Raw genomic sequence first — 124,623 nt, 5'->3', positions numbered from 1 at the left:
AACAAACGACCGAAAAATAGTTGTAGTATAACATAATCGGCATGATTGCGCAACCATGAGACCATCCAGCAAGTAAATTTAAGATACATTTCTTAGAATTGCGAAAGATTTATGATGTTCTGTTAATGTTGTCATCATTTTCTCATGCTCATCTCAACTCCAGTGGTGCTGTAATTGTCTTTTTTTATAAGAGTTTTGCAGTATGAATCACCATTAACTTTCCTCATCAACTAGAAGCCCAAGAGCCTCATTTTGTTTTTCATGAAAAAAAAATGATGACACTGAGGTAAATAAATGTTGGGTTAACTGTTTCATCCATTTTTGAAAGCTATTTCAAATACATATCTATAACTAGCTCAAGTTTATTTGTAGATCATCCTGCATGAAGGTCCTCCACAGAACATAGAGCGTCAACCCTCAAACTCACAAAAATCACGACACAAACACAAGCTTGTTATTTCCCAAAACCCCTTCCTCATTTGGTCTTCAGCTGAATTGGGGTGATGATGTGTACCATGTGTTTGTCAACTCACAAACAGGTTGTTCAGAGAGGTTACAAATGGTAGCAACCATGACAGGAAGTTGGTTTTATCACATCAATGTTGTCCTCTGAACAGCACACTCAAGAGGAAGTGGTCTGACAGAGGCAGTGTTGCACTCGCAGCCAAAAGAAAAAATAACTGGCACATCATTACAAATACAGCAAAATCACCGGAATGACATGACGTTAAACTTTGCTGCTCTTCTGCGATTGTGTACAGCTGCCCTTCATGGGGAAGATATTCAGCCACACACTTGCTTAAGAGTGAGCTCTTCTGTTCAAAAGTTTTAAACTTAAAGAAATGAATGGAAAATATATTTCGAAGTCATATAGACTCACATGTGATGAAGACTCCTGCCATAACTTAATAAAAACTCTTTTATTCTATATGGACTGGGTCACCTTATGGGTAGGGCTGTGCAAAAAATTGAATGCGATTTTCATGCGCATCTCGTCAGTAAAGGCGCTCCTGTGATTAGAAGTATATCTCCAGCATGTGCGTTCAGATCAGGGTTGCCAGGTTTTCAAAACAAATACTGCCCAGTTGCTTCTCAAAACTAGTCCAAAACTAACCCAAACGCATTTCCAGGAGGTTCCCCGATAAAAAAAATTGCATCCCGGTGTTAAAATACACGTTTTTGGCAGGGTTGCTTTGGCATTTTAGGGGCTAAACATCACGTTATTGGTATTGGGGTCGCTTCAATCCGCGGACATGAAAAACAACCGCTGACTTGGCAACACTGGTTCAGGTGGAGCGGAATTTACTACACAGAGCCATAGCCCACCGACAAGCTACACAAAAACGCTTTCAAAATCGAAAAAGAATCGCCTGCGATTGTGTAGTAAAGGCCAACCAGTGTTGCCAAGTCTGCGGTTGTTTTTCATGTTCCCGGGTCAAAGCGACCCCAATACCAATAACGTGATGTTTAGCCCCTAAAATTCAAATTTTACCAAGGGAACCCCGCCAAAAAATTTGTATTTTATCACCCAGAACGAAACGCGATTGGGCTAGTTTTGAAAATTGGGCAGGTTTTGTTTTGAAAACCTGGCAATCCTGATCTGAGCGCACCTGCTGGAGATATACTAATCACAGAGTGCCTTTACTGACGAGATGCGCATGAAAATCGCATTCGATTTTTTGCACAGCCCTACTTATGGGGCAACCAATCAAATACTATTCACTCTGTCTTGGTAGCCTTCCCCTAACTAAGCACATTTCCACACAGAATACATGTCTGACAGCAGATGATGCAGAACGCAAACATTTGCTTTTGTTCAATGCTACATCCACACCACTAGGTGTCCAAGATGACTGCCATACTGGCCAGTGCCAGAAATAAAATTTTACTGAATACATCTTTAAAAGGACAATGAAAAAGTAACGACAGATTTTTTCTTCTTCTGTACAGTTGGGATGTGAAAGACTAGTTGACTACTACTACAAGTTGACACTTTAAATACTAGTCGAAATATAGTCATTAATGTAACCATTTTTTTTTTAAAGTGAATATCTAGAGCAGAAAACTAAATCATTTAATTTCACCTCGGACCTTACACGACGCATGTTTTTTCATAGTGCCACTCACTAAATGTGTGGGAGCATATTTGCCGGTATTTACATAATGAATGAAAGTAAAATGGTTTTCTTCAGAAAAGTTTATTTGACATTTGTTCAAGTTATTTCAAGTTTTTCAAGTTAAAATAGTTTTTATAAGCGCAGCACTGCTTTGTTTACAGAGGGAAACACGGTAACCACTGTATTTCTGCTTGTTCAAAAGTGCCACCTACTGACAGACAGTGAATCTGCATTGTCATTCAGCCTGTCTGCTGTATTTGTTGCAGTCAGTGTTGTAAATTTGAACCATTTGATAGAAAATAAGATCAATTTGGATAATAATATATCTTATTTGACACTTTGAAGAGAAAGTGGACTAAATGACAAAATGTCCTACATATCACCAAAGTCTGTCATTTTCACTGGAAGATCCAGTTATGAGATTTTCATAAAAAAGTTCATAAAAATGACATGAATGAATCATTCACAATAAGATCAATAAGACACGTTTTACAAATAAATTGGGCAAATTTGAATTTTATGCTGACTTTATGCTTGAGCAAACATTTTATGCCTGCAACCAGATTCTCAAATAACATGAAACTGCAATAATAAACTGAAATAAACTAAAATCAAATAAAATTAAGCTTAAAGAAGGACACACATTGTGTCAGTCCAAATTTACAAGCTTCCCATGAGACCTCGTTACACTGGGAGGACATAGGACTCATTCTACGGTCAAATGACTTGCATAATAGGTGAGGAGAGCTTTAAATGGGTTTAAAATAGAGCAAGCCCTCATGATCCCAAAGGAAAACAAGCTAATTTTCAACCTTATCTTATTTAAATCGCAGCAGACAGTAGTCAGCAGAGGCATTTAAAATGGGTGTTTTAAACCAGTTTCAAAACATTGGAAAGCATTGTGCTGTCAACCATGCAGGGGAAACTAACTCAGACATGGGTGTGCAAAAATCACATACGCCTTTTATCTTTGTTTCACAAAAAAAAAAAAAAAAAATCACATCTATATCAGTGTACCTGCGGAAAAAAGGCAGACCCATTTGCCTGCTGCAACAATCAGAGGAATCAGTCTGTCTACTTTGCATGTCTGGTATGTATCCCTGTTAGCTATTTGTGTGAAGTTATTAATAAAAAGGGAATAAAATGACAAAGGGTTGCTTTTTAAATTATGAAATGAATGAGATCTAGAGAAACACTCCCAGCTATCTGGAGAACTTTGTGCCAAGACCAGACTGGAGCACTACTGCATAATTTATAAAGCTTCTTTTCCATGCAATCTGCTAACTATACAATATTTTTAAAGAGTGTCAAATTAAAACAGTGATCTCCAAGTAGACATTTCTCTTTGGTGACCCTTGGTGCTTCATACATTATGCACCTGCTGTTTTGGTTACCATGGTAGCCATTCATAAAGAACACTATAGTGAGCCATTACAGCTGACTTCATCTGCTGACCAGTAAATTGGCCATCATGGCAGAGTTTCAGAACGAATATATGGACGCCCAACTTCTACATATTGTTTTAATCTTATAATTGCTCGCAAAAATGCAGTGTGGTCTTTGTATGCTCTATTCCACCAGAGGGTGTTGTCAACATAGTCATTCTTAATGTGGCATGTCCATTTCTTATTCATAGTGAAGGGAAGCCCGACTCACTTCTCCGAATCAGGTTATTCCAGAATAGTTTCTAACAGGCAAAAAAAAAAAAAAAATTTTTTTTTAAAGTCATGACATATTCACATGGCCCCTGATATCCTTTAATGGCACATTACATACTCAAAAAAAAAAAACAAATAAAAATCCATAGGTAGTCATATTGATTATTATTATGTCAGGAAATTATTCATTAACTTTAAAGACATTTTAACCCTGAAACACAAATCAAAATACTGGTAAGACACCAGTGAAAATCAAAACTGAAAATTTGTTTGGATATTTTTGGCTTTCTTTCTTTCTTTCTTTCTTTCTTTCTTTTCTTTTTTGATTAAGCTTAATTTCATAGGCCCCACAGTTCACTTTGTTACAACCACGATTCAGCCCATAAAAACAAAGTCATAAAACTGCTGATAAAACTGTCAGCACTCAAACTGTAAACTGTTAAAATTAAACATTAAAAATAGCCTACGTTGTATTCACTGTAATGCTGTCGATTTATTTTAAATAAAAGAACTTGCAAACCACATTGTCTATTAGAGACTAAATGCAACTACAAGAAAAAGAGTAAGTAACGAGAACTGTTCGGATCGACTATCTTTCTTGAACAAATCGTTAAGAGCCGGTTCAGCTGATTCACTAAAAAGATTCGACTCATAAGAACAATTCGTTCGCGAATCGGTCAATTTATGAGTAAATATAAAGCATTTCAGCAATAATACATGAAATGCTTATTTTAAATAAACTATATGCAATTCAAGCATGTAGTTAAAGCTCGCCGGAATTGGGATTGAAGATTTAAAATGAAACATTAAAAATAGCCTACGTTGTATTCACTGTAATGCTGATTTATTTTAAATAAAAGAACTTGCAAACCACATTGTCTATTAGAGACTAAATGCAAAATCTAAAGAAAAAGAGAAGTGAGCAGGAAGAGGCATGTCATTACCTGACTCAGATAAACACTAGAACTACACAGAATAACTGAAACATCAAATCGACCTGTTGTGATGGACCATAGCGTTACGCTTAGAGAAAATATCATCAGTCCTTGTCATCACAATTGTCAGTCACTTCATAACAATATTAAATATTAAGCGGGAGTCAAATATTTTCACTGTGTACGTGCACGCGCAACCTTCCCAAAAAAAAAAAATAACCACGGACGCACTTCCTGAAACTGTTTCTACACAAAAGGGTAATGAATTATGGCGAGTATTCTTGCCTTTTAACTATATGCATGATGTGACATGATATGAAACGACAGTGGCAAGTTTGCAACAACATACACTCCGAAGCCAACAGGTGTCGAGTGGCTCGCGCGATCGCCTGCTCTTGACTCACCTTAGTGTAATACAACATCCACAGCTCGTACAGTCGCTCTTTCGAAGCCATTCTCCTTCGATCTTCTGCGTGTTCCCTCCACTTAGCCGTCAATCAAACCATCTGAATATACATCCACAAACGACGTGGTCACGGATTGACTCAGCGAAGATCCAGGGAAATACTGTTTGCTAGAAACGGCATGCTGCTGGACAGCTGTCCACTACCTGGTTGCCAAGCTCTCCCAAAGTTGCATGTTTTTTAGATGGAGGGTGGGTCAAAATGACAATTCCGAAGAAAGAAACTAGACAATGTAGAGAGCAACATTTAAGAATATCGCTAAACGCATATCTCTGCTGGAGGAATTCTAGAGGAGTTGAACGCACTTGTCTGTGCACGCTTGCTTTCATTCCCCTGATCGCACTCATTCTCCTCCTCTCGAATGTTACAGCGACAGTAAAGAGCAGAGCAAGAAACAGCCGGGAGGAGTTCAGCCTCAGAGCTGCACAAGATGAAGGAAAACCATTGAGCATCATGTCACTGCTGATTGGGGTAATTAACAGGCATGGAATGGCACTGGAGAGCAGGAACTTCTCCTGGTGACTTGGTTTGTAGAAAGCAAATGTACATTTACATTATTAATTTGTGAAGCTTCCAGTACACAGGAAGAAGTACGTATAGGCTACACACACACACACACACACACACACACACACACACACACACACACACACATTATAGATAGATAGATAGATAGATAGATAGATAGATAGATAGATAGATAGATAGATAGATAGATAGCTGACATCCTATTTAAAGGGATAGTTCACCAAAAATAACAACAACAACAACAACAAAAGAAATCATATATAAAATGAAGCCCCATTAACAAGTTTATTAAAAATGAAAGTGTAATTATGCTGGATTTGGACATGCTCTTTGACATTGTCATTATGATTCATTATATCTCAGGGTTTAGCTGTGATTTTGGATAGTAATTGGGATTTGTCATATTGCTCATGTTAATTGTAATTTATTTTAACTACAGGGGTGGACACCTGAGGCTGGAGAGTCTGAAAAAGATTTGAAAGCAAAGGTAACACCAAAACACACACAGGCATGGTGTGTCACCATTATTCTACCATTTGGGGGAAGTCTAGGCCTAATGGTTAGAGAGTTTGACTCCTAACCCTAGGGTTGTGGGTCGAATCTCGGCCAGCAATACCACGACAGAGGTGCCCTTGAGCAAGGCATCGAACCCACAACTGCTCCCTGGGTGCCGCAGCATAAATGGCTTCCCACTGCTCTGGGTGTGTGTTCACAGTGTGTGTGTGTGTGTGTGTGTGTGTGCACTTAGGATGGTTTAAATGCAGAGCACGAATTCTGAGTATTGGTCACCATACTTGGCTGAATGTCACGTTACTTTAACTTTCTTTTTCACTTTCTACACAACACACTGCAGTATTTATTATTCTCCACAAAACACACTCTCACTTCACCATTTAGAAGCAAACAGGATCTAGATGAATTAGCATACACGCATATAAATTTAACATATTTTATATTTTCTTTCCCTAATACATGCCTTTGGCCTGCCATTAATATTTTATCTTCTTTTTTTTAATCACAAATACAGTGTGACTTGAGTTTTTTTTTTTTTTTTTTTTTTACAGCTCAAGCATTTTAGAGTAAAACATCACTATTTTACATTCTAAATGATTCAAGATCCATATGGCCATTGGATCCCTTGACAGCATGCAAACTCTATGCAAATAAACTTGTGTTGGTAAATAATTAGAACGATCTAATTTCGTATCTTTTCATTTTCATTTGGCACATTTGTTTTTGTCTCTAACTGCATGTGCTATGACACCACCATATTTAACATCATTCTGAAGGGTCTATTGTGTTTGGTGCCTGACTGGAACAACAATATGCTTTTGATGAAGGTAGATTAAAAGAAACCACAACTTAAACAATACATACTTTCTAAATCAAAGCACATATTTTCCCCTTTTCCCACACTATCTACTACAATACGATGCCTTTAAACAATAAAATATTAAAAAGGCTATTTTTTTTTTTTTTTACTAATTTTAGTAATCAAATAAAAGAGAGGGGGTCATAATGCAGCATTTGTATTAGTCCTAATATAATTGCTAAGTGCATCTTTGTGACTGGTCACTGGGAAGAGGATGGACCTAGAGGCAGCTGTATTGCCATGGCAATGCCCTACATTCCACACCATGTCATCGGGGTGTTTGTTTTCCTGTTTGGGGAACTTGTATGGGTCATTTTTTTCTATTCAGATGAGTTGTGATCTCTGAATAATCTTCATAAATGTTACTTGTTCATTCTTAAGACCAGAGCATAGTAGCATATTGGTTATCTATCTTACATATTTTACTGTTACGATGTTTTAAAGTCTATATGAAGTTGTAAACTGTTGATTTTATTGCATTGCACTTTTTTTAGAAGTGTAGTTTTTCTTTGTGTGTGTGTGTGCGTGTTGTAAATCAGCCCTTTAGTGATTTCCAATACAAACATGAAACTATTATCTTATTAGCCATTAGCTAAAATATTAATGTAGCCTGTAAATCACCATACACGTTCTTTATGTGAAAAAAGGAGCTCCAGAATCATCTTTTGTGTTTCATGAAAAAAAGAAAATTAAATGATAATGAAGTAGCCTATGTAAATGATTATCCTGAGCTCATGTTTACATTAAAAGAAAAGTCCTGCATGTGTCACTATAATCAAATGATCTAAATAGGCCTGCCATTGCAGATGAATGTATTATTTATATTTAACTTTTTATTGTATAGAAAGGCATGTAATATTATAATTACGTTGTCATTGTATTATAGTGTATTATGTTATATATAAATATATTATTTCCATATTTGACCGTTAGTTTAATTATGTTGAAGTCTGACAAGTTGAGGAATCGATGTGTTCGGTGTTCTTCTACCAAGCTCTGAACAGACTGCATAATCGATAACAAATCCATCGATCCGGCTACCCATGCTTTATTTTCATAATGGAGAAGCCTGTGGTGTCTTTACAAGAGCAAGCTTTAAAAAGAAAAGAAAGATTAAAAGCTCTACGAGACCGGCAACTTCAAGTGAGTGTGATAATAATTGTTATTTCTTTAAGACATAGGGCAAATGCGCGTTCACGGGCTAACATACTTTAGTTAGCGAGTTAGCATAACAGTAAAGCATTGCATATATTATTATACTATTGTTATTGCAGTTTTATCAGCAATTTAGCATCAGTTGACGTCAAGAAAATACATTCTGATCATTTTAGCTTCTGACCTTTCCACCATTTGTCTTTAAATACATTTATTATTATCTAAAGAAGGAAGTTTAGCTTAAAAAATATTAGAACTTACGCCTGAATTGATTTTGTGTTTGAATACTGCTCTTCACTAATTTGTGTTATACTAATGTGTAACAATGATTTCCTGTTTAATGTACATCAGTGACTCCTTGCCATTCAGTAAAGCTGTTCAAAATTTGAACAGCAAACCAGTTTAATCTAGTTTAAGCTTAGTTTTGGTAATTTACAGAATAAAATTTAAAAAATGAACTGTTTATGGAATGATAATTTGTCCTCTCTATATGGGCAACAATAACATTACTGTAACTGCAAGTTTGCCTTGAATAATGAGGAACAAGTCAGTTATAATCAGTGGTAACTGGCATGCCTGGCATCTTAAGAGTTTAACTTAAAACTTGGGGAGTTCCATTTAAACCTGTTTGAATATGATTGTTTTTGTTAGTTTCCTTAAATGTGCACATGAGAGCTTTGGCTCTTTCTTTGTGTATCAGAACTTTTCTGTGCTTCATTGTTTCTTGGAACATTATGAGTATTTGGTCTCTTTGCTTACATTAACCAGATGTTTTTTTTTTTTAATACATTAAACTAAAGGGACAGACATCTGAGGATGGAGAGCCTGAGAGAAAAAGAGCTCTGGAAGACTCTGAGGCGGAGGACAGACACAGGTAAAAAAAAACTTAAACTAAATTCTCAGTTCTATCATTTAGAACCAAATAAGTCATTGTTGGATAGACTGCCTGTTCTAAATGGACCATAAATAACACAACTGTACTCTGTTTACATGATATTAAGAAGGGCTGTGAGGTAAAGGTCTCTCTCGCTCTCAGTTCTATTTCAGGCTCAAGCCAAGGCCTTAAGCTCTTTGCTTTTTTTTCCATTGTTAATGTTCAGATTCACAGAACCCTAGTGCTTCCCTCCCTGAGCTCAAGAGGCGTTTGGCATTGACAGTTTACAAAGGTTCCTAAACAATCATCACCCAATATCTGGACTACATCTCCCTTTGTACATGTTAAAGTAATAGTCCACATAATAAAAAGTGTGTCATTCACTTGAGCTCATTCATCTTTTCAAACCTCTATAGTTTCGAGGTTCCTTAGAAGAAAATGATTTTGGAACAACATGAGGCTGGGTAAATAACAGAATGAATTTATTTAACACTTAACAGGTCTATAATTTTGTGACTATGAGGGTTTTTGAGATTTTGGGGATATTGAAGGTTGTCAGGCAGAGAATCTTTCAAGGTGTGTCTCCTTAAACATGCATTATTAAAATTGCAACACAGTTTGGAAACAATAAGAGGTGATTCTCCACCCAGGACACTTGTTGTTTTAACATTTCCTTTGCTGCTATAACTGACAGATAATCTACTTGTCTTTAGTAAAGCAAAGCAACAGTTTCTATTGTAATTTAGTTTATTGTAATAATAATAATAATAATGATAAAACTTGAATAAACTAGTCATAGAGGTGATTTAATGGTCTGTTTTTATGATTAAAATAAATTCAGAATGAATCTAAATTAAATGAATACCTTAAAAATATTACTTTGGTTCAAAAGTGACAGGAGAGAAAATTATTAAAATGATTATTTTGATGATTCGCCAAATCCTGAAAACGTGTATTGCAATTTCCACAAAAATAGCAGCACAGCAAATCTGACAATTTTCAACATTGATGATGATAATGTTTCTTGTCAGCAAACCAGCACATTAAAATGATTTCTGAAGGATCATGTGACACTGAAGAGTAGTAGGCCATAGTAGCAATAAATTACATTTAAAAATATACTGAAATAGAAAGCAGTTGTTTTGAATTGTAATAATATTTCACAATATTACCTCTTCTGTATTTTTGATCAAATAAATGCAGCCTTCGTGAACTTAAAGGACGACTTTAAAAACATTTAAAAATGAACATACCCCAGACTTTTGAATAGTAGTGTACTTTATTGTGCATAAGTGTTTTCTGGTTCTTGAGTTCCATACTCAATAAGTGGAAACAACCACTTTTGTTGGGCAACAGCTTGATGTGTTTTTGTTTAAGCCGTCAAAATACTGAAGTGAGGTGAGGCAGATAATGAATATCTGCTCTGCTTTTGAATGCAGCTCAGCCTTTCACCCTTACCAGATAGTATTTAGTCACAGCTTAAGTGGAAGGACAAATGTCAAACGTCCAACTCGACTTGGAATTTTCCCAAGCAAAGCAACCCATCCTACCACATCATATTTGTTATTTCTGTTCACTCTAAATGAGTTTTGTCAGCAGTCAGGATTTACTGTACCACTGCTGCTTATTTTAGGTTGAAGGAAGCCTGATGATGGTCCCTTCGGTTGTTTTACAAGCTCTGAGAAACGAGAGACCTTCCACCAAACTGTCAAGGCCCTCAATTCAGCTCCGTCCCTCTGAACACAAGCGCTTTTCCCCTTGAGCATTAATCCGTCTTTCTGTATGTAATTAAATTAGAAAACAGGATACTGTTCGAGCCAATTCGCTCGGTGCCTTGGCCACAAATTATTCAAGACTCCAGGATGTTCGAAATGCTCACTTAGAGTTTGACAAACAGCTGTTGACATTCTAAAAGTGCTGGATTGTTTGGCCGCTCTACTGTAGATGAGGAAAGCCAGTGGTCCTGTATTGTTCCAGCAGGTGGTCAGGAAGTCTTTTCAGGAAAGCTGAGGACAGGGAGGAGTTCCCAACTCTTTGTTTCAGTCTGTTTTTTTGAGTGTTCTGCCAAAACCCTTCAATGCTCTTGTTTGGGGGTCATAATATTTAATGCAGCTTTTCCAGGCCTTGATAGCATTTGGCTGTGAAATTGAGTATTATTAAGGTATTGGTCACAATGCTCTGCTTTTGATATGTTTTTCTATTTCATTATGCTTTAGCTTGATAACCATACACCCAAGAGCATTGAAAAGGAATGATGACACAGCTGACAATAACAATCTCTTAGGTCCCAGCCCATTTAATTACATGGCTTGACTGTACTTGCACTCATATAGATCAAGCGGTGATAAATGTGGGCTTGTTATAGTCGGGTCAGTGACACATAAGGGTGTCCATGATAAGGAAAATAAATAATCTTTTAGAAGACTAGTTTAAAAGGACGTGTATTTGTTCTTTTCCTGTTGGTTTCTTATTTTAAGCATACGTTTAATGCTTATACACTTACAATAAGATAAAATAATGCTAATATTTAAGTTCTACACTAGAACTTGTTATTAGTTTAAAAAATGTCAGGTGGTGTAACCATAAAGCATAAGGTTATTATATGTTTTCCTGATCTTAATAATTGTTTCAAAACACATAAGAATATTTTTCAAGGAAAAGATCATTTTGATTTAATCTTTAGTTTTTGGAGAGTCGCGCCACATGACATTTTAGAAGTTGCACTAACCTTGCTTTGTCACGAAAAAGTCACAGAAGTCGCAAAATTGATTTATTGTCCTTGATATCATTTAATCAATGCTGGTCGCACCACAGGACTTTGGTTTTGAAAATGTTATACCATTTTAAAGAAAAGCTTCTGCAATGTCTTGAAGACAAAATGGATACACATCTCTGGAGACAAATCAGTGAGCAATTCGATGAAAACGAGTTCTCAGTCTCCTGTACGAAACCTTCACATGCATCTTCTGTTGATCAAGCTGTGAAGAACCCTCTATGCTTCCCTGGAGGTACAGCAGCCAATTTTGTTGTAACTTCCAAAGATTTTAACAGACCTGCTGGTTGAGCAATGGCATAATTGGGCCTGTCTCAGCTGTGAGACTGCAGTCCCTAGACACAGTCAGGTGCTACATGCTAATTAGCTCGTGCTACAAAGATGAAGGGATGCTTTGTACACATGGTGAGCAAATGTACTCTGGATGCTGTCACACGCTGGATTCAGTGATCTAACAGCACCAGCTGCTGACGGTCCAAAAAAAATAAATGTTTATCTTCACTGCCACCTGCTGGTTTCTGGGGTTTCCTGTGATTGCTTGTGTGACCGCCTTTGAAATATATCCTTGAATAGGTTATAATGGGGCAGTGACAAAACACTTGTTTATAACCGAGTACATTGCATAATCCTGGAATTATGTTTGCAGAGAGCTGAAGCTGAGGAATTACACGCCGGAGGACGAGGAGCTGAAGGAGCGACAGGTTCCCAAAGCAAAACCTGCATCAGGTGAGAACTCTTCTGGCTTACCTGCAAGACATATTACTTGGCTGTACCTTTAAATGAGATTTTCAAATGTCTAAACCAGCAAATCAAACAGACTGTTTAGTGATCGTGATGCTGGGTGATAATGTTAGAGCAGGTGATCAGGTGTTGGGTTACAGGCTGTCTGACTGGTCTTGTTTCATGTTACTGTAGTGGAGGACAAGGTCAAGGACCAGCTGGAAGCTGCAAACCCAGAGCCTGTGATTGAGGAAGTGGTGAGTGGATTTGTCCCTTGATACAAAGTCTCAGTTTTCAAACATGATGCCATATGGAGAGCACCAGTGGGATATTTTGTCCACATTTTGGAATAATTAGGATTTTTATTGTTTTTGTAAGAAGTCTCTTTGAAAGAAGCCACCAGTGCCGCATTTATTAGATCAAAAATACAGTTATATTGTGAAAATGTATTACAATGTAAAATACCTTTTTTCATTTTTAATGTATTTTAAAATGTAATTTATTTCTGTGGTGCAAGTTACAGTTTCAGTAGCCTTTACTCCAGTCCTCAGTGTCACGTGATCCTTCAGAAGTTATTTTGATATTTGCATTTGGTGCTCAATTATTAAAAACAGTTCTTGTTATCAAGGTTGGAAACCTTAATTCTGGGTTCTTTGATTACTGACAAGTGAAAAAAAAGCCTTTTTTTTAAAAAAATAATATTTTTGTAAAATTATAAATGTATTTTGCTTTCACTTCTGATTAGTTTATTGATAAATAAAATTATTAATTTACAAAAAAATGTAATATTTTGAAGGAGCTGCAAACCTATAATTTTCTGAGTCTTGTTTTGAATAATTAATTAAAAGAACCAGCTCAAAACAGTTGTTGCTTGTTAATCAAATTACACTGTATGTGTGCTCTGTCTTTGTAGACTTATTTACATGTCATTATTTCTCATTATGTTTAATTTTCTTTTGTAGTGGAAAAGTGTCATCTCAAACAGTGCAAGAATCACTGGGCAGCCCTTGCCTGAATTTAATCTAATCGTATTCTCTTTTTTTTTTTCACACTTGACTTTTGTTCTCAGGATCTGGCCAATCTTGCCCCCAGAAAACCAGACTGGTACAAAGCTTTAATTTTTACTCTTAAAATGCAATCATGCATCATATTCACTGAGATCCATTTTAGTTTACATTTTCATTCCTTCACTGTTGTGTGTTTGTAATAGGGATCTAAAGAGGGATGTTGCCAAGAAGCTTGAGAAATTAGAGAGGCGAACACAGAAAGCCATTGCTGAACTTATACGTGAGTATGACATGACTGCACCAAGGATGATATCTATAATGATAACCGTAATGACAGTTCTAATTGCAAATCTACACAATAATGATGCCATTTTTCTCCCCAGCTGATGATGAATGATAAAAACATTAACTTGAAAGAGCTTGAGCATTTAAAGTGACATATTGACAACAAGAAGAAAGTTAGAACGTCCCTTTGGCGCGGACACTAATATAATGTTCAATCTATAACTAAAGCATTAATCCATCTTTGCACGACTTCTTTTATCAGTAATATATTGAAACTCTAGTTGTAGAGCCTTTTTGCATTGAGCTCCGCCAGGGCTTGATGTAAGGCTAATTGCTGAGAAGGATCAAAATCACTAAAGATCCCTTAATGACATCATTTATGGACTTCCTGTCTCTGTATGCTCTTCTGGCACAGACTAGACCTAACATTACTAGTTTTGTCTTTTAAATCCACAATTTAAATGAAAATTCTATTCTATTCATTTTATGGATCGCCAAATCAGACATGGGAGCACAAAAGAGTTTTTGGTGAAGCACATACTTGATGTTCATAGCTTGTTTGTGTCTTTGGGCATTTTTGTGTCATTCCACAGGTGACCGGCTCAAGGGAAGTGAGGAAGAGCTGGCTGGAGCGGTCGGAGCAGTTGGCGTGGAAGAGGGAGACTCGGATTGAATCTGTTGAGAACAACGGTCATACACAACAGATTTTCTAGAAGTTTCCTGCCCAAATCCTCATTACATAGCAGTGTGTGTTTAAAATGTTTTTTTTTTTTTTTTTTTTTGAGTTCACGCACATCCAAATCAGGTGATTAGAAGTGTGAGTGTCTGTGTGAGAGAGAGTGAGATACAGAAAGGAAGAATGAGAGGAATACAGGTGTTTTTGTGTTTTCATGTGGAGTACACAAAGACGACTTTCTACTTTTTTTATTTGGTTGTTTTGTATAACTGTTTAAGTAAACAGTTCTTTCTTTTCTAAATGGACTCTGTCTTTTTCCTTTCTGGGTCTTACGATAAAAACATTTTCCAATGCCAGTACACTTCTTTTAAAACAGAACTGAATGCTGATAAAGAAGGGCTAAATTCATATTTCCATGTTGTATTTTTCTCCTTTCTCATTAATATGAGAGAGTTCTAAAATCAGACACATTACAGAGAAGAATACAATATCATAATTGAGGAGAACAGTACAGATACAACTGCAGTACATTATTCTGGCTTCAAGATGTTTAGAATAAATTAGAATAGATTAGTGTGTACATGAACCAGTCTCTTCAAGTACTTAATAAAATCAAGTACATTTTTGCTTGAAGAAGAGTTAATTAAATCAGTGTCAGATCTTTTTTCTTCTTCTAGAATTCTGCCATGATTTAAAAGAAACAAACTGATTGACCTACTGTATATTTTTGTTTAAAAGACAAGTTGTATGGACAGCACAAGTCTTTGACAATAAAGTGCATTCCTTATCTCCCTCTGTAACATGACTAAAACTAAAAGACCAATAATGACATTTCACATTAAACGTAAACATTGTAGAAAGATAATAATCATATATCATTTAAATATATTGATATGTTGTATGAAGGTACGTTTATTACGAATTAATAATGAAAATATATTAATGTTTAAGAGTAACATTTTTTTCTGTGTGGTCACTCTCAGTTGGGTCAAAACCAAAAAATGAGATGCTCACCACTAAGAGGTGCTATTGCACACAATATGCTGTGAAGTATAGATACATTCGTTCTCGTCTTTCGCAAATGGTTTCCTTTCCAAATACTGACTTTATTACCTCCTTCAGTGACAGAGAGTGGTGTTATCAAATAACTAAAAAATCTGCCAGTTCATGAATCACCGTTTTAGGGGCTTACTTAATAAAATGTTGCGCAGAAAGCATCCTAAAATTGATCTTACGATCATCTCTCAAATACGCGTACATGCGATTGCGATTCATAAAATGAACGTACGCCTCTCTTTCAGATGTGACGTATATGACTGCGTTTACACTTGGCATTAACATGCGACCTGTATCCGGATGTTGTCCACAGACACCTTGGATCGGAATGTTATCCGATCAGCGTGTCCTGCTCCAGAGCTAGTCGAGGACGCATTGTGTGTCCCGCGACCGAAAACGCTTTTCAAAAGAAAACCTACCACCACTTCAGGTTGATTTTGTACCGGACAATTCTCTACAGACTTGTTTAAATATTGCGTGGGAAAAACTGATCCAATCAGTTATCCAGAAAAGTCAGATGATGCGTTCCATTTTAAACTCCCCATGTTCTGAATTACTGATGATCCGAACTTTTTGATCGGATCACGGTGATCGCTTGTTAATGCAAAGTGTAAATGCAGCATAGGCTATAAATCGCAACTAATCTTGGTGTGGATTTAAGTGCACACACACACTAAAATCAAATCTGTGCATGCGAACACTTTATAAACGAGGCCCTAGTGGTTGAAAATGAGACCTTATTAGCTTGGATCTTGAAATGCTAAGCCACCACCTCTGTCAGAGAAATAAAATCAGCAAATGCTTATCTTGTACAATTTGGCTGAACTCACATCCTCTGAACCTAATAAAAGACAGATTGGCTGGTTCAACACATAACAATCATAGAAGATCACACCAACCATACACACACACACAAAAAACATAATTTGGCCATTATTTCCTAGACTATATATTATACCAAACAATTTAAAGGTTTTTGAGTAAATATCATTAGAAACTTAAAGCATTACACAATTAAGAAACTGTGGCCTCTTGTGTAGTGTATCCACAAAGGTTTTATATATATATGCAAGATTTACTGAAATATCATCACCAGTCTTCCCTGTGGAGAATTTTCTGTGATATTATGAATTTATGGTGACACAAAGAGCTTGTCTAGATATTGGCGGTGTTGGTGAGACTTTGACATGCAGATCAGCTGGTGCAGAAAAGCCATCGTTAGGTAGCAGGAAGAATCTGGAACTTATGTGGCATTAGAGATGGTTCCAGAACTGTAGCCCTTGAGTAGGATTGGAAAAGTGCAAGGCTCGAGTTGACACCATTTCTGGTGTTTACTTGTGAGGGTTGATGGTATGCATTAATTTTTGCTTTCGATATGTCCCCCCGTCTCGATTTTTCTTGCAGCAGGGCCTAGCTCCACCTTACACACTCGCTCGGCAAATTTTAGCGAGCACAAGGTCTCTCCAACATTGCTCTGAAGAGAAGAAACCTAAAGAAAACAAAATATTTTTACATGTGCTTTGTTATTCTTTGGCTTTATTTAAAAATTGACATTACAATATAGGAAGCGCTTTAACACTGTGATCCGACCAATTCTCGATTATTGCCCTTTTAAACCCCACATTTAACCCGTTTTGAAAGGGGTTTGGCACAGCTAAGCTAACAGGGTTAGCTAGTGAGTCGTGGTAAATCATTGCACCTGAACAACCATGGCGGTTTTGTTGCCTTTTCCCAGTGAGTCCTGCAGCAGGTAGGTGAGGCGTGAGTTCCTGAAGGGTATGTGAGTCTGGTGGGCCTTCAAGGCCTGGATCACATCTCCAAGAGCCAGCAGTGAGCGGTTGATATTCTGGGCTTCCTTCAGTCTCTCCCCCTCTGCCCCAGACTTCCACACCCTCTCAGAACCAGCCAAATCCACGAGATTCAGCTTGCCTGTAAGGGAGAGGTCACAGATTATGGTCATTCAGGCATTGCGACTGCTTTTAGAGGGGGAACTCGTGACTTTGAGAATTCTCGCACAAATCAAGTGATCTAAATTGTTCCATAATCGTTGGGACTGACCTGTGGTTTTGGCTCCACTGGCAAGGTCTGTGCCCAGCACAGTCACAGTAAGCAAGGCATGAGATCGAGAGCTATGCTGGTTCATCTGTGTTCCAAATGTAATCCTGTTCTTCCGAGCTATTGCTAAAATCTGCAAAAGGTAACAACAGATCATTCGAGAGAGTGGTCTTTGTATAGTCAACATTATCTTGACATATGAACTCACTTTCTTGATATGCTGGAAGCTTTTGACCTCCATGACCCTGAGTCCTGGCACATGAAGCTGACCCGTCCCATCAGGGTTGATCTTGATGTCAAGTTTCTCTCCATCCTTAGTGAGCAGATCTCTGATGTTAACAATCAGACAAAATGTTAATGGTTTTATTGTAATACAAGGGTTAGTGCAACCAAAGATGCATCAAAAAGTACACAAAGAGACTGCAAAAGAAAGCTCCAGGATTTTTCCAATGAAGTTTTTTTCTTGCATGTCAAGCAAGTACAGTTGAGCTTTCACTTACCATATTTGATGTGCTCTATGTATGTGTTGATCAATGTTTAAATGTGAATAAATGACTTAAATTTAACCACTCGATTCATATTTAAGAATCAAAGTTTTGAAATAGGAACAGAAATCTTTTACGTGCCATAAAAATATCTTTATTAGAGTTATAAAGTTGAAAGGAAATCTTACGAGTTTGGGACAACATGAATGTGAGAAGTTAATGATAGAATTTTCATTTTCGGGTGAGCTAATCCTTAATAATCCTCATAAACATCAATTGAAAGTCAGGTTATTTAATGATCTAAAAGCTCACTTTACTAAGATGCTTCTAACATTATTGGCAACAATTTATTTTACATTCAAGCGGCAACCACCATAGATTTTGGCATGATAAAGAGGTAAAATGCAATACCTCAGGACCTCGTTGTAAATTTCCACCGAGCTGACACTAACGGTGTATGTCCACATGTCTTTCCTTTCCTCAATCTCATTGAAGAGGTGTTTCAGGGCTCGTTGGTTGATGCCCGGGCTCTCAACAGTTCCCTGAGCAGACACGGATGGTTAATGAGACCTGACAGTCTTATTGAATAATTAATGGAAACAGATCATCTGGGTCAAAAGTATGAAATTGGAACGGTGTGTTATGACAGGTATATCGTTACAGAACCCTATACGTTACCTCCATAGTATAGGTCTTGCCAGATCCTGTCTGGCCATAAGCAAAGATGCAAACGTGATATCCATCTATACAGGATGTGATGAGTGGCTCAATTTCCTGGAACACCTGAGAGATAAAGACCAAGAATAGACAAAAATACACATCAAAAAGAGTTCTTTAGATGGTATAGAATTTTAATATTGCCCATGAAAATGACCAGTTTAGTGAAAGTGAGCTTGAATATGACTTTTACCATGCTTACCTCTTCTTGAGTGGCCTGAGGGTGGAAAACTTTATCCAGCTCAAAGTTTTTAGCCTTTCCTTTGCTTAAAACTGTGAGTGCAGATTCATTATTGGGGTCTGTTGTTACAACTACTGCTTGGCCTTCTTCATGTTGATCTTCCTTCAGTACTGGCTTTACACGGCACAGCACACGGATATTACCTGGTGAGAAAAAAACAAACTTGTTTTTGATTTTGCATTTTAGACTAAAATATGGTGAAAGAATGGTGAATACTGCCTACCTTTAAGCTCAACCAGCTGCTCGTGGTACTTCCTGCGGAGAGCTACCTCCTTTCTATATTTTTCCAAAAGGTCTTTGTTGGCCTCTGACATCTCATTTATAGCTGCCGTAATCTGTTGCAATATTAAAAAATGATTCATAAATGAAAAGCAATAAATAAAATGTGACTATATCAACTCAGTTCTACATTTAGTACAAGTTTGTGAAGCTTGCAGTACCTGTTTCTTGGCTTCTTTGATAGCCGTTCCGTAGAAGTCAGAAAAGTTGCGGACCTGGGTGCGAAGGCTGGCATAATCGGTCTTCATGGTGCGTAATGTGGGGGGCAGAGCACTCAGGCGCTTCTGGAGGGCTGGAAATTACACATAAACTAAGCTGAATGCATTCTTGCATTTAAGATGATTTTATTTTTGTATCGTGTGTTCCTTTAAGAAACAGGCATGAATTATAAGATTAGTATTATAAATAGAGTAAACTCACTTGTGAACTGATCCTGCAGGCTCTGGAGATGCTCCTGAGAGCAGTTAGCTGCTGCTTTTACAGCCGCTTCTTTCTTTTCCTCAAGATGTCCGATCTCCTTCAGCAGCTCCTCTCTTAATGTCCCAATCTCCCTCTCATATGCAGCAATCTGTGGAGCCACTACTTTTTAGAAGAGCTGAGGTTTTCTACAGTGTTCTGACAAGCACTGTATAATTCATGAGTTTTGTATTTGAGAAACCAGCAACAGAGGTTGTTGAGTTCTTTAGCTGCAGTTATACTGTATGGACAATTATAAACACAAATGGATAAAGCTGAAAAACCTTGTGTTGCAAATTGCAGCTGACTTCATCTGAATGCCGGATGTTCTCCTCCAATTGTCGGCATCGTTCTCTCTGATTGCTTAGCTTCTCAGAAAGCTGTTCATTCTGTTTTCTGGCTTCGGACAGTTGGCGAAGAGTTGAAGGAGACTCTACCTCCACAGTTTGGGTAACATACTATGGGAATAAAAGTTAATTTTTATCAAGTTTGTTGGGTGTTGTTTTAGGCTTTTAAGTTAATATTCTTGGATTTTTTCTTACTTTAACTACAGGCTCCTTGTTGCGTTCTTTGTCCAATTCGAGCCGCAGCTCTCTCACGCTCTCCTCTCGTCTCCTGAGCTCTTCTGCTTTTCTCCAGTCGCTTTGCTCCCTCTGGTGCTCCAGATGTGACAGCTGCTCCGCTCGCTGCTGCAGTGAACTCTCCAGCTGCAGAACGCGACTGCGCAGGTTCTCGTTTTCCTACAGGGTCAGACAGTACACTAATAATTTCCTCATTTATGTGTGCAGAGGATTAGAAGGTTTAAAATTCTGTTTATTCTAAATGAGGGAGTGTGTGCACCTTGTAGTTTGTATAAAACATGTCCCATGTCCATATATGGGCTTGCAGTACAATGTCACATCACAGGCTGCATTTTGTGTTTTATTTAAAATAGAAAAAAAAGAAGTGTACTTCTGTAGAGCCACTTTGTTATTCCATTCATTACACTGAAAAAAGCAACTACATATTTTCAAGTTTACAGGTTTTGTTGCAAAAAATTACTTGAAACTACATAAAATCCTATTAAGATATAATTCAACAGAATTAATAATAGAATACCCCCAAATATGGAGTCCCAACTACTCAGTTTCAATACTGAAAAATGTTAAGGATTTGGGAGTTCTCGTCATGCATTGCGGCATCAATAATTTATGAGGTTACTATTATAGGATTATTGGTTTGCTGTTTGCTGACTTTTTTTTAAACATTTGTTGTTTTGTCATTATTGCTGCTGTTTTTTTCTACTTGATTGTTGATTGTCACATATAAACAGATAGATAGATAGATAGATAGATAGACAGATAGACAGAAAGATTTAAAGCCAGTCTTACCTTGATGAGCACAGAGCTGGACTGGGATGGGATGACTGACAGCTGCTGCAGAAGACCCTGTGTCACTGTGAGGCTGTGTTTCAAACTCTCGTTCTCTGCTGATAAGCAAAGCACTCGTTTTTCTGAGTCTGTTACTCCCTGGCGAAAAAAGAAAGAAAAAAAACACACCAAAAAAGTTACAGCTGGCCTGGAAAAAGTAGCTGATGAAACAACCCAGATAAACTGTTGGCCATGAATCGTTTTGATTTTGATCTGGCCTGGTTTTTAATGTGCTCAGTTTCAAATGCAGAGCACTGGAACAGACTCTTCCAAAAGCTTACCGATGCAACTCTGAGTTTGGACAGCTCCTCTTCTCTTTCTTCAATACAGCTCTTCAGCTCCTCTATCTACAGGGAGAAAATCAATGCTGTCAGCTTAGCAAGTCTGGAAAGAAAAATGGGTGAAGAGGGCAAAACTGAATTAACAGATAAATGGATAAAATGTAGTCAACAGAGTTTAATATAGGGCTGTGCAAAAAAATCGAAGACGATTTTCATGCACATCTAGTCACTAAAGGTGCTCCTGTAATTATTGATATTTAGCCCCTAAAATGCTAATTTTACCAAGGCAACACCGCCAAAAAACTTATATTTTAACCCCCGGGACGAAATTTTTATCGGGGAACCCTCTGGAAATGCGATTGGGCTAGTTTTGAGGAGCAACTGGGCAGGCTTTGTTGTGAAAACCTGGCAACCCTGATCTGGAGATGTACTACTAATTACAGGAGCGCCTTTACTGACGAGATGTGCATGAAAATCGCATTCGCCATATTCTAGTTTAATATTTGATTTTGGAAACCCAATTTACTTTAACAATCATTGGTGTGGTAGACAGACAGGAATATGTAGAGACGTGCCTTTAAAAACACTGATTGTCAAAGGATGGCTGATTGTATGAATACATTTACTGGGTTGAATGAGTGGATGAAAGAATAGAATTGGTGACTGTATGAATAGATGGGAAGTATAATGCTGAGCACCTGCTGTAGGAAAACCTGTACGTTAGTATGGCGATCTCGTTCTCTCTGCTCAAGCTGGGAATGAAGCAATCGCAGCTCTCCTCTCAGCTGACTCTTTTCTACTTGCAGCCCGCAAAGAGACTGAACCAAATTATGCAGCCCAACCGGAGACGCTGCAGGAAGCATGCAGTCACCTACACAAATACACACGTAATAGATGTTTAGAGTGGAATTTCAAATGTACACTGAAAAAATATAAAACAATTTTCACTTCAAAATTGCTAGTAAATTAACAAAGTGACAAAGAATCTGCAAATAACACTGAATTAAACATACAATTTTGAAGTAGACTAAAATCATATTTTCTTGTTAAATGTACTCCAAATCATCACTGAAGTCAAATCATTCATCTGACTTCAAAAGCATTCCAAAAGAATATTAAAAAGGCTTTATAAGTCACTCAGTTGCAATGAGTGATTATTTGTTTCATTTAAAAATAAATAAAAAAGGTAAGAAATTACAGTATTACCATATCCTGCCCTAAAATGTATAAAATTGTCCTTCTTTGTAAGTTGCTTTGGATAAAAGAGTCTGCTAAATGTAAAATGTAAGTGCATAAATATTGTGCTACTCAGTAATCAATGAGATATAATAAACAAATTGACAGAATTAAAAGATAAAAAATAAGAACAATGACAAACATAGATAAAAGAAACGAACAATGACAAGTATAGTTACAATCTAAATAATTTTTGAAATTAAATAATAATTAGATATTCAATATAATGGTATTTGATATTAAATAAAACAAGGATAAATAAGAAATTAATCAAAACCTCAAAAGAAAAAAATCATAACATATATAATTCCTATTGACTTAAAATCAACCAAGTGATTCAATCATTAAATTGGTAATAAAAAAAAAGACAAATTAAAAATGCAATTATGAAGCACTTCATAATTGCATTGATAAATATTTTGTCTTTAACACTTATAAAATAAATATTGTTTTCTAGTTATTATAACGTTTTTGACTGATTTTTTTAATAATCTTTTTTATTTACATGAACAACGACTGATTTCTGAGTTGATAGATTTTCCAAATTTTATTTACTCAAACAGGCCTCCACACCCAAAAGGGCTTAAAGACAAGAACAAATATCCATGTTTTATTTTTGATAAATGTGTTTTATGTAGATCCCCAAGGTCCTTATTTATAACAACATCAAAAGACAACTGTTTTCCTGCAGTAAATGGAGAACACCTCAAAACCTTTTGAGATCTGACATTGGTAAACCTTTGTGAAAAACTGCCCAAGGACATCATGTTTCTCCTCCAGAGTGGTCCAAGCTGTTCTCAGGTTTGCCAAGATATCAAATCAAAGCCCAAGTATCTTATCTAAATTATCTTTGTTAATCACATTCATTTTCATTTGATTTCCAAATGTATTCTAGTTGTTATTTTATATAGGAAATGTTAGAGCTCCGTTAAGCAAAACTGCATTAAGCTATGACTCAAGAGAACCTCAACAACCCGAGTTCTGAACTCAAAGTCCCATTCAACGTGCCTGGCAGCCTAACTGCTCTGCAACATTTTATTTAGATTCCTGCTGTTAATTATTGATATGCCGAGTCAGAGATTCTGTCTCTTCCTGAGCAGTATACTAATTACTGAGGCAGGCGGTGTCAGATCTGTGCTGTCAGTGTCTCGGGGGGAGCGAGTGGATTGGTGGGAAGGACACCACTGCAAACCTGATGTGGAACAAACGTGACGGAGGAACAGGCTTAGACAAAAAGCTCATTGCGTATTACACAACTTTCTATTTGATTCTGACTGATTTGTGTTGTCAGATATTTTTGTGCAATGAACCTTATTCTGTCATCATCTACTTATTTACTCAACAGTTTCTTCTGTTGAACACAAAAAATATATTTTTGAAGAATGTTGGTAACCAAAAATAGTTGGTGTTGGCCATTGACTTTTTTCCATATTGTGGAAGTCAATGGCTACCATCAACTGTCTGGTTACCAGTATTCTTCAAAATATCTTCTTTGTGTTCAAAAGAAGCAAGAAACTCATAAAGGTCTTGAACAACTGGAGAAACTGGTGACAGAATTTTCATTTTTGGGTGAACTTTCCCTTTAAAGGTTCTTCATGGATTCCGATAAAGTACACTCATTTTTAAAAGTGTACCTTCATTGTTTAAAGGTGAATTTCCTTTCCACTGTACAGCAGATTTATATATATATATATATATATAGTATCTAGCAGTGGTGCACGTGAAGTTCAGCTCTGCGAATGTGTTTGTAAGTGCACTTACATTTGTAAGAGAAGCAGCTCTCACAATGTTTTATTCATCTCTGTGAGCTTCAGAGAAACAAGCCAAGTGCTGTAGACATGTGCCAGCATAGCAGATGGGTATTTTTACTACATGGCTAATAAAAAATATTGATGTCTTAGGAGCAACAAACACATGCATTTCCATATGACATTTAGCCATCTGATTAACATGAATCATATCTGTATGTCAGGTGACTAATGAATAAATCTAAATGTCTGCAGACATGTAGGTATCATAAAAAAATTGGCAAGGTTGTCTGGTTTTTAGCTTAGCCCAGTTAGCCCTGCTGTAAGATAATAACATCTCCTTTGATCGAAATACAGTTTTTACAAACAACACATTAACTCATTTTTTAGATATTTCATTATATAATACTAGACACATAACCGGTGAATTCTTTTTTTAGAGGGATTTTAAAACCATGAAATGTACTCATATTTTCTCTGTCAGCTTCCTCTCAAGTCACAGCTGAGGATAATTGCCAGTGAAGGGTTTATCATGATGTAATAATGCAGAACTTAAAAGTCGGAAGAAACATTAGAAACAAAGATTTGACAAAAACATTGACAGCCAATCAGAATCACCACCTGACTTTAAAGCATTTAATGCAGCACTAATAAACATTGTTATTGTGTGTTGGTGTGGGTGCTATAGTCATCTTTATAATTATCGTTCTTGGTGTAAACGGGTCTTTAGCCACAAATTCACTAAAACATAAATACTTGTGCATTTCCAAGAGTTTGTTGGCTGATTTTGCCAGTATCTTGAACCTCCTTTAAAACACCTCTGGGCTTAATATAGCTCAGTAAATCCTAAAGGCATTAAGGATCACGTGCATCCACTGAACTACAAAGACAAGTACATCTGACGTTTGCGCAAGAGACGTGCACTTTAAACACATGCAATGTTTAATAGTGAGTCTGGCTGATAGGAAAACTGTTGTAACAGCTGACAGAGGAACATCTGGTGACGTCTGAGGACAAACAGACCACCAGAGACTGTCCAGATGCCCTCTGTAGCTCTGAGGTCACTGCCAGACGTGATTTCTAAAACCATCAGTCTGCTATTTTTGGCATTTTTTCTTCATTGTTCTAATTTAATTAAAATACAATTCTTAAACAGTCCACATGATGTGAATGTGTCCCCGTCTTGTCTGCGACTGACGTTGAACTATAAGAATCCTGAAAAATTCATGAATCTGGTCCAAAGTTTTTTGGGTCTTTGTCAAAGAACATAATAGTGAACTAGACATAGTCTGATACCTTCAGACAGGCCAAACAACAGGGCTAGTAACATATTAAGCATCTCCCAATGAATCACTATTGAGGTAATATCAAGTAGCATCTAATATAAAACTCATTGTTATTAACACATTCCGTTATTTCTTTAGGTTCAAAATGTCTCACCCTCATTTTCATAAGATGGGCTCTGCTGCTGAGCAATCACTTCCTCCAGGCTGTTAATCACACTGTTCTTGTCTTTGAGGCGCTGGTGGTAGGAGGCACGCAGGGCCTTCATTTTCCGCCGGTGCTGGACGCGGTGTCTGCGCAGCTGCAGACGGTACTGATCCGCCTGCTGCTGCAGCTGTTGCAGATGGGAATACTGCTCCAGAAAACTTAGGAGGTGTGACATCACAGACAGCAATGGAGACTCTGTCACCTGGAAAATGCACATTCAGTATTTTACTGAATAATTTAATAAAAACTGCTTTAACAAAAACTGATAACTGCTTTAACTAGATTTCAACACATTCTTTCAGAAAATGTGACCAGTGCTTACAAGTCTTTTCTGTCATTTTATCAAATGTACTTATTTTGAAACGCAATGGCATGAGGAATGAGGAATTATTCATAATCACAGAACTTTGCATTTTAAGATGTGTCAATATTAAATACATACAATTAGTGGCCTTTTCAAAACTTGCAAACTACAACTTCACCAAACCACCACCAATATGAAACGTGGCATATGTCAATGTAGGTTTCACCTTTTCATTTGGTTCTGCTGGAGAATTAGTGGCTCTTCGCCTTTCTGCCTCTTGCTTGAAAGACAGGAAAGCTGTTAATGGTGTTTTGGCAGGTAATCCATGACCTTCATCAACCTCATCATCGTCATCACTAAGGGGCGTCCCATCGCTATCACTACTGCTGCCTGCAAATCAAAAGGCAATTGTGGTGGTATGCTGCATGCATGGAGCAGCACTTCATTGTATTAAGAACATCATTTAAAGAAACAACATTATAGAAACATTCTTACTCGAATCACTCAGATTTGCACACCCTCTTTTGCCCAACCTGGGGGTGTGGCTACCCTTCCCCTTGCTCTCTGTTTCCATGGAAACATGGCCAGGCTCCTGTCAGTTACAGAGGAAGATGAATGTGATTATTGGAAGGTGTTAAAGCCACCGCTGAAAACATAGTATATGTGACTGTGCATGCATGCATTATCGAATTATCACCTCTGTGAAATTGCCTCTAGTTTCTATATTGGCTATAATATTATATTTTATATTGACTGTAAAATATTTTATAAAATTCTTTTATTTTATTGTATGTTTCAATTTATTTTATACATTTATTTATATTTTATTATTTTTTACTTAAATATAATTTAAAAAAATCTAATAGATCTCGATTTTTCTTCCAAGACTTGTTTGCACATATTTTATGCAGACAATAGAGAATGCATAATTATATTAGCATGTCTATCAGCATCTTTCCACTGTGGCCACACATACCTCCGAGGATTCTCCGCACGCCCCTTCGAGTTCTGCCTCCTCCTCCTTTTTGAAAACGGTGTAGAAGATGTACACCAGCAGAGAATAGAAGGCATACATGTTTCCTGAGATGTGGATTGTTACAACGACAGCGGCTGGAAATAGATGCTTTGTCTTCACAGCATCCCTCTGCTCTTCTCACACTGCAATGCAATCAGACAAGTGTTACTAAACCGCTGCACCAGAAGCAAATCCACCACAACATATCCAGTCTGGATGACATTTCCATTGTCTTCAAGCTCCAGAGAATGATGCTATTCCCAGCGTTTCACAGAGACTTACTATCTGTTTGAGGTTGATCCTTAACAACTGCAGTCATTATCGTTCTTCAGCTTTGAAGCTCTACATGATGATTCTGTGCCTGTTCTCCGGGATTTGGATGGCAACACCAGCTCTTGACTCGGCACATCTGTCCAACCTGCTATTCCTGGCTTCCATTTCCCCCTCCTTCTTCTCCTCCTCTCTCAGTATCCATATCTCTCCTCCCCCTTCCTCTCTCTCCTCACCAGTGTTTGAGTACAATCAGCGCAGAGGTGCCGTGCACTGCAGTGGTGGGGCGAAACTAATGGAGATTGATGAGAGGGAGTGACAACCATAGAAAAGGATTCTATGGTGGTGAATTATGAGAACCAAAAGTGTTTCTTTCCTTAGTTTCTAACGCAACAAGATTGTGAATTAACACAGAGCTTAAAGTCTGATGATGAAATTTTCTGCCTGTAGACAGAAGATTTGTACTTTTCCAAAGAAAATATGAGTGGTGTTTTGCTGTTCAAAACTTGGCAACTAGTTGTAGTAGGTTGTCAGATTGTTATTAAATGGTTGCTAAAGTGTTCTGGGGTGGTTTTTAGCATGTTATATGATTTCTGCTGTATTCAAGATGGCTGCTATGTGCCAAGTTGTTGTTAGGGTGTTCTGTGTGGTTGCTTGGTATTTGGTAGGGTATCCTGGAAGGTTGCCAGAGTGTTATTACATGGTTGCTAAAGTGTTCTGAGTGGTTTTACCATGTTGTTATACAAACCCAATTCCAAAAAAGTTGGGACACTCTACAAATTGTGAGTAAAAAAGGAATGGAATAATTTACAAATTTCATAAACTTATATTTTATTCACAATAGAATATAGATAACATATCAAATGTTGAAGATGAGGCATTTTGAAATGTCATGCCAAATATTAGCTCATTTTGGATTTCCTGAGAGCTACACATTCCAAAAAAGTTGTGACAGGTAGAAATAAGAGGCCGGAAAAGTTAAATGTACATATAAGGAACAGCTGGAGGACCAACTTGCAACTTATTAGGTCAATTGGCAACATGATTGGGTATTAAAAGAGCCTCTCAGAGTGTCTCTCAGAAGTCAAGATGGGTAGAGGATCACCAATTCCCCCAATGCTGCGGCAAAAAATCGTGGAGCAATATCAGAAAGGAGTTTCTCAGAGAAAAATAGCAAAGAGTATGAAGTTATCATCATCTACAGTGCATAATATCATCCAAAGATTCAGAGGATCTGGAACAATCTCTGTGCGTAAGGGTCAAGGCCGGAAAACCATGTTGGATGCCCGTGATCTTAGATGGCACTGCATTACATACAGGAATGATACTGTAATGGAAATCACAACATGGGCTCAGGAATACTTCCAGAAAACATTGTCGGTGAACACAATCCACCGTCCCATTCGCCGTTGCCGGCTAAAACTCTATTCGCTTGTTAAGTCTGACGTCACGGCGCAGCACTTCCGTGTCCAAACGCTCTATCACGAGAAAACAACAAAAGGTGCTAATATAAACTCACAATGTGATAGAATACTAGCGAAAAAGTTATAATCTTAACCTTTAACTCCATACCGAAGTCCCAGATAGCCAGACAATGAAAATATAAATATAAAAAAAATATATACAAATTATTTGTGTTTGGGAAGCTGTGAGCACGGAGACTGTAGTGTATACTGTAAGTTTGAAAGCTTTTAGATTAAATTATTAATATGAATAAACAGTGCTCATAATCGGCTGCTGAGGTCGTATTCTCAAGTGAAGCGAGTTGACTGGGCTTGGACCAGGAAACAGCGCTTCTTATGTCATCACTTAACAACCAAATAGGACAAAAAAGAAGCCATATCTAAACATGATCCAGAAGCGCAGGCGTTTTTTTCTGGGCCAAGGCTCATTTAAAATCGACTGTGGCAAAGTGGAAAACTGTTCTGTGGTCAGACGAATCAAAATTTGAAGTTCTTTTTGGAAAACTGGGATGCCATATCATCCGGACTAAACAGGACAAGGACAACCCAAGTTGTTATCAGCGCTCCGTTCAGATGCCTGCATCTCTAATGGTATGGGGTTGCATGAGTGCATGTGGCATGGGCAGCTTACACATCTGGAAAGGCACCATCAATGCTGAAAGGTGTATCCAAGGTCTAGAACAACATATGCTCTCATCCAGACATCATCTCTTTCTGGGAAGACCTTGCATTTTCCAACATGACAATGCCAGACCACATACTGCATCAATTACAACATCATGGCTGTGTAGAAGAAGGATCCGGGTACGGAAATGGCCAGCCTGCAGTCCAGATCTTTCACCCATAGAAAACATTTGGTGCATCATAAAGAGGAAGATGCGACAAAGAAGACTTAAGACAGTTAAGCAACTAGAAGCCTGTATTAGACAAGAATGGGACAACATTCCTATTCCTAAACTTAAGCAACTTGTCTCCTCCGTTCCCAGACGTTTGCAGACTGTTATAAAAAGAAGAGGGGATGCCACACAGTGGTAAACATGGCCTTGTCCCTACTTTTTTGAGATGTGTTGATGCCATGAAATTAATATTAAAATCAACTTATTTTTCCCTTAAAATGATAAATTTTCTCAGTTTAAACATTTGATATGTCATCTATGTTGTATTCTGAATAAAATATTGAAATGTGAAACTTCCACATCATTGCATTCTGTTTTTATTCACAATTTGTACAGTGTCCCAACTTTTTTGGAATCAGGTTTGTATAATTTCTGCTGTATTCATGATCGCTATGTGCCAAGTGGTTGCTGGGGTGTTCTGTGTGGTTGCTTGGTGTTTGGTAGGGTAATCTAGATGGTTGCTAGGGCAGTGGTTTTAAACTTTTTAAGGAGTGACCCTTTTTTGTTTCTCAAATAGTTTATTTTATATTGACATGATTCATATATCCAAAGTTCTGTCATAACACAACATGGCGCAGTCTGATAGTTCAAATTCAATCTGACATAATGACATCATAATCAAGTTTTTTTTTATTTGTATCAGCAGCCAATGAGCTCACTCCTCAAAATTCATATACTTGGCTAATGCTTGCTGTAGCAGGTGCAGCATGCTTCAGCAAAACCACCTTACAGTATGTGCAGCAGCAGTATTTCTTACATGCTCACAGCAGCATCTCGTGGATGTATTGGAAGAACCAAGTCCAGTTCTTGCTCTGTCACAGCAGTATCAGTGTAGCAGGTCTATTCCACCAAGAACAAAAACATGAACACTGTCATATACATTACCACGCTAAATCCTCAGAGAGTTGTCATGATAAAAATACATATAATATTGTGGCATGATGCAGGCTGGGTAGAGGAGTAAGGACACTGGAGCGAATCTTAATGAATGTGAAATTGAACTACTTATACACGTTGTTGCAGAATATTTCTTAGTTCGCGGGTTTAAGCGATCTCCCTGGAACACAATTTCAATAGAGAGGGAGAGGGGGAAACCATGTTTATATTTCTCTCATTAATCGTGCAGCCCTAATTACGATGTAAATGTATTTGGTCTTGGCGGAATAGATCTGCTATGCTGTTGTTTTTGTAGATTACTGCTGCTGCTGCAAAGCAAGTACAGGAACTTGCTACTGCCAATACATTTGCCGTGAGGGTGAGTATTTAAGACATACTTCTGCTGCACTAATATAATAGAAAATAACCTGTAGCAGATTTATACAGATGGAGCTGGGGAAGGGGAAAGTGGAGGGTTTCAGAGTTACTCTGAAAGCGCTGCAAAATGCTGTTGTGGATGCAAACCAGCCATTTAAATGCAAAGCAGCAAGCTTATTGGCTGTGTATGCAAAATGAACCAATCAGCTTATTCCAAGTAGTTTAATGCTGTGAATATCATTAATTTTAATTATCATTAAAATCATAAATGACCAATCAGCTTGCGTCATCTAGAGTTTCATGACAGAACTTGCCATTTATTTTTTTATTGAAGTTATGTTACATTACGCTAAGGTATGCTACAGTAGTTAAGTTAAGTGTGTGATAAGGTGTTGTAGATGGTTGCTAAATACTCGTTAGATTGTTCTGTATGGTCGCTAGGGTTAGTTGTTTACTAGAGTATTCTATGTCGTTGCTAGGGTGTTTTTAATGGTTGCTATAGTGTTTGCTATAGTCTAGTAATCATTTTTTCCCTATATTGTTCTGGATGGTTGTTGGGGTCTAGGTGTTTGCTAGAGTATTCTACATGGTTGCTGGGTGTTTGCTACGGTTTTCTGGTTGATTATAGGCATTTGCTAGGTAGTTGTTAGAGTGGTTGCTGCTTGTTTGGTAGGGTGATCTGGATGACTGTTTGGGTCTAGGTGGTCGCTAGCTGTTTACAAGTAACAAATAAGCCCACTTGCAAGGTTCAGTGATCCATTCCAGTTCTTAGATACTAGGACATTTTTTTTGTCCGTTTAATTCTCTACTAGGCAAAAAATAAGGCATAGAGGGTATCATTTGCCTCTAAGTTTAATACTGAGGGTCAGGAGTTTTCAAAAAGTACAAGCAAAAGCATTTCCACAGTCAATTGCATAAGCAAAATCAAAAGGTGCCTCCCTTAGCTAGCACCACTAAACTGAAGCAGAGGTAGGAGGGTTACTGATACTATAATAAATTTAAAACTGATGGAACACTTTATTGATACCATGCTCTCTCTGATACAATCGTTCGCAAAGTGCCAGGGATAATCATCAATCAGAATGATTAAAATGCCTTGCCTTATGCTCAGGCCTCCAGAATACTAAATGCTGACTGTAATGGACCATCCTCATCGCGTACCCTTTCCCTATTATAAGTGTCATAATATTGAAGAAATAAAAGTCTAATGGCTAATTTAAAATCATATCTCAATGGAGACTTCCTAAAAGGATTTTACATTCACTACTACAGTGAATGTACAGTGCACTACTAGCACTAAATCTAGGCTTGTGATTCCCACGTGTCCTTCGTGATTATCGAACACCTCATTTACAAGATGCATCAGCATGATATTTAAAATAACATCACATCCAGTGAGCAAGAAATAATGTTTGGTTTTAATATTTTATTCAACATGTTTCATATAATCAAGTCCATGCAAAATCCTAATTTTGAATAATACAAGTTTGTGACTTGTTCACCAAACCTGCCAATTCAGGTTAAAATATATATATATAAAGATTTATTGCAACAGCATACACTGATGTTTCTTTTCTGTGCTTCATTGTTTGAATCAACCCGTCCTCTGCTCAAACATATAACACTAAGCATCTTTAAACCAGTGTTGTCAGAGATGAGATCTTGCAAGTAAAACAAACTACATGAACCTGCAGTGACTAAACAAAATCACTCCTTTTGTGTTCAGCAGGAGAAAGAGATTATGATGAATTGCTTGTTTTATTCCTCATTTGTAAGTCACTTTGGTTAAAAGCATCTGCTAAAGGAATAAATGTAAATGTAATGTAAATTCATAGAGGTGTGGGTGAGTAAATGAATTGCATTTTTGGGTGAATTATTCCTTTAAGTTGCATTTTTGACATCTTGATATTTACTTTATTTTACAAAAATTCACATATATGACTGGACATGTCAATTAAGAGTTAATTTATCATGCACATTTACCAAAGTTGCTCATAATGACAGGACATGGCAACACTGGTTTAAACAGAGTCCCATTCTTTCCTTACAAAGACTTCATTGTTGCAGATGCTAAAACAATTTATTCATTGCTCACGGATTTTACTAGACCTCAAAGTCAGTGTAATGGATTTAATGGTATAAGCAAACTCCCTTATTTTATTACAAATATATATATATATATATATATATATATATATATATATATATATATATATATATATAAAACAGTTTCTGTAGTACATTATAATATAATGTTAGCTTATCAAGACAGAAAAGGCCTTTATATGCAACAGTAACACTATACTGATAATAATCTGAGTACAAAAGTAGCATTTTGTGGCTCTCTGTTGTCTTTAGAAACCATTGCTTTAGTCAGTCCCAGCCTTTTAAATCAAACAGGTATTTATTAAGGGCCTTCCCAGTGGTCCAACATCCTACTGCCATGATGACTTTAAGGATCCAGCTGAGAAGTCCTTCTGTAGGCATCACTAGGGAACCCAAAGACCCAGATCTGGTCCTTGGGGAAACTAATAAAGGCAGACTGAGAGCAACACTCCCTACTGCCCCTGCTGCATTTTCAGCAAACGCACACACTGTCAGCGAACAGGAGAGGGTGGAAAATGCCAGGCAGCGTGACATAAAGACCAACCCATCTGATGATAACCAATCAGAGAGCATTATGAAAAAAGTAGAGCCAATCAGGAGGATACTAGCAGTGATGTGGTCCTCACTTAGCCACAAGAAGTCAAAAGTAACAAGAACAGGACCAAGTGATTCACCTGCCCATTCTAGATTGTTCGTGAGTGATTTGATAGTTTGGTTATTGGGAGAAAAGACTGAAAGGACAGAGGAAAGGCCAATCAGGAGGAAGCCCACTGATGAGGCTCTGTGGTCCTGCGAACAGAGAAAGAAAAGTCAAAACAGTGCATATGCATCTTAATAACAGTTGCTGCATTCAAGACACTGAATGGATGTTTACCTTGAATAGCCGATAAGCAGCATGCAATGATGACACTGACAAAATCACACATGACATGGCTGTGGTAAACTCTGTTACAAAATCCATCAATGCCCTATGAACAAATAAAACAGCCGCGTAAATCAGTGCACTTAGAAGTGTGCACTGCACTACAAACATGACATTTAAGTATAACATTATTGCAAAACAAATGATTGAAATCACAATGAAAACATGAAACCGTTTTGCACTGGCAGATACAAACTCTCACTGGATAATGCAACAAACTTGCAGGTAAAACAGCTATAATGAAAACGAAAAAGCACCACGTATATAAACACAGTAATGCGACTACAAATTAAGCTACTAACTAATAGTTACTAATGTCTGCATACTGAGCTCTAACTGTGGCGAATAGGATATCCTCACCATACAGTACATACCTGAGTAGTAAAGTCTTTCATTGTGCAGCGTGTAATAGCAGAGGCATGACAACTGCAAAATTTCAAGATACTAAATTATTATTTAAATCAAAGTTGTTGTCATTTTGTTATGAGACAAAACGACAAAAATTGTGCTCAGCATGTGCTCGCTGTTTATCAACGACTCGAGCGAGCACAGGAAGTGTGCGTCTGTTCTGCGTTTAGCGGGTAGAGAGTGTGTTGTACCCTCTAGCGGAAGAGAGAGGAACAGCACCAGACCAGTAACTGTGGTGCAGCATGCCGTCATTTTCCTCATTAGTGTCTCTGAGAGGGGTGTATGGCGTTATTTTTTAGTCAAAAGTTATGAACGTGTAAGACATGCTCACGAGCACATTATGTTATTTCACACGAGCAAAAATGAACCTTAAGCTGGCATGATAAAAGTACTCGCGCACAAATTCAACAACCGAGAGGTATACAGGTAGCTGCGAGAGAGCGCCTGGCATACTCTCATATGTTAACTCTGCTTGTACAGTGGAATCCTGCTCGCGCGCAGCGGGCTTCTGCTCGCGGAGTGCTGTTTTGCTCGCGCAGTGGATTTCTGCTCGCTCAGCTGATTTCTGCTCCCTCGAGTCTACATGACTTTTGACAATTTGGGGGCGGAAACCAAGGAGGGCACTGGCCCTCTTATGATTGGTCACTTTCACACAGGGACATCCTTGTGCCTTTATTGACAGCTCTCATTACAGGAAGCACGGAGTTGGGTTAAGTTACCACCGAAGAAGCTGAATCATAACATAATTGTTTTCAAATGTACTTTTACATGTGAAAACAATTATGTTATGATTCAGTTAGCCTAACGTTAGCTGTCTAAGATGCAGTTTTTAAAGATTAAAAGTTTTAAAATGAGTGTTGGGCTATCAGCATCACAAGTGTTGGCTAAGGCGTTAGCTACAGAACGAATAGGCTAGCTAGTTATGTTACTTGTTGCTCAAAAATATGTAACGTTAATGTTAACTTACTTAACAAAACGTAGGCTTCATCGTTCGCAAATATATACATCGATGGTAATTGATTTAACTATGATTTGCGCAGCATTTTATACGTGCAGATACATTTTATGTATATTAGAAAACTCATTCTAATTCATTCCCACTCTTCTTCGGTGGTAACTTAACCCAACTCCGTGCTTCCTGTAATGAGAGCTGTCAATCAAGGTACAAGGATGTCCCTGTGTGAAATTGACCAATCATAAGAGGGTCAGTGCCCTCCTTGGTTTCCGCCCCCAAATTGTCAAAAGTCATGTAGACTCGAGGGAGCAGAAATCAGCTGAGCGAGCAGAAATCCACTGCGCGAGCAAAACAGCACTTCGCGAGCAGAAGCCCGCTGCGCGCGAGCAGGATTCCACTGTACAAGCAGAGTTAATATATGAGAGTATGCCAGGCGCTCGCTCGCAGCTACCTGTATACCTCTCGGTTGTTGAATTTGTGCGCGAGTACTTTTATCATGCCAGCAGAAGGTTCATTTTTGCGCGTGTGAAATAACATTATGTGCTCGTGAGCATGTCTTACACGTTCATAACTTTTGACTAAAAAATAACACCATAGTGGGGGTTCGGCGACAAATCGGCAGCTGTCAGCAGGAAGTGGCTGTCACTGGCAGCAGGAAGTGGCTGCCAATAAAACCGGATGGCAGCTGTCGCTAAAACTCGCTGACGCGCAGACTCAAACTAAGCTTGATGACGTCAGCAACCTGTCTGACAGATGTAAATCTTCTAGTAGCTGTGTGTGAAAACTGCCATCGTTAATCTTGCAGAGACGGCGAGCTTGAGCGGGGAGTTCTTTGGCGTGAGTGAGCAGTAGTAAGTATTCTAATTAATTATTTTGTATAGTATTTTAAAATGTAACGCAGTACGCCATATTAAGTTAATTGCCTGTGAGCTTCTCCTCCTGTCTGTACGGTAATGCGACAGAGAGTCGAGTGGTTATGATGCAATCGTTAGTCTATTTTTACAAAAACTGTTTCTATGGGGCCATAATGTAACATAGAAGGTAATGGAGCCCTTTATACATTGTCGTGTATCTTTAGAAATAAATAATGGACAAATGGAGTCTTTAAACGCCTCAGATGTAAAGTTATTCGCTATCAAAGTGACACCAAAATGAATGGGAGTCAATGGGAATGCTAACGCAAGTGAAGTTCTGCTACAAGATGGCGGCACGCGGCCGACTTCAACTTCCGGTCGACTTCCTTGCCGCCTGGAGGCTGCCTGTGGCAGCAAGACAAATAAATAATTATATACATTTATGATTATTTTTAATACTTTTTTAAATAAGTATATAGGTCAGTATTGTATATTATTTGATTTAAAATGTTGATCAAATATAAACAAAGAAAAAATAAAATTTTGCTAAACGTTAGTTTCCAGCTGAATGTTTATGCATGAATCCATGCATGTATCATTGTTTGTGTGAAATAAGGAAATATGCACACAAACACATTTATATTTATTTATATATGAGAGTGGCACTTACTAGGTGTATGTTGTATATTTATTATAGGCTATATACACAAATGACTGAAAAGAGAGAAGTCTCAGTGACCTTTATTTAAATTCATATTTTGCGGTTATATTTGTAGTATTTCAAGAAACTATATATATATATATATATATATATATATATATATATATATATATATATATATAGTATAAAGTAGCTGTTAAATTTGTAACCGGGTTGGTATGTTGTCAAAGTCAGTGCTTTACAATGTAAACAGTATAAAATATATCCAGTAAGCAAGCAGACAAAAATATCAATCAGAATCACTAACAACAATCCGGAGGTATTTTCAAGACTCTTAGATCAGAACTGATGAGGTATCCGGAGTTACTCCTCCAGCATCTTGCACCAATCACTGTAAAACCCAGGATGGATGTGCATCTCTCCTCGTTTTCCTCTTCCAACCTGGTCAGGTCAAGCCTCCTTTATTTCTGAAGTGCTTTTAATAATACAGATCAAAGCAAAGCAACTTTACAGTATTAAATAGGAAAATTGTGTCAGTCAATAATGCAGAAGGACATTAGTAAACACTCAGTTTTTAGTTAAAAGGCAGTTTATCATTGAATTCAGTGATGTCATCCTTCAGCTCGGTTCAGTTTAAATACTATCTGTGGAATCATTTGCAATCATGTCAATGATATCGCTGTAAATTAAGTGACCACAACGAAGCAAGCCAGAGGCGACAAGGAACCAAAACTCCATCGGTGACAGAATGGAGAAAAAACAAGGTCTTTACAGGGGCTCTGTATCTGGGGCTTTAGTTGTCCTGGTCTCTGCTGTCTGTCAGGGCTGTAGAGGTCCTCTCTAGGTGCTGATCCACCATCTGGTCTGGATACGTACTGGATCCGGATGATGGCAGTGACCTTGGAATAAGAAAGAAACAGATTAATATAATTGAAGATTTTAATATCTATACAATGTTTGATAGGGAGCCAGTGCAGTGTTTACAGAACTAGCTAATCCGGTCATACTTCCTGATTCTAGTAAGAACTCTAGCTGCTGCATTTTATTATTCATAAGAAAATGGTGACATTAATACCTAAATTGCTTTATTAACAGTAAACATGCATGCACAGCCATATTAATGATTATTCCCATTGCATCTTGTCATCATGTACAGAGCAGTGATTACATTTTCATGCATAATTTGCACACCTGGTAAGCAGTTGTTGTAAACCTCATCGCAGTGTCTGCAGGGTGTACATTTTGAAGAATTCCTGGCATGGCTTAGACTTGTTCTTCATTTTGTTACACCTGTATATTGAGATGAGGAGCATAAAAACAGCATTATTACAAAGATAAACATTCAGACATGGCAACTGAGAAATTTTATGTTATGGCACCATTTTAAACCTCTAATCAAATATATAAAAGAAAATACACTGTCAAGCCATCTGAATTGTGCCCCCTTTCGAAAGGAGTCTGTATACAACAGATTTCTGAATTTGGAACAAACCAAAGACAGACTTAATGTAGCATCACCCTCCTCCAGGATCACATAAAGAAGAATTTCCAACAGGACAGCATCTGGCAACTATTGGGTATTACAAAAAAAAAAAAAAAAAAAAAGTGTCAGTGCCATGGTTTTGTCTCAAGATGCACATCAGTAATGTTTTTTTTTTCTAAACGCACGTTTACAAAAGCTACTTCAATGTTTTAGATTTAACTATGGGCTTAATCCAAGCCCTGTCTGTGAAACTAGACCTAAAAGTTATAAGGAATTATGAACTGTTCCATTATATTTTGTATAGATTTAAAAACAAAAAACAAACACACACAAAAAAAAAACAAGTGTTTTGCATTCACATGCTTAGAACTTCAACTTGTACACAGAACAGTCCCCCCCCCCCCATGGAACAGAATTATACAGCAAGTTAAACCTGAACATAAATACACAGTCAGTATCTGTCATTTGCAAACTCTGCAAACAATACAAAATGATGAGGGGAGTTAATCTTAAGTGTTCAGGATTTGACATCACCCCAGCTGTTCAGTGTAGACAACTGCTGCCTGTCCCATAACAGACCTCATCTATTCCAAAAGCAAGTGGTAAACCTGCACATGCATAGTATTAGAGAAAACACACCTCAATAGTGCAAAAAAAAAAAAAATGGATTCTTCTTTTAAGAACTCTTAAGTTAATGGATATCAGACAATCTCCTGAAAGACTAAACACACAAAAATATATGGTTAGTGTTGCACATTTATCTTCTATAATTCCAGTCAAACAACATTCGTTTATATTATTCAATTGACTGTTAACATGTTAACAAACGTTAATATTTAATGGCACGTTAAACGTAATATTTGAAGTTAATGGTAGGCCCCTAACAAGGTACACAATGTAGCATGGTACACAAACTACGTTGCTACCACTAATTAGATTTCATTGAACAATTAAACCAAAGTAGGCAAAGTTACACTGCCGTTCACCAAGATAACAATAAAAATCAAACTTACAACGCAAAACATATTAATTACTCCGATTACCAATTTCCGAACTTACCGCTTGACCAATCGCAACCATTACTGAAGCATTTGGGTGCAGTTATACCTGATCGGATGCGCCCACGTTGGTCGATACTGATTGGCTGCCACCAAGTGGCAGGTACCGCCTACCTTCCGGCTGCCAGTTACTGCCTTCCGGCTGTCAATGGCAACCACTTCCTGCTGCCAGCTGCCGATTTTTTATCTGAACCCCTGCTGAGTCTCTTCACAACCTTATTTTCAGTTAACATTTAAGGTGGTCAATCAAAATGTACAAATATAAACATATGTTTTATGTGGAAGACCCAGGACCATTAAAATGTTCATGCAATCAACTCAGAATTAGTCAAGACAATTACTTTACGTTTAATTTTCAAGAACAAATAAACTTTAGTTCAATATTCAAAACCTAAAATGACAAATGGGGTTAAAGAGAAAAAGTACATTCATATAACTTAATTGGGCTGCTGTGTTTTACAGTGTGGTTAGATTCAGATGGTGGATTAAATATCATATATGTTGGGTGTCCATAATCATGTTTAGAATAACATAAGTCATATCATATAATAAAATATCAATTGTGTTGACTAGCCTCTTTATTAAATTATTAGGCTATGGATCTCCTTCAATCTTTTCAGAATCTTTACTTTTTAAAATGATTTTGTTTCTGTATTTTAAAATAGTTGTATATTAAATTTTGTATGAACATTTTAATCACAGTATATTTATTCAACAAAAATTATTTGATTTTATAAAAATATGCAGAACATAGTACAAACTTTGCTGAAGTGACTCTTTTGAACAAGTATTATCTTAGACATTATATACAGTATATCATATATATATATATATATATATATTCACACAAAATCTGTTGCTCCATAAATGTTTAATGGAAATGTATATTTTTTCTGCAATCATAAACTTTGTAGTTAAAAGCAAAAAAATGCTAATTTTTTTTATTTATTTAATTTTTTTGTGCATTTTTATGCCTTTATTTTGGAAGGGACAGTAAGTTGACAGGAAGTGAACTAGGAGAGAGAGGAGGGACAGGACTCAAACTCGGGATGACCAGAGTACAATGGCATTACATGTCGGTGTGCTGCCCACCAGGCTCGGCACCGATCAACACAAACATCCCAAGGTATCATTTTTATTATTCACTCAAAATTTTTTCTCATTTATTTTTCAAATTCTTTAAAGTATATGCATTTTATTAGTGTAAAAACTATGTAGGCCTAACTCATCATCATGTTTACGGTCAACAATAATAATAATAATAATAATGACAAGATCTTAAAAAAACCAATGAAGTGTAGTGTAGTCAACAATAGGACTTCCAATGTTAAACAATATTGTAAAAAAATTTGATATTTGACCTAAAATACATACGGAAAATAAAAGGTTTTTACAACTTAAATTATAAAACAATTTATAAAGAGTAATGGAGGGATGACATTTTTTTTACAGATCAATAACCTGGAAAATAGCATCACCTTGGTTCCCACAATTTTTTTTTTTATTATGCAAGTAAAGAATGTGACAATGATTACAAGTGCCAAGTACAAAAACACTTAGATAAACAAAAATATAAACTGATAGCTAACATTTAAAGATAATTCTGATAACTCCTGTATATGTATTCTTGTTAGTATGTGTGTGTGTGTGTGTGTCCGTCATTGTATAGGTGTGTGGGAGGAAGCATACAAATAATGGAGTATCTAATAGATTTATAACTGATATAACAAGTATACTAAAAAAAAAAAAAATACTAAAATTAAAAAAACAAAACTAGTGGAGACAACAAGTATTGTTAGCAATAATGATGTCAAAGATAACTATAACAATAATAATAATAATAAGGATTTCACTGTAATTGGGAAAGGGTGGAGGACAGTGAAGGACGCAAGTAATAATATTGATATTAATAATTATAATAATAAATTATTATAATAAATTATAAATTAATAACTATTAAATAGATTATTAGGGTTGCCCCCGATTCCTTAGTGGCTACAACATACCATAGCTTAATCCCATGCCCATCTCATGCCATAGTGGGATTGCCTGGGATAGATGCTGTAGTACTCCCCACCATCCCTCAAAATACCAGTCATCCCCGGCCACTACCTGCATGTCCGTTTTGTATTTATTTACGTATATTTTTTTATGTATAGATGTGTCCTTGTTTCAGTTAGTTTGTGATGCATCAGTGGTTCAACCGTTAACATTATGAAGCCACGAGAATACTTTTTGTACATGAAGAAAACAAAAATAATAACTTTATTCAAAAATTTGTCTCATCTGTCTCTCCGTATCACCGCAGCGGCATTTCGGAGAATATGAGCTGAACTCAAACTGCGTACGCTATACCGTGCCAGCCGTATGATATGTTTTCTATGTGTATTTATGCTTTGATTTGAATGAAAACAGCATATACTTGTGTCGAGGCTGACACAGAAGAGCATACACTTCCTGCATTAAGCTCATTTTCCAAAATGGCGTTATGGTGATACGGAGAGGCACAGAGGAGGTGAATTGTTGAACAACAATTCTTCTTTTCTATTCTATTCTTGAAAAAACAAACAAACAAACAAAACATAGCTATGTGTACTGCGCTAGACTAACTGAGACTTGTCATGGCACTTGTATACTGTTGTTGTTCTCTTGTTGGTCTGATTGCTTCTCTTGTTCTCATTTGTAAGTCGCTTTGGATAAAAGTGTCTGCTAAATTATTAAATGTTCATTATTTTTATTTTCTTTTAATGTTTCTTTCACAACATTACGGTTCTGAACTATTCTGAAGACATCTTTCATACTTTTCGGGACTTTGTCAGTGTATTTTACTTGGCAGTGAGTGAGACAGTCACAAGCCTCCCGATTTTTCATCCAAAATATCTTAAATTGTGTTCCGAAGATGAACAAAGCTTTTATGGATTTGGAACAACATGGGGGTAAGTGATTAATTACAAAATTTTCATTTTGGGGTGGAGAATCCTTTTAAAGGTGCTCTAAGCAATGCCGGGAGTCGTAACTTCTTGTTGACGTTCGAATTGTTGTCAAACAAAACAAAGGCTAGCTAGACCCTCCCTCCTCCTCATCCGCGCACTAACCCCCCAAACCCCACCCCCAAATCTTTCTTGTCAGTTATTGGCTGTAACAGTTTGTTATGTTTCTTGGTGCGGGTGAGCCCAGTTTGTTTTTCTTGTTGTTTGTGGAGCCTGTGGTGTCTAGAGAGACAGTGTGTTCAGGGGAAAGGCAGCTAGCGGATAGTGAGGAGATGTTTGCTGGATGTGACAAAAAATGTTTTGGCCTAAAAAACATGTGACATCACTTAGAGCACCTTTAAGTTTCCGACAGCTCTTGCAGTCTTTATTTAATATCTTCAAGCTGAAAAGTTGGAGTTAGAATTGCCATGCAATAAATGCAACAAGGCTTTAAAAGGGGACTGGATATTTGATGAAATTTCTAGTTCGGCGTGATGCCATTTAATGTCCCTGGCAACCTCTGTAGTCCCATTTCGCCACTTGTTAGCAACAACTTTTTGCAAGACACATAAAAAAAAAAAAAAAAAAAAAAAATCATGAGTAGGGTATCACTAATGCACTTTGTGTTGTAGAATAAAATGTGAAAATATCTTGAGCTTGTGTTAACCACAGACCTTATCTCAGGAATTTAACCAAAAACCTATTAAAATAAAAAATTACCTTGGGGATAATTTAAAATTATGTCAGTTTGTAGCTGGGTTTTAGGACTCATTCCTGCGGCACACTATTAATAATCAATTACTCTTCTCTTGGGTGTGTTATAACAGTGTATGGTTTGATTTTAAGAACCACACTGGCAACACCTCGCAGGTCAGGCAGAGGCTCCTCTTTACTGGCAGGTAGGAACTTAAAGTCTCGCAGGAGATAGGCTGTGAAAAGAAACATCTCCATTCTGGCTACTGCCTCCCCTAGACACAGTCGGGCCCCTCCTCCAAAAGGAATCAGGGCACGAAGGGAACCGCCCCCACCTTCCAAAAAGCGTTCTGCAATAAATCAGATTCACTGTCACAGTTAAAGAGCACTACATTATGTACTATGCAAATATGCTAATTATAAAAAGATGGAAAATGTGTGGTTTTGTACCTGGTTTGAAGCTGTATGGATCATCCCAGACCTCTGGATCATGGTGGGCACCATACAGATTAGCAATGATTATTGTATTCTTGGGGATGAAATGGCCTGCAATACTAAACAGAGGACTGTATGAATTTCTTACAGGAATTAAATTTACAAATTAATGCAGGACAGTTGTTTAAATCTTTGTTAAAGTCTGCGTGGTCCAGAAGTTGCTGGCAACTTTATTTCAGTGTAGGGACATATTTCCAGCATTAGGATATGATGCCTTCAAAGAAGAGGCTCTTCCAAAAAGTAGGCATCTTGATTATGCCGTCATAAATGATTTTTTTTGGCAAAATGTTAAGGTATCGTTGCATGTTTGTACCAAAGGCAATCTCAGAATGCACAAATGTAAGAAAACTTAAACTTTCACACATTTGGGTCTCTTATGCCACAATACTCAATTTTACACCAAAAAAACTTGACAATGCAAAATAAATGAAAGAATTTGTTTCATAGGATTTGATTTGAGTGTGCAGTTTGATAGGTCTAAAATGCATGAATTTTTACCAAACAAAGCCTCACAGTCAATTTCTTTAGTCAACTTCACCACACAGTGATCTGTCAAGAACAGTTCAGAGTCAGATCTCAGAAAAATCTTCTGTAATGCATGCAGTTGAAATTAATCATGAAGAATCACAGCACTGTGATTTCACTGATGCTCACCTGCTGTTTCGTATGGCTCTGTGAGGTACGGCGAGGGGAGCTACAGGTCGAAGTCTTAACATCTCGTTGATTAGAGCGCACAGATACGGCAGTCTGTGTCGGTCACTGTACTGAGGGTACCGCACATCCAGCACACCACACAGCTCCTCATACACTTTATTCTGAACCTGGATGACACGAGAATGGAAACATGGTTTGCTTTTACTGAATTTTTCTTTATACACTTATACACACAGAGCAGTGAACACACACACACTGTGAACACACACCCAGAGCAGTGGGCAGCCATTTATGCTGCAGCGCCCGGGGAGCAGTTGGGGGTTCAGTGCCTTGCTCAAGGGCACCTAAGTCGTGGTATTGATACAGATACAGATACAGATACAGAAAGCTTTATTAATCCCCAAAGGGCAATTCAGTTTCTACAGTACACCGTCTAGACATACAACCATTCACACAGCCATAGTATGTATATAACAAGGGTAACATGATAAGGTCCGGGTCCAAGGACAGTTTATAAATAAAAAGACATCAAAGCAAAAAAAAAAAAAAAAAAACAGCAAACAGAAAATGAATTGCACATATCTGTAACTCCTAAAGGGCATAGTGCCAAGAACAGATCAGTCCATAATTATTTCCTCAGCTCAATGTTTAACAGCATAATTGCTGAAGGAATAAATGATCTCCCATAACGGTTTGTCTTTCTAGGGGGCTGCAAGTAACGCCGACCTGATGGCATAAGAACAAATTCATCTCCCAAAATATGATGTTGGTTCAACAGACTTTTTACTTTTTGAAGAACACGTTTCCCACAGAGAATTTAGGTCGCACATTTGGATTCCAATAATTTTGGAGCAGACTTTCACAATATTATTAAAACAGTTTCGGTCCTTCACTGAAATGTTACCAAACCAACAAATGAAAGAAAAATTAAGAAGGCTCTCAATATAGACAAATACACAGTGCACAGTATAGATTTAGAAACCCTGAAGGAATGTATCCTGCGCAACAAATGTACTCTCTGCTTGGCCCGTTTGACCACTGATTCAGAGTTCCTTTCAAACTTCAGTTGAGAATCAAAAACTGTACCCTTTTACCCTGTATATTTATAATAATTTACAATCTCCACATCCTCGCCATGGATTCTGCATACTGAGGTATTTGTCTCTTTTTTTCTAAAATCGATAATGAGTTCCTTAGTATTAAGAACATTAAGGTCAAGAAGGCTGTCATCACACCACTTTACGAAATCAGGAAGTGCACGTCCGTGATCTGACTCTGTGCCATGGAAAAGAGACAGCAGAGCAGTATCATCAGAAAATTTAACAAGAAAACTGTCCTATTTAAGAGACCTACAACTATCTGTGTATAAAATGAACAGTAACGGGTAAGTACACAACCTTGTGGGGAACCTGTGTTGGAGACTTGGATTTTTGAAGTAACCCCATTTAATACCCATTTACCTATCAGTCAAAAAGTTTAAGAACAAGGCTAAAAGCTGGTCGGGCAGATTAAAATAAGAAGCAAGCCTATCAATCAAAATGAGAGGCTGCATTTTGTTAAAAGCTGATGAGAAGTCAGCAAATAAAAACCTGGCATGAGATTTGGGTTTCTCCAGATGCTTATAAAGTGGGTCCAAAATAAAAAGCTTAGCATCATCCACACCTTTATTCCTCTGATAGGCAAATTGAAGAGAATCAAGTTTGCCCTCGACCAAGATGAGAACCTCTTCTTTTAAGATTTTCTCGAGGTTTTTTACTACAAGAGAAGTAAGCGCTACAGGTCTGAAATCTTGTAATTCCCTAGCTCTATTGATTTTGGGTATAGGAATAACAATAGAAGATTTCCAAATAGTTGGGAGCTTGCAGTTATCAACACACATTTGAAAAAGATGGGAAAAAACACCACTGAGTTGTCCAGCACAGTGGTGTAATGTGTGACCACAGATAAGGTCTGGGCCTGAGGTGTTTCAAATCTTTCAAATCTTAAAAAAAAAAATATTAAAAGCATCAGGCAAACAGTCATCCTGAACACTGTTAAGGCTGATCTGCTGCTTGGGTTCATTACCATACTGATTAATTGTAGCCATAGATTTAATCCCACGCCATGCTGACCTAAGGTCGCCATTTACATATTGTTTTTCAATTTTTTCCCTATACTTACTTTTGGCTTTAACTATTTCAGCCCTAACCTCTCTGGATACAGACTTTCTTTTTAATGAGTCACCAGTAAAAAATAAAAATTCTTAAAAAATTCTTGTTAATCACTGTTTTTAGATCTTTGGTAACCCATGGTTTATTATTGGGGAAGGTGATAACGGTTTTGACTGCGATAACAGTGTCCACACAAAAGGTGACATAGGACGAAAGAGTGTCCAAAAGTTCATCAATATTATCCCCACAACCATCGAAAAAACATTTCCAGTCCGTACACTCAAAACAAGCCTGGAGGGAGGATATACTGTCCTCTGTCCAGAGCTTAACAGTTTTTGATTCTCCCTCCCGACGTCTAATACAAGGTTCATACGTTGGCACAAGGAAGATGCTGTTGTGGTATGAACCCCCCAACCCTGGCATGAGAAGAGACTTATATCCTTCCTTTACATTTCCAAAACAAAAGTCCAGTGTGGTATTTCTTTGCGTGGTTATACAAGTCACATATTGGTCATATGTCCGCAAGACCTTATCCAAACGAACATGGTTCATATCCCCCATGTAAAATTTGGGAGCATCACTGCAAATAGTATCCAACCGCTGAGATAAATCCACAATCACTTGTGTGGCTGCAGTAGCATTAGCACGGGGATGACAGTACATCAGCGTAAAAAACAGCTGAGGGAACTCACGTGGTAAATAGAACGGTCGTAAGGAGAGGGTGAGTAACTCAATGGGCCCTATTTTAACGATCTGAAACGCAAGTGTCAAAGCGCAAAGCGCAAGTAACTTTGTGGGCGGGTCTCGGCGCTGTTGCTATTTTCCCGGCGGTATAAACGGCTCTTGCGCCAGGCGCAAATCTAAAATGGGTTGGTCTGAAGTAGCTTCATTATTCATAGGTGTGGTTTGGGCGTTACTTGAAATAAACCAATCAGAGCATCATCTCACATTCCCTTTATCTATCTATCTATCTATCTATCTATCTATCTATCTATCTATCTATCTATCTATCTATCTATCTATCTATCGTAATAATGTATGATTTGCATAATGAATGATAACTGCTGCTTCTGTGTAGATGAGAGAATCGTGCGCGTTGTGCACACGCTACATTGATTAGGCTATGGCCAAGCATGCGCCCTTAAAATAGCATATGAATAACATGCGCAACGCGCCACTGACTTTAAACTATTTTTTCCTGGTTAGTGGCGCATTTGTTTTCTAAACCTGCAAAATAGCATGAAGGAACGTTTGCGCCGGAACACGCCTCCTTTTTTGCGCTGAACCGCCCAGGGAGCGCAAGTTCATTCCCTAGTTTAGCGACGTGCTTCTGTGGAGGGAAAAGCGCGCTTTGCCCGGGTGCAAAATAGGAATGACACATGCGTCGGTGTACAAAGTCAATTGCGCTGGGTGCAAGATAGGGCCCAATATCAGGAGTACAGATTTTTCCCCTCACATGAATAATTTTACAGTACCTCTGATTTACATAGAAGCAAACGCCACCTCCACGGCTCTTTCCTGTCGTCTCCCTGGAGCGGTCCAGTCTGATGGGACAGCCGAAACCAGTGAGCGCCATCTCGTTATCCAGGTCGCTCTCATTTAACCAAGTCTCAGTGATCCCCAGCAGGCAGCACTCTTTAATCTCTTGTCTTATTTTTACCAGGCTCTCCAGCTCGTCAATATTGCGCCTCAAGGACTGCACGTTAGATAAAAAGAACGAGGGCAGAGGGGGCAGCCGGCGTCGGCCATCACGACAGAACTTATTAACTCTACGCTTGATGCCTCCCCTCCTACCTCTTTTCCTCCGTGGTGGCCGCCTTTGGGGATTCCAGTCAATATGGGAAGGCACAAAAATCTCTGCCGATATTGTGATCGGTATCTCACCCAGGCGGCAAGGAAGTCGACCGGAAGTTGAAGTCGGCCGCGTGGCGCCATCTTGTAGCAGAACTTCACTTGCGTTAGCATTCCCATTGACTCCCATTCATTTTGGCGTCACTTTGACAGTGAATAGCTTTACATCTGAGGCGTTTAAAGACTCCGTTTGTCCATTATTTATTTCTAAAGATACACGACAATGTATAAAGGGCTCCATTACCTTCTATGTTACATTATGGCCCCGTAGAAACAGTTTTTGTAAAAATAGGCTAACGATTGCGTCATAACCACTCGATTCTCTGTCGCATTACCGTACAGACAGGATGAGAAGCTCGCAGGCAATTAACTTAATATGGCGTACTGGCGTTACATTTTAAAATACTATACAAAATAATTAATCAGAATACTTACTCCTGCTCACTCACGCCAAAGAACTCTGCAGGATTAACGATGGCAGTTTTCACGCACAGCTACTAGAAAATTTACATCTGTCAGACAGGTTGCTGACGTCATCAAGCTTAGTTTGAGTCTGCGCGTCAGAAACGGAAGTGCTAAAAAACGCTAAAAATGGGCTTCACTTGTCTCAATTGAGTTCCAATGGGGTCGCTGTGTCCATTTCTTTTACTGTCTATGATCTCACCCTCCGTTGAAGAGCGTAGTGACAGGAGAAGCTCTCTGGTAAACACAAGACGATATCCATGCTGCTTAACAGCCATCGCCCCTCGACAGGTGCAGCAAACCAGCGTAATGATAAAAACGAGTAAAAAAAAATGCGAAGACGACCCCAAGTTCCACATCTCTGTACTCCGTCGTTATACACACATGCACACAGCATTCAAAAAAAAAAAAAAAAAAAATACAAAATCACTTAAAACGTAAACATAAAACGTAGAAAACCACATAAAACAACCAAAAGACGGTGCTCGCTGTAGTGGGTCGCACACAAAGGAAGACAAAGGAGGTGAGAGAGAGAACTGTACATGCAACGGCAAGAGTTTTTATTTTCATATTTATTTTCATATAAAGCAACAGAATATTACTTATATCATGTTAATTAGTAACACAACATATGAATGAGACTAATGTGATATCCGCCTTTAATCTCGTATAGGTTTCTGTTCAAATTTGAGAGGTCAGAACTGTACGTCTTGACTGCACTTATTTCACTTCTCCCCTCACTGCAGCCACCTTCCCTTGCCTACTTCTCAAACAAGCCTAAACTCTGGATCAAACCCCAAGTTGAGTTTATAGCAGGGTTCCTCAAATCTTACTTTTAGTAATTTAGCTGACGCTTTTATTCAAAGCGACTTACAAAGTTGAAGCAATCAGACCAACGAGAGAGCAATAATAAACTAAAGTGCTGAGCACGACAGTTTATCAGGATTACCAGCCAGAGCCAGGCCCGAGCCCGCTTTTTTCCCAGTCTCCTAAAACAGCTTATACTACTGTTTTAGCTATTAAAAATATACATTTTTAATTAAGTTAACTTCGAAAAACATTTTTTTGTTTGTTAAATATGTTTTTGTTTTTTAAAGTAATGTCCAAGCGACCAGCAGCAGACAGTAGCTGATCATATATGTTTGATCAATTTAGCCTCTCAAATAATCACGACTTGCCTAAAATAAAATCTATAGATATACTAAAACAGTTCAAGCATATATAACAATGTTTAAACGTTAAACCTAGATAAATATGCACTATATCCAATAGTTTGTGTGGGTAGAAGCTAAAGCGCACTTTACAGGACATGGAGAAGGCACCAGTGTGATCACTTGCATCTTTTCCGTGAATATGCCGTAATTTTTGATCATAAGGTAAGACTAATTTATTCGTAACTGTAAATGGTTCTACTTTTATTTTTGTTCACTCGCATGATCAACAAAACATTGTGCTTTTATATAATAAAGACGACAAACATGATGCGCTTTGAATACATGCCTCACAGACATGATAAATATATCTATAGAAAGCTTTAAATTAGTACTTAACGAAATCAAATGTATTGAAAACGAAAATGCTTTCATTATAATCAGAATCCGTTAAGATGTACTTCTTAAAGACACGTCTAATGAGGAGATGGCGAGTAGGGATTGGCAACTTCATCCTTGTGAGACATGTAAAATATCCCCTTACTATTTCTCCCTGACACATTCATGCCGACCTGAGACCAACATCAATATCTCTCTGATATGCCCTCTGGTGCGCGCCATCTATGCTATACGCAAACACACACGGTTGCTAAAAGGTAAACTTTTATTATAGGCCTCAAACATAACTATCACCACCGACAATCATGCCTTCAAATATCAATACAGACTGTCCATACAGAGAAGCATATCCATGCAGTAGAGAATATAGCCAAGCTAAGTAATCCAGCAGCAAATAAGTAAATAAAGATTTATGGCCTACCTTTCTTTGATGTTAAGTAACTGAAGAACAATGTTTCAAAGAACTTTTCACCAGCTGGCTAACATTAAATAAAAATATATTATAATAATTATAAATCTGTTGAACTGTAGGCATGTACGTTGGTCATCATTCACTGTTTACTTGTGCGCATTGTGAAGAAAAATACTCCATAGCATAAACATGACCAATTGGCTTGTTGTGTGTCGTGGTAATCAATTCAAAGCTCTTCCAACCTGTAGCTTTTCACAAGCATTGGGAACTTTTGATAAATCCCCATGCTTCAAATTCTCCCTGATGCTCTGCATTGTCAACTGTCACCTGTATGCAAATGTGTGCATATATACGTTGCGTGTGTGATGTATAATATTTATAATATAATCATTATAACAGTATTTCATACAGTAGCCTGTGTGTGCTGTGTGAAAAATGGCCCGAGTCGGGCCCGAATGGACTTGTTGGGATCCAATGGGCTTGCTGACCTCTAACTTGAACCACTGGAGTGCAGTTCCTGAGATGCCCATCTTCATGAGGGTGGACAGGAGGATCTGGTGATTAACCGTGTCAAAAGCAGCAGACAGATCCAGCAAGATGCGTACTGAGGATTTGAAAGCTGCTCTTGCTAGTCTCAGTGCTTCAGTAACCGAGAGCAGTGGAATCTCAGCTGAGTGGCTGCTTTTGAAGCCAGACTGGTTGCTGTCCAGGAGGTTGTTCTGAGCAAGAAACATAGTTGGTTGAACAACTTGCTCAAGTTTTTTTTTTTTTTTTTTTGCAATGAACGGAAGAAGGGATACTGACCGGTCTGTAGTTTTATAAAAGGGCTGGATTTAGAGAAGGTTTCTTAAGCAGAGGGGTTACCCGACGTTTCAGAATCAGAACAGTTGTTAATTTTGTTGTGGTACTGTAGTATGTTGATGTTCCTGGAGAACATCAGACAGCCAGGGGTAGAGGAGGTGGTGCGTGGAGGTCTGGATGAAAGGGGGCAAAGTTTGTCTAAGCAAGATGTTGGAGTGGTGCAAGGAGTGTCAGCAGCAATGTTTATGTCCAATGTTGAAAACTGAGAGGGTGGAGAAAGTGAGGATGAAACCATAAAGGATAGGCGAGGGGGGGGGGGGGGGGTGATTGTAGCAATGGCCGGAAGAAGGAGTGTGTGTTGTGTCCGGAGTTAGTGTAAGGTTAGAAGTGATGAGGAAGTGGTCTGAGGTGTGCAACGGTGTAACTAAGGTGTTGAGCAGTATCGTGTGTAGATAAGGTCCAAATGGTTACCTGATTTGTGAGTAGCTGTAGTAGACATACGCTTGAGGTCAGATGATGCAAGCAGAGTGTTGAAGTCAACAACCTGTGTTTTATCTAGTTGGATGTTGAAGTCACTGATTAGTACCAGAGGAGTACCATCCTCAGGGAAGTGTGAGAGTAACACTTCCAACTCATCTAAGAAGTTACCCAGTTGACCTGGAGGGGTGGGGATGATAAATAACTACAAAATGGATTGTAACAGGCTGGGTAATAGTAATTGCATGTGATTTCAAATTAAGTGTTGCCAGTAAGAGTTGGTAGACAATTAAATTTCCCTCCACCCCTCCCAACCGAGCGGGAGGTGTGAGAAAAAGTGAAATAGTCGAAAGGGCTGCAGGAGTGGCAGTGTCCTAAGGTTTGATTTAAGTCATGAGGTTGAGACTTGAATGAGTAGCAATAGATGAAAGAAAGTATGCTTTATTTACAGATGGCGTCTCGAGGTCAAGACATGTTTGTATCGCGTCTGTGTACATAGTGTGTCTATTGTTTTAAACGTGCACGTCGTTTTTATAATCTTGTTTTTATAAAAACAACTCTCGCACGCACTCCAGTGGGCTTCATTACTTGCTCATCCTGGGACTATTTTTCTATTACATTGTTGATACCCTCGATTGCACGGTGATACAGGATCACTCCTCAATTTATTGGATTACTATAGCCAACCATCGGGCCAGTAAAAGTCATCAACTACCTAGCTCAGCTGACTAGCCGCAACTGCATACATTACAGCACCTCGTAGCAGATCAACGGAGTTCGGTCTACCTCGACCTGGTCGGCTGGCTGGCAGGCGTCCTCACTCTCCAGCGTTGTCCTCTCGGAGCTCTGCAGGTCCATCGCGAGTGTCTTGCCGACAGGACTACACAACGACGCTTCAGTGTGCCTTTCCGACGTGAAGGTCACCTTTGAAACGGATCCTTTGACCAGCTGACGGGACTAGCTGCCTGGATTAGCGGGTCCACACCGTCTATGGTCCACACTAGCTACATTTTCCCTAACGTTACTGTTTTGATTTTTAACACTATTTACATTTTCCTCTGATTTTGTGATTTGAACCTGGAAAACCAGTTTTCCAACATACCGTAAGAACTCAGCATCTTTGTTGTTATTTGTGCGCGCGCTCATAATTTTTACGCGCAGCGCAATTTTTTTTATTTTTATTATTATATTATTATTATTTTTTTCTTTTGCTTGCATTTTATGTCAATATGTTTTGCCTTTTGTTGCTTGAGTTAGTTTTTATTGTCCAATTTCAGTATAGACCAGACAGCCGTGATAGCACAGACATCCATTTTACTCCTCTCACTAATTTTGCTGAGATCTTTACTAGTTCAACTGGTTTATACAACTCCCCTAGAGATGCAATCTGTTTCTTTGTCACTCTACACATAGGTTTACCCCCCCGATATACTTACTGTACTATAACTTTGTCTGCCCATAGGGCAATGAATATATTCCATTCTGCCCAAAAGTCTTCTTTACATATTTACCCTGCCCAATGCTCTAAACGCCCTATTCTGAATGCCTTTTGCAGAATTCTTACACTGCTCTTACTTTGCTCAGGTGACATTGAATTAAATCCTGGACCTGTAGCAAATAATGTCAATCCAACCCCTCAGGAGCTCTCTTATGTAGACTTCTGTAATAGCAATAATTTGAGGTTCATGCACATTAACATCAGAAGCCTACTTCCTAAAATGGATTTATTTGTTGCCCTTACGCACTCAACTAATCCTGATATTTTAGCAGTGTCTGAGTCAAGACATCAGCGATCACTGCATAATTGCATGTGTCCGTAATGGGTCTGCAACCAAAAGGCCTCCTCTTATCATAAACAAACGCTCTCTAAAACATTTTTGCGAACAGGCCTTTTTATATGATTTGGCCCAGGTACCCTGGAAGGATATCGATCTTATCCCTACAGTTGAGGATGCTTGGTCATTCTTCAAAAGTGCCTTTCTAGCTGTTCTAAATAAGCATGCCCCTTACAAAAGGCTCAGAACTAAAAGTAGATACAGCCCATGGTACACTCCTGAACTCACCGCCCTTAACCAATATAAGAATATTCTGTGGCGTACGGCATTAGCATCGAACAACCCCAGAGACCAGCAACTCTTTAGGGAAGTCAGAAATCGATACACACAGGCGTTCAGGAATGCTAAGATTGGCTTCTTTAAACAGAAATTTGCCACCTGCAACACTAATTCTAGAAAGTTCTGGGATACAGTAAAAACTATGGAGAATAAGAACACCTCCGTACAGTTACCCACAGCACTAAAGCTAGACAATATTATCACTACTGACAAATCCTCCATGGTTGAGAACTTTAACAAGCATTTTACCATGGCTGGTCATGCTTTTCATCTGGCGAATCCGACTCTAATTAACAGCCCCTCACCCTCTGTAGCACTTAGTCAAAATTTTCCACGTTTTTCCTTTGCCAATGTCCAGATAGCCGATGTTCTAAGGGAGTTGCAGCATCTTGACCCCTTCAAATCATCAGGATTAGACAATTTGGACCCTTCCTTTTTAAAGTTGTCTGCAGTAATTATTGCTAATCCCATCACCAGTCTTTTTAACCTTTCTCTTAACTCATCAGATCTTGAATCTCATCATAGTCTTTCCGAAATGCAATCTGGTTTCCGAGCCGGTCATGGGTGCACTTCAGCCACACTTAAAGTTACAAATGACATCATAACTGCTATTGATCAAAGATACTATTGCGCAGCAGTCTTTATTGACCTGGCCAAGGCCTTTGACTCTGTCAATCATAACATCTTAATTGACAGATTAAGGAACTTGGGGTTCTCAGATGATTGCCTTGCTTGGTTCAAAAATTATTTCTTTGACAGGTTTCAATGTGTTAAGTCAGAGGGCCTACTTTCCAGTCCTCTGGCTGTCTCCATGGGGGTGCCTCAGGGATCAATTCTAGGGCAGACTCTATTTTCTGTATATATTAATGACGTTGCTCTTGCTGCAGGTGATTCTTTGATCCACCTCTATGCAGACGATACCATCCTTTATACGTCTGGCCCGTCGTTGGACACTGTGTTAAAAAATCTTCAAGAGAGTTTTAATAATATACAGCATTCATTACGTTCCCTTCAACTGCTTTTAAATTCGACCAAAACTAAATGTATGTTTTTTAACCGATCTCGCACTGTACCTACCTGCCCATTAAGCATCACCACACTAGATGGGTCTGCTATAGATCAGGTAGACAAGTACAAATACCTAGGGGTTTGGTTAGACTCTTCTCTTTCTTTCCAGACCCACATTAATCAGCTCCAAACTAAAATTAAATCCAGAATTGGCTTCTTATTCCATAATAAAGCCTCTCTTACTTTTCCAGCAAAACTCGCTCTCGTGAAAATGACCATCCTTCCAATTATTGACTACGGTGATATTATTTACAGAATTGCTTCAAACTCTCTCCTTAGTAAACTAGATGTTGTATATCATACTGCCATCCGTTTTGTCACCAATGCTCCATATAATACCCACCACTGCGACCTCTATAGTTTAATCGGCTGGCCTTCATTACAGACCCGACGTCAAAAACATTGGTATCATTTCATCTATAAATGCCTACTGTGTAAAACCCCACCTTATCTAAGATCACTAATCTCTAGAGCTACCCCCTTTATGAACCTTCGTTCAAGCAGGTATATCACTTTGACTGCTACTAAAGCCCGTACCTCCTTTGGTCGTCTTTCTTTCCAGTTCTCCGCTGTTAACGACTGGAATACACTTAAAAAATCTCTGAAGCTTGAATCCATTGTCCCGTTATCCACATTCAAATTAATATTAGCAAACACATTGTCAGACCATTGTACATGCTAATCCCAGCTCACACTTTAGTCATTAATATATGTCTTTGTACATTTTAATATACCATGGCAGTCTTTGTCTGTTTGATCTGTTTTGTCTTGTAATTTCATGTGTAACTTTTGTACCTCAACGCTTTTATCTTGGCCAGGTCGCCATTGTAAATGAGAAAGTGTTCTCAATGTGCTTACCTGGGTAAATAAAGGTTAAGTAAAAAATAAAAAATAAAAATACAGCAGCCTGGCAGTTCCAGAGACCCATTTGGAATAAAGAGTTAAGTAGTGGAGGACATAGGGACAGTACGAAGATTATTAGGAATACGTTGCCTCCAACGTACAGTGTGTGATTTACGAGTGATGGTAGCAATAGTAGAGATTTAATGATAAGAGATTTTCTCTAATGAGAAAAGATACAAAATACTTACAAACTGCTGTCCACTTCTGCTGCTCGACTGCTTCTTCTAACAAGTACTTGGACACAAGGTAAATAAGTATTATACATGGCTTTGGTAACGCCTTACTACTTATTAAACCAAAACTGCAAAGTCACGCAATACACACGAGAACAAACGCAACTTGAGCATGCGCTTACAAAACACTTACAAACTGTTGCACTAGAGGGCAAATTCCCTGAAGAGTTTAGCTCAATCCCTAATCAAACATACCTGTGCAAGCTCATCAAGGGCTTCAATATCCCTAGAAAACCATGGGTAAAGGAGTTTGATCAGGGTTTGAGCTAAACTCTGCAGTGCAGTGGCCTCAAGGACTGTATTTGAGGAACACTGGTTTATAGTCAGTGTTGTGAAACCCCTGAACCTTGGGCCTGTACAATGAAGCTGGATTAGCTGGCTACCCCAAAATGGAGTACCTAGAACTAAAATGATTCCTAGTTCCTCCGGTGTGAAGATGCTAAAAAGCAGGTACTTCTGCCAATAGTTCTAGGAACTATGAAAAGGTACTTCCTGTGCGGAAGCCTCTCATGACTAGGATTGAGCACCCCTACTAGAAGGAAGACACTTATTACAGAAAAATGTACCTCAGGTCTGTGTAAAAGGAAGGCCACAGTCCAGTTGAGCAAGGCAGCAGTAGTTTCTGTCCCTCCAATCAGCAGATCCACTGTGGTCATGTGCACATGAGTGTCTGTCAGAGTCTATGCAGAGGAGACAACAATATTTGCATTTATTTATAGGTTAATGACATTGGATCATTTATAATGATACGTACTGAGTTTCTAGAAAAACATTATGAAGAGACAATTAATTTTATTATTTAAATTTTCAATTAGAGAAACCCTAGTCTGAGATGTCCATGTTTTCTTCTGGAGGGCCACGGTTCTGCAGAGTTTAGTTCCAAGGCTCTTTAGTGGCAGGATTGGCAACCCCTAAGTTGTACAAATAGATATGTTTCATTGCTTCTCACCATCTGACTGGCTCCTCCTTGTGGTGGCTCCAAGCTCTGCAGAAGTGAGGAAGTCACTGTGCCACCTTTTTTATGGTCACTTTTCTGCATCACATTAAACAATGATACTTGATTAGATGTATTTTTGCAAATTCAGTTATCTATGTTTATCATTACTTGCATCATTTGACCATTCATTATTACCTTGAAATCCTCAATGTGTTTTCCTATCAGCTCATCGCGTCTGGCTACCTCCTTCATGAGGCGAGAGAATGGAGGGTTGGGTAATTTCTATGAGGAAAAAATCTTTAAAAAGGCTGCAAATGAAAGGGTTGCTGGGTCAAATGAATTCTTAAACCCAGCTACTTTGGGGCTTAAATCAAATTTGTTACCCTGAGCAGAGGGAAGGAATCCAGCGCTGAGATCCAGGGTGAACCCCAGAGAGACACAATCTCATTCAGACAGTCCTGCAGCTTCTGCAGATCTTCTGAACTCTTATCATACTGTCACAAGGTACATTTTGCATAGTTTAACAAGTGAGACGACAAGTAAGTTTAAGAAGACATGTGAGTATATTGTGGAGAATAATGTTTAAACATAATTTACACTTTTGTCAAGGGTTAGTGTTGTGATGACATTACTCGCAGCCACAGTGAAATCTTCGGATAAATCCACTGCTTTTCCTTTGTAGTCCCGCAACACCTGTTTCAAAAGCACAAGGGATAAAATTAAGTTCATCCCAACAAAACCATTCATTCTTAACACCCCCCCCCCCCCCCCACACACACAAAAGCCTGAGGGCTTTGCTCATGTTAGGGAATTCATTTTAGTTAGTTATAAGGCTGGAATACACTGCACAACTTTTACCCAGAGATTTGCTTCGATTTAGTTGTGTAGTGTATTCCAGCTTTTATTTAACTTCATACACCCCCCCCACCACCCCTTCATTATTTTCTAAAACATAATCATTATTTTTACTGATTTAGATAGCTAAGTAAATATGTGTGTGTGTGTGTGTGTGTGTGTGTGTGTCAGAGAGCGCTTGTCTTTTCCTAAACTGTGCATTGACATTTTCTCGCTCCTCTGACCTTGAGCCTGTGACAATCAGTGTCCATCATGATATCAGTGGATGTATCAGTGTATGTGTCTGTCCTATACCTGGCAGAGATGGTGTGCTTGCTTTTCTATGACAGAGTGCAGGGAATCCATTGTGCAGCGGTGCAGAGCACTATGGGCCACACGCCTGTGAGCCTTCCATTCCTCACTGAAATCACCCAGAGAAATGGATCGCCCTCCGCTTGATACTATATCACCTAAGATTGAGGTACAAGTAGGAACACATATAAGATATGATATACAGACTGTCTTATGAAAAGATAAACATGATGAGCTAGTTGATAGAACTAATGTAAATTACCGGTATAAGAATGAGGCCTCCCAGCAAAGTCTGACCATTTTTTAATCAGAGCCTCGCGGATGATCTCACTATTATTTAAAATCACCATGGCTGCAAAAAACAATAAAAGACATGAACAGATTTTAATGATGTAATGGAGACTCAGACTACAAAAATATCTGAAAGTAAAACTTTGTTATATTTTTATCATCTAAAAAATATAAATGTATTTTTTTGCTGCTTTATGCACTGTTACTTGTCTTTAATCGGCCTGATATATGCTTAATTTAGGTAAATTTAAAGAGCAAGACATTTATGAACCACAAAATTCTTCCTGGAAAAGCAACAATGACAAGCAAAATATTGTTGCCCTGAGACCACAGTTTAATATTTCAATTCCAATTATAGCTTCATTATAATAGACTGTTGTTTGAATGTATGTGTGGTTTTTGTGTTGATTTTTTTTTAACCCAGCAGCTATAGAAAAAATATTGATTCAAAACCATATAGTTATTATTAACATATAAGCCTTGTGACAGCTTGTCCTGATCTCCTCTATTTAGTGAAGTTTATGTAATTCTGCATTTACATAATACAACCCAAATTCCGGAAAAGTTGGGACGTTTTTTAAATTTTAATAAAATGAAAACTAAAAGACTTTCAAATCACATGAGCCAATATTTTATTCACAATAGAACATAGATAACATAGCAAATGTTTAAACTGAGAAAGTTTACAATTTTATGCACAAAATGAGCTCATTTCAATTTTGATTTCTGCTACAGGTCTCAAAATAGTTGGGACCGGGCATGTTTACCATGGTGTAGCATCTCCTTTTCTTTTCAAAACAGTTTGAAGACGTCTGGGCATTGAGGCTATGAGTTGCTGGAGTTTTGCTATTGGAATTTGGTCCCATTCTTGCCTTATATAGATTTCCAGCTGCTGAAGAGTTCGTGGTCGTCTTTGACGTATTTTTCGTTTAATGATGTGCCAAGTGTTCTCTATAGGTGAAAGATCTGGACTGCAGGCAGGCCAGGTTAGCACCCGGACTCTTCTACGACGAAGCCATGCTGTTGTTATAGCTGCAGTATGTGGTTTTGCATTGTCCTGCTGAAATAAACAAGGCCTTCCCTGAAATAGACGTTGTTTGGAGGGAAGCATATGTTCCTCTAAAACCTTTATATACCTTTCAGCATTCACAGAGCCTTCCAAAATATGCAAGCTGCCCATACCGTATGCACTTATGCACCCCCATACCATCAGAGATGCTGGCTTTTGAACTGAACGCTGATAACATGCTGGAAGGTCTCCCTCCTCTTTAGACCGGAGGACACGGCGTCCGTGATTTCCAACAAGAATGTCAAATTTGGACTCGTCTGACCATAAAACACTACTCCACTTTGAAATAGTCCATTTTAAATGAGCCTTGGCCCACAGGACACGACGGCGCTTCTGGACCATGTTCACATATGGCTTCCTTTTTGCATGATAGAGCTTTAATTGGCATCTGCTGATGGTACGGCGGATTGTGTTTACCGACAGTGGTTACTGAAATTATTCCTGGGCCCATTTAGTAATGTCATTGACACAATCATGCCGATGAGTGATGCAGTGTCGTCTGAGAGCCCGAAGACCACGGGCATCCAATAAAGGTCTCCGGCCTTGTCCCTTACGCACAGAGATTTCTCCAGTTTCTCTGAATCTTTTGATGATGTTATGCACTGTAGATGATGAGATTTGCAAAGCCTTTGCAATTTGATGTTGAGGAACATTGTTTTTAAAGTTTTCCACAATTTTTTTACGCAGTCTTTCGCAGATTTGGAGAGCCTCTGCCCATCTTTACTTCTGAGAGACTCTGCTTCTCTAAGACAAAGCTTTTATAGCTAATCATGTTACAGACCTGATATCAATTAACTTAATTAATCACTAGATGTTCTCCCAGCTGAATCTTTTCAAAACTGCTTGCTTTTTTAGCCATTTGTTGCCCCCGTGCCAACTTTTTTGAGACCTGTAGCAGGCATTAAATTTTAAATGAGCTAATTAAGTGGATAAAAGTGTAAAATTTCTCAGTTTAAACATTTGCTACGTTATCTATGTTCTATTGTGAATACAATATTGGACCATGTGATTTGAAATTCCTTTAGTTTTCATTTTATTAAAATTTAAAAAACGTCCCAACTTTTCCGGAATTCGGGTTGTATGACCTCATATCACCAGTTGCAGTTTTGCTATCATGGAAATTGAATCAAAAGAATAATTACTTGTGCTGCCACAGTTGAGCCGATAGATATTTCCATATCGAAGTGCCAGTGAAGTCAGGTGGATGGGTAGATGTTCTTGGGCAAGATCCAGCATGTTGCCCAGCAAAGGGAGAGAGGGAGGACCAGAAAGAGAGGGAGAAAGAGTGCCAAAGAAGTGCTTAGAGAGGGAATGCAGGAGTTTGGGTACAGCCGCTAAGTTAGTGGAAAGAAAAATGCATGTTAAACCGGACCAGAGCTCTCGAAGATCACAATCACTTTCTTCACTTTTCTAGTATTCAGGTTATCAATGGACATATTTTTAAATTGCTCAAACCTCCTACCTTCTGGTTGCTTGCTTTCTTTGGCATCTCCATCACTTTGGCTGTCAGCCTGTCTGCAGAGCTTGACCACAAGCATCCACAAAATGAAAAGTAACAGCACCACACTCACCGCTGAGATACACATGCTGTTGATTCTTTACTGAAATATTTCTGAATGCTTTTCCTTTACTCTGCCCCCCTTTTATTATCTTCCTTCTCCAACCCTGCTCCAGTCCACATGATTGAGTGCTGTTTCTTGATTTATCATCTCATCAAGGATAGATAAATATTATCCTGACCTTGATCTCAATGTTACTCTCAAACAGGGATAGAATGGGAGTGAAAAATGGCCTTGGATTTTCTCCCAAATAAGCCCACCACAACTACAAACAGTCGCTACTATCTCACAATATTACAGCAATCTTGTCGCATTTATGGCAAATAACATCACAAAACGCATGGTGACCCTGCTGACAAAAACAATAGAAACCAACACAGAAATTCTAAAGATTTCCACTACAAATACCACTACAAACCATTAACTTTTATCCATTAAATAATGGTATCCTGTAATGTATTTTGGACACATTACATTATGATTTTTTGGTTTTAACAAAAGCCACCAACAGAAGGCGTCCAGTTTCCATTAAAACCAATAAAATTTTCATTATTACCCGTAAAACCATAACAAATTATGTGATGTTTTTTTTTCAGTTGGGGATTGAAATAAATGTATTACTTTACGAACTAAAATACTTGAAATCTATATAAAAAGAGCAGAATGCAAAATGTATAATTTGACAGTGATAAGCATAAACCTAAAATCTAGAAACCTGAAACAACAGAATTCGAGTGTTCAGAATTTGAGGATTCACATCCGTGTGTGTGTCATTTAATCAGACTTAGCACCTTATAGGTGATTTCATTTACTCTGTTTTCTAACTCAATAGGCCTATCTCTCAAATGTAACTCATTGTAGAATCACTGCTGTCTCTCTCTTCATAAATGAATGGAATATTCGTGTCAGACAATGTGGAGTAATAAATAGCAGTCAACGTTTGGACTTGGGGGCTGTCCAGAGATTTTGATATAGTATTTCAGAAGGGAAACTTTTTTATCAGTTGACAGCGATATCGCCCCAACAAATAAACATCTCAATTGCATTGTCTGTAAATCTGCAACAAACAAATGTACCGAGGTCCAATTGTGTTTTATTAGTGACCTACAGAACATTCTCAAAACATCCCCAAATTTAAGAACTCTTATAATTAAGACTTTCTGTATCATTTAAGGGTTTACATGGCCTTAAATTTAAAAGATTTAACTGAAGACATTTTAAAGATCCGTGGAAACCCTAAGAACATAGCTCAGTGCAAACATTTATTTCATGCATTTGGCAAAAAGCTTTTGTTGACAATGCATTTTACCTTTGAAATTTGTGCAGCTCTGGTGTGAGTGTCGCCAACTTCTTTCAATGGAAAGCAGCTAAAGCCAGTCTGAAAAGTCATTAAATGTCGGTAGCTGAAGTTATGTACTAATTAGCATATACATGACTTTGTCGTCGAACATTTGTTTGCCTCTCTGTGCTCACATACTGTATTTTAATTTAGCCAAATACTCAGTAAAACTATTTCATTTATGTAATTTACTGTTTCTGTTGTCAGTCAATGGGATAAATATGAAATAGTGACCGAGATTTGTCCCTTTGAGACTTTAACCAGCTCTCCCAAGATGTTAATCTGCACAGAAATCCTGATTTTAAATCGAGCTGTCATCTGATGATATCAAATAACACATGACTTAAGCAAAAACAATTCATGTGACATGTTTTTTGAATGTAAAATTAGAGAAGCAACATCATATATCGCTCACTGAACAGAGCAGAGTTAAGCCATATACTATGGAAGCATATGGGTAGCATTATTCAATTTGGGGTGTAATATGCAAAATGACAATGCAATATGTAAAATGACAATGCATTTCTGTATTTACATTTACATTTTCCAATACATTTGTGCAACGTTTGGTGCAAAATGAAAATTAAAATTAAATTACATAATTTTCATTTGCCATTTCATATACCAGTTTTAATATGTAAAATGAATACTAATTTTAACGCTTTATAAGTTGCAAAATTAAAATGAAAATGTATTACAGAAATGATAAGATATGTATAACATGTTCAAGCAAAAACTGTGGCAAAATGATCATTTAAATGCTATTTTTCTTAAATGCATTAACACTCACAGTCAAGACACTTACGATGAAAATGCATTCTGAGCCGATCACGTCTCCGCCCCCTCCCGCCATGTCAATCCCTGCGTGAACAAGACGGGGCTTGCAGAAGGTCAGAGACTCAAATCTCAAGAAGAGGATTCAAGTGAGAGAACATGGACAAGACAGTTGGCCCGTGTACGTTTTGATCATTTCGGTTTATGGCTTCAATATTTCATTCGCACTTGTGGGCGGAGCTGAAACGCTGCTTTCATCTGATTGGTCGAATCGCTCCAGCTTCAGCTCGGTCTTTTCATCCTTTCAGGCAGAATAAGAGTCAGTGCGAGTGAAGCACTGTAATGTCTGAAACTACACTCACTGTTCATTAGCATAATATTTGAATCAGATGCAGCTGGGCACATAATTCGTGCTGCTGCGACCTGCAAATTATTTCTAGGTTGTAGTATTGTATGAATATTGTCCCACTGATAAAAACAGTGCAAATAGTTCTGTCTTGGATAACAGTGAAGTGGAAATAAATATAGTTAAATTTATTAAATAAAATAAAATAGGATTTCTTGGGAAGGTAAGTCTGGCCAGTTAAATTAAATTATTTCTAGGTTATAGTATTGTATTAATATTGTCCCACATAAAAACAGTGCAAATAGTTCTGTCTCCTTGGATAACAGTGAAGTGGAAATAAATATAGTTAAATTTATGAAATAAAATAAAATAGGATTTCTTGGGAAGGTAAGTCTGGCCAGTTAAATTAAATTATTTCTAGGTTATAGTATTGTATTAATATTGTCCCACATAAAAACAGTGCAAATAGTTCTGTCTCCTTGGATAACAGTAAAGTGGAAATAAATATAGTTAAATTTATGAAATAAAATAAAATAGGATTTCTTGGGAAGGTAAGTCTGGCCAGTTATACAGCAACACGAGTCAGACGAGTCTGAAGATCTGAGCTGAATTTGGTGAAACATTAAAGTTCTAGTCTGTGTCAATTACTCATAATAAATAATAATAATAATGTTACCCGTATTTTTCGGTATAAGTTGCATCAGTCCAAAAATACGTCATGATGAGGAAAAAAACATATAAGTCGCATTGGACTATTAAGTCGCATTTCAGAACCAAGAAAAACATTACCGTCTACAGCCGCGAGAGGGCGCTCTGGGGTAGGCTACAGGAGCACTGGTAAATGTTACAGACATGGAACTGTTTAGTCTATTATTGATTTTTATTTCCACTTCACTTTTATCCAAAAGAGAGAGAACTATTTGCACTGTGTTTATCAGTGGGACAATATTCATACAATACTACAACCTAGAAATAATTTGCAGGTCGCAGCAGCACGAATTATGTGCCCAGCTACATCTGATTTCAAATATTATGCTAATTAACAGTTAGTGTAGTTTCAGACATTACAGTGCTTCACTCGCACTGACTCTTATTCTGCCTGAAAGAATGAAAAGACCGAGCTGAAGCTGGAGCGATTCGACCAATCAGATGAAAGCAGCGTTTCAGCTCCGCCCACAAGTGCGAATGAAATATTGAAGCCATAAACCGAAATGATCAAAACGTACACGGGCCAACTGTCTTGTCCATGTTCTCTCACTTGAATCCTCTTCTTGAGATTTGAGTCTCTGACCTTCTGCAAGCCCCGCCTTGTTCATGCAGGGATTGACATGGCGAGAGGGGGCGGAGACGTGATCGGCTCGGAATGCATTTTCAATGTGCACATTGAATTTTGCTACATTCATTGCGCGACACTGAATGAAAATGCAATCGTAAGTGTCTTGACTGTGAGTGTTAATGCATTTAAGAAAAATAGCATTTAAATGATCATTTTGCCACAGTTTTTGCTTGAACATGTTATACATATCTTATCATTTCTGTAATACATTTTCATTTTAATTTTGCAACTTATAAAGCGTTACAATTAGTATTCATTTTACATATTAAAACTGGTGTATGAAATGGCAAATGAAAATTATGTAATTTAATTTTCATTTTCATTTTGCACCAAACGTTGCACAAATGTATTGGAAAATGTAAATGTAAATACAGAAATGCATTGTCATTTTACATATTGCCTTGTCATTTTGAATATTACATCCCAAATTGAATAATGCTACCCATATGCTTCCATAATATACAGCAGTTTCGGTTTCTTATAAGGAAAAATAGATTGGATTAGCGCCCCCTTTTGTCGGCTGTCAACATCACTTTATCTGAAACTTTTTCTTTGATGATGAGTCTGCAGGCCGGTGGCCGTTGGATGGACTTCTCCAGAACATCCAGATGGCCAGTCCGCCCCTGCTCTAAAAGCAAGAAGACTGAACCACTAACATTATGATTTGATACATGATATAACAGGATACCAAATCCCCATTGGCTTTATAACCAACAAGGTTTGTATTTAGTCGAAAAAAGGAAGTGGACTCTAACACTAAGTTACTGTGCATGCTATTGTACAACATTTACTGCCGAGCTCCATGCTGATATAATGCCACAAGTGTAGGATGGAAAGGCCCCATTCATTGCAAATAAAGCAGTGATTCAGCATAAGCTCAGGAATATAGTGAAATACAGTTGCCACCCTGAAAAACCAATCAAAGAAGTATAGTGTCAGGTATGGCGGAATCCTGTCTGTAGCCAAACCACAATCTAAGCCTTCAGCTCTGCACAGGAGTGGAGCAACTGTTAAACCAGTCTGCTTCAACTGCTGTTTTAGCCAAACCTAGATATTTGTAAAAGGATTTGCCTGTAAAACAAAGTCACGCTGTAATAATTCACTAATAGATTCATTATGTTAGCATAAATTTGTCTACTGTCACAAGCAAATACTTTCTTAAAGTTATTTGGTTTTAATTCTACGCTTAAAGATTTATAAATAATATTATATTATTTACATGTAGCCTATTGACACATAACAGCAAACAAATTTAGTAAATATAATGAAAATATTATAAATATGTAAAGAAATATTAAAAATAATACATAAAATCTCACTTCTGAGTCCAGGACTGGTTAGTACTTTGTTTTATTGATTTTGTCTACATGTTTACAACATCAAAATAAATCAATTTCACAGAGAGGAAACCAATTTTGTTAAAAGAAAAAAAAATAGTACCAATAGATAAAGACAGTGCATATTATTCCAGTAGAGGAAATGTTAATATCAATGATGGACCTCCATTAACACAAGTACATCGAAACATGCATAAAGTCTACATAACATAACAAAAATATATATAAAAAACTTGCCTACAAAAGTTGTTGTGATTGGTTGGAGGTTGTTTGCATATTTACTTTGCAAAGCTTGTTTTGTATTTTATGTTAACCTATATACAATATTGAAGTAGCAGTGTGTAGAAGTTTGTACAGTGTATTTGCACTATTGTGCACTATTCACTCTGTACATTTAACCTTGGGTTGTTGGGGTTGCCGGGATCATTTGACTGATGTAGGAGGGTCGAAGCTTCATCTCAGTAAATGGGAGGGATGCATCTTTGCCCTTCCAGTCTATCCACACCACACCCTAAGAGACAAGAAAAAAATACTCAGAAATCGGGTGATGGTTTCAGACCTACTGGTGCCTCTATAATGGCTATAGTTTGATGCCCTTAACATTGTATTTTATTTGAGATACAGAAACGCTGATGTTTACTGATGCAATACCTTGTTGTCTGAGTAGGAGGCATAGAGGCCATTGAGGTTAGCCTTGTAGCAATTTTTATACCACCAGCCTCCCAAGTAGGCCTTAGCACAGTGGATGCTAAGAGTGTTTGGATCTCTGTCTTTGGTGGAGAATGGACGGCGGTTGTGATATTTCATGGAATCACCTGCAAACAGACAAAATATAGCTAGTGTCAGATTGTCTTTCTTAATACAAAAACAGCTTTTTTTCTTACAAAGTATTATATTTTCTCTTACCAGCGGTGCCAAAGTATCCAGACAGCTCAATTTCATAGTGGTTAGTCTCTGAGCTAATGCTGAAGTTGGCATAATGGGCAAAGGCTGTGTCATTTCCTGAACGCAGGTCAATCCTCAGGCTCATTGGTGTACGACTGGTGAGAGGGTGAAGGATGTCATTTCCTGTGGAGAGAGGATGCAAAAAGGTAATTCAAAGTCCCTGAAACTGTTAAACTGATATTCCCTAGGTGGGAACCTGGGAAATTGAAAATATATTCAATGTATATATTTTTGGGTTGCTAAAAAAAGTAATACAATGACTTTGAAAAATCTCACCCAGCCAGAATTCTCCGCTTAGAGAACCAAAGCCTTTACTGTAGTCTCTCCAGGTCCTGAAGAAATCAGTAGATCCATCCATTCTCCTCTGGAATACCTGCATTTGTAAAATAACAAAATCTTACTCAAATTCAAAAACCATGTACTTTTTAAAATATATTCTTTTTAATTACAGTGTTTTGTGACACACTATCGTGACACAAAATAAAAAATTATGACCCAAACATAAAATATGTCATGCTTCAACAGCAGTTTCATGGGGAAAGCTGTGGGTGTACTATAGGTATCAAACCAGGCTTTTGTTTCTTACTGTCCAGCCTCCTCCATCAGTCTCCATGTCACAGTAGACCCAGACTGGCTCTTCATCCTTCCCTTCAGGGTAAATCTCAGCCTCCCCTGACTCCTTCATCCCGTTGAGCTGTACCTCTGAGCAGTCTGTGGGGTATGGGTGTGGGAGCTGGGCTACAGAGCAAGAATAAAGAAAATCAAATCTATGAAAGATAGAACACAACCAGGGGTGAAACTGAGTTAGTTATGAAACCGAACATTACACACCAGTGGTAAACTCAGCAAAGACAAAACTGATGTACTGTCCATCTCTTTCTCCATCTATTTTCACAGTATAGTTTGAAAAGGCTGCCAGTCCAGTCAGCTCATAATGTGTCACAGATGGATTTAAAATCACCTCCTGTTAATTCAAAGCAGAGGGTCAGTGAAAATTGTGGGAAGGTTGTTAAATTTGTCTCGGGTGCTATTGAGTTATTGATATAATCACCTTGACTTCCTCGCTCAGTTGGTATATGAGCCTATAACTTTTGAAAGCCACACGGGGTGCCCTCCATGAAATTACAGCTGAGTGAAATGTCACCTCATCGGGAGTCACAACCTGAAGTTTCACTCCTGGAAAACATACAGGCATGAAAAAGAGGCTGATACTGACTTTTAATATTGGCCATTTAGTTATTATCAGTCTCAACACTATAATCTTTTAAAATTACTTTTATGTTACTTCTATAGTGGTTTTGTGTCATTTAGTTAACTTGAGGTAAATAAACAGAATGGTGACCATTTACACACCACTTCCTGTTGTGAAGGTTGTGGAGAATGGGCTACTTTGGAGCCGGTTGACTTGACTTTTGATTTTCACCATGTATAAAGAATATCTGTGGAGTCCTCTGAGTTGATGCTCCACAGTACTGCCAGATAATGTCACTGTAATAGTCACATTAGGAGCTAGAAAGCAAAAAAACAAAAAACAATAATTGAATAAGCAATGATGGTTTAGTGTAAAACCAGCTATCTATAAGCCTGACTGCACTTACATTTTGTAGTTCCATAAGTGAGTATGTAGCTGTCCACTTTAGCTTGTGATGGTTTCCATACCAGCAGAGCTTTAGTGTCTGTGATGTTCACCATCTTTAGTTCAGTAGGAGAATCTGGCACTAGGATTTATAGAAATGTGAAAGAGACATCAGTGACCCCAAAACATCTGCATCAACCATAACATCAAGTGAAAAGAAACAAAAAACAATAAGCATTCTTCACACCTGTTGTGACAGAGGCTGTGACTGGCTCGCTTTTGAGTGTCTCCAGAACTGAGCTCACAGTAATATCATAGGTGGAGCCAGCAGAGAGCTTAGACAGGAGAACATGGGACAGCTGGGAGTCAACAGACATGGAGCCACTTTCACCTGCAGTACAAAAAGGTAGTAAAATCATCAAAATCATTATGTATTGTGAGGGTGCACACAGTAGCATTTAATAGTCATAGCAGAAAAGTAGGATAACTCAAAATACATTTACAGTACCAGTTACAATGTTGGTGTAAGTGACTTTAAATTCCGCTACTATGCTTTTAGGTTTTGTCCATGATACTGAAAAGGAAGTCTCTGTTATATTGCTGAACATCAAGTCAGTGGGTGGTTCAGGGCCTGGAAAAAAATATCAAAAATTCATAAAGCACAGTCAAAGAAAATCATCTCAGGTTACGAATGTAACCATGGTTCCCTGAGAGGGAACGAGACACTGCGTCCTCTAGGGGTCGCTTTGGGGAACACCTCGTCGTGACCCTTGTCTGAAGCATACTTTGAAAAACGCCAACGTGTTGGCCGGAGACAGCCTCTGACGTCACTACCGGCGAGACTATAAATACGCGCCCGTAGGACCCGTCACTTATCTTCTTCGTGAAGAAGGCTGCGTCTGAAGCATGGGAGGGAGCTAGAGGACGCAGTGTCTCGTTCCCTCTCAGGGAACCATGGTTACATTCGTAACCTGAGACGTTCCCTGTCAAGGGAACTTCGATCTACACCCTGCTGAGGGGAGTGCAGGCCAGAATCATGGCAAACACTAAGTACCAACTCTACCATTTCACTGCGAGTCGCCCCTGGGACGGTTAGACGGCTGTCCATGACATTATCCCTTACGTCCAAAGGCCTAAGCTACATACCCAACATACCTGTAGGGCCTCGGCCCGGGGTAGAGCTGAAGGCTTGGAATCACAAAAGATTCCTTTAAAGGGATACGGCTAAGAACCTAGCATGTTCTTTACCAAGTCTTGCCTGTCACACAGGGGCTACCGCTAGCTTTCGCAAAAACCTGCCGAAAGAGCTGTCTCAACAGTTCTCAAGTAGCAACGCCCTGTTCTAGATAGGTATCAGAGGATACCTGGGTGGAGTGGCGCCCAAGATGAATGGGGCTTTAACCGACTCAAGAAAGGGCATGAAGCAACCGCGCGAAGCCCTCACCATATAGGATTTTAGAAAGAACGCAGAGTACTAGCGTGCGAACTTCCACAGTGCGGATTTCAGAAAGTGTGCAAAGACTTCACGTGCACACTTACCATAGCATGGATTTACAAATACTGTTCTAAAGAGGGGCTCTCGTGGCACTCTGATAGAGCATCTCATAGATGGAATGGCCCGGGAGCAGAGCAATTGGAGGAAGAAATGTACAGATGAAGCCTCGGCCACGCCTGTACCATGGCGTCCAGCCCCAGTGGAGCTGGATGAGTCAGAGGAAGCCAGAGGGGATAGTGCGATGCTCTCTCGAGTCGCAAACCGATCCACCCAAGTCTGGCCAACCTTTCCAACTCTGCTTCATCACCTTGGTGCGAAGCACCATTCCCCAAGCCTCAGCCCCTGCCTCAACAGGATGTCTGCTCTCACAGTGCATCTCAAAAACAGTATGTAGTACTGGAGCGCTCTGGTGAAAAAACAGAGAATTCAGTCTCATATGAGAGGAGGACTCTGAGCTCAGAGTAGCACGCTCATAGGCGACCCATTTTCTTTTGGAAAAGGGGAGCGCTGCTAAACTAGCACGAGAATTGCCCAAACAGCCCCTCATGTTGAGGGAAGCGATGCTTGAGGTGTATAACAAATACACACTGGCTGAATGAAGCCCAAGGAACCCAGGGCTAATCATCTTAAGAAAGGGAACGAAGCGGAGCGCGTAACCCCTACCGTACAGGATTTCAGAAAGTGCGCAGAGTCTTGCGTGCACACTTGCCACTTACGTGGATTTCAGAAAGTGTGCAGAGTCTTGCGTGCACACTTACCACTTACGTGGATTTCAGACAGTGCGCAAAGTGTTCACGTGCACACTGACTACCATGAGGTTTTGAGAAAGTACACAGGCTTAGCGTGTGTACTGAAAGGTTCCTAAGCATCGCAGAGGCGCTGGATCACACGGGAGAGGCCAGCTCCAATTTTCCAAACCTCAAGCGAGGGGAGCATCACCTGAGGCAGTACATACAGAAAGACTTCCGTAACTACCACCTCCACCTTCCCATTGGACGTCGCTAAGCGGCCAGGAGGCCCCTCAGGGTGACCTGGCCGGACATCCTGCTGGATGCGCCAAGCGGCCAGGCGGCCCCTCAGGGTGACCTGGCCGGACATCCATGAAATTCCCTGCAGTGCTGCAAGGAAACTCACAGAGTTTGTTAGTAGACATATAACCACCAGCAATATAACACCCATAAGCAGATAAAGAAAGGGTTACATACTCACCCACCCTCCTGTACCGGAGTCCCGCTTACGGGGCGCCCCCTTTTGGTCCGGACCATCAGTAAGGTGGTTACTATGAATATAGGACCAACCAAAAACATCACAGATCCAGCATAGGAGACTGTTATGTGAGAAATTTTCCACCTAACCTCGATCAGGTGGAGAGCTGGTGGTTACAGGGGAATTAGGCAGGGGAGGATATAAGCAGAAGTTAAAAACATCCAAAGGAAGTGAGTAACTACTTGGGGTTCGCTCCGATCCGGACGAGAACGCTGCCTCGTCTGAATCACATCCCTCAGGTCCTGCTTACCTCTTCGTGATTTAAAGGCAGCTGAGCGCGCCCTTGCCTCCCTGAACTTTTCGACCACCATCTCGACGGAGGTACCGAAAAGCTCAGAAGGCAAGACCGGAGCATCGAGAAGAAACCCCCTTTCTTCCCTCCCGATGTCTGCCAGGTTCACCCACAGATGTCTCTCCGTTACCACCATGGCCGCCATAGACCTACCCATGGCGGAGGCGACCTGTTTGGTAGCACGGAGAGAGAGGTCTGTGGTGCGGCGCAGCTCGGCTACCTGGTCAGCTGAAAGGCCCTCGCCTGTATTCAGGTCCTTCAGCAGGTCAGCCTGGTAAGCCTGAAGCACTGCCATCATGTGCAACGAAGCCACAGCCTGACCTGCTGCTGCATCTGCTTTACCATTTAAACGGGATGTATCCTGGAGGGGCTTAGATGGCAAAGAGGGAGATTTAAGAGAGGATGTTTCCCCCACAGAGATAGCTAGCCAGCGTCAGGGGGCATCCTCTCATAGCCGTTTTCGTACATGCCATTGATATTAGCATAACTCGTATGCTGAAACCGATGGATGCGAAAGGAAAACGGCATCTTCCATTCCTTTTCGACTTCTGCATGTAAGTCTGGCAAGAATGGAAGGCTCACCTGGGCTGGAGGGCTATGGTCAGACAAATAACGCTCATCGAGGCTACCTCGCGGCGTCACTTTTCTGGCAAGCTACCATGGCAAGTCTAATTTTGCCATGGCGCGATCCACAACCTCTAACAGCTCCCCATACGCAGGACAGGAGGATTGAGAAGGCTCAGCCTCAGCTTCTTCACCACTCTCAGATATCTCCTGTTCTTTCTGGGTAGAACCCAGCAGAGCACTAACTTCAGTATCAGAATGGTTTAATGACAACGCATCTTCCTCCTGAAGTTCACTCTCATTTGCCACCGAAGAGTGTGAAAGGAAAAGTCCCCCTCTACACTTCTCAGCGAAATCCACCTGTGATCCCCACGAGCTCATTCTCCTCCGTGCTTCGGCAACGGCGGGTCCTGAGCCACGGGAAACAGATGGCTGTCCCTCTTACCTCGAAAAGAGAGACAAACGAGAGTGGAGCTTTTTCACAGAAAAAAGGACATCGCGAGCGTGCTCTTTGCCCAAACAAGAGACGCAAAGACTGTGTGTGTTATCATGTGTCAAATAACGCTGACATGGATGCACACACTGTTTATACGCCTTGCTAGTGGATGCCATGATAACAATGATAGATCGCTCTTACCGTTTTGGTCGTTTCTCAGATGCACGCTTCAAACAAAACAGTCAATGAAGACGAAGAAGATAAGTGACGGGTCCTACGGGCGCGTATTTATAGTCGCGCCGGTAGTGACGTCAGAGGCTGTCGCCGGCCAACACGTTGGCGTTTTTCAAAGTATGCTACAGACACGGGTCATGACGAGGTGTTCCCCAAAGCGACCCCTAGAGGACACAGTTCGAAGTTCCCTTGACAGGGAACTCAAATTTGGTGCAGTTTAAACTGAAGTCAGTGACATTAATAAATATCACCACAAATTTAGGTTTAAGAGTTCTGAGACATTTATATTCCTGCATAAATATGCCATATCATTCAAGTAATCAATTGGTGCATTCACTCTTAAAATTATTTAATGGTGAATTTTGAATATCCCCATTCACCACCAATACAGTACACATCATTAATTTTAGCAGTGGAAATTCTATGTTAAGTTGACAGCCAAAGAAAATCTAAGGCTGGTTTGTGCTCCTGATGTCACTGAACTCATGCCTAGTATTTATGACTAAAATAGAGTAAGTGGGTCTTGCCAACATCAATATTTAAAATGCACATGGTACTGTATTACATGCATTCATTAGAGATTTAAGCATACTTTAAATGATGCCAGCACACCGCAGGAGGGTAAATGCTCTTCATTGGTGTTTATTGCAGTGAACCAAAGCAGGAAATATGGGAAACCTACCTGTGGATAATGTAAGGCGGTGAATTTTGGATCGTACACCAAGACCAGAGCCAAACAAGGAAACCGAGTACCGTGTTTGAGGTTGAAGGCCTTTGAAATGATACGACCGTGCTGTACCAGCAAGAACTTGGGAGAACTTTTTCACAGTTTTATCTTCAGGTTTGCTACTTTGGACTTTAGTTGATGTTCTGTTTAAACTGGGCCTTTGGACATCTGTTACATTTACAGCCTCTGCTCCATCCTGAATTTTCTCAGAATCTTCATTTCCTCCTCTGATTTGCCTTCTTGATATAGTGAAGTTCTTGAACATGTCTTGATGAGCTTCCCAAGACATGATGAAACCGGTGGAAGTGATATTATGAACCTCAACTGATCCAATGACTGATAATCTGCTGATAGTTTTGTTAAAATGCTTTGTATAAATTTTGGATTCAAAACTTGTCCCATTTACATGCTTATCAGATGACTTCTCTGCTTGGAGAATTGTTACATTACTGTGCAATAGCTTCTTTTCTTTTCCAATAGATGTAACATTAATAGTCTTGCTTTCTTTTGCTTGATCACCTACAGTTCTAATAGTTACATTTGTCTTGGGCACAGCTGAATTAGATAATTCTTTGATGCCTTTAAACACATTCTCTGAAACTTTAGAGGTTCCATTAACTTTCTTTCCAGATCTCTGATAGTTCTGATAGACAGGCTCATCTTTAAGATTATTTTTCTTGGATGTGTCAGTGAGATCAGTTTGAGATTGTTTGTCTAATTCTAGTTTTATGGTTGTTGTTTTGCCTTTTTTTGCTGGCTCTTGACGTCTTCTACCTTCATGGTTTAGCAGAACTTGTCCAATAGTCTTAATAACCTTGTCTCTCTTTGTGGTATTGGACGGGGCTTTACCTGGAGACACGGTTGGACTTGGCTTCACTGTTGGCTTGGCTGTGGTGTCTGTCTTTTTCACGAATATGGTCTTGTCTGGCTTTGTCTTCACATGTTTTGTATTGGGTTTGGCAGTGGGGATCTTCATAGCCACTGTTTCAACAGTAACTGTGACCTTCTTTTCAACAGCTGGGGAAATAATTGAGAGAGAGACTTAAATACATTCTTAATTGAATAGTTCAGCCCAAATTGAAATGCAGCACAAAATTTTTAGCAAAATGTTCCTGCTGCTCTTTTTTCTTACTATTAAAATGGTTTGGGACCATGTTCTGTTAATGGTGCAGTAAGTAATTTCTGAGAAAAAACTGTTGATATTTGAAACTGACACTTCCAACACACCCTTGCCTTTATTGCTCTGTCCCCAAATTCGCAAACATGCTGTCCAACACAGGCAACAACTAACAGCTGTTAACAGAAAGCTTGCACAAGTATGGATTAATCAGTCTTATTACTATAACTAATATTACAAATGTGTATCTTGGTTCTGTGAAACATCACAAAACCAAAGTTACTCAGGTGTTTGACTAACTTCAAGCTCAGGTTTCTTCTGCGCTGGAAATATTTCCCAATATTAATTATTATAACCCCGTTTTTTCAGGTATATTTCTCTGAGCAGAGTTCTGTGGTACTCAGTCTGATCAGTAAAATCAACTTTGTTTTCCCCCTATTTACAGCCAGGACACAATTTTTTGCCAGCACATACACAGAACAGACTGCTAGCAAATATGCACAAAATTGTTTATCTGAATTTTAGTGGGAGCAAAGCGAGGAGTGGAGAGGTATGATTTTGCCTGGAGTGAGGAGCGTTGAGGTTTTCACTTGATCTGAGAATGCTCCACAACAGCTCCGTCACCAGAACAAATTGTGCCAAGTCGTGCATTAAACATAATTAGTTAGCTATGTTAAAATGGCGATGGACGAGTGCGGGACGTTAATTAAAGCATGTTGTAAGTTGTACAGTTTGTTAATCTCTTCTCCAAACTAATGTGCTGCTACATTGCTGCAAACGGACAGAGCACACAAGCTCGCACATAACGTACAGATCATGTGCATACCCTCAGGAATGAAGAAAAACAGAAATGTTACAGTATATTCTTTCTTTTTCTGAAGTAACTACCCTCAGCTTCACCATAGTAGAGAGAGACATTGCACAGACAAGTAAGCCAAATGAGTTAAGCAGTCATTTAATATGGACTTGGGCTAATTGTATGGGGTCCCAATAAACCATGTTAAAACTATTCTTCTAGTATTATGTATTTATTTTTCATTTAATATAATTTCTGAACAGAACTTTGATTTTTGAAGCATAGTGAAATAATTAAGCCACAGAGCTAAGGTGGAGTGGTGTTTCTGATCAGTGGAGTGAGGAGCGGGAAATTGTGAATCTGGAGCGGAGCTGGAGCAGAGTGATTATTGAATGCTTGGAGCATGGAGGGGAAATTGTTGCCACCCCGCTCACACAGTCTGCTGCTCACCATTTACTTTTTAGCTCTAAAATTATCTACTTTTATGATACTTTCATCATGCTTTTTCAATCTTTGGAATTTGACAGCCCCTCGTCACAATTCACTTCCATTGTATGGAAAACAGCAGCATGGACATTCTGATAAAATTATCTTATGCTCTATGAAAGACAATTCTATTGGAACAACGTTTCCATGAGTAAATTATTATTATCAGATTTTCATTTTGTAGTGAACCATTCCAATTAACATTAAAGTTTAACAATGTTGTACTCTCAAATGCCTTACTTACCCTTACTACAGTCTAGGCCCGTATAACCAGTCTGACACACACATTTTCCCTTCACACACTTCCCTTTTTTGTTGCAGTTAGAAGGGCAAGTTTTGCCACTGCAGTCTGGGCCACTAAAGCCCTGGAAACAAACACACTTCCCATCTTCACACTTGCCCTGGCTACTGCAGTTTTTAGGGCACTGCTCTCCTGTACACTGAACACCTGAAGATAGATGATATAGTGTGTGAATTATATTCTGTTAAAATTTTTACACACATTTTAGATTGCTAATGCTTGTTTTACCAATTAATCAGTGCCATTATTATGGTTAACTAAAAACAAATAAGATCTTTATTAGTTTACAGTATAACTTTACTTACACATTTTTTTCATTGCTGCCATCTCCTTCTCAAGAAACTCAACTCTGTCTCTCAGTGTGGCCATCTCAGTGTCACAGCTTCCTGTGCAGGCTCCTTGAACCAGGTTGATGTGATGAGTCATTACCAGAGGAGATCCGGGATTCAAACTGAGCTCTGTTTCTCGTATTTTGGTTCCGTTACCTAAGTCTGTCTGAGACTCCTGAGGAATACAACCCTCAGTGATGACTACCTTAACTGGTGAACTCTCTGCAGGTTTGTCTTTAGATGGATTCTGGACTCTGTTGACTACAGGCTTTGTGGTAGATGCAACCATCTGATTGACATTGCTAATTTCTGAGGAAGTAGATTGAGTTTTAGTTTTAGCTTTGGTGGTTAATGAAGTATTTACTGGGTTTGATCCATTAACATTAATAGTTTGGGGTGTTGACTTGACAGTAGAATTTTTCATCCCGCTAAGTGTGATTTCAACATCTGGCTTTGTGGTGGATGTTAGAGTGTGACTGACACTGATAATTTTTGCAAAAGTAGACTGAGTTTGGTTTATTGTTTTTGTGTTTAATGATGTAGTTAATGTCTTCAGTGGATTAACATTAATATTTTTGGATATTGATTTTACAGTAGAATTTTTCTTTTTGCTTAGTGTGCTTTCATCCACTTCAAGCTTTAAGGTAGATGGGAGAGTCTGATTGATACTACTAGTTTCTGAGGAAGTCGGATGAGTCTGGCTTTTCATTTTGGTATTCACTAATGTAGTTAGCTTGGGAATATTATGACTAATAGTTTGAGTCGTTAACTTAGAAGTAGAGTTTTTCTTCTTGCTAATTGTGCCTTGTAGAGTAGGGCCAGGTTTCTGGACATCTACAACAGGCTTTGGTGTAGATAAGAGAGTCTGACCAACATTACTAGGTTTTGACGAAACAGTTTGGTTTATCATTTTGGTGTTTACTGACTTTGAAGCATTAACATGAATAAATTGACCTACTGACTCTGTACTAGTTTTTTTCTTTGCGCCAGTTGTTGCTGGAAGAGAAGACACAGGTTTCTGGACAACATCTACAGTAGGCTTCAAGGAGGATAGAAGAGTCTGATTCACTCTACTAGTTGTTGAGGAAGTAAGTTGAGTTTGTTCTTTCATTTTGGTTTTTAATAGTGTAGTTACTGGTTTCTCAGCTATAACATTAACACTATTGACTGTTGACTTGGTGGTAGAATTTTTCTTATCACTAACTGTGTTTTGTACACTTTGCACAGGCTTCTGGATGGTGTCCACGTCAGGCCTTGTAGATGATGAGAGAGTCTGATTCACTCTACTAGTTTTTGAGGAAATCTGGTCTTTCATTTTGGTCTTTAATAATGTAGTTACTGGTTTCTCAGTATTAACATTTACACTATTGACTGTTGACTTGGTGGTAGAATTTTTCTTCTCACTAACTGTGTTTTGTTCACTTTGCACAGGCTTCTGGATGGTGTCCACGTCAGGCCTTGTAGATGATGAGAGAGTCTGATTCACTTTACTAGTTTTTGAGGAAATCTGGTCTTTCATTTTGGTCTTTAATAATGTAGTTACTGGTTTATCAGTATTAACATTTACACTATTGACTGTTGACTTAGTAGTAGAATTTTTCTTCTCACTAACTGTGTTTTGTTCACTTTGCACAGGCTTCTGGATGGTGTCCACGTCAGGCCTTGTAGATGATGAGAGAGTCTGATTCACTCTACTAGTTTTTGAGGAAATTTGGTCTTTCATTTTGGTCTTTAATAATGTAGTTACTGGTTTCTCAGTATTAACATTAACACTATTGACTGTTGACTTAGTAGTATAATTTTTCTTATCACTAACTGTGTTTTGTACACTTTGCACAGGCTTCTGGATGGTGTCCACGTCAGGCCTTGTAGATGATGAGAGAGTCTGATTCACTCTACTAGTTTTTGAGGAAATATGGTCTTTCATTTTAGTCTTTAATAAAGTAGTTACTGGTTTCTCAGTATTAACATTAACACTATTGACTGTTGACTTAGTAGTAGAATTTATCTTCTCACTAACTGTGTTTTGTTCACTTTGCACAGGTTTCTGGATGGTGTCCACATCAGGCTTTGTAGATGATGGAAGAGTCTGATTCACTCTACTAGTTGTTGAGGAAGTAGATTGAATTTGGTCTTTCATTTTGGTCTTTAATAATGTATTTACTGGTTTTTCAGCGTTAACATTAACACTATTGACTGTTGACTTATTAGTAGAATTTTTCTTCTCACTAACTGTGTTTTGTACACTTTGCATGGGTTTCTGGATGGTGTCCACATCAGGCTTTGTAGATGATGAGAGAGTCTGATTCACTCTACTGGTTTTTGAGGAAATTTGGTCTTTCATTTTGGTCTTTAATAATGTAGTCACAACTTTAGTAGTTTGGGATGTTGACTTAACAGTGGAATTTTTCTTCTCACTAAGTGGGTCCTGAAGAGAAGGCACATGTTTCTGGACGATATCTTGACGCTGATTGACATTGCTAATTTTTGAGGAAGTAGATTGAGTCTGGTTTTTCGTTTTGGTGTTTAATAATGTAGCCACTTTCTTTGACACATTAACATTAATAGTTTGAACCATTAACTTCACAGTAGAATTTTTTTTCTTGCTAAGTATGATTTCATCAGCAACCAGCTTTGTAGTGAATGGAAGAGTCTGATTGACGCTGCTCATTTTTGAGGAAGTGGGACGAGTCTGGTCTTTTAGCTTGGTATTTATTGCTGTAGTTCCTAATTTTGGAAGATTAAGACTACCGGTATTGGCGGTTGTTTTGGCAGTAGAATTTTTCTTTTCATTAAGTTTGCCAGAAAGAGCAGGCCCAGGATTCTGGACAACATCTACAGTAGGCTTTGCAGTGGATGAAAGAGTCTGACTAATGCTGGTAATTTTTGAGGAAGTAGATTGACTTGAGTTTTTCATTTTGCCATTTGATAATGTGGTTACTGGTTTCTGAACATTTAGATTAATAGCGTCTCCTTTTAATTTAGTAGTAGAATTTTTCTTCTCACTAAGCGTGTCTTGAAGAGTAGGCACAGGTTTCTGGACACCATCCACAACGGGCTTCGGTATGGAAGGAAGAGTCAGATTGGTGCTTTTTGAAGAAGCAGCATGGGTCTGGATTTTCACTTTGGTGGTAAATGTTGTGGTTACTAGCTTGGGAATATTTTGGCTAATAGTGTGTTCCTTAGATTTGGTAGTGCCATTTTTATTCTCGCTAAGTGTGCCTTGAAGAGAAAGCACAGGATTTAGAATGAGGAGAAAAACTATTGAGATTAACATTTTATGCTGGATTAAGGTGTCAAGTTTTTCATACAAATAAATGGTTTGAATTTATAATATAAATCCTAAAATGCTATTTTTTTTATTTATTTTCCTCAACTATCTTACAGGTATTTGTGATATAATGGATGTGTTTCCTGAAAAAGAGAATAACTGAGTTAGTTTGCCTTTGCATGCAGATTTATTCACACCTTCATTCATTCATTGCTCAAATTTGTGTAAATAAAATACAAGCCTCTCAAATGTATGTCAGGCTAAGATGAGCTGGGCTGGCTGAGCTCAAGACTGCATTTTTGGAAAAAGCTCTCAAACTTCTATCAGCGGAGGGACTATACCGCAGCAACAGAGCCGTACTGTCCTCCTCTCACTGGGACTGTATGTCTTTGACTCAGCTCTTATATAATCTTTACTTAGGCCAACTGAAAACTGACAGGGCCAGTTTCCAGTTTAAAAGGTACCCCAGTATATTCAAGCGCTCACTACAGAAGCCTCCAAAAAATTCTTTATTAATTAAAGATGAAGTAAAACTTACACAAGGCTTCTGTTTAGACTGGCCTAAAAATCATAGTTTATTTCTTTCTTTTATTTCTATTTTTTGATTGAAAATTGATAAACTACACACACACACACACACACACACACACACACACACACACACACACACACACACACACACACATATAAATTATTAATAGCATGCAGAAATATGAATAAATATACTCATTGATCCTTAAAATTTTATTCTTAAGGATTATTTATCCTTATTTTATTCTTATCTGACATCTACAGTTCTTCATATCCACAAATTATTATACAATACAAATCACAGGCCACTTAAAATAAATGCAGTTCTATCTGCCAATTATTGATTGTGCCAATGAACAGAATGATTCTAATAATATGTAATAGAATGTGTCTTACCTGTGTTCGGAGCTGCTTCTGTCCTGCTCAGTGTTGTATGAAGCTCCTTCCATCAGCTTTGAGAACCTCCTGTGACTGATTGAGGTTAATGGAGAAAGAGAGACAGTGAACAGGAGCTCCTCTAGCCAAAGGCCCTAGGGCAATCAAATCTCCTACTTAAAGTTTTTCCATACTCCGCCTCCTTGCCAATTTACATTGAGCATATTTCCTGCTCCTCAATGGCTTTATGGGTGTTTTCTCCTGGTAAGAAATTCCTTAATTATTAAACAGACTTACAGAGTTTATTAATCTATCTGCGATTAGCAGTCTCCCAACTTTCTGTTTAGCTGAAATATACCTGCTTTTACCAATATAATGGCAAATGTTAAACATTAAAAAATTTATAATTGTAGCATCAAACTATAATGTTTTAAATAACAGCATTTTCACTTTAATCACTTTTAACACAAATGTAACATTTAATCAGATTTTTTCTTTATTTGATCAAAATTATGACATTAGATTATACTTCACCTGCCCTCAGACCGTAATTTACTACTTCATATACAGTAGATTAAAAATATATGCAATGTAAGAAAATCAGAAATATAAATATATCTTTAAGAACCATTACTAACATTTTATAATAATTTTGTGTCACTTGTTTTTGTAAATTTCTAATATTTATAAAACATATATAATGTGACACTGGACATTTTTACTCTTATGAATAGTTTTGTGGTCCAGGGTCACCGGGTCACCTTTTGATAATAACTGTGACAATAAAGTCATCTTTTTTCATATTGCCACTGCAAATGAATCATTAACATCACACAGGTTTTTATTTTTAATTTTTATATAATTTCCTTCAATTTAAGCAGATCCTGTTGCAAATAGTAAGGATTTATTTACCTAATATTTTTGTACCCATATCACATATTACACATTGTGTGAGAAAGAACGCAAAGGCTACACCCCAAAATACTTGAAAACCTCTGTCACATGTTGGACAGATTTATCTAAAATAACTCCATACACAATTCCTTTGACCTTTTCCACAAACATCTGTCTTGTACTTTTTCTTTCTAGCACCTGATGAGAGTTTGAGTGTTTAAATCCTCTAGTGGAGCAGAGATTGTTTGTCTTGTCAGCTGATGGGAAATGATGGGTGGCCACTGCTCACTAGTGCCCCCGCTTGTATGATATTTAAATCACGCTAAAGCAGGCCCACATCAGAGACCACCGTTCTGTTACTGACCTGACCTTACCCTCTTAGCAAAGCAGTGCCAAGCCTTGAGCTGTGTACATGCCTAACAAAACAGCCATCTACTGACAAGCATTTCTGGGAATTCATGAGCCAAAAATCACATTATACAGTATAGAGTATTGTTCATCTTTTTTCTGTGGAAAACTTTCTATCACTACCACTACCAGTATCTAAACAAAACACTTTAATACAGTTATATTTGCATTTGCTTGTAATTTATAGACTATGTTTGCTGTTTATGAGAAAAGGCTTCTTAACATAACTAAATACCTGTTTTGATTAATCCATTTAAATGCACACACATTATTTAAGAAAATCTCAGTGTTGTACACAAATAACACAGATGGTTTGATGCCATTAACAGTGCAAATATTTACTCTTAAGTCAGTAATTAGTCATTTTGGAACATGCTCCACGGTTCAAGCAGTTCCATGGCTGTTTGTCCATCTATGTTGTTCCCAAAACAGTTTGAGCATCTTAATCTGGTTTACCAGGTTGTTGTTGATTTGTTACTTGTCCAAGATTGGTCTACCAGCTGATGACCAGCTTTCACCAAATAGAAACCAGCTACCATGTCCCAAAAACCAACGTGACCACCTCCTTTTTTTTGTTTGTTTTTTGACCCAATGGTGGTCCACCTGCTAATGATCGGCTAGAAACCAGGTATTATGTTCCAAAAACCAGCATGACCACCTTTACCTTTATTTTTTAATATTTTGACCCAATGTTGGTGTCCCTGCTAATGAACAGCTAGAAACCAGCTGCAATGTCCCAACAATCAGGTTGATCACCTTTTTTTGTTGTTGTTTCTTTGGTCTATGATGATTTACCAGCTTAAACCAGCTAGAAACTAGCACTCTGTTCCAAAAAAACAGCTAGATCACCTAAAGATGTCATGACCAGCTGGTAGCTGGTTTGTTTCTGTTCTACATGTGTTGGCCTCTAAGACCAACTAGAATCTAGCTAGTTAACATGTTCTAAAAACCAGCTTGACCTATTTTGTCACTGCAGTGTGAATTAGCCTTTAATATGGCATGATCAGGTGTTTGCTGGTTTGTTACTAGTCAAAAATGGTCTACTTGCTTGCAAAAGCTAATATACAGCTAGAAACCTACCATCTTAAGTTGGATTTCCAGCATGGACTTGAAAATCAAGACCTTGTTGACTGACTTGATTTGAGTTCTTTAATATATTTTGGGCTGCACCAATATGAAAGCTGGCAAGGTCATGCTGGAAACATTAAAACATTTAAGATATGCATATAAAAATGATGTAAAGTGATGCAGAAGCATTTACTTAAATACAGCATTTGACCTTTTTCCAAATGAAAATATGTGCATTTCTGAGTCTGCATATTTGTTCAGGCTTTACTGATTCAGACGTAACGAGAAGTTTAATGGTGACAGCACAAACAAGGTGAGCATTGACCTGAGCCCGATTGAAGTGATGGCCAATCCCACCATGTTGCTTATGTTGGACCAACTCTCCAAGATTAGAATAATATGAGAGCATAAAGCCTGGGTCTGTTCCTCTCCACCTCTACTTTCAACCCTCGCACCACTTTATGTCCTCTCTCGTCCAAAAGATTCGAAGAAGCATAATAAACTAACTTTTAGCATGCCAAGCACTAATAAACATACAGTGGTGTGAAAAAGGTTGCCCCCTTCCTGTTTTTTTTTCTTTTTGCATTTTTGTCACACTTAAAAGAATCAGATCAAACCAATTTTTATATTACACAAAGATAACCTGATTAAATACAAAATGCAGTTTTAAAGTTTTGTAATTTATTATGGGAAAAAAACTGTTCAAACCGGTCTGGCAGTATGTGGAAAAGTACTGGTTGTGCCACCCTTTTGGGTTAAATTTTCATCTTATCTCAGTCAGTCTATCACATCCCTCATTTCTTCATCCCTAGCTAACTTGGCACAGTGTTATCTGTTTATTTTGGTGCTTTCTGAGTGAAGTGTCTGATTTTTTTGCACTGAGTGGGCGATACTACCCATGCTTAGCTTTATATGAATTCTGTGACGCGCTGCCCTTTCAGCCTCGTCTTCAGAGGAGTGTGGCTGTTGTACATGTATTCACCCCCGCCTGCCGCTCGCCTGCAGATGTTGCCGAGTTTACTGTGAGCACAGAAGCCCCTCTCACACTCTCAACTGCCAAGTAAAATAAAAAAAATAAATACACCTATGCTGGGAAGCTGAATCACTCCACTAAGGAACCAAGTCTTAAAGACTGGAGTCACATGAAACTCAGCGAGAGGATTTGAAAGAGGCATCAAAAGTGTTTTTGTAATCAATGTGTGTTGATTTATCTGTGTGGTCACTGTTGATCTGCTGAGCGGTCTCTTGAACACACAGAGTATCAATACTCAAAAGAAGAAAAAGATTTAGCTTTGAAAATGATGGTTGTTATTGTCATCGTTTCATAGATACTGACTCTAAAATGTTTTATAAGCACATATATTTTAAGACGGACTAAAGCTTCATATAATCGTTAGCATAAAAAGAAAAGCAAGTTTTCAATTCAGGATAAAAGTAGATTCATTTTCTGCTGCAGTGAGATGTTGAGCAATTAAATTCCCCCAAATTTCAGTTCAGACTACATGTTGCATCCATTAACTTGGTACTCTTTCACAAAATCTTTCAGTTCCTTGCAGAAACCCTTGTTGACTGATGCTCTGCATGTTGAGGGCGACAGCTTCTCCTCAACCCATGTTTTTGAATCCAACAGGTACTGCATGCTGAGAGAGAAACAGTTCATGTCCATTAGCTACAGGTCAGATCTATTGTCAAATATTATCATCATACTATTTTAATCAATTTTATAATGTGATTTGTTTCTGTCATGGGAATTATGTATTTTCAGCAGTCATTACTTTTGTCTACAGACTACAGTCACATGATAACCTTCTGAAATCATTCTAACATGCAGACTTGGTGCTCAAGAAGCATTTTTTTGTTTTAAACATATCAAATTTTGAAAACAACTGTGCTACTTAAAGGGATAGTTCACCCAAAAAGGAAAATTATGTCATTAATGATTCACCCTCATGTCGTTCCAAACCTGTGAGACCTCTGTTTATCTTCAGAACACAGTTTAAGATATTTTAGATTTAGTCTGAGAGCTTTCTGTCCCTCCATTGAAACTGTGTGAACGGTCTACTGTCCATGTCCAGAAAGGTAAGAAAAACATCTTCAAAGTAGTCCATGTGACATCAGAGGGTCAGTTAGAATTTTTTTAAGCATCGAAAATACATTTTGGTATTTACATTCGACTTGGTGTTCATCTTCAGTTCTCTCTTCACAGCAGTTCAGTCAGTGTACTGTTTGAGTACATGAAATACTCCGGGATATTAGTTTGCTTTAACTCAGAGGGAGTGTCAGCCACATTAAAAAAGTTAACAGCTTAAGTCATTTGTGGATTAATGCGCATTGGAGACGCAAAAAGTTGAACCCTTTAGGCGCCAGAGGTTTTTTCCTAAAACGTTCTATTTTGACATCTTAATTTCAGAAGGCTATATCTTAAAATTTATAAAAGATAGAGACTTTCTGTCAATTATACAAATATTAAGAATGACCCAATGTTTATGTAGGGATTTTATTTTCCCATCTAATTTGCATATTATGACGTCATATGGGGGTGGCCATCTTGAATTATAGAATTTTCATGAAAAGTCACATGTTTAAATAATAAAATGCAGTACTTCTTTCCCCCAAAAAATGTCCCTCACCTTCTGTGTGCTATATTGCACAATACTGAATGCTCAGGTAAATAGTAAGTAGTAAACAAACGGTGTAAATCATTACTAATAAATGGTAGAAACAAACCGAATGCATGTAGCAGTTGGGATTTTCAATTTACTACATGCAGCAGGCACTCTGATTCCATGTATGGGGCACATATATATTATTCATATGACACACAAACACAAGTAGACAAGACCTGTTTAGTTCAAAAGCTATGCCCCGTGTCACATCGCCTCTGCTTCTGCTACGAGCAGCGCGGCCAGATCTGCCTCGCGCACGCGCCGAGTGTGCACAGCTCGGACTACTGTCAGTGTCAGTGCGACTCCCCACCTTGCCTCCTAACTGTCCTATGAATACTTCAACCTCGTCTAACATACCCAGTGGCATTAGACAAAGTCTCCACTACAATACTGTCGCCGCGATTGCGGAGAGGCGCGGTCAGAAGACAAATATACATGTTTAGCGCGGTAAAAATCTCCCGCCTCGTCCCCGCAACAATAACACGCCTGCTAATTTTGCGATGAACACTCTGACCCCAGCAAACATTGTTCACACCTCTGACATTTGGCAAAGGACCATTTACATTAGGCAAAGGATTCACCGTTTGTGCTTGGTGAAGGGCTATACTTTCACTTTCAGTATCACTGGCATCTTCTGAATGCAGATATTCCCCTTCAGAATCAGTGTCCGCGAATAGAAGTCCCAACACTTCATTGCGGCTTTATTGAAGCTTTATTGATGCCATTAGATAATAATAATAATGATAATAATAATAATCTATTGCCAATACTCGCTGACGTTGACAATATTGGTCAGATAAAATGGCTCAGTCTCACACTAGCTCCGCTTTTTTTTTTCGCACTGATTCAATGCGCTCTAGCTCGAAGATTTTGTATAGGAGCATTACGTTTTTTTGAGTCAGACATGAAGTATTACATGTCTGCTATCTGGTGCAGGGGAGGTTGCATGAAATTTGACACCCTATTTGACAAAATCGGCCGTTTTATTCAGTGCCGCATCTTGTCGAGTAAACTCGACCGTGGCGCCAAGAGGGTTAAAACGATTCAGTTCGATTTGGTGAACTGGTTCAAGAAGATCTGGCTACATCGAGTGATTCGTTCACGAACCGGATATCACAACACTGCAGTGAACGTGCTCACAACAGACCCGGAAGAGAAGACAATGCTGAATAAAGTCATGGTTTTTGCTTTTTTTTGGACCAAAATGTATTTTCGATGCTTCAAAAAATTCTAACTGATCCTCTGATGTCACATGGACTACTTTGAAGATGTTTTTCTTACCTTTCTGGACATGGACAGTATACCATACACACAGTTTCAATGGAGGGACTGAGAGCTCTCTGACTAAATCTAAAATATCTTAAACAGTGTTTTGAAGATGAACGGAGGTCTTACGGGTTTGGAACGACATGAGGGTGAGTCATAAATGACATAATTTTCCTTTTTGGGTGAACTAACCCTTTAATATATTTGTGCAAACGTTGATACATTTCCACCCCCAAAAGAACAGCATTTGTGACCTGTGCTGGCAAAATAAGTCACATCAAGGAGTTTATTATTAAAGTTGAGTTGATTATTAAAACTGTAAAACTAGAAAAGAAAGCAGTTCAATATAGAGCAGCAATCTCTTTCTTTTATAGATTAACATTAATGAGACAGATGGCCCATATAGTAAGTCCTACAGTATGTACTGCACTTATCTAATATAATGCCATACATGAGATGTTTTTCCCCCCCAACAGTTCCCCAAACATTCACTTTAGACATAACAGCAATTCAGTGTATACAGTATGTATTGGGATCAGAAGCGCCTTTATGTGTGTGATTCATGTCAGGAAGCGGCAGCGCAAGAAGGAAGCAGAGAAAAAGGTACTCCTCTTAGAAAACATGCAAATAAAGATAATTTTAGATGTTTAATTACTATTTGGAGCAATGGAGGTGCTAGACGAAGGCTCAAGGAACTAATTGTTCTCAAAACATGATTTTTTTTTTGTCTAGCTCAAAATTAGGCCGTGCACACTAACTAATTTTCCCAGCGAAGGTCACATTTATTCATCTTATATTTATCTTTTTTAACACTATAAATGTTTTTGATCAATTGGATGCATCTTTGCTGAACTTTTACACACTTTTACACAGAAAATAGAGCCCACAAATCCCCAATAGCATAAAAGAAATATATTGGCAAGGATAATTTTATTTTTTTTTCTACAAAAAATTTGACATTATTATTATTATTATTATTATTATTATTATTATTATTATTATTGTTGTTGTAGTTCTTTGTATGTTGACTTTTTGTAAAATGTAGGACTGTCAATGCAATAAAATAATTGATTAATCATGATTTTCTTCTTTATAGAAGGCTCAGTAAAACAATGATACTATCAAATATTATTCTGTACTATTCTGGAACTAGCAAGGAGCAAATCATAATTTCTGACAGGAATTCAGCCTATATTTAAAAAAAAAATCATTCAAACATCCCATTTCATTAGGTCATTAATTGACTGTTAAACGAATACATGTAAATGTACTTACTTTCCATTTAAGTCTTTGGTGGGGCCATCATTGCCCATGATGAGGTACGTCTTGCCCTCTTTTAGCTCAGCCTTGCAGTGCTTTCTCTTGGCAAACACTCGTGTACTGTCTGCACTTACGCTCAAGTCTCCCGCTGAGGGTCAGAGGTTAAACTCTTAATTTATATGAGAATATCTAATAGATTAATAAACTCAGCAGTGTCCTCTTTATCTACAATGCTCATGTTCATTGATCGTTACTACAGTGCACGTGACACTATAGATAAAGCTCCAAAAAAAGTATCACTTACAGTATCGGAGGACCACGGTCACAGTTGCTGAATATAACACAAAATTGCTTTCTTCAGTAACTGAATCCACAATGACTTCAAATGCTGTCAGAAAAAAGAAAAGAAAAGCTTAATAAAAGGTAAGATCTGCCTCGATTTCTTAATATTTTATTGAAAATATTTGACCCTCTTAGGTTTTGTTAGTGTTTGTATAAATATGGAATCACAAACCATATTCAATGTTGGTGTGGTAACAAGCATATTCAAATCTCTTCTTTTTGGTGATTTCCATGTCAATTGTTTTCTTCTCTGTGAAACAACCTCCTGATGAAACAGACATTATTATATTTCATGATGTGTAAAACTCATTCTACAATTCTACAATAAATGATCATTGGTTAGTGTACAGTACACATGCTCACTGGTTTTTATATGGGTTTGTTTGAATGAGAAATGATTTACTGAGAACCTACTTTCTGCACATTGACACACATCATCTGAGCACAGGACAGAAATCGCCTTGCTCCTCTTGGGAGCGCTGTACAGCACTGAACATCTCCTGTCTGTGGAAATGATGGGTATTGGGTTTCAATGACAACTCAGGTCGTCCATGATAAAGAAAACAACTTTTTGCACACACACACCATCATATGTGAAAGAAAAATACATGTTTTTCTTCATTATTATATCAGGACAGTTTTATCATCATGGCTTTTTTATATTAAGTCCCTTTATTTACTATATATATATATATAACATCAAACGTGACAAGTTCAGTTGTTATGGTCCTGTGAAATAAATTTTCTCATACAAAAAGAAATTAAAGAATAGCTTGCCTGGCTCATAGTAATCATAAAAGGTAGCGGGAGCTGGTTGAACTAAATCAATAGCCACACTTTGCTTGGCTCCGAATGCTATACATGCCTCACCTTCTTCTATCTGAGGGGTGACAGAGAGACAACTTCAACTACTTTGTATGTAAGCGAGTTATGATTAATTATGACTGTGTGTTTGTACTCATTTCACCTCATTGAAGTACAATAGCACTCTTCCTCGTGTGAGCTCATAGTGAGAAATATACCTGTCCACCAGATCTTTTAGCTGTTGGAGAGAATGTTAGTGAAACAACAGAAACAATGGAGAAAAGCAAAAAGACCCATCATAAGATACAGATAGATAACTATTAAATTCATGATCATGTCATTCCACATCCATAAGACCTTGGTTCATCTTCGGAATACAAATTAAGATATTTTTGATGAAATTTGAGAGCTTTCTGACCCTCAAAAGACAGCAAGGGTGCTACCACGTTCAAGGCACGGAAATATAGTAAGGACATTGTGACATCAGTGGTTCAATCTAATTTTTTTGTGCCAACCATGAAAGCAAAAATAACAAGTTAATGCAACAATTTCTTCTCTTCCGTGTCATTCTTCACTACCATTCATACTAAAGTATCATGACACATGCATGTGCATTCCTCTGCTTGAAAACAAGGCGCAGCACATCCAGGTTCTATGTCAGAATGCCAGTTTCTGCAGGGAATGACATGGAACAGAAGAATTGTTGAAGTTGTTTTTAATTTTCTTTTTTTTTTTGAACAAAAAGTATTCTCGTAGCTTTGTAAAATTACGTTTGAACAACATGGACTCTTTTAATGATGTCCCTACTGCTTTTCTGGGCCTTGAACATAGTAGTTGTGTTGCTGTCTGTGTATGGTCAGAAAGCTCTTGGATTTCATCAAAAATAACTTAATTTGTTTTCAGAAGATGAATAAACGTTTTACGGGTTTGGAACGACATGACGGTGAATAATTAATGACAGAATTTTCATTTTTGTGTGAACTATCCCTTTAAAACAGAGGATAAAGACTAGGATTACACATTTTATATAATAATAATAAATATTGTAAATATAATTCCCCATTCTCATATATATATATATATATATATATATATATATATATATATATATGTGTATATATATATATATATATATATATATATATATATGTATATATATATATATATATATATATATATATATATATATATATATATATGTATATATATATATATATATATATATATATATATATATATATATATATATATGTATATATATATATAGATATATATATATATATAGATATATATATATATAATCATTGGATAAGTTTATGGCAGACCTTTTCTAGATCAGTACTGATTGCATCAAAGCCACTAAGTAGAGTGATGTCGGCAATGGCCATTCCAGAGAGGTTCCTTCCCTGTGTGTGACTGTGAGAGAAGACATGATCCTGATAACCTCCAAAACAGCAGATTATAATTAAGATGACAAATGTTTGTTAGAAGTACAGTGCATTTTCTCACCTGACACACACTGTGTAGACCACTTCATCTTGCGTGTTTTGCGTAGTGTCTCTTTTTTGTCTGCTGCGAGCATCAAACCACTCAATTGCTGACCGGGGGAGATCTTCCTCCTCATTCCTCTCTTCATCTTGTTCATAGTCCTCATAGTAATTGTAAGTTTGTTGTACATAACCTCAAAAATATATTTGTAAGAATAAATGCAGGTAATTTTGCATATTTACAGAAATAAGGTATGAATTATATGGATACGATTAAATGTGTTAAATTAGGCCTGAATTTTGGCATGGAACTCAACTCACTTGTGTATTCCACTTTTCCCTCTACAGTCACATTTATAGACAAGTCAGCGCAGTTGGAGTCTTCCTTATGAGCATAATAAGCCTTTGCCACCTACAGTAACAAAACAGAATAAGAATAGAATAATAATAATAATGCTGTGGAAATTTTTGACCTCATGTATGCACACTGTGGAAATATTTGTTAAACTGCTTACTTTCATTTTAATTTTTCCTTTACCGGAAAGGTTTACATCTATTCCCATTCCCACTAGTCTCTGAAAAGACAAAAGTCATACCATGATAAACAGATAAACTAAATATCTAAGTCATAATGAAACACTGTTGATAAGAACTGTGAACTTATAGTGTCACCTGGAGGACAACATGCCATATTACAGTAGCTGCTCAGTGTCCTCATCTCAATGTATATGGACCCCTCTATTTATGTGTGTGTGTGTGTGTGTGTGTGTGTGTCATGTCACAGTAGTTTAGATTTAGGACAGGACTCCCACATCAATCCTCGTTCTCTTAAGCAATTTTGTTAGATTTCTGTCAGTGTTTTGTGTCACTGCCCCAGTCATTTAACCACCTTTTTGAACTTACATTTATTTGAATTTAAAAAGAATCATAATTAAAAACCTCATCGTTTTTCCACACATGATTTCCCATAAATATAAATGAGTTATATAGCTAATAAAATATTGCCTATAATTGCAGTACATTCTGTTTACCTTTAATTCCGTTTCCACTTTATCATTTTTGTCCAAAGTCAGCTTTTCCATCTCAGACCTCCCTTGAATGGTGAACAGTGCATTGATTGTACCAAAGGGGGCTTCAGGGATACTCAGTGCGTACTCTGATAGCGCTTCCAAAGCCATGATAGTGTCCTAAAGTGTGTTTGAATAGTGTAGTGTTAGCATTTTTTAAATATTGTTTGGAATTAGAGTAAAATACATATAGTAGGTACCATTCAGTCCCCACCTGTGTTGATTTAAAACCTCCTTCATAGTTTTCTTGTGAAGACAAGAAGCATGCGGCAGCATTTGCTGTTAATAAGTCATTCTGTGCAAGTGCAGTCAGGAGAGCGTATGCGGTGGTCTCTACTGTTAATGCCACTCCAGGGGGCACACGGTTAGTCTTTGCCTCATTTACCAGCCGCATAGTTACATCATCTTGCCAAACAAGGCAATCTTCCACTATTCATTTCAATTGAGCAAGAGAGAGTAAAGAATTTACAGAAAAAAAACAAATATTAATAATGAATGACTGATATTTTTAAATTTTCCAACACTTCCATAAAGTTGTCAATATGTGGTAAGATACCTGGTTTTGCAAGACTTCTGAGTTTCCTCCAGGCGGACAGTGACTGAGTTCGATCAGTGAGGCAGACAGACAAACAGTATGCCGTAATGGCCAATGCATAAGGTCTTTTAAGATCACCGACCCGTTTAAGGAGGAAGTTGGTGGCAAGAGAGATGCTTTTATTCTAGTGAGCATAAAAAAACATGTTAGTTTTTTCTTCTTTTTATTAACCCTCATAATGCATAATGCATAAATCTGAATTTTTTTTGACACTAATATAACGTCACAGATACATTTAGAAAAAAAGTATTTTTGGCACCTTATGGTACTTCATACATAACCAGGTCTAAAATGACCCGGACACGAAACATTTCGAAACACACATATTTCTTCTGTGTCAAAAAAGGCTGAATGCATTATGGAGGTCAAAACATTCTTTCATTAGTATGGAAGCACATGGGTAGCGATATTCAATTTGCAATGTAATATGCAAAATGACAATGCAATATGTAAAATGGTAATGCATTTCTGTATTTACATTTACATTTTCCAACGTTTGGTGCAAAATGAAAATGAAAATTAAATTACATAATTTTAATTTGGCATTTCATACACCAGTTTTAATATGTAAAATAAATACTAATTTTAACGCTTTATAAGTTGCAAAATTAAAATGAAAATGTATTACAGAAATTATTAGATATGTATAACATGTTCAAGCAAAAACTGTTAAAATGAATACTATCTAATAATTTCTGTAATACATTTTCATTTTAATTTTGCAACTTATAAAGCGTTAAAATTAGTTTTCATTTTACATATTAAAACTGGTGTATGAAATGGCAAATGAAAATTATGTTTTTTTTTTTTTTATTTTGCACCAAACGTTGCACAAATGTATTGGAAAATGAAAATGTAAATACAGAAATGCATTGTCATTTTACATATTACATTGTTATTTTGCATATTACATTCCAAATTGAATATCGCTACCCATGTGCTTCCATACATTAGTGCCTATAACAGGCTTTCTATGAATATTATAGACATACAGTGGACCCACAAAGTGGACACTTTGGACACTTAAGTCACATTTTAAGTGCACTACATACAAAATAGCAAACCATGTGGCATCTGCAAATAAATTATGCTAAAGCTTGTCTCAAAATTAACAATTTATTTATTTATTGAACTGCTCTCAAGGTGATTTTTTGGCCATGATGTAATTTCAAGTTCACACAGGTGTCCTACCAGCAGTGTATCTCATTACATCTACAGTTTGACAACTATAAAGTGTCCATGACTTTGTCTACACTTTGACAATCTTTTTTCATATTTTGAAATCTAACAGAATCTTCACAGAAGTTTACAGAGCCCCTAAGTGGACATGTTTCTTTTATTCCTTTGTCATTTGTTGATGTAGATACTTGTATTCCCTGGTTCTTGCTTTCTGTTTGTTTCATTTACGAATACTCCTGCATTCAAATCTTCCTTTTCTGCCAGCGTTCCTTTGCTCCCGACTTTTCAGTGTTAGTTTGCAGAAGCTTAGCATTTTGTGAGAGAATGATGGAAATAATGCCTTTTTAATGCTTTTGTGAGTGAATGCAGATACAAGTTTTACAAGTGAACCCAAAAGCACTGAAATATAATTTTTCCTTCAATGTTTTTTCTATCACCATGTCCCTTTAGTGGCTCTGTAAATTGTGGCTTAAGTGGCCAAATATTTTTGATGCCAGTGTAAATGATGCAATCGCTGGTTCTTACCACATCAGTTACTTCTTCTTCCAAGTAAGGGAGGGAACGATAAAGAGCTATCGTGATAAAAGCTGTTAAAGAGGCATCTTGATCAACTCCTCCAATACCTCCCTACAACAGAAACACTTAATATCAGCGCAATTATTTTAGGAATGCAATTCCTGTTTATACTATTTTGCAATGTTTGATATCAAGTGTTCGACAAGATAAAGCTTTTTGCAAAACCATTTGTTGTACTGACAAATAATGGAAAGCATTTAGACCTGCATTTCCCTGTGATAGACTGGATTTGTATCAGTGAAGGACCCATCGGAGCTCTGTGTTTTAATCAGATATGTGACTGCGTCACGAATGTCCATCTGTGAAATCATCTTCTCTGTTGTTCCTTGCTGTTCAAGAGTTTCTATCTGTCGCTCAGCCACAAGGGACAACACTTTCACCACCAGCGCAGTCAACCTGAGGGAAATGAGAAGCCATCTAATACTTAAAAACATTTGGGATTCTAAATCTAAACATTTTATTGGATAAAATAGTTATTGGATGAGGCAAGTGCAGCACAAAACAAGTCCCATTATATGACTGCATATTGTTGGCATTTTTACCAGGTACTTGTTGGATAGTTTAGCCAAGCTCCATAGGATCCATCAGGCTTTTTGAATGTTAAAATCCGTTCATATGCTGCCAGAATAAAAAGTCAGAGCAGGGTATCACCTGACACATTAAAATTGTGTTAAATCATAGGCCTTGGTCAGGAAAGACAAAATATGAATTAATAGTAATGCCAGCTCACAGACTCATCTACCCTGACCATGGTCTATTGTATACAATTTTATACTTTTTTTTTAAATTTTAATTTCTTATGTGGCATGCAGATTTAATAAACCTTGCTCAATGAAATCCAGTGCTTTGTCTCTGGCTCCTGCTTCCAGTTCCATCCAACGTTGGCTTTTGTCCAGGTAGCGGATTGATAAGGCAGTAGGAGACATAAAGATCATCGTCTGCTCTCCACAGCCTTTAGGAGCCCGGATCAGATTTTCCACTTTGGATGATGAGAGTAATGGAACAGCAGTGGACTTGGCAAATGCTTCGTCTGCATTCAAAAAAAAAATTCAGTTTATTTTAAGAGAACTTCATAATAAATATTATTAGGCTTGACCATGACCATGACCAATAAATTAAGTTACATAAGGATTATCAGTAATGGAGAATTTGAAAGCATTCACAAAAACTTTTTTAAACATGTTGCTTTCTGACCTTCTAGTTTGACAAACAGGTTGACATCTGTTTCAGGAACTGTGTTATTCGGGAAAAATCCATTGATAAAGAAGCGCCGGTCACTTCTACCTGATGAGCAGAATTCAGGTTTTTATACATTGTGAGGTTACTATGTCGCAGACTTGGTCAGATATCAATATGTAGTAAATTAAATGGGCAACTGAATGACAGCAAACAATCTCACCATCCAGATTAATAAAATACGTCAGCTCTTCTCTCATTTCCACTCCTTCATTCTGAGACATGAGAAAAAAAGACAAAAGATAGATATAAGAATCACTGAAAATATATGAGATACATTTCCGATTCCCCTTACCATGACCAGGAGCGTCTTTTGAATGGCATCCACTCTCAATTTTTCTTCTTCTTCAACTTCATAAAGTTCAATAATGATAGGGATTTCACCTATTTTCATGGGAACAGCAGGGAAAGTCACAGTTTGAGAGGACTGTGGCTCCAGACTGATTCGGACAGCAGAAGAGGAGGATGCTGATCCCGGTGAACAAAGACCTTCCACTTGTTGCATTTGCACAACGAGCTGACCAGGAAAGGGATGAAGAATATATTAATCTTAGTAATCATGAATCTACTGTACTGTATAACAGTGTATAATATAACAAATAATGTTATGATTACTTTAAATTAACTGGTTATTTAATTAACAATGTGACATAATATGACTGAACCAACCTTACTACACCAATGAAGTAATTTTTAATGGACAGGCAGAAATATATTACTTCAGGTAACAACCTTTTACAGGTTGAAAGCTACATTTTAATTGTTATAAATATAAATTTATAATAAGTACATTTTTTATGCATTACTGTAAATGCATACAGCAGTAATTATTACTAAAGTGGTATTTAAAAAAAATGAAAAAAATTATTTTGAACAAACCTCCCTTTCCATCTTGCCATAATTAAAAATCACTGCAACTATAGACAGTTGCTCAAAGCGTTTAACTGAATAGGGAAGCCTCAGGGAAATAAACAATGACTTAAATACAGTAAGATCAATTGGCTCCGCCACACAAAAACCTGCAAACAATAAAAGTAAATGTTTAGTACTTTGGTGGATTTAAATTAAATGTGATAGCAGTGAGAAGGAAAATTACCATGGGATGGAGAAAAACTGAGAGACTGGATCTCCCATGTTGTAATAGAGTGTTGTAAATGGATTTTGTGCCTGGAAGAAAGACTTTATGCAATTAAAACCATTATTCAAGAACTTTGAAAATCTTTACACTGTTTTAATGGAAATCCAAAGGAGACTTTAACATTTTTATAATTGTATGTGTTTCACTTGAACAATTTTTTTTTTTAATTGTATTTACAAAATTATTAGACTTTAGACTTTAATATTTTATGCAGATAAACAAACCCGTATAATGTATAATTACATGCAGAGAACCTACTCACCTAACTTTTTCTTTCACATCAATCTGATTAAACTCAAAGCTTGGAGGGAAATATCTGCGAATTGTTTCTATCCCAAAGTCGGAGAAATCCTCGACTTCATTAGAATTAACAGCTGTGGGAATGTAATAATGGAGAATCATTTGTGGGAAGAAAAATCAGATGGATTCAATGCACTGATTACTGATTCGTGCATGATTTTTATTAAGATGTTATACTTACTTCTGCCATGCCCTGTTCTTTGGTCCTCTCTCCTCTTTTTGTCTCTTAACTTGGTTGCAAACTCACAGCACTCTTGGAAGACTTTCACACATTCTTTGCTTTCCGTCTTGCCCACTCTTTTCGCTCGTTCCTCACAAGTAAACTTCATAGGAATCAGGGTAAAGCCATGGCGACAGCATTTCTGCAATTCTGCTTTCTTAAATGCAGCTTCTACACAACAAAAGTGATGAGCAGGAGAAACTGACAGTAATTGGACATCTTCAAGAGCAAAACCAGGTCAAAGCTGGTGTAAGTTCTCAATCTGATTATAATACATGGCTAAAAAAGCTCCAAAATGTCTCCATATTGACAAATTAAATATATAAATACTGAGTGCACCTTTAAATGCACCTTTAAATTACCAAAACACAAGCTATGAGAATTAATGCAAAAGGTAAACAAATATTAATACTGACAATACTATACCTTTTTTAGCCATTTCTGCTTGAACATCTATAGAACGTTTGTTGCGTCTAAAACCAGCCTCGCAGCTGAACCCTAGATGCAGAATGAATTTGAAAATATTAATTGGATATTTTAACAGCTCTTTCATGTACAGATGATGAGCCCAGTAAAACGAGTCTGATTGTTTCTTGAGCATTATTTGGTACCTTTTCTCATCATTGAACGAAATGAGGTTGAGTGGGAGATGAAGGCCAGACCAGCATCATTAAAAACAGCAGCTGCGTTCTCTCCACCACCATATGAACACCCCAGATCATAAGACTGCATGAGGGTGAAAACCTTCACACAGGAAAATGGGATACAGTAAAAGAACTCAAGAGCAGATCAAAAGATTCAATATCCATTTTTTATACAGTATATGTCTATTTGGTCTAAACTTTTGACTGAAAAACACACCTGTTTTGGAGTCAGTTTGTTTTGAGCACCCAGGGCGTAAATGGCTTTGTCCACAACTAGTAAGGCCACTTTTGCATTCTTCTGCGTTCCTACGTCAATGTCAAGCTCAGCGATATCATCTGGTTGATAATTATGATTGTCATGCAGTTTTACCTCAAGCTAAATAGGAGAGGGGACAGCAGAACTGTAAACATTTGTCTTTTTTTACTATACTGAATATTATAAACTTACAAAAAACTGTTAAAATGTGAAATGTGTACCTTTCCCTCACACTTGTCTTCTACATCTACCCATACTGAGTTTGCAATGGAGTCACCATTTGTGTCATAGTAATAGGCGATCAGTCTGAAGGACGGGATCATCTCTGGACCAATACGGATGGATATTTTTACCACAGAACCTGATGCAACAGAGCTTGCTGATCTCAGCATGCCTCTACTGAGAATCTGAAGAGACACACACATTTCAAAATAGTTGTCATGTTTATAAAACATTACTACAAAAACTTAATCAGTTACTTAATGATATTTTTGTCCAGTAAAAATACACTGAACAAAATTATAAACGCAACACTTTTGTTTTTGCTCCTATTTTTCATGAGCTGAACTCAAAGATCTAAGACTTTTTCTATGTACACAAAAGGCCTATTTCTCTCAAATATTGTTCACAAATCTGTCTAAATCTGTGTTAGTAAGCACTTCTTCTTTGCAGAGATAATCCATCCACCTCCAAGGTGTGGCATATCAAGATGATGATTAGACAGCATTATTATTGCACAGGTGTGCCTTAGGCTGGCCACAATAAAAGGCCACTTTAAAATGTGCAGTTTTATCACACAGCACAATATCACAGATGTCACAAATTTTGAGGGAGCATGACTGCAGGAATGTCTTCTGACTGCTGTTGCCCATGAATTGAATGTTAGTTCTCTACCATAAGCCATCTCCAAAGAAGTTTCAGAGAATTTGGCAGTACATCCAACCAGCATCACAACCAGAGACCACGTGTAACCACACCAGCCCAGGACCTCCACATCCAGCATCTTCACCTCCAAGATCATCTGAGACCAGCCACCCAGATAGCTGCTGCTACAATCAGTTTGCATAACCAAAGAATTTCTGCACAAACTGTCAGAAACCATCTAAGGGAAGCTCATGTGCATGCTTGTTGTCTTCATCAGGGTCTCATTGTTGTCGTAACCGACTTGAGTGGGCAAATGCTCACATTCGATGGTGTCCGGCACTTTGGACAGGTGTTCTCTTCCAGAGTGAATCCCGGTTTTCACTGTACAGGGCAGATGGCAGACAGTGTGTATGGGTGTGCGGTTTGCTGATGTCAACGTTGTGGATCGAGTGGCCCATGGTGGCGGTGGGGTTATGGTATGGCAGGTGTATGTTATGGACAGCGAATACAGGTGCATTTTATTGATGGCATTTTGAATGCACAGAGAGACTGTGACGAGATCCTGAGGCCCATAGATGTGCCATTCATCCACGACCATCACCTCATGTTGCAGCATGATAATGCACAGCCCCATGTTGCAATGATCTGTACACAATTTCCTGGAAGCTGAAAACATCCCAGTTATTGCATGGCCAGCATACTCACTGGCCATGTCACCCATTGAGCATATTTTGGATGCTCTGGATTGGTGTATATGAAAGCTTTTTCCAGTTCCTGCTAATATCCAGAAACTTTGCACAGTCATTGAAGAGGAGTGGACCAACACTCCACAGGCCACAGTCAACAACCTGATCAACTGATCACTGATCACACCAGATACTGACTGGTTTTCGGACCCCCCTGGACCTCCCAGTACAATAAAACTGCACATTTTAGAGTGGCGTTTTATTGTGGCCAGCCTAAGGCACACCTGTGTATTATTCATGCTATCTAATCAGCATCTTGATATTCCACACCTGTGCAGTGGATGGATTATCTTGGCAAAGGAGAAGTGCTGATTTAGACAGATTTGTGAACAATATTTGAGAGAAATAGTCCTTTTGTATACATAGAATATGTCTTAGACCTTTGAGTTCAGCTCGTGATAAATGGTTGCAAAAACAGAAGTGTTGCGTTTATAATTTTGTTCATTGTGTATTTTAACATGCTTAAATTATATAAATGTGCTAGAGAAGCAAGTGTGTGTGACATTATTGTTTTCAGAGAATATACTTTGTTATTTTTAAGCATATCTTTAACAAATTGTGAAGTTAATGCAGAATAAATAAATACATAAAATGAATTAAAATACTGGAATACAAAGCAAAACTGTTTTATCAGATGTAATGGAAATTCACTTCATAATTGCAATACATTACTTACCATATAATATATTTGCCCATCTTCTGGATTACCATTGACATAAAATGTAACATCCAAAAACTCTTCTGCTGACAGTACTTTATCAGTCACACTAATATGCAAGAAGTTGTTTGTTGAGGATTTCATTGGGCGCACTTCTTTTGTTGACTTGAAACCATCCACTGTTGCCTGTTGAAATTAATAGGTCAGAAATGTACAGCTTACACAATATGGAGTTTATTGGGACTTAAAAATATGGTAGTATTTTTAAAAGTAGACCTGTAGGCCTGGTAGGTATTGAAAAAAAGTTTATTTTTGGGATGTATTAACCTGTACTAAAACTGAAGGCGGAGTTCCTTCCAAGTTGAAATTCTGAAATGCAACTCCTTCTTTATTAGTTTTAACAATAAACTTTTCTTTGGTGCTTGAGACATGCAAGTTCACTTGAACACCTTCAGCTGGGGAACCATTTGGCTGACGGACTGTGACCTAACCAAAAACAGAAACCACTGTTATCATAGCACAAAATCATCAAAAATATGTTAATTAAAGCTACCATTATGAATTAATGCAAGCATGATTCTTTATGACTGAATGGTATCATTATGATGCATTGTCCTAAGAATAAAGATTTGACTTTATCAAATGCTGTTTTCTTTACCACTGCTTGAAGGGGGAATGTAGGTGTGTAGAACGATGTTGTCCGAGACAGATCCACATTGTACGGGCTCAAAACAATGGGAAGGAAAGCTTCTGTTTCCTGTACCTCACCACCTTATGAGAGGTGCACAGTCATTTTAGTTTAAGAACTATCTTGTCAACTAAGAAATTTTTAGCATTTTAACTAGATAATCTTGGTTGCATTTTTGACCTCAATAAAACGTAATCTTAAAATATGATTACTTAAAATATCTGTGACTGTGACAGCAATGTAGAACTGGGCCTGAGTTGCTGCTAATTCTTCTAATGCTGAATTCAGTTTTTGACTGAGGTCTGAGATTTTAACTGTAATATTGGCATGGCCTTCTTTCACCTAAAGAAGGGAAAGACACAATATAAAGTGTGATCAATGTGTATAGAAGATTTCTTGGAGACTCAAGAAACTATGATTTCTACTCACAGATCCAGTTTTTTCCAGTCCCCTGATGAATTCGATTTCTCTAGCATTACTCTCTGACTCATCCTTTTTTATCCCAAACCGACAGTGGAAACCACCATCAATGGTCTTGCCATATGTGTATCTTTCAATGAATAATAAAAAAAAGCCATCAAAAACCATTCATATTTACAAAATAAATTTACATCAGTGAAACTTTCAGGTCAGTCAAAACTTTGTAAATCTTTTCTTTGTACTTTTGTCAATTACATAAAAGTTAAAGAGAATGAATAACAGATTCTTGATTATATTGCATTTAACAAAATGTCCCAACTTCTGTGGAATTGGGGTTGTAATACAAGTTTGGAATAGCATAAGGATGGGTAAATAATGTCACAATTCATCTTTTGGGGTGAACTATCCCTTTAAGACCATTATTTGATCTGAATATGAACTTACGAGGCTCTAATGGTGAATGTATATGTCTCAGCATTCACAAGCAGAAAGGTTTTCTCTGAATGAATAGAAACCTCAAAGCTAGGAAGAACTGACAAAAAAGTATTTTAGTTAGATGCAGTAGAAAATCTGTAGAGAATAATTATTTTTATAGATATTTATAGTATTAAGAATAAATCTGAGAGTTCATATCTAATTGTTTCATTTGACTTACCAAACTTCTGGACCTTGAATTCACGTACTGCAGCATTTATCTCGTCACCTTTGTAGTGTGCTGTAATCTTCCATACACCAGGTCTAGAAAGATTGATTTAAAAGTCTGATATGGACTGAAATAAATACTGCAGATTCACAATGGTGTCATTATAGAGTGAAGAGCATGTTAATATTTATTTCCATGAACATCACTGGTTTATGTTACAGGGTTTTGATATTAACTTGATATTGAGATTGAAATTGACTGTACTTTGAGATATCAGGGATGTGGTAGTCCTTGGACAGAACGCCACTGAAAACTTTGTATGCTGATTTCTTGATCTTGTTCCCCTCAGCATTCTGGGATACAGATAAAGGTCAGGCTGGTTAGAGAGGACACTCCAGTTTCTTGATTTGCTTAATAAATGATGGCAAGAATTTTAGCTGAAAACACTTTACACTGTTCTTGTTACACATGCATTTAATAGCAGTAAATGATGCATAATTACGGGCAACTATGCCTTAACCAAAGCATAACCCTAATCTATGTTGTTAATTAATATTATTTAGACCTTAAATATAAAATTAGAATGTAATAAGCACAGTGTAACATAAAGTGTAACCATACTTTCTTACTTACATATATATATACATAAATATTCTCAGATTTTGGTCGCATGGAGTGGTCGAAAGTGAAGATCCTAAATGAAACTGGGAAACACACACACAGAAACTAGGTTAAATATACCACAGTAAAATGCACACAATGGAACAATGACAAGCTAAACTAATTTTATTTGAGAGGCTAAATAGAAATGTTTTCATCATTCACACCATAGGGCTATTTGAATTAGAAAAGGAAAACAGATTTGTGGATCAGTTGTTTAGAGACTGTCACCAGCTAAATGACTTAAGATACTCACTTAAACATTAATGCAAAAAAATGATCTGATCTTGTGCTATTATAAGGTGGATACTAATTGCCACTGTTATTTTTTTTTTCATGCACATTTTGAAAATTTCACATGTTAAATGTACCTTTCTGTTTGGGGTTGTATATAGGTTGGTTTGTCTGAATAAAGATGTAGCCACTGTGTTTGGAGACCAGGACACGGGTCTGCCGTTTCTGACCATCAACTTCACATGCCAGGTTGAGATAGGGAGGCTCTCCATTGATTGATTTCAGTTCTGAACTTTTACTCTCAAATATCTTGAAGAAGAAATACACAGAAAATGAACCTCATAAAATGTTGCGTAATAAAAATGTTTTTATTAATTTAGACATTTATTTTCTTTACCTCAAGATTCACTGCTTCAAACTGCCCCTTTTTGGTGATTGTTTTGGTCTCCCGTGTAGACATGGGAATACGCATCTCCGTTTCTAATTGACAGGACACGGGTTTGCCAAGCAGTGCCTCGCCTACCTGAATCCATACAGGTTCTTTCACACCAACATGAAAAACACTCGGAGCAGTGATTAAGAATCTGAAACACACTCACACACACACACACACACACACAGAGAGAGAGAGAGAAACCAAGACCATTTCATTAAACTCAATTCAGTTTCTTTAAACAAATGATTTAGAAACATGGGAACGACATTCAAAACCCATCTCTAATGTGTTCACTTTTCTGAGTTAAACTACGGAATGAAAGAGTAAATATGTAAATCATGAACAGTTTTTCATTTCATGGTTTAAATGAAGCTAGACCTGAATGCAGGTTTGGTTTTGATTTAAGGTGACATTGTTACAGTGTAATTACACAGGTACACTTAATGGGTTAGTTCACCCAAAAATGAAAATAAGGCTGTGATTTACTCACCCCCATGTCAGCCAAGGTGTATATACATTTTTTTTTCAGATGAATCCAGTCGGAGTTATATAAAAAATGTCTTTGATCTTTCATGTTGTTTAATGCCACTCAGCAGGTGATGCATCCATCAGTCCAAAAGAAGTTAAATAAAAAGTGCCCATCCATAAAAAAAGTGTCCCACACAGCTACGAGGGGTGAACAAAGGCCTCCTGTGGTCAATCAATGCATTTTTGTAAGAAAAATATCCATGTTCAAAATGTAATTATCACTTTAATATAGTGTGCACTCACTGTTGTAAATGGAAGCAGTTCTGGGCGGATGACATATGAGATTGGCTTTGCGCATGCGCCGCTCAGAAGTGACGAATGTGGAAATGCAGTGGAGAGATCAAAGCAAAACAACGGTCACTAATTACAAGTAAAAAACGAGGATTTGTAAAGAAGAATGTAAGAGGATTTTGGTATAAGCCAAGAGGAGACTCTAAAGTAAGTTTTCTAAAGTAAGGAAACTTTGCTTCCTTTGATTCTGAAAAAAAAAGATGGTTTTCACGAGACTCATCAGCGCATGCACAATGCTGACCCATATGTCATCTGCCTGGAGCTGCATCCTGTGTGCAAGTTACTGTATATTAAAGTGATTATTAAGTTTTGAATATGGATATTTCTCTTACAAAAACACATCGATTCGCCACAGGAGGCCTTTGTTTACCCCCCGGAGTTATTGATGGCTGCTTTTTATTTAACTTGATTTGGAATGATGCATGCAACACCCGCTGAGTGCCATTAAACAGCATGAAAGATCAAAGACCATTTTAATATAACTCAGACTGGATTCGTCTGAAAGAAGGAAGTCATATACACCTAGGATGCCTCTGAGGCAAGTAAACACAGCTTAATTTTCATTTTCTGGTGGACTAACCCTTTAAAATATGGTTTATTAACATAAGGTAACTACATTAACATGAAGTAACAATGAAAATGCATTTATTAAATCTTAAGCCCTATTCGCACTGGGTTAGTCACCTGGTGACCTCCAGTCATTTGTAATAATTGTGGAGGTTGTCTGTGGTCCTATGATAATATTAGTCCTGTGCGAATCAACATCTCGGTTATTTGGCCAGCATTTAGCAGATCGTAAATCATTTTTTTGAGTTTTGTGTTTCCTAAGCGCCTTTTTATCCATTTTTCATGAAGAATGGAGCTGCATTGAAGTGTTTGATAGTATTTTGGGTAATGTTATATTGCTACACCATACAATTTGCAGAAAGAGAAAGCTAAAAAGGTTTTGAGGTTAATGTTTTACAAATAAATCAAGCATAAAGCTTGGATATTATTTTAACCTGCTGAAATGTAAATGACACAACACAAGACTATATTAGTTTCCATAGAACGGGACACTCGAAACCTTGACATGCGGGTATCTGGGAGATAAATGTATGTTTATTTCAACATGTACCTTACTAATACAGTACATTATTGAACTCAAAGGTTGTATCTGTTAATATTATTTAATGGACCTGAACTACAATTATTTTTTTTAATTAACATTAAAGGGACAATAAGTAACTTTTTAGGTATTTTATTATCTAAAATCAATATTTTTATTCATAAATATGCCCTCAATGGTGTACAAATACCTATGCCAATGTTTAAACTAATCCTAGTAAATGAAGAATTTATTATCTTTATATACATGGGACGGGTAGGTCGACGGAGGCTTCCATGTAGTTCCGCCATCTTGCAAAACTATAATAGCAGAGAGGGACAAAAAGTACTAAGCCAACGCGTTTCCACAACGCGTTTTCGGTCAGAGCCAGAAACGCAGGTGCAGAGCAGTGAGAGGCGCTTGAAACTGCACTGGCAAGTTTAAAAGTCTGGATTGCATTCTTATTATGGACCATATGCCGCGCCACAGGAGAAGAAAACATCGTCGCCAAAACGAAGTGCTATTAGAAGACATCCTGTCAAAGCTTTTTGGTACATATCGCCTACCGTAGATGCAACGCGCATTTGAAAAAGCGAGGCGCTGGAGAGCAAAATTAGTTTGAATGCAAAATACAATTTCACCACTAGATGGGAGTAATTCCTACTTACAGTCCCTTTAACAAATAAATTTAGTATAACAAATGTATTGCTCTTTGTTAGATAATGAATTTACTAATATTAACTAATTAGACCTAATTGTAAAGTGTTAACAATTACACAAGATTTGTACTAAGTAAAAATAATTAATTAAGTGCTTACTATAGGGCTAAGGTTAGGGCTAACAACAAGTTGGTTAGGCTTAGTGGCTTGTAATCATGCATAATTTACTGTTATACTATAGTATGTAAGTACATGTAACTTGATGTACAGTGTGGTAAATCCTCTTTAAAAACTGTTATTTAGCTGCAACTTTTATTACATTAAAGTTAACCACTATTAATTGCATTAATTATCAGCAAGGTATTAGAAAGCAAAGAATTATGTAAAACAGTAGCCTAAAACAATACCTAAATACCTGCATTGGTACTGGTTAACATTATTGTTATTATTATTATTAAGGTGCACACCCTACTGTAGGTATCATAACTACTGTAACTACTACTACAAGTTAATATGGTAACACTTTGTTGTTTTAAATTGTCCTTTTTACATGTTACATGTACTTACTATTGTCATAACAATGATTTTTTTTGCATAATTACATGCAAGTAACCCGGACCCAAACCCTAATCCTAACCCTAGCCATATAGTGAGTGCATGTAGTTGATTAATACTTAAATGTATAATTAGACAGTATCAAGGACACCCTAAAATAAAGTGTAACTATTAATGCCAGTAAATAATGCTAATAATATATAATACTTGCCTCTTTCTTTTCTCTCCCTGAACAGCAGAACACATACACAGCAGCAGATAGAGAAGAGGACGCATGTGCACCTCCATGGTGAGTGTGTTATTCCTGTGTGAGCAGTGTGAGGATTCCAAGAAGATGTTGGTCTCTTAACTCTGCTAATGTTGCACAAGACCAACTGAGTGAATGTTATTATTAAGATTAATGGGGTTTATCAGAGTTCTGTCATTGCACAACCAGGGTCTATGCTCTCTCATTGGATACAGATGTAAAATGCCTTCTCCAAAGTCATGTGATTTAAAAGAAATGTAAACAAATATGACAAAAATCAATGCTTTGGTGTGCTTTGGCTCAATTCTGTTTGGATTAGTGGTACATTTTGAAAATTTAGTACAAAGTCAGCCAGTATTATCTAGGACCATGGTCTTTCCTTGGATGTAGTTGAAACATTCTTTAAAAGAAAATGTGATTTACAAGAAATTAAATTTGGTTTATTTTCAAATAAAAAGTTTTTTATTTTTATTTTTAGGAAAATAAATTAAAACCTAAAACTGAGAAATGTTGACCTAAGCATCACGCTAATTTCACAACTTCTTTGAACAAAAGGTCAGATGTTCTTGCTCTTTTGAAACACAGGATGCTCTTTGGCATTATTTCAATACATGCTGGATAACATGATCATCAGGTCTAGCACAAATATGTGGAGTCCATGCAGTATAGTGTAAAGAAATTGTTGACATGAAGTCACAAAGTGTACAAACAAAAAACATAAATATTGTTTCTTAAATATCTTTTGTCATTTTTTCAGTGTTGTTATAAGAACTTGGCATAAATGAGTCTGTCCTTCATTTTCTTAATATCTGAGTCCTGATTTCCTGTAAAGAGGACATAAAACGTGGAAAAAAGTATGTTTCTACACTTTTATTACTAAATTTCAGTTCATTAGAAACATACAGAAATATAACTAAGCACACTGTAAAAATAATGTATTATTATTTACTATAATTGAATTAGGATTTATAAGGAAACACTATTTCAGTCTTTATACTTCAAAATTTTGATCCTAGTCCCCCCTCCCTTGTGTGTGTGTGTGTCTAACAAAGATTAGCCTGGTCAGTGGGTCTGTTGTGCTTTGACCTGGTCATTTGCATTTTTTCAACAATACTATTCTCTTGATCTTCTGTTTTAAATCTTCTACACAAGCTGTCCTTACCCCTTTCCAGAGAAACTCACCCCACGTAATTAACCGAACTATTTCTCATTGTTAAATAAAAGATCTTTCATACAATTTCTGTTTTCAGTAAAAATGAAAAACAAATTAAATTAAATTCATAAGGAATGTGATTCTTATTGAAATTTCTCTCATAATCTATCATCGGGATTCCTTATGGAGAAACAAGACTCTAATAGAAGGAGGGTTCTATTAAAATTGACACAATATCCAATCGAAAGCTAAAAGTCAAGAACACTTCTGTGTTTCCAGAAGGATATAATTTGATCCCAATAGGATATTTTAGGATTGGTTCCCAAATATGCTCTTTTACACATTCCTATGGGATGTTACAACAATACCCTACATCATATCTTGTATTTTTTTTTTTGTTTTAAAGGGATAGTTAAAAAAAAAAAAAAAAAAAACTCTGTCATCATTTAGTCACCCTCATGTCATTCCAAACCTGTATGAGTTTCTTTCTTTTTCTTTGAAGAATGTGGATAGCCATTGACTAACATAATATTTTTCCCCCATACTATGGAAGTCAATGGTTACTGTCAATTTGATTACCCATAACCTTCGAAAGAACTTTTGTGCTCAACAGAAGAAAGAAGCTCATACAGGTTTGAAATAACATTAAGTGGACTAAATGATGACTGTTTTCATTTTTGGGTTAACTATCCCTTAAGAGCCGTATTCCAGACCGATGAGAGCGGCTAGCCAGAGGCATGATGTCCATCCACAACTCCTGCACAATGATCAAGAAGACACAAGAATTGCGTTTGGACAATCAGTCTCTGACTGCCAGGTTGTAGAGGACAGGAAAAACCTGGAGAAGGCCTCAGAAATCCAACACAGTCCAGCTGCAACACAGATAACAGGATGACACCAAAAGCTTTCTGAAACAGAGAGTAAATCATACATATAAATTATAAAGTACATTATATAATATTATAAAATAATGTCATATTAGAATAGAAGAGTTTCTATGCAAAATTCCCAGTCATCATAATCATGACTCGGTTTTAACCAGTGATGCTAAACCAATCAAATAAAGTACATCCAGTTAAATTACTATATTGTTTAATTTACTGGAAATCCCATGATACTGTGATTCTTTTCCACCTTACCTTTAGTTCTATTGTCCATTTTCATCACTCATGAACTTCAAATGTTGTTGATAAATCCATACAGGAGTTCTGTGGTCAGTGACCGTCTTGGTCAGCGTCCTGTTCTGTCTCTGTTGGTATCTGTGTGTGTCCACATCTTTCTCTCCCTATCCTTCTATGCATCTCATTACATGCAGCAGTGGGGTTGCCTAAGAGACCAGGCCTGAAAAGAGAACATCTCTTGTACTACAATACATGGAGTAAGTGACACAGGATTGGGGGGTGGGGGGTCGAGAGAGAGGGAGAAAGAGAGAGGGAGAAGTAGTGACAGGTGGATGGATGCAAGAATAACTACATTGGTTTCTGTGGCTATACTGCAAATAGTCAATCGACTGGAGAGAGTGTCTCAAGCCCTTGAGTCGGACTTATAAAATATGGCTTAATGATATTCTGAGCAACTTTTTCCAAGACATTATATTGAAGTATATCTATATAAGTATATCTATAGGCCTATGTAATGAAGTAAATTTCATGCCAACAGGACATAAATATATAATTGGTTTGATAAATAAAATATATGTAGTATGTAGGTGTATTTAAGACAATCTGTGTGAATTTCACTTTTAATGTACATCTACTTAAATATAAAACATGTTATAGTATATATAAAATACTATAGTAGCGCCTTACCAAATACAGTAAAAAAATTGTTTAATGTTATTTCCTTGTCATGGAATATTTTATTAATTCATGCTTGATGGCAGCACATGACATTTTTAATAAACATTAATAAAAATACATTTCTGAGGACTCTGTATCAGTTTAGATTGATTAATTAGATATAAATATAAATATTAAAATATAAATATTTTTCTTTATAGTGGACACTCTTATATGTCATTGTCACAAGTAGTCATTTGAACAGACCTTTCATTTTAAGTATTAAACTTTGGTGCACAGTGACTTTTAAATGATGCCTTATATCATGTAGCTTTTTGAGAAAAAGTCATTTCAGTTCTCTAAACTTTTAGGAATAAAATTTGAGTCTGGCATATTATAGAACGAGCAGAAACACATTGACATACATTAAAGAAAGGACACAAGCCATATCTAATGTCCAAAATATCAGAGATATGAAGACATTTGGGCTGCTAAACAACCACCTAGTGATGCCTTATCTGATCACCACAGTTATGCCTTATCAAACACTGGAAGGATGTTATGTGAAAATCTACTTTAAATGTTATTTTCTTCACTTGAATTGTTGATTTCTTAACTATATTCCCAAGCACCTTGTGTGTTGACTCTGGGGTTAGTGACTCTAAGTCAAATCACTTCCTTTATGAAATCCTTTAGCAGGATAGCACATATATTACCACTGACCACTGTGTTGCCATGGCAAACTTCACACAAAAGGGTGTGGCGTGGGAAAGACTCTGTGAGGTCAGGAGTGAGGGTCAGGAGGTCAGGGATCACCAGCAGCTGGACAACACACAAGAGGAGAGGAGGGTGAGAAAGGAGCAAGGGGCGGTGGGACTGCAGCTGCTGACACAGGGGCTTCAACAAGACATTAACATTGAACTGCGCAATAATAAAGGATATTGATGAGGGTTTGTGCGAAATCCATGGAGCGGTCTTTAGCTGACATGCCCAGATCTGCAGAAAACCCGCTAATGTGTAACGGTCCATGCCTATTAACATGAGTGATTTTGTGACATCTGTTTCGAACTCTTATTGATATTATGTACCAAGTTTATGTGAGATCCAGGGCATGCAGAATGTCCCAGGATTGCTTCTTGAAAGCAGTGACAAAAATCCAATATCTATCTATATAGGTGTATTTAAGACAATCTGTGTGAATTTCACTTTTAATGTACTTCTACTTAAATATAAAACATGTTATAGTATATATAAAAATAGCATCACATCACTGATCCAATTGCCTTGGCCACTATAAAAGCGCCTTACCAAAACCACCTTACCACTATAAAAGCGCCTTACCAAATACAGTACAAATTTTTTTACGTTTATATCTTTGTCAACGAAAATGTTATTAATTCATGCTTGATGGCAGCTCATGAAATTATAAATGAACATGAATACAAATACATTTCTGAGGACTTGATATATCTGTTTAGATTGATTAGACATAATTAGATTTTTAAAATATTTCTCTTTATAGTGGACTCTTATATGTTGTTGTCACAAGTAGTCATTAGTCATCTATCTATCTATCTATCTATCTATCTATCTATCTATCTATCTATCTATCTATCTATCTATCTATCTATCTATCTATCTATCTATCTATCTATCTATCTGTCTGTCTATCTGTCTATCTGTCTATCTGTCTATCTATCTATAGGCCTATGTAATGAAGTAAATTTAAAAAAATCTATAATATTTAACAAAACAGGTTTGTTATAGAAAAAAATTAAATTAAAAAAGTTAAGGAAAAAATGAATCAATTATATTACCTGAAAACCGATTTGGATTTTAGGGTTTAAAACACTTATAAAAATATTTGAAACAGAAATGGTAGCCTATTGCAAAATGCACAGCTATTATAATTTAATTCAAATCAAAATGTAATAAGGGAATTAATGTCATGGCAGGATTGATTGTGCAGTTCCAGGCTGATATAACTGTGGTCTGAAGTACAAATGCAGGTCCAGGTAGCGTTCTTTCAGTGAAGGTGAGGTCAGCAGCCCTTTGTGGGGTTTTTCCTTGGGGGTCAAGGGGAATCAGCCAAAAGAACAACTAAGAGGGGAATGGCAATATGCAAATGAATAGCGAGGTGGTCCATTTGGCTGCTGATTTACATTCCCATATGTCCTCCATGAGAACCTGCATTGTCTAATAATTCTATTAATTGTCATTGTCATTCTAATCTAATAATTAGATTTCTATGAAAATGTCAATACACAATCCTAACTCAGTTTTTACTGAGAGTTTTAAAAGCAACTGGTGCAGTGGATTGTAGAGATGCTAGAAATGCCAAATAAAAAATACATACATAAATAATAATAATAATAATAATAATGATAATAATAATAATAAACTTTATTAATTATAAACATCATTAATAATATTGCATTTTTGATTATTGTGGAATTTCATACTCTAGTCATGATGTTTCAAAGTTTTTGATGCAAAGAACCCAATTTGATGATCCTCATATGATCATAATATTATACAAATATTATTATAAAATATAAAAATATAAGAATAAAATATGACCTTAAATAACATTTCTTAAGTGAAAATATGTACGATTTTGACATCTTTTTTGTTCAAGTTTATCACAGTCCCCAATTTGAAAGCTTTAGCCACTACACTGATAAAAAATTTCTGCTTGATTTAATTAAAACATATGATACATTTTTTTGCATAAATTTATTATGTAGATCAAACAAGACTAAAGTTGTAAAGTTGTAAGTTGTAAAAACTACTTAATTTTTCTGTCTGTTGAAAGAATGTTTACACATAAAGTAAACTTAATTTTAGTATTTCTTTAGTCATTTTGTGTGTGTGTGTGTGTGATCTACATAACTTTAAGAGTTCTAAATGTGTATTTTTAATAGAATTTTTATTACCATGTTCCAAATTTCAAGTGGGATCTACTTTGTTTTCCCAAATTTGTTAGTTTATTTTTAAGTTAACTTTATTCTTACCTTGTTCAGTCAGTGTGTTCCTGTTCTTTTGAGCGGGGTTTCCAGACCAGACCAACGAAACATGAAGGAAAGTAGGGTAATTATTTTATATTGAATAAATGAAACAAGGTTATTGTTTTGTGTGTGTGTGTACCTAAGAAGATTGGTTGGGGTTTTGTAAAGAAAAAAGCACATTGTCTTAGTTTAATGCAGATTAATTCAAAACTAGATGTAAGGAAAGAAACTTAAAATTTTATTGTTTTTATTGTTATTTACAGATTTAATATTATGTAATATTTACATCCGCCCAGATAAATTTTTGTCAGTGCATAGGTATCTTGTAATGAGCATATTTATCCATTCTGTAATTGCATAGATGACATTTTATATGAACCTTTATGCACTGTAGCTCTCCAAAGATGCCAGAAACTATGCTAAGAACGTAGAAACAGCTATGTTAAAGGATATTTATGAAAAATCTAAATATTTTTGTCAATACTTACAAGAAAATTTTGAGTTTTGAAACTTACAGAATGTTCACATAGTATAATGACTCCGCAATTCTCAAAATATCTGGGAAAATTTAATTTTTTATTTCATATAAGTGAATAGTATGGAAGCTCATTTCTAGTGTATTAGTGCCATGTAAAGTAAGAAAAGAAATCTAAAATTACAAGATTAAAAAAGTCATAATATTTTGAGAATAGAGTCATAATGTTAAGGTTAATTTAGCATAATTAAAATATATTTTTAATAATAATTGGGCATACATTTAAAAAAATGTACACCACTAAAATGTTAATTTATTTGTTAAAATCAGGAAGCCATAAAAATAATTCATTTCTTTTTGTTTATTTATTTATTTAATATGATTCCCCTTTATTCAATAAAACGTGTTATATCATCACCATAAGTAAAAGTCACAAGTCCATTTATTGAAACTTGGAAGCCGTAGAAAGAACATTTTTTTTCATATTTATTTATTTTCATTTAACATCATGAAATATAATACACTATTTTAAATGACTCATGTCCTTTATTCATTAAAAATACATTGTACATAAGAAACATGGCAGTTATTACAATTTAAGTCTAATTTCAGCAAAAACCTAAAAACCAAAGAGATAAAAGAAAGAAACTGATATTTTAACATCTATTATTAAATAGTAAGGCTACAGTCCTTCCAGTCGTGACATTCTCTACTCTGCCTTAATTTTTTTTTTATCAAGGTAAAATCTACATATTTTGTTTTATACTATAACAATGAAAATACTGTATAGTATAAAACATGCTGAAGATTGGCAAACAGGCTGTTAATTCATTAATTGATGAGCTATTTCGTAAGAAAAACTGTGCAGTGGATAAGATATGAACTCATTTGCATTGTGATTAAAATCAGAATTTGTACATTTATGGTTTTGTAATCCAGAAATCATGTTCGATTTTCTCTGTTTTGTCAGACATGGTTAAACAGCCATTAAACACTAAATCATTTTACAGATAACTTCAAAAACTATTTCCAGAGTGGTTTCTAAAAACACCACTAACCCCTTTTCTCTATAAGCCTTTGCTATGTGGGTGACATTGAAATGATCAGTAATAACTGTCGTTTTCAGAATTACTGGGTGTGTTGCATAAAGCCAGTAATCCTCCAACATTCTCCCTCAAAGTATTTATAAGGCCTGGTGCACCGTCACTATAGAGAAACCAATTCTCAGCTATATTTACTACTGCCTTCATCACATCTTCCATGACCTTTACTACAGGCTGCCAGAGGATGAAACGCTGTGTTTGTCTCTCCAGTACAGTGACTCTTCCACTAAGAACACTCAGAAGGTTCACAGTTCTCCTGACCACTTCCTGAATTTCACCTGTGCTGGTCAGATGCTTTTGAACCTCTTCAATCTTCCTCTCAGTCCTCTTCAGTGCTTCATTGGTTTGCTCAAGTTCAGTCTGTGTCTTAGAGATTACTCCCTCGTAATGAAACACTTTTGCAGTCCAGTTCCTCACTTGAGACTCACAGTGTTGTTTCTCCCATTCAGCTTCTCTCAAGGCATTTGAAGCTTCTTCAAATCCTCGCTGTCCCTCACTCATCATTATTGGACCTAGGGAACAGAAATTTATTGAATACACATCAGCCAAAGAAAAGAAAATGCATAACTTCAATTTTTTTTTAATTCAGAATGATGGTAAAAGTGGTGTAATACTCACCAGCAATCCATCCAAAAATTGGTATTGCAAGCAGTGCTGCACCTGCAGTTGCTACATCATTAGATGTGTTCTTTCTGTCTTGATATGCTCTTATGGCATAATTTGCTGATTCCACACTTCTTTTAGCCTGCTCAAAAGCTGCTTTGGAATTCTCTAATGATTCCTTAGTGGACTTCATCTTTATGCGCAACTTATCCATGGCCAGACTTTTCTCTTTTTTCTGCTGCTCAACATTTAGTTTCTCTCTAATCAGCTGCTCCATGCTTTCATCTAAATATCCCAGTTTTTCTTTAATCTTTGTCTCTGATGTTTTCAGGCACTGCTCAGCATCCTCAATATGCTTCCTAACTTGATTGGAGCATGTGTCAGTGTTGGGACTAATATGTGCTTTCTTGAGGGACTCGCAGATGTTACAGATAGAGACAATTCCTTCATTTAGAGGCCTAAAAACTGCCTCCATAGACTGTACATCATTCACACCACAGGTGCTAAGGCAAGGGGAGGCAAAAATATTAAAGGAATAGTTTACCCAACATGTAAAAATAGCCTCAAAGCCTTTAATAATGCATTATAAAGCTAATCATAATGTATGTTATAATATTTTTTTATAAATACTTAACCAAAGTTAAAACACATTAGAATATTTGAAGGTTTGTTTGTTTTGAGCTTTAATGCATAATACTTTCTAAAGGAGTGATGATGCTTTTCAAATAGAAAGCAGTTATTTTAAATAGTAAAATATATATTTTACAATATTACTGCTTTTGCTGTATTTTTGATCTATGAATGCATCTATAAATTTCCGTACCTATTGTGTGTGTGTGTGTGTATATATATATTTGTTGAGATGTGCTGCGTTTGGTCTCGTACTCTATCGCATACGTTGTCAGTGTTGTGCGCTTGCTTAGACCTTTGTTGTGATAAACAGTAAAGTGCGTTCAGCTGAATTCAATTTCCATTTTGTCGGGTATAAAAAAGATTAGTATACCAGGGCAGCGGTCATGGCAGCCCTCCAGTTAAGCCCTCGTCGTGAGAAGACAGAAGAGTGTAAAAACCATCGACTCTACTGTGCGACTCCACCGGGCAGGGACACCGGCAGGGAATATAAGTATTTTTTTTATTAATTTATTTTTCTTTCTCCTTGTTTCATTTCTGTTTCAGTTGTTTTTGTTTATAACCAAATCTTACTATGTATGTCCAGATCCCTACTATCATTAACACTCGCAAACCACACATCACACAATATAGGCAGAGCAATCTTAACAACCTGCTCACTTTGCCTATATCTGCTAATACACTTCTTTTTCTATTGGTCTCTGGAATTGCCAGTCTGCTGTAAATAAAGCCGATTTCATTACTTCTATTATCAGTCATACATCCATCCATCCATCCATCCATCATCTTCCGCTTATCCGGGGCCGGGTCGCGGGGGCAACAGTCTAAGCAGAGACGCCCAGACTTCCCTCTCCCTAGCCACTTCCTCCAGCTCTTCCGGGGGAACCCCGAGGCGTTCCCAGGCCATTCGGGAGACATAGTCCCTCCAGCATGTCTTAGGTCTTCCCCGGGGCCTCCTCCCGGTGGGACGTGCCTGGAACACTTCCCTGGGAAGACGTCCAGGATAGGCATCCGAAATAGATGCCCGAACCACCTCAGCTGGCTCCTCTCGATGTGGAGGAGCAACGGCTCTACTCTGAGCTCCTCCCAAGTGACCGAGCTTCTCACCCTATCTCTAAGGGAGCGCCCAGCCACCCTATGGAGAAAGCTCATTTCGGCCGTCTGTATCCGGGATCTTGTCCTTTCGGTCATGACCCACAGCTCATGACAATAGGTGAGAGTAGGAACGTAGATTGACCGGTAAATTGAGAGCTTTGCCTTACAGCTCAGCTACTTCTTCACCATGACAGACCGGTACAGCAACCGCATTACTGCAGAAGCTGCACCGATCCGTCTGTCAATCTCCCGTTCCATCCTTCCCTCACTCATGAACAAGACCCCAAGATACCTGAACTCCTCCACTTGAGGCAGGAACTCTCCACCAACCTGAAGTGGGCAATCCACCCTTTTCCGACTGAGAACCATGGCCTCGGACTTGGAGGTGCTGATTCTCATCCCAGCCGCTTCACACTCGGCTGCAAAACCGTCCCAGTGCACGCTGAAGGTGATGGTCTGAGGAGGCCAACACGACAACATCATCCGCAAAAAGCATCGACGAAATCGTATGGTCCCCAAACCGGACACTCTCCGGCCCTTGGCCTCGCCTAGAAATTCTGAACATAAAAATTATGAACAGAACCGGTGACAAAGGGCAGCCCTGCCGGAGTCCAGCATGCACCGGGAACAGGTCTGACTTACTGCCAGCAATGCTAACCAAGCTCTTGCTCCGGTCGTACAGGGACCGAACAGCCGTAAGCAGGGGGCCACCAACCCCATACTCCCAGAGCACCCTCCACAGGATGCCGTGAGGAACACGGTCAAATGCCTTCTCCAAATCCACAAAACACATGTGGACTGGTTGGGCAAATCCCATGAACCCTCCAGCACCCTGGAAAGGGTATAGAGCTGGTCCAGTGTTCCACGACCGGGACGAAAACCACACTGTTCCTCCTGAATCCGAGGTTCCACTATCAGCCGAATTCTCCTCTCCAGTACCCTGGCATAGACTTTCCCGGGGAGGCTGAGAAGTGTGATCCCCCTATAGTTGGAACACACTCTCCGGTCCCCCTTTTTGAAAAGAAGGACCACCACCCCCGGTCTGCCATTCCAGAGGTACTGTCCCCAACCGCCATGCGATGTTGCAGAGGCGTGTAAGCCAAAACAGCCCCACAACATCTAGAGACTTGAGGTACTCAGGGCGGATCTCATCCACCCCTGGTGCCTTGCCACCAAGGAGCTTTTTAACTACCTTGATGACTTCAGCCCAGGTGATGGACGATTCCTCCTCCGAGTCCCCAGCCACTGCTTCCTCAATGGAAGACAAGTCGGTGGGATTGAGGAGATCCTCGAAGTATTCCTTCCACCGCACGATGATATCCCCAGTTGAGGTCAACAGGTGCCCATCTCCACTATAAACAGTGTTGGTAGGGCACTGCTTCCCCCTCCTGAGGCGTCGAACGGTTTGCCAGAATCTCTTCGAGGCCAACCGATAGTCTTTCTCCATGGCCTCACCGAACTCCTCCCAGGCCCGATTTTTTGCCTCCTCGACTACCCGGGCTGCAGTCCGCTTGGCCTGTAGGTACCTGTCAGCTGCCTCTGCAGTCCCACAAGCCATCCAGGCCCGATAGAACTCCTTCTTCAGCTTGACGGGATCCTTTACTTCCGGTGTCCACCGCCGGGTTTGGGGATTGCCGCCTCGACAGGCCCCTGAGACCTTACGGCCACAGCTCCGAGCAGCCGCAGTGACAATGGAGGTGGAGAACATGGTCCACTCGGACTCAATATCTCCAAACTCCCTCGGGATCCGGTCGAAGCTATGCACCGGCCCCTTACGCTCCCTCCTGCAGGTGGTGAGCCCAATGGTTTATCGGTTTGAGTCTTACCTATCAGATAGGTCCTTCAAAGTATTTTGGAGAAGTGAGGTGTCCAAGTCACAACATCTAACTACTGGGGTGCCACAGGGCTCAGTTCTTGGACCACTTCTCTGTCTACATGGCATCATTAGGTTCTGTCATTCAGAAACATGGCTTTTCATACCACTGCTATGCTGATGACACTCAACTCTACCTATCATTCCATCCTGATGATCCGACGGTAGCTATTCGCATCACATTTCTTGCTGGATGATGGACCATCACCTTCAACTCAACCTTGCCAAGACAGAACTGCTTGTGATTCTAGCAAACCCATCATTTCACCACAATTTCACCATCAAGTTAGGCATATCAACCATAACTCCTTCAAAAACAGCTAGAAGCCTTGGAGTTATGATTGATGATCAGCTGACTTTCTCAGACCACATTGCTAAAACTGTCAACATCAACATCAAGAAGATCAAGCCCTTTCTTTCGGAACATGCTGCACAACTCCTTGTTCAAGCTCTCGTTCTGTCCAGGCTGGACTATTGCAATGCCCTCTTGGCAGGTCTTCCAGCCAGTTCTATCAAACCTTTAATCCAGAACGCGGCAGCAAGATAAATTTTTAATGAGCCAAAAATAATAAATGTCACACCTCTGTTTATCAATTTGCACTGGCTTCCAATAGCTGCTCGCATAAAATTCAATGCATTGATGTTTTCCTACAAAACTACCACTGGCTCTGCACCCATTTACCTAAATTTGTTACTTTAAACTTATGTGCCCTCTAGAAGCTTGCGTTCTGCAAGTGAACGTCGCTTGATTGTGCCATCCCAAAGAAGCACAAAGTCACTTTTACGGACATTTATATTAAATGTTCCCTCCTGGTGGAATAACCTCCCAAACTCAATCTGAGCAGCTGAGTCCTTAGCCATCTTCAAGAATCAGCTTAAAACCCATCTCTTCCATATTTATTTGACCCTCTAACTTTAACACTCACTATTCTAATTCTATTCTTTAAAAAAATCTAACTACCTTTCTAATCTTTTTGTATTCTATTTTCTTTTCATTTATTATGCAATTGTGTGTGTGTCTGTGTGTGTGTGTAAAGACCTCTAACACTAGCTTGCTCTATTCTTTTTTTATTCTATCTGTTTTCTTTTTATTTATTATTTAAAAACCCATGCTAAGTGTACTGTTTTAACCTAACTGAGACTTGTTATAGCACTTATATATCATTGCTCTTTTTGTTGTTTTTGATTGCTTCCACTGTCCTCATTTGTAAGACGCTTTGGATAAAAGCGTCACCTAAATGAATAAATGTAAATGTAATGTAATGTAATGTAAAGGTGCAACAATGAATAGATTAGCATTATGAAGTACTATAAATTTGGTAACAATTATTCATGCTGTTAACTTTTTTAATGTGGCTGACACTCCCTCTGAGTTCAAAACAAACCGATATCCCGGAGTAATGCATGCACTCAAACAGTACACTGACTGAACTGCTGTGAAGAGAGAACTGAAGATGAACACTGAGCCGAGCCAGATAACGAACAATAGACTGACTCGTTCACGAGTCAAGAACCGGTTGCATCGGTTTTCGGATCACCAGTAGTTCTTTCGGACAGTTCGATTCAATAAACCGGTTGAAGAAAACGGTTCACCGGTTCTTTTGCGCTCGACGCAATGGCACCATTGCCGATGATTGTCCTTGATTAAAGCCTTCGGTTTACCTGGGCTCGTAACATTAGCAAAGAATCAGTTCAGTTCAGACGCTCTGTGTGTCGGTCTGCCTCACGCTGAATCACATGCGCAGTATCATCAGCTCCTCGGTTCTCGAATCGGACACATCTGACAGAAATGGTTCTTGACTCGTGAACGAGTCATTATCAGGCTCGGCTCGGTGTTCATCTTCAGTTCTCTCTTCACAGCAGTTCAGTCAGTGTACAGTTTGAGTACCGTATTTTTCGGACTATAAGTCGCACCTGAGTATGTCGCATCAGTCCAAAAATACGTCATGATGAGGAAAAAAACATATATAAGTCACACTGGACTATAAGTCACATTTATTTAGAACCAAGAACCAAGAGAAAACATTACCGTCTACAGCCACGAGATGGCGCTCTATGTCTTCAGTGTAGACTACAGGAGCACTGAGCAGCATAGAGCGCCCTCTCGCGGCTGTAGATGGTAATGTTTTCTATTGGTTCATTTCTCTTGGTTCATGTCAAATTAATTTTGATAAATAAGTTTGCACCTGACTATAAGTCGCAGGACCATCCAAACTATGAAAAAACTACGGAATTTTGATTTGTTTTAACTCAGAGGGAGTGTCAGCCACATTAAAAAAGTTAACAGCTTAAGTAATTTGTGGATTAATGCGTATTGGAGACGCGATCCGTTTAAAACGAGCCCTGTTCACTTGCATTAATGTTACCTCCAAAACCCTAATTTCTCTTCGGCTGAAGAAGGAAAATAACATATCTATACACTGGGGGCTAGTGAATAAATTAGGAAATGTAAATTTTGGGGTGAACTATTCTTTTTAAGACATTAATCCACATTTAAATGGTATATACAGCACAAAGAAATACTCATGGAAAACTTACTCATTCCTGTGGAATTGGGTCATTTTTCCTGTTACACACAAACACAAAAGGGACTATCAGTAAGTTTTTTGACAATGAGTTATGACACAACAATAAAAGTAATAATAATTTAACTTTTGTTGTCATAGATTTTATTTTCTAATCATATTTTAACATAATTTAAGTGCAGCATTCAATATCATTAAATAAAATGTTATTTATAGAAAGTTTTAGCTTTAGGAATGACCTTCAGTAAAAAATAAATAAATGTAAATATATATTTTAATAATATAAAATATAATATAAACTAGATAATAAAGCAGTATTATTATTATTATTTTTTTTATTCAGAACCAAAGATTACAGCTATATTTAATTTGCATGCGTAATTACTTCATTCTTTCATGCATACGATTTTGTACGATTTGTCTAGACCCAAGTGACGGGGAGGGGTTAGGTGTAGGTCATTCATACAAATTCATATGAATTGTGCGCCGTAAAATAAGTATGATTTAGCACAAATCAAATGAATGTGTAAGAATGAGGTCGTACAAATTCATACAAATTAACCACCGCGTAAAATATGTACGAATTGCCATGAGATCAGGCTGGATTTTGACTGTGACCCATAAACAAAGAGCACCAGAGGACTAGTACAGAAACTCATAATCCCATAAATTCAGTGAATATCTTATATACTGTTGGTGATCTATTACCAGAGAATTTATGGTTTTTAAATATACTGAAACTTACTCAGCATTCACACAACCAGCACATATTTAAAATTTATTCAGCTATTTATTTTAACTCCTAATGTATCAGTCAATTGTAATTCTTTCAAAAGCATCAGTATTGCAAGGTTTCAGCTATAATTACTTTCAGTATTTCCACAAACCTGATAATATAAAGACTGCAATTTAAGTGCTCAGCTCAGTTTGACTCCTAATGACCACACATAGACTCCTAAAGAGTACAATAAACCTATCACCACAGTTTTTATTTTAATTTCAAAAAGTTTTTAAATTGTGTTGAAATGTATTGTGCTGTTACTGTATATAATCAATTAATTTAGATTAATTTACTATTTAAAGCATATATTAATCTAAACTTTTGTTGTTGTTGTTATAATTAAGTGATTTATTTTAAATATATTGTTAACATATACCATACAGTCACTTGTGCAATTAACGTGATACTTCAAAATGTCTGCAAAGTAAGTGATATAGCAGAATATGTATGACTACCATCCATAGGATATTTGAATTCCTATTGATCAAACAATCCTAAATGCAATTGCCTTACCCTGTTCAGAAATGAGAGCAATTTCGTCAAGTCAAAAGATCTGTTAATGTTGAATGGTGAAATGAATGAATGCATCCGTTTTTGTGCCTTGTAGTTCAACAAAAGATCTCACCCACAACCACTGTTGTGTATACACTCCCCTGGTCTTAGACACCCAAACTGACAGCAATGTCTCCCATGGCCACATGGGGACAGACATTCTGGGGACAGACTGGCTTCAGAAATTTCATGAACCTAGCAAAACTCTTTTGCTTCTAGAATTATATGGGCAACATTATATTTGGCAAGATATTAAAGATATTAAAGCAACTTTTACAAAAATGCTTAAGAAAAAATTGAAAGTGTGCATCTTGACACAGAATAATGAAACTGGCATATGAAACTGGCAAGATATGTTAGAGCAAGATATTGCATCTAAACAGATGAGTTTTGAGTCTAGATTTAAATGTGACTAATGTTTTAGCACATCTGATCTCTTCTGGAAGCTGATTCCAACTGCGGGCAGCATACAGTAGTAACTAAAGGCGGACTCCCCTTGTTTTAGGTGAGCCCTTGGTATTTATAACTGACTCGATCCTAATGATCTGAGTGGTCTGTTTATATTCAGTGAACATATCTGCAATATATTTCGGTCCTAGGTCATTGAGTGATTTCTAAACAAGTAAAAGTACTTTAAAATCAATCCTAAATGTAACTGGAAGCCAGTGTAAGGACCTGAGGACTGGTGTGATAAGCTCAGATTTTCTGGTTCTAGTCAAAATCCTGGCAGCAGCGTTCTGGATGAGCTCCAGCCGTCCAATAGTTTTTTGGGAAGGCCAGAGAGGAGACCATTACAGTAGTCCACCCTGCTGGTGATAAAGGCATGAACAAGTTTCTCCAAGTCTTGACTGAAACAAAACATCTAATTATTGCAATGTTTTTTAGATGATAGTATGCTGATTTAGTTACTGCTTTGACATGACTACTGAAACTAAGGTCTGTCACCAGAATCACACCAAGATTCCTAACTTGATTTTTAGATGTTTGATCCCTAGAGTCTAGGTTTGTTTCCAAATACAATAACTTCAGTTTATCCTTGTTTAACTGAAGAAAGTTCTGGCACATCCATCTATTAATTTCACCAATACATTGGCAGAGGAGTCAGTGGGGTTGTAGTCATTTGGTGATAAGGCTAGGTAAATCTGGGTATCATCAGCATAGCTGTGATAGGCAGTTTGGTTCTTTCTCATTATTTTTACATAGTGGAAGCATATACAGGCTAAAAAAAAAAGCGGTGCAAGATTTGAGCCTTGTGGGACTCAGCATGTAATGGACGTCCACTTAGACTTATGCTCTCCTATACTCACATAATAGCCTCTCCCTTCTAAGTGTGATCTGAACCATTTGAGTACCATCCCAGAAAGCCTGACCAAGTTTTCCAGTATCTCTAGTAGTATGTTATGATCGACAGTGTCAAACGCAACACTGAGATCTAGCAATACCAGCACTGATATTTTGCCAGAGTCAGAATTTAAGTGAATATCATTTATTATATTAATGAGTGCTGTTTCTGAGCTGTGTTGCGGTCGGAAACCAGATTGAAAATTGTCC

At 37.8% G+C, this 124,623-nt stretch overlaps 6 protein-coding genes and 2 long non-coding RNA genes across 9 annotated transcripts; 1 reads left to right on the top strand and 7 right to left on the bottom strand.

The window, feature by feature from the left end:
* The first annotated feature begins 8,069 nt into the window (after positions 1-8,069).
* On the top strand, positions 8,070-14,972 carry ccdc12 (coiled-coil domain containing 12). Its single transcript, XM_059567528.1, has 8 exons — positions 8,070-8,217; positions 9,030-9,103; positions 12,523-12,602; positions 12,792-12,853; positions 13,666-13,700; positions 13,807-13,883; positions 14,482-14,629; positions 14,663-14,972. The coding sequence occupies exons 1-7, from the start codon at positions 8,134-8,136 to the stop codon at positions 14,559-14,561; spliced, it is 492 nt and encodes a 163-aa protein (XP_059423511.1). The 5' UTR covers positions 8,070-8,133; the 3' UTR covers positions 14,562-14,629; positions 14,663-14,972.
* A 726-nt stretch (positions 14,973-15,698) lies between these two features.
* Positions 15,699-28,804, bottom strand: si:ch211-257p13.3 (kinesin-like protein KIFC3). The gene is made up of 20 exons (XM_059567527.1): positions 27,620-28,804; positions 27,299-27,480; positions 26,818-26,914; positions 26,549-26,712; positions 25,968-26,220; positions 22,242-22,414; positions 21,544-21,609; positions 21,224-21,361; positions 20,396-20,593; positions 20,138-20,311; positions 19,818-19,965; positions 19,559-19,689; positions 19,342-19,453; positions 19,080-19,261; positions 18,839-18,943; positions 18,572-18,702; positions 17,884-18,004; positions 17,679-17,808; positions 17,320-17,549; positions 15,699-17,109 (listed from the first exon to the last, which is right to left on the bottom strand). The coding sequence occupies exons 2-20, from the start codon at positions 27,395-27,397 to the stop codon at positions 16,978-16,980; spliced, it is 2,784 nt and encodes a 927-aa protein (XP_059423510.1). The 5' UTR covers positions 27,398-27,480; positions 27,620-28,804; the 3' UTR covers positions 15,699-16,977.
* A 4,645-nt stretch (positions 28,805-33,449) lies between these two features.
* LOC132157715 (uncharacterized) lies at positions 33,450-34,818 on the bottom strand. Its single transcript, XR_009437597.1, has 3 exons — positions 34,623-34,818; positions 34,201-34,294; positions 33,450-34,115 (listed from the first exon to the last, which is right to left on the bottom strand). It is a non-coding gene; the product is annotated as an uncharacterized LOC132157715 (long non-coding RNA).
* A 1,391-nt stretch (positions 34,819-36,209) lies between these two features.
* On the bottom strand, positions 36,210-39,867 carry LOC132158200 (uncharacterized). The gene is made up of 4 exons (XR_009437673.1): positions 39,669-39,867; positions 38,318-38,696; positions 36,849-38,025; positions 36,210-36,308 (listed from the first exon to the last, which is right to left on the bottom strand). It is a non-coding gene; the product is annotated as an uncharacterized LOC132158200 (long non-coding RNA).
* A 3,130-nt stretch (positions 39,868-42,997) lies between these two features.
* LOC132158211 (steroid 21-hydroxylase) lies at positions 42,998-61,564 on the bottom strand. Its single transcript, XM_059567537.1, has 12 exons — positions 61,405-61,564; positions 61,085-61,276; positions 58,845-58,934; positions 58,586-58,740; positions 58,034-58,129; positions 57,820-57,930; positions 57,632-57,718; positions 57,449-57,532; positions 57,066-57,179; positions 44,479-44,645; positions 43,780-43,883; positions 42,998-43,679 (listed from the first exon to the last, which is right to left on the bottom strand). Exons 1-12 carry the CDS (start codon positions 61,526-61,528, stop codon positions 43,435-43,437), a joined length of 1,569 nt encoding a protein of 522 aa, XP_059423520.1. The 5' UTR covers positions 61,529-61,564; the 3' UTR covers positions 42,998-43,434.
* Positions 61,565-66,745: 5,181 nt separating this feature from the next.
* tnxba (tenascin XBa) lies at positions 66,746-80,544 on the bottom strand. 2 transcript variants are annotated; one of them, XM_059567525.1, is made up of 14 exons: positions 77,174-80,544; positions 76,812-77,015; positions 74,124-75,185; positions 69,663-69,785; positions 69,402-69,545; positions 69,177-69,296; positions 68,932-69,087; positions 68,630-68,754; positions 68,410-68,542; positions 68,165-68,316; positions 67,855-67,951; positions 67,540-67,701; positions 67,285-67,448; positions 66,746-67,144 (listed from the first exon to the last, which is right to left on the bottom strand). In XM_059567525.1, the coding sequence occupies exons 1-14, from the start codon at positions 80,472-80,474 to the stop codon at positions 67,028-67,030; spliced, it is 6,060 nt and encodes a 2,019-aa protein (XP_059423508.1). In that variant the 5' UTR covers positions 80,475-80,544; the 3' UTR covers positions 66,746-67,027. The 2 variants fall into 2 exon arrangements, with proteins under 2 accessions (XP_059423508.1, XP_059423509.1); XM_059567526.1 differs by lacking the exons at positions 74,124-75,185; positions 76,812-77,015; positions 77,174-80,544 and adding an exon at positions 73,643-74,110 and having other exon boundaries at positions 69,663-69,833.
* Positions 80,545-85,082: 4,538 nt separating this feature from the next.
* On the bottom strand, positions 85,083-104,725 carry c4b (complement 4B (Chido blood group)). The gene is made up of 41 exons (XM_059567524.1): positions 104,620-104,725; positions 104,091-104,277; positions 103,831-104,002; positions 103,433-103,503; positions 103,064-103,152; positions 102,812-102,894; positions 102,601-102,688; positions 102,166-102,286; positions 101,949-102,078; positions 101,707-101,819; positions 101,376-101,534; positions 101,067-101,234; positions 99,002-99,187; positions 98,742-98,900; positions 98,492-98,624; positions 98,307-98,378; positions 97,842-98,051; positions 97,623-97,734; positions 97,319-97,389; positions 97,102-97,241; positions 96,518-96,739; positions 96,386-96,437; positions 96,181-96,270; positions 95,810-96,016; positions 95,529-95,604; positions 95,190-95,382; positions 94,936-95,037; positions 93,193-93,355; positions 92,851-93,065; positions 92,601-92,756; positions 92,085-92,144; positions 91,891-91,981; positions 91,592-91,763; positions 91,408-91,498; positions 90,246-90,320; positions 90,056-90,158; positions 89,693-89,782; positions 89,451-89,543; positions 89,241-89,324; positions 88,952-89,084; positions 85,083-85,384 (listed from the first exon to the last, which is right to left on the bottom strand). The coding sequence occupies exons 2-41, from the start codon at positions 104,163-104,165 to the stop codon at positions 85,243-85,245; spliced, it is 4,962 nt and encodes a 1,653-aa protein (XP_059423507.1). The 5' UTR covers positions 104,166-104,277; positions 104,620-104,725; the 3' UTR covers positions 85,083-85,242.
* A 9,662-nt stretch (positions 104,726-114,387) lies between these two features.
* Positions 114,388-118,061, bottom strand: LOC132157904 (uncharacterized). The gene is made up of 3 exons (XM_059567165.1): positions 118,022-118,061; positions 115,632-116,186; positions 114,388-115,525 (listed from the first exon to the last, which is right to left on the bottom strand). Exons 1-3 carry the CDS (start codon positions 118,059-118,061, stop codon positions 115,014-115,016), a joined length of 1,107 nt encoding a protein of 368 aa, XP_059423148.1. The 3' UTR covers positions 114,388-115,013.
* Between the last annotated feature and the right edge of the window lie 6,562 nt (positions 118,062-124,623).

This window comes from Carassius carassius, chromosome 15 (assembly GCF_963082965.1).
Source record: "Carassius carassius chromosome 15, fCarCar2.1, whole genome shotgun sequence".
NCBI classification, from domain to species: domain Eukaryota; kingdom Metazoa; phylum Chordata; class Actinopteri; order Cypriniformes; family Cyprinidae; genus Carassius; species Carassius carassius.
Note: the sequence above shows the minus strand (reverse complement) of the source record. Positions and strands in the feature narration are given on the sequence as shown.

Coding starts and splice junctions, on each gene's coding strand:
- LOC132157904 (XM_059567165.1), bottom strand. CDS start 118,061: ATGGGGTTGGTGGCCCCCTGCTTACGGCTGTTCGGTCCCT. Junction 116,187..118,021: donor CTTACGGCTGTTCGGTCCCT/GTACGACCGGAG, acceptor GCATTATTAAAG/GCTTTGAGGCTATTTTTACA. Junction 115,526..115,631: donor AATTTTTGGATGGATTGCTG/GTGAGTATTACA, acceptor TCTGTTCCCTAG/GTCCAATAATGATGAGTGAG.
- c4b (XM_059567524.1), bottom strand. CDS start 104,165: ATGCGTATTCCCATGTCTACACGGGAGACCAAAACAATCACCAAAAAG. Junction 103,153..103,432: donor ATATTTATGTATATATATAT/GTAAGTAAGAAA, acceptor TCTGTATCCCAG/AATGCTGAGGGGAACAAGAT. Junction 102,895..103,063: donor CACATCCCTGATATCTCAAA/GTACAGTCAATT, acceptor CAATCTTTCTAG/ACCTGGTGTATGGAAGATTA.
- LOC132158211 (XM_059567537.1), bottom strand. CDS start 61,528: ATGTGTATCTCAGCGGTGAGTGTGGTGCTGTTACTTTTCATTTTGTGG. Junction 58,130..58,585: donor AAGCACACCATCTCTGCCAG/GTATAGGACAGA, acceptor CTTTTGAAACAG/GTGTTGCGGGACTACAAAGG. Junction 43,884..44,478: donor AGAGCCATACGAAACAGCAG/GTGAGCATCAGT, acceptor TCCTCTGTTTAG/TATTGCAGGCCATTTCATCC.
- tnxba (XM_059567525.1), bottom strand. CDS start 80,474: ATGTTAATCTCAATAGTTTTTCTCCTCATTCTAAATCCTGTGCTTTCT. Junction 69,088..69,176: donor CACTTATGGAACTACAAAAT/GTAAGTGCAGTC, acceptor TTTGCTTTCTAG/CTCCTAATGTGACTATTACA. Junction 68,543..68,629: donor AACTGAGCGAGGAAGTCAAG/GTGATTATATCA, acceptor TTGAATTAACAG/GAGGTGATTTTAAATCCATC.
- si:ch211-257p13.3 (XM_059567527.1), bottom strand. CDS start 27,397: ATGTATGCCTTCTATTCTCTGCTGGTGTACATCTTCTACACCGTTTTC. Junction 21,610..22,241: donor TACAGGTTTTCCTACAGCAG/GTGCTCAGCATT, acceptor TTCTCCCTGTAG/ATAGAGGAGCTGAAGAGCTG. Junction 17,110..17,319: donor AAACCGCCATGGTTGTTCAG/GTGCAATGATTT, acceptor TGTTTTCTTTAG/GTTTCTTCTCTTCAGAGCAA.
- ccdc12 (XM_059567528.1), top strand. CDS start 8,134: ATGGAGAAGCCTGTGGTGTCTTTACAAGAGCAAGCTTTAAAAAGAAAA. Junction 9,104..12,522: donor GAGGCGGAGGACAGACACAG/GTAAAAAAAAAC, acceptor TTATGTTTGCAG/AGAGCTGAAGCTGAGGAATT. Junction 12,603..12,791: donor CAAAGCAAAACCTGCATCAG/GTGAGAACTCTT, acceptor ATGTTACTGTAG/TGGAGGACAAGGTCAAGGAC.